Source organism: Erinaceus europaeus, chromosome 4, assembly GCF_950295315.1.
Source record: "Erinaceus europaeus chromosome 4, mEriEur2.1, whole genome shotgun sequence".
Classification (NCBI taxonomy): Eukaryota; Metazoa; Chordata; class Mammalia; order Eulipotyphla; family Erinaceidae; genus Erinaceus; species Erinaceus europaeus.
Window position 1 is genome coordinate 95350819 of NC_080165.1, and position 122500 is coordinate 95473318.

Sequence of the window (122500 nt, forward strand, 5' to 3'; positions counted from 1 at the left end):
AAAATGGCAGCTGCAGGAGTTGGGCGGTAGAGCAGCGGGTTAAGCGCAGGTGGCACAAAGTGCAAGGACTGGCCTAAGTATCCTGGTTCCAGCCCCTGGCTCCCCACCTGCAGGGGAGTTGCTTCACAGGCAGAGAAGCAAGTCTGCAGGTGTCTATCTTTCTCTCCCCCTTTCTCTCTTCCCCTTCTCTCTCCATTTCTCTCTGTCCTATCCAACAATGATGACATCAAGAATGATAATAACTACAACAATGAAACAACAAGGGCAACAAAAGGGAATAAATAAAAAATAATGACAGCTGCAACAAATGTTGGAGAGGTTGTGGGGACAAAGGAGCCCTCCTACACTGCTAGTGGGAATGTAAATTGGTCCAACCCCTGTAGAGCAGTCTGGAGAACCCTCACAAGGATAGAAATGGACCTTCCATATCACCCACTAATACCTCTCCTAAGGATATATCCTAAGGACTCAATCACACCCACCCAAAAAGATATATGTTCATAGCAGCACAGTTCATAATAGCCAAAAATAGGAGGCAACCTAGGTGCCCAACAACAGATGAATGGCTGAGAAAGTTGTGGGATATATATACATATACCATGGAATACTAAACAGCTATTAAGAATAATGACCCCACCTTCTCTGATCCATCTTGGATGGAGCTAGAAGGAATTATGTTAAGTGAGATAAGTCAGAAAGAGAAAGATGAATATGAGATGATCCCACTCATAAAGTGAAGTTGAGAAAAAAGAACAGAAATGGCAATGCAAAATAGAATTTGACTGAGTTTGGAGTATTGTACCAAAGTAAAAAAAACTCAGGGTGGGGGATAGATTTTCAGGTTCATTAGAGGGGGGGTGGGAGTAGGGACACAGACCTTTGGTGGTGAGAACGGTGTTAATACATACTTCTATTATTTTATAGTTTTATGATTCACTATTTAATCAATATGAGAGAGGAAAAATAGATTGAATGTCTCAAATTTTGGATGAATAAACCCCAGTTCTGAGTATATATCTGTTTAATCTAAGCACTTAAGGCTTCAAATTGGTAACCTAATTGAATTTTAACTGTGGGCTTAAATTATTAATACATCCCTAATAATGACAGTTTTTGAAACATTAAATCAACAATAATCTTAGACCACAGAGACCAGAAACAACTAGCTGAGTCACTATATATTAGATAGAGCTATATGTAAATAGCATTAAACAAAATAAAATCATGGTGAGGTCTCGTCGGACAAAGCAAATCCTAACATGAGACTTTCAAAGGCAATTAAATTTCCAAATAACTTGGTTATAATAATATCTATTGCCTTCCTAAACCCTATGACAGCAGGAACTCTCCCCATTCTCTATAAAGCCCATATTTCTCCTGGTACTGGAACCTCTGGTGCGTGGCTCATTTTTTAGCAGGCTTCTCTCAGCCCATGCCAATTGATACTGCATCTGCTGATCTCAACCTAAACAATACAGCCAGTACCACCTCTACATGTTTCACTTTGGATGGTGTCCACAATGCACAAGGACCCGGGTTCAAGCCCCCATCTCCACGGATGGTGTCCACAGAAGACAGGCCTGCTGTGGCAACCCTTCAGCTCCAGTACTCTGGTGATACCATTCCTAGTTCATAGGACTCCTTAATTCCATTTCAGGTACTGCACTTCCTAACAAAGCTCCAAAACCTAGATATGAAGCAGCACCCAAGAGACAGAGCACATGTATACATGTATCCATAAATTAGAGGAAAATATAAAGCAAAAGTACACAATAGTTTTCAGTGACCCAATAAGTGCAACAAGCAAGTAGAAATACCAAAAAAGACAGCATAAAGTACTTAATCAAATAGTTTCAACTTAGACCTACATATCCTCCTCACCTACTTCCTACTTCACTCCTCTCAATCACCCCAAGGCTAACCTTGTCAGACTAAGTAAAAACTACAAAAGCTGGATAAGGGCAAGAGACCAGCATACTTTAATGATGGCTCTTTTGGTCACTACCAGGACATCATCCATCCTCCAGAGCCCTAGTCAGGGAATCCTGGGATTCCCACATAGACTTGATGGGCCTAGACCTCTAATAGATCCCTCTCTCCACTGTCACTGGTCATCTCCATCAGGAACAACATAATGGACCCTTTTGTAGGCCCTGATAGTACCTTGCCCTCAATGTGGGTCAACAATGGTAGGGGAACTGCCCCATTCTCTGAACAAAGGCTGGGTCAACATAATCTGCCACTTGAGGAAGACAGGTCCTGCAATGAACGCAGCCTAGAACATTCCTAACTATGACCACAGAATGCAAGCTCAGACCTACAGGAATGTGGAGGTTACACAGGCTTCTGTGCTGAATATGGGCCCCAGATTAAATCAGTGGAGTTTACAGTTAACAATATTTATATACTTTTCCCATTTGGGAGCTACTCTCTTCCTTGATCCAGTTTCCTAGTCCTATTTCCAACTCTGACACCATCTCCCCAGATAATACCTTTGGCCCGACTGCATGTTATCTGTCAGGCTCAGGAAAAAACTAGTAAAGAAATGGGCCCCTTGGAATAAACCTAAAATAGACCTACTAGCATTTACAAAAATGGATACCCCAAATCTCATCTGTGATATTCTTGCCTTTAGGTTCCAGATTATTAAAGTATTTGTTCTTCTCTATATCTTAATGCTTTTTCAACCACGAAGTTACAGATGCTACCACGATGCCAACCTGAGTTCTTTGGACAGACAACTTCACCAATGTACCCTGGAGCCCTGCCCCCCACCCCAGAGCCTTGCCCCACTAGGGAAAGATAAAAATATGCTGGGAGTATCGATCAACCTGCCAACACCCATGTTCAGCAAAGAAGCAATTACAAAAGCCAGAACTTCCACCTTCTGTACCCCATAATGATCCTGGGTTCACGCTCCTAGAGAGATAAAGAATAGGAAAGCTTCCAGAGGGGAGTCGGGCAGTAGTAGCGCAGGGGGTTAAGCGCATGTGGCACGAAGCCCAAGGGCCAGTGTAAGGATCCGGGTTCAAGCCCATAGCTCCCCACCTACAGGGGAGTCGCTTCACAGGTGGTGAAGCAGGTCTAGGTATCTATCTTTCTCTCCCCCTCTCTGTGTTTCCCTCCTCTCTCCATTTCTCTCTATCCTATCCAACAATGACAGCATCACTAACAACAACAATAATAACTACAACAACAAAAAAAAACAAGGGCAACAACACCTATGGGCATCTAATCTTTGATAAGGGGGCCCAAAGGATTAAATGGAAAAAGGAGGCTCTCTTCAATAAATGGTGCTGGGAAAACTGGGTTGAAACATGCAGAAGAATGAAATTGAACCACTTTATCTCACCAGAAACAAAAATCAACTCCAAATGGATCAAAGACCTAGATGTCAGACCAGAAACAATCAAATACTTAGAGGAAAACATTGGTAAAACACTTTCCCACATACACCTCAAGGACATCTTTGATGAATCAAACCCAATTGCAAGGAAGACCAAAGCAGAAACAAACCAATGGGACTACATCAAATTGAAAAGCTTCTGCACATCCAAAGAAACTATTAAACAAACAGAGAGACCCCTCACAGAATGGGAGAAGATCTTCACATGCCATACATCAGACAAGAAACTAATCACCAAAATATATAAAGAGCTCAGCAAACTTAGCCGCAAAAAAGCAAATGACCCCATCCAAAAATGGGCAGAGGAAATAAACAAAACATTCACCACAGAGGAGATCCAAAAGGCTAACAAACATATGAAAAACTGCTCTAGGTCACTGATTATCAGAGAAATGCAAATCAAGACAACACTAAGATACCACCTCACTCCTGTAAGAATGGCATACATCAAAAAGGACAGCAGCAACAAATGCTGGAGAGGATGTGGGGACAGAGGAACCCTTTTACATTGCTGGTGGGAATGTAAATTGGTACAGCCTCTGTGGAGAGTAGTCTGGAAAACTCTCACAAGGCTAGACATGGACCTTCCATATGACCCAATAATTCCTCTCCTGGGGTTATACCCCAAGGACTCTGTAACACCCAACCAAAAAGAGGTGTGTACTCCTATGTTCATAGCAGCACAATTCATAATAGCTAAAACCTGGAAGCAACCCAGGTGCCCAACACCAGATGATTGGCTGAGAAAGCTGTGGTATATATACACAATGGAATACTATGCAGCTATCAAGAACAATGAACCCACCTTCTCTGACCCATCTTGGACAGAGCTAGAAGGAATTATGTTAAGTGAACTAAGTCAGAAAGATAAAGATGAGTATGGGATGATCCCACTCATCAACAGAAGCTGACTAAGAAGATCTGAAAGGGAAACTAAAAGCAGGACCTGATCAAATTGTAAGTAGGGCACCAAAGTAAAAACCCAGTGGTGAGGGGTAGGCATGTAGCTTCCTGGGCCAGTGGGGGGTGGGAGTGGGCGGGAGGGATGGGTCACAGTCCTTTGGTGGTGGGAATGGTGTTTATGTACACTCCTAGCAAAATGTAGACATATAAATCAGTAGCTAATTAATATGAGAGGGGGAAATCAATTGTATGTCTCAAAGTTTCTCAAAAGACAAACTGAATCTTTTTAATATATAGGCTATGTATTTGATATGCGGACTCTCTCAAAAGCCTAGACCAAGTAGATTAGAAGCTTCCAATAGCACAGCTATATACAAGATACTGGGTACTGTCCAGCAAACCATAACAAAGGGACTTTTCAAAGTTAACCCAATTAACAAATAATGTGATGATAATATTAACTATTGATTGTCTTTTTGAACCCTAAGACAGCAGGAACCTCACATCTTCACTATAGAGCCCCTACTTCCCCCAGTCCTGGAACCCTTGGATAGGGCCCACTTTCCCGTATGCATCTCCCAATCCAAACCAAATAACATTGCATCTGCCAATCACAACCTAACCAAAGCAACGATTGCTACCTCAACATGCTTCACCTCAGAATGTATCCAGAGACTTCACGTGTGGAATGACAACCCTTCAGCTTCATTACTCGGGTGAGACCTTTCCTTTAATAGTACACTCTAATTTCATCTCAGGTAGTTCACTTTCTAACAAAGTCCCATAACCTAGATATACACCAGTTTCTGTGAGAGAGAGCTTATGTGCACACGTATCCATAAACTACTGCAAAATATATACCTGAAAGCAGGACTACACTAGAGTTTACAGTGAGTACCTCCCTAACACTTCCTCTCCACTATTCCAAGCTTTGGATCCATGATTGCTCAACAAATTGTTTGGCTTCATATGTTAACTCTCTTTTCAATCACCAGGTTCCAGATGCCACCAAGATGCTGGCTAGGCTCCCTGGATTGAAGACCCCACCAATGTGTCCTGGAGCTCAGCTTCCCCAGAGTCACACCCTACTAGGGAAAGAGAGAGGCAGACTGGGGGTATGGACCGACCAGTCAACGCCCATGTTCAGCGGGGAAGCAATTACAGAAGCCAGACCTTCTACCTTCTGCAACCCTCAACGACCCTGGGTCCATGCTCCCAGAGGGATAGAGAATGGGAAAGCTACCATGGGAGGGGGTGGGTTATGGGGATTGGGTGTTGGGAATTGTGTGGAGTTGTACCCCTCCTACCTTATGCTTTTGTTCACTAATCCTTTCTTAAATAAAAAATTAAAAAAAAAAACAAGGGCAACAAAAGGGAAAATAAATAAATAAAAATTTTAAAAAAATAAAAAAGGAAAGCTTCAAGTGGAGAGGATGGGATGTGGAATTCTGGTGGTAGAAAATGTATGGAGTTTTGCCCCCCTTATCCTATAGTTTTGTCGATATTTTCCATTTATATTTTATAAATAAATTTAAAAAAAATAAAAATATTTCTAAAAATATGTTATTTATTGCTTAGAGACAGAGAGAAGTTGAATGAGAAAGAGGAGATAGAGCAGAAGAGATAAAAATAGATACCTACAGCCCTGCTTCACCAGTTGTGAAGCTTCCCCCCACCAGGAGCTTGAACCCAGTTCTTTGAGTATCATCACATGTATGCTCAATGGGGTGTGCCACCACCCAGCCTTCTCACTGTTCACTGTTTGTCTTTCTCAGTAGAGTTTGACCTAGTGTAGACAAGGACTTTGGCTCCTGTCCCATGCTCCCATTAGAACAGTATCTGCAAATAGTAAGCCCTCTATGAATGCAGGAAGGAAGGAACAATGAGATAGCCCCTTCCCAACTATTTGAGTGATGAGCATCAAAGAGACAAGTGATGATGGATGTTGTCAAAGGTGTAGAGTAAAGGGAACCCCTGTGTGCTGCTACTGGGAATTTAAATGAGTGCAACCACTAAGGAACATAGCACCTCTGATCCCATCTCAGTAATGCCTGGATTATCTTGGACCTTAAGATTATATTTTTTAAATTATATTTTTAAATGTATTTATTATTGGATAGAGACAGAGAAATTGAGAGGGGAGGGGAAGATAGAAAGAGAAACACCTGCAACATTGCCTGTGAAGCCTTCCCCCTATAGGTGGGAGCCCAGAGCTTGAACCTGGGTCTTTATGCATAGTAACGTGTGTACTCAGCTGGGTGCTCCATCTCCTGGCCAACCCCCCTCTTATGAGAAACCCCCTTCCTATGTTCCGTATGTCCTAAGCCTGCCATCTCAAAACACATTTAGTTCCCCCAAGTAGACCATTCTCCTCCTTGCCTTACTAACTCCACACCAAGTTTTCAACTTTTTTGCCTTTTCTGTTCCTTGACTTGGAAATATTTTTTAAATAATTATTTATGTATTCTCTTTTGTTGCCCTTGTTGTTTTGTTGTAGTTATTATTGTTGTTGTTATTGATGGCATTGTTGTTGGATAGGACAGAGAGAAATGGAGAGAGGAGGGGAAGGCAGAGGAGGAAGAAAGACAGACACCTACAGACCTGCTTCACCGCCTGTGAAGTGACACCCCTGCAGATGGGGAGCCAGCAGCTCGAACCAGAACCCTTATGCCTGTCCTTGCACTTTGCGCCACCTGTGCTTAACCCAATATACTACTGCCCAACTCCCAACTTGGAGATATTGACATCTTTCAACACCTTCCTCAGTGTCACGTAACTTATCTCCCCCCCAGAATTCAGCTCAATGTCACCATATATATAATTTGATAGAACAGAGAGAGGAGAAGGAGATAGAGAGGGAAAGAGAGACACCTGTATCCCTGCTTCACTGCTCATGAAGCTTCCCCCCCTGTAAGTGGGAACCAAGGCCTTGAACCCAGGTCCTTGTGCATGCTAATATGTGTGCTCAACCAGGTGTACAACCACCTAGCCCCCTGAAAGTGTTTTCTATAAATTGGACTTTCCTGACTCTACCTACTAAGTACAATGGACCCTGCCTGTCTAAAATTTCCAATGGGCACATGAGATGCCAATACCTGAAACCAGGACCTCATATTTGAGGTCCCACTGCACCCACTGCACCACAGCTGGAGTTTCTGGCACTGTGAGTGTTGTCTACTATCTAAACTGCTAACGGGTGGCACTTTGTTCTGGTACACTATGAGGACTTAATCCCCAGCACCTCTGATCCCATCTCAGTAATGCCTGGATTATCTTGGACCTCACAAAAGTGCAAGAAAGAAATAGATGCATGTATGAATTAATCAATTAATTACTGGCAGCTGCCTGTCAGAGCACTCAGTAGATCTGCAAAGCCTGGTTATCAACAAAGAAGCGAGGTGCAGGGTAATGAAGCCCCAGCACATGTCTGCACACAGCATCCGCTTCCCAACCATGTAGGCATGTCTGAGCACATAGATAACTCACACTGAGATTTACTTAAAAGGAACTTAACTCAGCTCACACATCTGCCTGCCGACCAGAGCTATTACTTGCAGCATCTATTCTATGTATTACCATTTTGATTTCCAGCATGGAGAGGCAGTGTGGGCTGGGAGGGCTCTCTCTCTCTCTCTCTCGCTCTCTCCCCCCTCTCACCGAGTTGACTTACTGTCTGCTTGTGTGAAATAAATTGCTATAAATTGAGTTACTAGCACTCTAAAATGAGGAAATATATTCTTGGTGCTATACAGGCAGCTGACAACATTATGGAAATACACAAAGTGGAAGCCGACATTTATGTGGTTGGTGATGAGCTATGATGGATGTTGGCAGAACTGGGTGGGGGTGTAGTGGCAATGGCTTCAGGCAGAAATACACCTTGCCCTCCCCCCAATGCCCTTACTTCTGCTGTGACAAGGTTTAATCTGCCAGAGGAGAATCTTAGAGGCAATGTGCCAGGAAGATTAAAGTTAGGAAGAGGGTAAAACCAGAAAGAGTTCATTTCTAGGAGGCAAAAACCAGGCTGGGAAAGAAAATAAAATCAGTAAGCAGTTCTCTCAAAGAAATGTGTGTCCGGCTCAAAAAAAGGAGGAGGAAGAGAAGAGGAAGAAGAAAAAAGAAGGAGGAGGAAAAGGAGAGGAAGAAGGGGGAGGAGGAGGAGGAAGGAGAAGGAAAGGAAGAAGGAGAAGAAAAATCTGGGGTGTTGGTTGGTAACACACCTGGTTAAGTGCATGTGCTACCACATGAAAGGACTTGGGTTCAAGTCCCCAGTCTCCACCTGCAGCAAGGAAACTTCATGAGTAGTGAAGCAGTGCTACAGGGGTGCCTCTCTATTTTTCTCTCTCCCTCACCATCTTCCATCTCTCTCTCAATTTCTCTCTGTCCTATCAAATAAAGTTTTAAAATGTTTTTTTAATTCTGTGCAAAACTGCTCACTAATACTTGTAATATTCAAATATTGGAGGAAGCCAGGCTTCTTAGAATAGGAGAATGGTTAAACAAACCAAGAAGGGTCTATAGCAAAGAAGTCTTCTCCAAAGTACATAAGAATGAATGAGTTTGAGGAGTTATAACATGAAAAAAAGAAAAAAATCTCAAAAGGTACTCTTAGAGGTCATCAATCTAACATTCTCAAAGTGACAGAAACCACAGAAGTGGTGACCAGATGAGTGGTGAGAGGCTAGCCACAGTGGGGACAGAGCCATGGGTGGGACTAGGAGTAAGGGTTTTGTCGCAGTTTCCTGAGAGCAGTGGTGTTTGCATGAATTTGCAAAGGTAATAAAATCACGTGAAATTATGTGCAGGGGAAAAAATCAATCAGCCTGGTAAGGAGAGCATTAGGGATTCTACCACTGCACCCCTATATGTGCTTAGAGACGTTGGTACTCCTGCAGGCCTGTGTACCTGAGCTCTCAGATTTACTCCTGGGGGGGGGGGGTTACTCCCCAAGGCTGCACCTGCTAGCTCTTTCGAAGCTTGTGTCACACACAGCTTGGCTTCTTCTCACATGAGGCAACTCTGAGGTCTGATAGACACACACACACACACACACACACACACACACACACACACACTGTCCCATGAAGTCTGCTAGGCCTGAGCCTATACCCTAAAACACACAGTTTGGTGGTTGGGAAGGCACCTAGCAAGTAGAGTGCAGGACTTGTCTGAGGGAGACCTCAGGTTGGGAAGTTCAGGAGTTTGTAGGGCTGGAGCACGGGAGGATGGGAGTTGAAAGCAGCAGGTAATGCAAAGAAACCCACCCAGGTTCCCCAGCTCCAGTTCACAGAGCCTAAAAGCAGGAAAAAAGAAGCCCTTTCATGGCTCATTTTCCTGTACATTTCTCTAGATCCATACCATTTGATACCGCATCTGCTGACCTCAACCAAATCAACAGAACCAGTACCACCTCGGCATGTTTCACTTGGGATTGTATTCAGAGATACCAGGTGTGGAATATCAACCTTCAGCTCTATTACTCTGGTGACACCTTTCCTAGTTCATAGGACTGCACTTCCTAACAAAGCCACAGAACCTAGATATAGACCAGGGCCCATGAGATAGAGCACATGAACACATGTATCCATACGTTAGGAGGAAAACACACAGTAGTTAGCAGTGACTCAATAAGAGTAGCAAGAAAGTAGAAATACAAAAAAAAAAAAAGACACATTTGTTATTAAGTACCTAATCAAATAATTTCTCCTTAGACCTAGAAACCCTCCTCATCTACTTCCTACTTCACTCCTCTCAATCACTCCAAGGCTAACCTTGTCAGACTAAGTAAAAACTACAAAAGCTGGATAAGGGCAAGAGACCAGCATACTTTAATGATGGCTCTTTTGGTCACTACCAGGACATCATCCATCCTCCAGAGCCCTAGTCAGGGAATCCTGGGATTCCCACATAGACTTGATGGGCCTAGACCTCTAATAGGTCCCTTTCTCCACTGTCACTAGTCATCTCCATCAGGAACAACATAATGGACCCTTTTGTGGGCCCTGATAGTACCTTGCCCTCAATGTAGGTCAACAATGGTAGGGGAACTGTCCCATTCTCTGAACAAAGGCTGGGTCAACATACTCTGCCACTTGAGGAAGACAGGTCCTGCAATGAATGCAGCCTAGAACATTCCTAACTATGACCACAGAATGCAAGCTCAGACCTACAGGAATGTGGAGGTTACACAGGCTTCTGTGCTGAATATGGGCCCCAGATCAAATGGATGGGGTTTACAGTTAATAGTATCTATATACTTTTCTCAGATTTAGGAGCTACTCTCTTCCCTGATCCTGCTTTCTAGTCCTATTTCCAACTCTGACACCATCTCTCCAGACAATACTTTTAGCATACCTACATATTAGCTGTCAGGCTCAGGCAAAGGTTAGTAAAGTCATGGTCCCCTTGGAATATACCTAAAATAGACTTCTTAGCTTCTTCTAACATGAAGACCCCAAATCTCATCTGCTATATTCTTACTCTTAGGTTCCTGATAATTAAATAATTTGTTCTCTATATCTTAATGCTTTTCAGGCACGAAGTTGCAGATGCTACCATGATGCCAACCTAACTTCCCTGAACAGACAACCTCACCGATGTACCCTGGGACCCCACCTCTCCAGAGCCCTGCCCCACTAGGGAAAGACAGAAACAGGTTGGGAGTATGGATCGACCTGACAACACCCATGTTCAGCAAAGAAGCAATTACAGAAGCCAGACCTTCCACCATCAGCTCCCAATAATGATCCTGGGTCCATTTTCCCAGAGGGATAAAGAAGAGGGAATCTTCCAATAGAGAGGATGGGATATGGAACTCAGATGGTGGAAACTGTGTGGAATTGTACCTCTCTTATCCTACAGTCTTGTTGATGATTATTAGATCAAAAAAAGAAGAAGAAGAAGAAGAAGCCCTTTGCTGAGTCCTTTCCCTCCTTCCCACCTCATAGCCCCAGCCTAGTACCTTAGCTCTTCTACTCCTGGGACTGGAAATGGCAGCTCTGGGTGCACTCTGCCTGCAGTGAACCTCAGACAAACAGGGAGAGGTGTCTCACCTCGGGAAAGCAATGACCAACTAGCTAACAGGAAGATAGGACTGATTAGGATCGATTACAGGTCACATTTCTTATAGCTCATCGACTGTTAGCCAACAGTCTCTTGGCTAGTAGAGAAAGAGGATAAAGAAAGATAAATTTAAAGCGTGTGTGTGTGTGTGTATCTTTGTGCAGTTCTCAGAGAAGAACACAGCTGGAAGCTGATCCTTGCCATTCAGTAAATAACTTTCTTTTAATTAAAAAGTCAGTAAAGGGAGTCGGGCGATAGCGCAGCAGGTTAAGTGCACGTGGCGCAAAGCGCAAGGACCTGCGTAAGGATCCGGGTTTGAGCCCCCGGCTCCCCACCTGCAGGGGAGTCGCTTCACAGGCGGTGAAGCAGGTCTGCAGGTGTCTATCTTTCTCTCCCCCTCTCTATCTTCCCCTCCTCTCTCCATTTCTCTCTGTCCTATCCAACAACGAAGACATCAATAACCACAACAAGAAAACAACAAGGGCAACAAAAGGTAATAAATAAATAAATTTTTTTTTTAAAGTCAGTAAAATAGTAATGGGTATAGCTGTGACTTAGGAAGGAAGAGAAAGGGGGCCGGGCAGCAATGGGTTAAGCCCACATGGCACTAAGCAAAAGGACCAGCTCAAGGATCCTGGTTCAAGCCCCCAGCTCCCCACATGCAGGGGGGGATCACTTCACAAGCAGTGAAGCAGGTCTGCAGGTGTCTATCTCTATCTTCCCCTCCTCTCTCTATTTCTCTCTGTCCTGTCCAACAACAGCAATAACAACAACAACAATGAACAAGGGCAACAAAAGGGGGAAAATGGCCTCCAGGAGCAGGCACCAAGCCCCAGAAATACCCCTGGAGGCAAAAAAAAAAAAAAAAAAAAGAAGAAGAAGAAGAAGGAGGAGGAGGAGGAGGAGGAGGAGGAGGAGGAGGAGGAGAAGGAGAAGAAAGTAGGGCCATAGAAAAATAGGCAGATAGACAGAGAAATAATAGTCTACAGTCAACAATATTTATATACCTTTCCCATATTTGGGAGCTACTCTCTTCCCAGATCCAGCTTTCTGGTCCTTTTTCCAGCCATGACATTATCTCCCCAGACAATAACTTGGATCCACCTGCATATCAAATTTCAGGCTCAGGGAAAAAAAAAAAACTAGTATAGCCACAGGCCCTTTGAAATATAACTAAAATATGCCTACTAGCTATCTACAGAACAAAGACGCTTCCCCCCCCCCACCCAAACTCTTCATCTGCACTACTCCAGCCTTTAGGTTCATGATTAGTCAACAACTTGTTTAGCATTGTATGTTAACTCTCTTCTCAGCCACCAGGTTCCAGATGCTAGTATGATGCCAACCAGACTTTCCTGGACAGATGACCCCACCAATGTGTCCTGGAGCTCCAATTCCCTAGAACCCTGCCACACTAGGGAAAGAGAGAGGCAAGCTGGAAGTATGGATCGACCTGTCAACGCCCATGTTCAGTGGGGAAGCAATTACGGAAGCCAGACCTTCCACCTTCTGCATCCCACAATGACCTTGGGTCCATATTCCCAGAGGGTTAAAGAATAGGAAAACTATCAAGAAAGGTGTTGGATAGTATGACAGCTCCCTCTGGCTTCTGCTTAACCAAATGCCAATATATAGAGATAGATTTAATCCCATTCAAAGCTTTGGTCTATTTACATAAATCACTTTTACATTGACATAAAGCATCACACTCCCTCCAGGGCATTGGTGGTTCAGTGATAGGATTCTCGCCTGCTCCGCCCCCTCGTCACACTCTGATTTTCACCAGTCACTTTTCTCTCCACCCTCTCTATATCACATCCTGTTTCCACCCTACTTGGAGAGTATAAAAACAGCTGCTCTTCTGATTAAAGACACTTGGAAATTGCTTTCCGGCTCTGAGAGTTCCAGAGTGTATCTCCTGCGAAGTTAGTGCGGCATGAGTTCCTGATCCCCCTCCCACGCAGCAGCCTAGATTGGCTCCAGTTGAGTTCTCTCCAACTCAGAGAGCACTAGCTCGGGAAGAAGTACCCTCAGGCTATCCCAGCATCTGGTGCCCGAACAGGGACATGTAAGCAGCAGATTTACAAGAAGACATCCTAGATAAGTACACACCTTTTGGGTATCTGCAATATTGTGTTAAGGTACTGTGATTTTTTTTTCTTTCTTATTGTTTTCCTGATATCTCTCCACCATGGAAAATCTTTTCCAAATTCTGCATTCTTTTTCCAGTATACAATTTTTATATATCTGGGACATTTTTCTCGGGGATGCACCTTATATCCTGTTGATCATCATAGCAGCTTTTAAGGGATAAATAGGGCAACCTCTCAAAAGGCTTAAGGACCTAGAGGCTGAGGTCCAAGAGATAAAGGAAGTGATCATAGAACTTAACCAGCACCTTAAAAACAAGAAGCAAAGGCCTGTTGTGATCTTGACCCACCCTAATTCCTCTGCATCTTGCCCTGAGGCCCCTATTTTGGCATCTTGCCCTGAGGCGCCTATTTTGGCAGACACGTGTCCGAATTCTCCTTTGGACTCCACAGCCACTTCTTTTGTCACCCCCATTTTGGCAAACACATGTCTGGAACCTCCTGCTGCCTCCACAGCTGCTTCTTCGCCCATCCCCGTTTTGACAGACACATGTCCGAATTCTCCTGTAGCCTCCAAAACCACTTCTTCGGCCACTTGTCCAGAAGCTTCCACTTCGGTGACTCCTCCTACTGCTACACACTTATCAGAGCAAGTCCACACATTTCCGGTCAATGTTGCCCCCAATAGACAAAAACCTCAGGCCTGGTATCCATATTCCGCCACAGACCTGAAGGAACTATGCCAGGCTATAAAGGATGACGGTATTCATGCCCCATGGACCAGGTCCATTTTACAAGGCCTGCTTCAGAACCTTAATACCCCCCAAGATTGGAGGTATGTAACTCACGCTACGCTCCCAGGCCCCCTCTTCCTGCAATGGGAGGCATTCTTTCACGACGAATGTTTACAACAATCGCGGAAAAATATTCAAAATCAGCCAGAGGGGAATTTTGATGCATTGTTTGGAACAGGCCAATTAGAAACAGGGATTCAACAGGTAGAAGTCAAGTTTCCACAGGGGTATTTTGATCAGGTACGCCTGTGTGCATTAAAAGCATGGGAGCAATTAACACCATCCATGGGAGCCTCAGCCCCCATTCTCTCCCTTCAACAAGAACCTGATGAATCCCTCGCTAAATTCATTTCCAGAGTCCAGTCAAGTTTGGAAAGGAAGATTTATAATCCTGACACTCGTTTTCTCCTCCTGCGATCCATAGTCTGGGATGGAATGCTTCCGCATTTTTGACAGGCCTGTATCACTCTTAAAAACGAACACCCAGATACTTGGATTATAGCTACACAGGATCTCAGATCAAGCTCTTTTCAAGGACCTATGTTACAGGCCTATGCAGCTACCTTACATAAGCAAAAAGGGGCTTGCTTTCAGTGCGGTCGCCAAGGGCATTGGCGTAACCAATGTCCAGAAAATAGACCGCGACCCGCCTCCAGACAGGGAATCAGAGACCATGAATGCCTTGTCCCAGATGCCAGAAAGGATTTCACTGGAGGGGAGATTGTTGGTCAAGGTTCCATAGGAACGGCACGCCTCTGCCAAATGTAAACAGGGATTTAAACTAGGTGTGGGGCTTCCCTTAGCCCCGCCCCCAAGAGGGAAGGAAGCAGGTCACCCGCTTGGTGCTGTGCCCTTCTTCCACAAACAGAAGCCCAGCTTGGGACCCAATCCATCGCTACACCCATCACGCCAAGTAACATTAACAGAGGGTGAACAGAAGGAGGAACCCGCGGTATGTGGGAACTTCCAGCATAAAAATAACCGGCTGGAGCAAGAGAACAGCTTTAATTCGGAGCCTGAGATTTTATGGACCACCCCTGTTTTAGAAAGGGGTCACCCAACTATGACAGTAAAGATTGGTAATATTCCTTTTAAGTGTTTGATTGACATGGGAGCAGATAAGACAATATTAAGACAAGCAGAGGTTCCCCAGAGTTGGGAACTCCTCCCAGGACCACGCTTACATGGTGTTGGAGGATTGACTCAGGCATTCCGCACACGAGATTCCCTTGTGTGGGAAGATCCAGAAGGGACTACCAGATGCTTTCAGTCTTTAATAGCTGATATAAGCACCAATTTATTGGGAAGAGACTTGCTGGAATCTTTAGATGTAGTGATATCCTCAGACACCTCTGCAGGACACCACACTCACTCCTGTGAGACTGCTAGACCCAACCAGCACCCCTAATACTAACTGCCACTGTTTGTAACAGAACTCCCCACTTAGATTGGCTTTCTAATGAGCCTGTCTGGGTGGAACAGTGGCCTTTGCCTAGGGAGAAGCTAGAAATTTTAAAAGAACTCGTCCAAGAGCAGTTATCTTTGGGACACATTCGTCATTCTCGGAGCCCATGGAATACTCCAGCCTTTGTGATTAAAAAGCGCTCAGGAAAATGACGCCTCCTCCAAGATCTTTGTGCAGTTAATAAAACCATGCAGGTTTGGGGCTCCCCCTAAAGGGGTTTGCCTCTTGCTTCCGAAATTTCCACAGGAATTCCAATCATAGCTATTGATATACAGGATTGTTTTTCCTCTATTCCCTTACACCCACAAGATTGTAAACGTTTTGCTTTCTCTGTCCCTTCTATTAATAATGCCAGCCCTGCCGATAGATTTGAATGGTGGTACTGCCCCAGGGCATGGCTAATAGTCCTACTATTTGTCAAGAGGCTGTTAAATCTGCCCTTTTTCCATATATTCATAAGGGCCTTAAGGTTTTTCATTATATGGATGACGTGTTAATATGGGGAAAATTAGATACGGATCTCTCCGCCCTACGTGATTTTCTAATCCCGGCCTTAAAGAAAAGTGGACTTAATGTAGCTCCTGAGAAAATACAGCTAATTCCTCCAATATCTTTCTTAGGCTCAGAGATTTCCCTAACGCAGATTCGTCCTTTAAAACCTTGTGTTACTTTTCCTTCTAATCTCACTCTTGCTTCTTTACAAAGTTTTCTTGGAAATTTGAATTGGCTTAGGCAGTATCTTTATCTGCCTACGAGCTGCCTGCAACCACTGTTTGATCTGTTAAAAGGAAACAAACAGCCCTCCTCAAAGCGTATGTTAACCCCCGAAGCCTCCTTGGCACTGGAAAAAGTTAACCAGGCTCTCCAGGACATGCACCTCGTTAGGTTCTCCCCCTCCTCTCCAGTAAATCTTCTAATCTTTAACTCCACCCCCACGGTAGTGGGGGCATTGTGGCAGAAACATGGTGTTCTCGAATGGCTTCATACGCTAGTAGGTGGGGCTCCAAGACTTCTTACCGAGATTGATGCCTTAGCATTTATGGTTCGCCAAGGAAGAAACAGATCGGTTCAGGTCTTAGGAAGGGAACCAGATTCAATCATTCTTCCCTTTTCTCTCACAGATACAGAATGGCTCATATGCCACCATTCTCATTTTGCCATAAGTTTAATGGGTTTTCCAGGACAATTAGATAATCATTTTCCCTCTAATAATTTGATAGCTTCTTTACCTCTGTTGCCTCTACTAGTCCCTAAACTTTTCTCTTGAGATCCCATCCCCTCTGCTCCTACAGTGTTCACTGATGGTGGAAAAAAGGGAGCTGCTGCCCTTATATATTATCCAGACCAGCAATACCCCAAACCTCTCTTTACGGAACTTCCTGATAATTCACCTCAGTACAAAGAACTTTATGCTGTTTTCCTTGCATTAAAAGTTGTACCAGAATCCTTCAACCTTTTTTCTGACAGTGTGTATACTGTTAATTTACTTCCATGGCTTGCTCGATCTTATGTAAGAATTGATGACAACCCACTTTCTCCTCTTTTAATTCAAATTGCCTCTATGCTCTGTTCTCGAACCCAACCACTGTATGTTCAGCACCTACGTTCCCACAGCCCTCTTCCTGGTCCCCTGTCCGAAGGGAATGCTGCAGCCAACCAGCTTGCCTCCACAGGAATTCTCATAGCCTCTGTCTCTAATCCTGCTGACTTTCATTCCCTAACCCATGTTAATCTTAAAGGTCTTCGAGCTCGATTTCCTGATATTCCTCTGCCACAGTTAAAACGTATTCTTGCTACATGTTCCTCCTGTGCAGGTCTAATCAAAACACCTGTTATTCAAACTCTGGGGGTTAATCCTCGAGGTTTAAAAGCCAACGCTCTTTGGCAAATTGATGTTACCCACATACCCAACTTTGGCAAACAAAAATATGTGTTCGTCTCAATTGATACCTTCTCTAAGTTTATGTGGGCTACAGCTCAGACTGGAGAAAACTCAAAAAAGCTTATAAGCCATATGCTCTCCTGTTTTGTTGTAATGGGCTTACCTCTTCAACTTAAAACGGATAATGGACCTGCTTTTACCAGCAAACAATTTTTGCTTTTACCAGCAAACAATTTTTGTTCCCTCTGGAACATTACTCATACTACAGGCATTCCATATAATCCACAGGGACAAGGCATTGTTGAGAGGGCCCATCAAACTCTTAAGGCTCAATTAAATAAAGAAAAAGGGGAAATGTACCCCCCCAATATCCAGCTGGCAAAAGCCTTATCTACATTAAATCTCTTTAATATTTACAAAAACTCAGACCAACCTCGTATTATTTTTCATTGGCAAACACCACCCACCCTCCCAGATATTAAAGTCAAATGGAAAGATCCACTTGATAAAATTTGGAAAGGACCTGACCCCCTGTTGACTATGGGGAGGGGTTTCGCATGCATTTTTCCACAAAATTACTCCAAGCCTGTTTGGGTTCCTGCCCACCATGTCCGGCAATACCCACATGATGGCGCTAATATCCCTGAAGAACAAGAAACACTGCAAGAAGACTGGCTGCAAGAGGACTGGCTACAGGATGCACCCCAGGATCCATAATACAGCATGGCAGAATAAAAAAAAAAAAAAAAAAAAAAAATATATATATATATATATATATATATATATATATATATATATGTTTCACAGAACTCTTCCCCCCCCCCCCCCGAATGTCTTATGCTATGACTGGCCAGTTGTGTTTTGTGAGTGAGTGAGTGAGTAAAAAAAAAAAAAATTGAGTGAGTTGAGTGACAAAAATTTTTGTACGACCCATTGTGCTCAGAGTACTCTGAAAGTTAACTGACTTTATATAAAATGGCTGGACGCAGCCATGGTTTCTGGAGACGTCCAGAAACAGTCCAAAAATTGTTCATTCCCCTTTTTGATTTCTTTTTTAAGTCTTGATATAAATATGAAATGTTTAGTCTTAAACTGTGTGAGTAAAGATGGTTCAACTATGACAGTAGATCTAAATTCGCATTTGAAATGATATGTCTTATTTACAAGTTTTTCTCCTCCTGTGTGTTATAAACCATATGTTTAATATGCGTGTTTCAAGTTTGGTAAACATTAACTTAACGGTGAAATTGTAACTTTGAAGCTACATTCTTACGAGAAGAGGTAAAATCAATTCATTAAAGTAACTGAGTGTTTAAGGTAAAACTCTAAATATTCAATGTGACAATTCATCATCTCCTAAGTTAAAATACAAATCCTCTATACAGGACATTTTTGGAGGGCCCCCAAAAATGTCCTGTAAGCTATCTTGTGGAAATTAATCCACAACAAATTTGGCATCAATCTGATATTGTAAATGTAAAAAAAAAAAAATTGTCACTAAAATGTGTTAACTCTAGTAACCTGAGTTTGCTTAAAAACCCAATGTAAAAATAGTTAAGAATCAATATATGTGACTTAAATTCGGTATGAAAATTTTGCTATATAGAGACTGCTACATGAGGTCACATAAGATGGCCTTTACACGAAATTATAAAGATACCTAAACCAATTATAATCATTGAGTTATCAATTGTAGTAAACTTCTAATTTGTTACAAAGTTTTTTCATAAGTAATTGACTACAGCTATGACAAGCCTTCGCATAAAGAAGCATCTGCTCATATAGAATCCCCAGAAATTCATCTTGGACCCCGACCTCTGACATCATCCACAATTACAGCCATCCCCCAAAACCCATGATGTGACCTGACACGATCTGGAGAACCTGATTCACAGACTCCAAAGGACAAGACTTTCCTACTGCCTTTCTCTCAACCATCGGTGTCTGCTCTGCCTGCTTCTGTTTCGCCCATCATGTTTTGGCAGTTCCAGGTCACTCTCTACAGAGAAGAAAAGTTCCAGTGGCTGTCCTCCTCCATCAAGATAGACGTGTGGCATTTATTTCCTGGCCATTGACATTGGACTGATGCTTCTATAGAACTTACTGGACACTCCCTTTATACTACTGGACTTCTTGAAGAATGACTGTAGCAGTTCATAGAACTTTCCGCCAGCTGACTCGGGATTTTTCAATGCCAGATCACCCCTCTAGCCCCTCGGCTTATCAGACCCCCACCCCTCCACCCATCAGGTTCACTCTGTCTCTTGCTACTCTTACTTATCCCTCCCTGTCTTGTGCTAGTTCTTTTTGAAGACACTTACACACTATCATTCTGCTTTCTTCCCAACAGGTTTCTGTTCATCCCTACACTGCTATTCCCCTGACAGAGATGAAGCCTTTTATAGACATTGACCCAGTTATATATGGCCATTAAGTAAGAGGGAGATGTTGGGTAATTGTGAGGATATGGTTGAGCTTGGAAGGGCTTGAGCCTGAGGGGTGTGTCAATCCTGTTAGTCTCTCTCTCCATGGAGAGGTTGAGCAAGGAGGGACAGTAGAACCCCAAAAAGGTGTGCCTTTTATCAGTCTCCCTGCCTCACAAAGTGCCCCACACTCCTGATACTATGGCAAATAGTTAAAAAGAAAGGGGGAGATGTTGGATAGTATGCCAGCTCCCCCTGGCTTCTGCTTAACCAAATGCCAATATATAGAGATAGATTTAATCCCATTCAAAGCTTTGGTCTATTTACATAAATCACTTTTACATTGACATAAAGCATCACACTCCCTCCAGGGCATTGGTGGTTCAGTGATAGGATTCTCGCCTGCTCCGCCCCCTCCTTGTCACACTCTGATTTTCACCAGTCACTTTTCTCTCCACCCTCTCTATATCACATTCTGTTTCCACCCTACTTGGAGAGTATAAAAACAGCTGTTCTTCTGATCAAAGACACTTGGAAATTGCTTTCCGGCTCTGAGAGTTCCAGAGTGTATCTCCTGCGAAGTTAGTGCAGCACAAGTTCCTGATCCCTCTCCCACGCAGCAGCCTAGATTGGCTCCAGTTGAGTTCTCTCCAACCCAGAGAGCACTAGCTCGGAAAGAAGTACCCTCAGGTTATCCCGGCAGAAAGGGGATGGGATATGGAGTTCTGGTGGTGGGAACTGTGTGGAGTTGTACCCCTCTTATCCTATGGTTTTGTCAGTGTTTCCTTTTTATAAATAAATAATAAAAAATTTAAAAAAAAAGAAATAATAGTCAACCCATATCTTGGGAGAACCACTGCTGTTTCCATTGGATGGAATAGAGACACTGGTAGTGAGAACAGTGTGGAGTTGTACCCCTTTCATCTTGTAATTTTATAAACCAATATTAAATCACTAATAAAAATAAATAAATAAAAAGTTCATTAAGAGTGGCTGGGTGGTGGCACACTCTGTTGAGCACACATGCTACCATGTGCAAGGACCTGGGTTTGAACCCTGGTCCCCTCCAGTAGGGGGATGTTTCACAAGTGGTGAAGCAATGCTGCAGGTCTCTCTCCTCTCCTCTCCTCTCCTCCACCTCCATCTCTGCTTTTCCTTTCAATTTCTTTCTGTCCTATCAACATAAAAGAAAGAAAAAGAGAGCCTGGCAGTAGCACAGCAAGTTAAGCACAAGTGGCGCGAAGCACAAGGACTGGCGTAAAGATCCTGGTTCCAGCCCCTGGCTCCCCACCTGCAGGGGAGTCGCTTCACAGGTGGTGAAGCAGGTCTGCAGGTGTCTATCTTTCTCTCCCCTCTTTCTCTTCCCCTCCCCTCTCCATTTCTCTCTGTCCTATCCAACAACAATGACATTAATAACAACAAAAATAAAAAAACAAGGGCAACTAAAGGGAAAATAAATAAATATTAAAAAATTAAAAATAATAGAAGAAAGAAAAATAAAATACTTTTTAGAAGTTGAAGATGGAATTTTGGTCACAATATGGAGTAAGTTTAGTTTAGCTAGAGCATGCTCCTTTTTACCAACAGACACCCAGAAGCTACTCCCCACTGGGGACTAGAGACCCCAAGGGTGTGAGCAGCAACAGGACCCTCAAGTCCCCATCAGACAAAGGCTAGAGGAGGAATCAGAGACAGGGTGAGCAAAGAAATCAAGTAAAAGGTAGTAGGGCAGAAAAAGGTGAGAGTCCTAGATGACAGAGCTACAGCAAGGAAACAGAGAGAGAGTCTAGCTCCATCTCTGAAATCAGGAAACTGAGGCCCAAAGTCAAGAAAGAGGAAATGATGCCAAACTTGTGGGGTGAGCATGTGCCCCTCATGCTCACACAAACACAGACCAGCTATTGTGTTTTACACATGAAAGTATCAAGGTGACAGAGGTCTGCCACAGCCCAGTAGAGGGGACTCCCACATCCCATAGAAATTTCTCCTGAAATTGACCCAGTTCACTGGGCTTTCTGCCCTAAGCTGATGAAATAGCTACCAGATCTGGGGTGAATACAGCTTTGGGAGACTTGAAGCTTAGACCTGAAGCTTATTCAGGTAGCCCTCTAATGAATGAAAAAAATAAATAAATAAAATAAAAAATAAAACACATAGGCCAAGGGCTGAGGAGATAGCATAAAGTTGTGCAGAAAGACTTGGTGTCTGAGGCACCACTTGAACCCAGGTTCAATCCCCCAGCACCACCATAAGCTGAGAAGTGCTGTGGTATAAAACAAAACAAAATGAAACAAAACAAAACAAAATACAGAGGCCAGGAAGTTGAGCACCTGGTTACATGCTCACATCACCATGCACAAGGACCCTGGGTCCCCACCTGCAGGAAGAAAGGTTCATAAATGGTGAAATAGTGCTGCAGGTGTCTCTCTCCCTACCTCTCTCTCTCTCTCCCTTCTTCCCTCACTCTCTACCCTCTTTCTTTTCAATTTCTCTGTTCTATAAATAAATAAAATTTAAAATAAATAAAAGAAAAATGATGCAAAATTGGATACAAAATTAGGAGCCTGAGCAGGTGAGAAGACTTGAAATTTGAGTTTGGTGTTTTTGCTCTGCTCCGCTCCGCTCTGCTCTGCTCTCCTCTGCTCTGCTGTTTTGTAAAGCTCTTTTTTCTCTAACCTTACAGGTCCCCAAGGAAGTACTTCTAAACTGAGCCTGCAGCGCCCTCTAGTGGACCTAGGAAGAACTCTCGTGACACATGCACCCAACCGGGGAAGGGTCATTTAACTAGTAGGTAGTAGTTGATTAATCACTCTGGGAGGCTCAGAGATCAGCTGTACACTGCAGCAATTTGCGGTTTAGTTTTGGGGGATTAAGGCCACCCTTCTGAGCTTCTCTTTCCTTTCCTGTAAATAAATTGTTTCTTTTGCTGTTTTGTTTGCTTTTCTGTAGTACCAGGATCCAAACCGGGACCTTGTATATGCAAATCATATAATCTACTAGTGGATTACATCCCTGGATCAAGTTGCATCCTACTGGAGCTAAAAAAAAATCTACTTTATATTTATAAGGATTAAATAATATGCACATGGCCCAGGGAGTAGTGCAGTGGATAAAGCATTGGACTTTCAGGTATGAGATCCTGAGTTCAATTCTTGGCATTGCATATGCCAGAGTGATATTCTGGTGTGTTCTCTCTCTCATCAATCAAATAAAATTTTAAAAGTAAGTAAAACATATGGAAGTGCTTTATATAAAAAGCATTTTGACATTAGTCTGTTTGTTTTTAAGGATAACTGGTTAACACTGGCATAGTTTTCTGCCTCTGGGTTAACTCTTCTGAAGAATTCACAGCAGACTCAAGAAGGCCCCTGGTGGGCCTTCTAATGGTTATTCAAAGAGGCACTCACACCTGAGACTCTGAGGTCCCAGGTTCAATCTTCCAGCTCCACCATCAGCCAGAGCTGAGCAGGAAAAGGGGGAAAGAAAAAAAAAAGCCCAGCCAAGGGTCAGCAAGAAAGCACAACAGGTGGGGCACCTACCTGCACAGCCCAGGACTGAGCCCCCAGTATACCAGGTGGGGTGTCAAGGTGCTGGGAGACACTTGCATATTGTGGCTTTTATATGACAGTCTGCCCAGAGCAGTGAAATTGCAGATACCGGAACAATGCCAAATACATAAATAAATCGAAAGCTCAACCTGGATTCCAATTTCACCATGCAGGTAGAGGAAAAACTGTGGCAACCTGGGAGCTGGCATTAAACTCTCAAGCAGGAGGTCGCAAGTTTGATCCCCAGGCTCGCATGTGCTGGAGTGATGCTCTGGTGTTCTCTCCCCCCCCTTTCTTATCTCATTAATAAATAAATACATCTTTCAAAAATTAAAAATCACAAAGTCCTAAGTTTGACCCCCAGCATTGCATGTGCCGCTGGTACCTTGGTTCCTTCTATCTCCCTTCTCTGTCTCCTACATTCTTATATATTTTTTATTAATTTATTTATAAAATTAAAAATAGAAAATATCAGCAAAACCATAGGATAAGAGGGGTAAACTTTCACACATTTCCCACCACCAGAGTTCCATATCCAAAATAAATAATTAAATAAATAAATATTTTTCAGAAGAAGGGGGAAATGTAGCTACAGAAACAGCTTGATGGGCAGAACTTTAGACTCTTCGCATGTAAGGTTCCTGGTTCTATCCCCAGTACCCTGTGTTCTAGAGTGGTGCTCTGGCTTGTCTCTCTCTTTCTCTCCCTCTCTCCATGTCTCTGCCTCTCTCTCATACATAATAAATAAAAATGTAAAAGGGGGTGGGGGACATGTGTGTTCAACCATCTCCTGCATGGCTCCAGCAGATCCCAGAAGAATGAGGTAGATATTTCTCGTCACCAGAGGCCCCACCCAAGAACTGCCTGTCATGAGGGTTATCTCAGCCTTTAGAAAGGTCTCCCTCAGGCGGAGCTACGAGCAGCAGATCGCTTTCTCTCCTCTCCTCTCCTCTCCCGGATCAACTAGGAATACCAAAGGAGACCACCCGGACCGAAACAAGACAGGACTAGAATGACCACAGAAACCCAGTAAATCACCCGTGAGTACAAACACGCGTGGCTGGTGACAGAGAGGAGAGAGGGGCCTAAGGAGAGATTAAGTGACTGCTAACAGTTCGACAGTTTGTCAGTGGAGACACTACCTCCAGTCTGCTCCACCAACAAGGGGACAGCTGAAGGGAGGAAAGGACTCCCCAGAGACTCACCAAGTACAACTCTGAGTCTCCATTGCTACTACCCTCAGAATCTGGAGCAGCAACAGGGAGGGACACCAGGGCACAGAAATCTAACCGGGAAACTCAGGAGAAGACCTATACCTCTGTGGCATAGCTGAAGGGCTGTGAAAGTCTCTTTGCATAACCACTGGATTATCTCTGCCACACCATGCTTTATCTCTTGGTCAGGAGTCATTGATTAAGCCAAGAAGCCTATTGATAGTTTAAAAGCCCTCAGGCTACCATAGCCTACAGGGGAAAAAAAAAAGGCTTTTACACCACTGAACTCCAACTCAGGGATTGAAAAAACTGTTAACTTATATAAAATGGTTAAAACAACAAGAAAAAATAATGGAGACTCGAACCAGGACAAGAGTCCAGCTAAAAGTCCTCCAGAGGGCGAAGCACAAAACAACGAGTTCAACATCCAAACATTAGCTAAGGAAATAATAACAGGAGTGAGTAAAGAATTTGAAAAAATTGTAATCAGAACTGCAGGAACAACAAATAAGAATATGGAAGAAAATTCTAATAATCTCATGGTTATTAGAGAGCTGAAAGCTGAAATTGCTGAGCTAAGAAGGCAACTAGCTGAACAAGCTAAAACAGTATCAGAGCAGGGCAACAAAATAGATGAACTCCAGAAAGCAGTAGAGGGCAGAGAGAATAGAATCAATGAGGCTGAAGACAGAATTAGCAAGATTGAGGATGAATTAGAGACAACTAAAGAAGAAGTAAGAGACCTCAAAAAGAGATTAAGAGATGCTGAAAACAACAACAGAGTCCTATGGGATGACTTCAAAAGAAACAATATACGCATTATTGGCTTACCAGAGGAAGAAAGAGAAGGGGAGGAAGAAAGCGTTCTCCAGGCCATAATAGCTGAAAATTTCTCTAGTCTAGACAACACCAAAGACATAAAGATTCAAGAAGCCCAGAGGGTCCCAAACAGAATTAACCCAGACCTAAAGACACCAAGACATGTCATACTTAGATTGGAAAGGAATAAGGATAAAGAAAGGATCCTCAAGGCTGCAAGAGAAAAACAAAGAGTCACCTACAAAGGAAAACCCATAAGATTAGCAGCAGACTTCTCCATACAAACACTACAGGCCAGAAGAGAATGGCAAGATATCTATCGAGTGCTCAATGAGAAAGGTTTTCAGCCAAGAATACTATATCCTGCTAGATTGTCATTCAGATTAGATGGAAGCATCAAAACCTTCTCAGACAAGCAACAGTTCAAGGAAGCAACCATCACCAAGCCTGCCTTGAAAGAAGTTCTGAAAGGTTTCCTATAAACAACCAGACCACCACAAATAGAACATATATCAAAACACTCTAAAACTCTACAAGAATGGCGTTAAAATATCTTCAATCTTTGATATCAATAAATGTGAATGGCCTGAATTCACCTATTAAAAGACACAGAGTAGGAAGATGGATCAGAAAACACAACCCAACAATATGTTGTCTACAGGAAACTCACCTAACGCAACAAGACAAACACAGACTTAAAGTGAAAGGATGGAAAACTATCATACAAGCCAATGGCCCACAAAAAAGGGCAGGAACAGCTATTCTCATATCTGACATGATAGACTTTAAAATACATAAGATTAAAAAAGATAGGAATGGACACTACTTAATGCTCAGAGGATCAGTCAATCAAGAGGACTTAACAATTATTAATATCTATGCACCCAATGAGAAGCCATCTAAATACATCAAACTTCTACTGAAAGAGCTACAGCAATATATTAACAGTAACACAATCATAGTAGGGGACTTCAACACCCCACTATCTCAACTTGACAGATCATCCAGGAAGAAAATCAGTAAAGACATAAGGGAGCTAAATGAAGAGATAGATAAACTAGAACTATTGGACATTTTCAGAGTCATTCATCCCAAGAAACTGGAATACACATTTTACACAAATCCACATGGATCATTCTCAAGGATAGACCATATGTTAGGCCACAAAGACAGCATCAGCCTATTCAAGAGCACTGAAATCATCCCAAGCATCTTCTCAGACCACAGTGGAATTAAACTAACACTTAACAATCAACAAAAGATTAGTAACAGTGCCAAAATGTGGAAGCTAAACAGTACACTTCTTAACAACTTCTGGGTCAAAGAGGAAATCAAGGAAGAAATCAAAATGTTTCGAGAGTTCAATGAAAATGAAGACACAAGCTATCAAAATATTTGGGACACAGCTAAAGCAGTCCTAAGAGGGAAGTTCATAGCTATACAAGCACACATTAGGAAACAAGAAAAGGCACAAATAAACAGCCTGATTGCACATCTTAAAGACCTAGAAGAAGAACAACAAAGGAACCCTAAAGCAACCAGAAGGACAGAAATTACTAAAGTTAGGGCAGAAATAAATAACATTGAGAATAGGAAAACCATACAAAATATCAATGAAAGTAAATGTTGGTTCTTCGAAAGAGTAAACAAAATCGACAAACCTTTAGCCAGACTCACAAAACAAAAAAGGGAGAAGACCCAAATAAATCGGATAGTAAATGAAAGAGGAGATATCACAACAGACACTGCAGAAATTCAACATATCACGCGAGGCTTCTATGAACAACTATATGCCACCAAGTTAGAGAACCTGGAAGAAATGAATGATTTCCTAGATACCTACCAACTTCCAAAACTAAGTAAAGAGGAAGTGGATAACATGAACAGGCCCATCACAGCTAATGAAATTGAAACAGTTATCAAAAATCTTCCCAAAAATAAAAGTCCTGGACCAGATGGTTTTACAAATGAATTCTACAAAACTTTCAAAGAAGAACTAATACCTCTACTTTTAAAAGTCTTCCAGAAGATTGAAGACACTGGAATACTCCCTGCCAGCTTCTATGAAGCCAACATCACCCTGATACCAAAAGCAGACAGGGACACAACCAAAAAAGAAAACTACAGACCAATATCTCTGATGAACATAGATGCGAAAATATTGAACAAAATTCTAGCCAACCGGATACAGCAGTATATCAAAAAGATTGTTCATCATGACCAAGTGGGGTTTATCCCAGGCATGCAAGGTTGGTTTAATATACGTAAATCAATCAATGTGATCCACCACATCAACAAAAGCAAGACCAAAAACCACATGGTCATATCAATAGATGCAGAGAAAGCCTTTGACAAAATACAACATCCCTTTATGATCAAAACACTACAAAAAATAGGAATAGATGGAAAATTCCTGAAGATAGTGGAGTCTATATATAGCAAACCTACAGCCAACATCATACTCAATGGTGAAAAACTGGAAGCATTTCCCCTCAGATCAGGTACTAGACAGGGCTGCCCACTATCACCATTACTATTCAACATAGTGTTGGAAGTTCTTGCCATAGCAATCAGGCAGGAGCAAGGAATTAAAGGAATACAGATTGGAAGAGAAGAAGTCAAACTCTCCTTATTTGCAGATGACATGATAGTATACATGGAAAAACCTAAGGAATCTAGCAAGAAGCTTTTGGAAATCATCAGGCAATACAGTAATGTGTCAGGCTATAAAATTAACATTCAAAAGTCAGTGGCATTCCTCTATGCAAACACTAAGTTAGAAGAAATTGAAATCCAGAAATCAGTTCCTTTTTCTATAGCAACAAAAACAATAAAATATCTAGGAATAAACCTAACCAAAGAAGTGAAAGACTTGTATACTGAAAATTATGAGTCACTACTCAAAGAAATTGAAAAAGACACAAAGAAGTGGAAAGATATTCCATGCTCATGGGTTGGAAGAATTAACATCATCAAAATGAATATATTACCCAGAGCCATCTACAAATTTAATGCTATCCCCATCAAGATCCCAAGCACATTTTTTAGGAGAATAGAACAAATGCTACAAATGTTTATCTGGAACCAGAAAAGACCTAGAATTGCCAAAACAATCTTGAGAAAAAAGAACAGAACCGGAGGCATCACACTGCCAGATCTCAAACTATATTATAGGGCATTGTCATCAAAACTGCTTGGTACTGGAACATGAACAGACACACTGACCAGTGGAATAGAATTGAGAGCCCAGAAATGAGGCCCCACACCTATGGACATCTAATCTTTGACAAAGGGGCTCAGACTATTACATGGGGAAAGCAGAGTCTCTTCAACAAATGGTGTTGGAAACAATGGGTTGAAACATGCAGAAGAATGAAGCTGAATCACTGTATTTCACCAAATACAAAAGTAAATTCCAAGTGGATCAAGGACTTGGATGTTAGACCAGAAACTATCAGATACTTAGAGGAAAATATTGGAAGAACTTTTTTCCGCATAAATTTTAAAGACATTTTCAATGAAACGAATCCAATTACAAGGAAGACTAAGGCAAGTATAAACCTATGGGACTACATCAAATTAAAAAGCTTCTTCACAGCAAAAGAAACCACTACCCAAATCAAGAGACCCCTCACAGAATGGGAGAAGATCTTTACATGCCATACATCAGATAAGAGTTTAATAACCAACATATATAAAGAGCTTACCAGACTCAACAACAAGACAACAAATAACCCCATCCAAAAATGGGGGGAGGAATTGGACAGAATATTCACCACAGAAGAGATCCAAAAGGCCGAGAAACACATGAAAAAATGCTCCAAGTCTCTGATTGTCAGAGAAATGCAAATCAAGACAACAATGAGATATCACTTCACTCCTGTGAGAATGTCACACATCAGAAAAGGTAACAGCAGCAAATGCTGGAGAGGATGTGGGGTCAAAGGAACCCTCCTGCACTGCTGGTGGGAATGTCAATTGGTCCAACCTCTGTGGAGAACAGTCTGGAGAACTCTCAGAAGGCTAGAAATGGACCTACCCTATGACCCTGCAATTCCCCTCCTGGGGATATATCCTAAGGAACCCAACACATCCATCCAAAAAGATCTGTGTACACATATGTTCTTGGCAGCACAATTTGTAATAGCCAAAACCTGGAAGCAACCCAGGTGTCCAACAGCAGATGAGTGGCTGAGCAAGTTGTGGTATATATACACAATGGAATACTACTCAGCTGTAAAAAATGGTGACTTCACCGTTTTCAGCCGATCTTGGATGGACCTTGAAAAAAATCATGTTGAGTGAAATAAGTCAGAAACAGAAGGATGAATATGGGATGATCTCACTCTCAGGCCGAAGTTGAAAAACAAGATTAGAAAAGAAAACACAAGTCGAACCTGAAATGGAATTGGAGTATTACACCAAAGTAAAAGACTCTGGGGTGGGTGGGTGGGTGGGGAGAATACAGGTCCATGAAAAATGATGAATGAAATAGTGGGGGTTGTATTGCTAAATGGAAATCTGGGGAATGTTATGCATGTAAAAAAAAAAAAAAAAAGAAGAAGTAGAAACGCAAAGCAGAAATTGACTGAGTTTGGAGTATGGCACCAAAGTAAGAAAGCAGAAGTATACTAGAGTTAGCAGTGAGTACCTCCCTAATACTTCCTCTCCACTTTTCCAAGCTTTGGGTCCATAATTGCTCAACAATTTGTTTGGCTTTGTATGTTAACTCTCTTTTCAGTCACCAGGTTCCAGGTGTCATCAGGATGCCGGCCAGACTTCCCTGGATTGAAGACACCACCAATGTGTCCTGGAGCTCAGCTTCCCCAGAAAAAAAAAAGAAAGGTCTCCCTCCCCATGACTGAGTAAGAGACCCCAACACACATGCAAACATCTTTCTTCCACCCAACTATATTTTAATATGATTTCTGATTTAAAAAAAAAAGTTGGGAGCTGGGTGGTAGCACAGTGGGTTAAGCACACATGGCGCAAAGCACAAGGACCTGCGTAAGGATCCTGGTTCAAGCAGGTCTGCAGGTTTCTGTCTTTCTCTCCTCCTCTCTGTCTTCCTCTCCTCCCTCGATTTCTCTCGGTCCTATCCAACAACAGCAATAACAACAAGAACAACAAAAATGGGGGGGGGGGGAATGGCCTCTTGGTAATAATCCTGGAGGCATAAAAAGAAAAAGAAAGTTGCAAGGATAGTATAAATAATTCCCATGTACAAGATCTTCCCCAAAATTCCTGTGTGTTATACTTGGCAAGGAGAACCAAGATAACAAAAGGTATGTGGTCCCCAAGTGTCCCAGAAAACTCTTATAATGAGCTTCTAGAGGGGAGCTTGACTGTTACACCACAGTGCTATGGCAACCTACACACACACACACACCTCTGGGAACGGAAATCTCAGTACCACAGCCACATCTGGTCCAGCCCCTCAGGACCACACTCTCCAATTTGCAACCCCATCCCCATCCCCTTCAGGTCCCATTCTTTCCAGCAATCTGGCTCCAGCAAGATGACCCCCAACCTGTAAGATTTGCTGAGTGGCTGTGAACTTCATAGGAGAGACAGCTGAGCCCCTTTCCCTCTTCTCTCTGGAGGTTCTTCTATATGTTAAACTGTGGCTCCAAACCAATAAGTAGAAGGCAGACAGCTGCAAGACTGCAAAGAGAGCTGAGAGAGGGGACATCTCTGAGAACCCCATCACCCCAGATTCCCTGCACAGCCATCAGGAAAGGCTGTTGAGGGACTGAGGTTCCAGGTATATATACACTTGATTTCCTTATTTTACTTTTTAATAATTTTATACATTATTTATTCACTGGGTAGAACCAGAAGGAAATCTAGAGGGAAGGAGAAACAGAGAGGGAGAAAGATTGAGAAACACCTGCAACCCCGATTCACCACTCAGAAAGCTTCCCCTTTGCAGGTGGGAACCAGAGGCTGGTAACATGTACACTCAACTGGGTATGCCACCACATGACGCCTACAATTGACTTCTTTTTTTTAATATACAATTGACTTCTAACTTAAGTTTATCATAGATAGAGAGCATATTTTGGCAACCTGGGTGCAGTGGCATAAAGCATTAAACACTCAAGCACAAGGTACTGAGTTCTATCCCCAGTATCATTGGGCCAGAGTGATGCACTGGTTCTTTCTTTCTCTACTGTTCCATTTTACTCATAAGTAAATAAATAAATAGACTTTAAAAATAGAAAGAGAGGGAGTTGAGCGGTAGTGCAGTGGGTTAAGCGCACGTGGCGCAAAGCGCAAGGACCAGTGTGAGGATCCCAGTTTGAGCCCCCCAGCTCCCCACCTGCAGGGGAGTCGCTTCACAGGGGGTGAAGCAGGTCTTCAGGTGTCTATCTTCCTCTCCCCCCTCTGTCTTCCCCTCCTCTCTCCATTTCTCTCTGTCCTATCCAACAACAATAACATTAATAACAACAATAATAATAACTACAACAATTTTTAAAAGCAAAGGCAACAAAAGGGAAAATTTTTAAAAAAGAAAAAAAATAAGGGGGCTGGGTGGTGGTACACCTGGTAGAGCGCACGTGCTACAATGCTCAAGGACCCAGGTTCAAACCCCCAGTCCCCACCTGCAAGGGGAAAGCTTCACAAGTGGTGAGCTGGTTTGCAGGTGTCTTTTCTGTCTCTTCCTCTCTATCTCCCCCTTCCCTCTTGATATCTGACTGTCTCTATCAAATAAGTGGAGATAATAAAATTTAAATTAAAAAAAGAAATAAGGGGAGTGGGCAGGTGGTGGCACACCCGATTAAGTGCACACATTACCATGCACAACAACCCAGGTTCAAGCCCTGGTTCCCACCTGCATGGGGGAAGCTTCACTAGTCGTCAAGCAAGTATTGTAGGTGTCTTTCTTTCTTTCTCCCTTTCTACTTCCCTCTCCCCACCCTCAATTCCTCTCTGTCCTATCAAATAAAAAGAGGAAAAAAAAATTTAAGATGAAAAGGAAAAAAATGAAATGTCAGGTCATTATCATCTTTTTTTCTGTGATAAAGCAGTGCAGGGACAAGGGAGGGCAGGAGAAAGCTTGGTTGGGACACTGAGCATCTTAAGTTTGGTCCCATTAATTCAGATATCTATCTCTCTCCCTCTCCCTCTTTCACTCTCTCCCTCTCCCTCTCCCTTTCCTTCTCCCTCTCCCTCTCTCCCTCTCTCCAAAAGATACGGCCTTCAGTAGCCCCAGTTCCTTACTCTCATAGCATGAATCAGAAACACTAAGACGCCTCTTGCCTTCATCTAGTTTGAAAGGCCCCCAAAAATTCCCTGCAAGGCACTGGGTACACACCCTGGGAGCTGAGCAAAAATTGAGAACAGATCAGGAACCCACAGGCCCTCTGCCTCCTAGACCCCTCCCCAGGCACTTCCTCTCCTTGAGTCCCCAACCAAAGCTTTTGGTGGAGAGATGGTAAAACAAGACAGGTAACCCATGCCTCGGCCTCGCGTGAGCTTAATGTGCAGCTTGGCGATACAAGAATCCGGCATGAAGCCCAGCCAGTCTATCTTGGCGTTACTCTCTATCGCACTCTGTCATTTCACAAACATCTCATAAAAACTGCAGCAAAGGTGGGCGCGAGGAATAACATCATTGCAAGACTGGCTAGCTCCTCATGGGGCGCGAGCGCTTCCACACTATGATCATCATCTCCTGGCATTATGCTATTCCACTGCAGAATACTGTGCCCCAGTATGGTTCCGTAGCCCCCATGTCCACTTGGTCGATTCCAAATTATATTCCTCCATGAGGATAATTTCTGGAACCATCCATTCCACCCCGGTTCCATGGCTGCCAGTTCTTAGCAACATGGCCCCGCCAGATATTCGTCGGGATGCGGCATCATCTAAGTTCATTTCCCACGTCTACGCTCGACCGGACCTGCCAATATACACGGATATCTTCGCCCACCCTGTTCAACGCTTGACGTCTCGTCACCCAATCTGGTCCCCTACGCCTACACTGAACTTCTCTGTTCCAGTCTCTTGGAAACAGAGTTGGCAGTCAGCTGAGGTAAAGAACAAACACCTCATCACAGACCCCTGCAAGCGTCAACCCGGCTTTGTCCTAGCACGTTATGATTGGGCCCTCCTCAATCGCTATCGAACAGGCCATGGCCAGGTGCACCGCTATGTTCCATCACTGGGGAGCCAGAGACGACCCGAACTGCCCCTGCGGCTACAGACAGACTATGACCCACATAGTCAATGACTGCCACCTCTCCAGATTCAAGGGAGGTCTCGAAACTTTACATCAGGCTCAACCTGACGCTGTTGACTGGCTACGGAAGAAGGGCAAACGCTAGAAGAAGAAGACAGGTACCCCAGGTGCTGGTATTTGCATACCTGGAGGCAGGATCGCAGTCCATCAGCCCCCCCACTGTACCAGGGTCAGGCCAGCCAATGACCAAATACAAATCAGGCAGCCTGATTACAAGAGGATGGTACTCAAGGAAAAAAAAAAAAAAAACAAACCCTTGGCTCTCCCAGTGTGTGTGTGTGTGTGTGTGTGTGTGTGTGTGTGTGTTATGCAAATGCTCTTCCCATTCCTTTCAAATCTTTGACATTTTCATGCATGACAATTCTCAGAAGTTAAAGTGGCATGGTGACAAACTAGGCAAAGTGGATCTACTGTATGGTGAATGCTAGAAGCAGGCTTGGGGAGGTGATTGTGGTATCTCACACACAGGCGTGGAGTCATAACACCACATTATTGAAGCCTGAATAGTGCTCTACACCAAGCCATTGCCCCCAGAAGGGAAAACAACAGAACAAATTCCAACTGGTAAGCGTACATGGCGCAAAGCACACAGACCGGCATAAGGATCTTGGTTCGAGCCCCCAGCTCCCCACCTGCCGGGGATTCTCTTCACAAGTGATGAAGCAGGTCTGCAAGTGTCTGTCTTTCTCTCCCCCTCTTTGTCTTCCCCTCCTCTCTCCATTTCTCTGTCCTATCCAACAACAATGACAGCAATAACAACAATAATAATAACAAACAAGGGCAACAAAAGGGAAAAAATAGCCTCCAGGAGCAGTGGGTTCGTAGTGCAGGCACCAAGCCCCAGCAATAACCCTGGAGATAAAATAAAATAAAATAAAACAAAATAAAATATAAAAATTCCAACTGGAAGGGTGGAATTGGCATGACTAAACTACTGATAAAGCGGACAACATCCCATCTAGCAATAGAAAAATGTGCAGAGGGTGTACAAAACGGGGAGGATAACTTGATATGCCCTTCTTCTAGTGGAGGGGGGAGAAAGAAAAGAAAGCAAGAAATGGGATTCCAGAGACACTGATCTGCACAGAGGGTAAAACTGAGTAGAAAGTTAGTTTTACCCACCTAGCACCAGTCATCTTCTGACCTGACAATAACCCCTGATTTGCCTTGAGGCTACCTACCCCTCCCCTACTCTTCAGGAGGAGCAGGTCTTCTTGAACCAAACTGCTCCCTGCTGGGACACTGCTATCAACAAAAATGGTGAAGCCTGGGGCTCTTGGGAGTCATCACTTGGCCCCTGAGAAAAGGTCACACTGAGAAGGCAGGAGACCAGCTTGAACTCTTCCCTTGGTTCAGGAGGACCAGTAGGTGCCTCAGCTTCAGTCTAGTCAGCCCATACATTCTTCTTTTCTGGTAAACTGGTTTGAATTGGATTTCTCTCTTTTGCAACTGAAAACATCCCCCAGGAATCCAGGACAAGAGGTAATTGCTTTTTTTTTTTTTTCAAGGTTCAAGGCTCTGATCTTGAACCTGAGACTTTGGAGCCTTAGGAACAAAAATCTTTTAGCATAGCCATTATGCAGTATCCCCCAGATAGAAAATACAGTTTTAAGGCTTTTGAATACCTCACTAGGATGCCTAATATCAAAATGCCCCAGATCTGCAATTCCATACATTTTGAGTGAAATGCTTTGCCTGTCTTTGGGATGAGCAGGATGGGGCTGGATGTTAGATTTATTCATCATTTGCATTTACTCTGAGAGGAGTGGAGGGCAAGATTCTCAGAAACTGTCTCTGGGGTTTGGCCAGCTCAGTATCGCACTTAATAGAGTGGTAATGAAACAGAATCTGATCTTCTCGGTGCTAAAGAGAAGGTGAAGGGAACATGGAACCCCCAGCCAATAACTTAGCATTTAGTGCTTATCTGATCACTAATTGACAATGTGATCTGAGACAAATCTGCATGCTGCTCTCGGTCTCAGGTAGCACCTGTCTAATTCTGGAATTGAAAGGCCATGAGGACAAGGATTGCTAATCGTGGATGGGATCTAAATCCCAGGAAAAAATACATATACACAGGCACAATATTTTGCAGTTTCAAAGAGTCCATACATGTTAAGATCATTTTCTGCCTCTGGCTACAGTAACTAAGTGGATTGTTTCTATTTAGATCCCTACAGCGATGGGAACCTCAGTATTGTACAAAATAGACAAGCATGATCAAACAACTCTGGGGAAATAGGTTAGCTTCCAGATTGAATTCAGATCTGCACACTGTAATTCTACCCATCCGACCAAACTCTCCAGAGCAAATCAGAAAAATCCTTCTTTCTCTTGCCTGTGACACCTCTTTTTTAAAGATTCTAATTTTAAATGCAAATAATTTATAGGGAGAAATGCAAAGGGGCAGGTGTTCGCCATGCAAATTATTTTACCAAGTGCATTGTTAAAAAGATGATCTTCCACTTCACCCACAATATGTCAGGCACCTGGATGTAGATGCTAAATTTCAAGTAAGCACCGCTGCTATTAATCTTCGTGGGCCAAGGCTTTGCAGTCAGAGGGAATTTTTTCATACATTTTTTTCTTTAAGGAAGTTGCACTCTTTAGGGAAGATGCTTACTTAGGAACCAGAAGACTTGGAGAAGTAGCCTGCGGCCCACTCAGCCACCTGTGTGCTGGGGGTGCAGTTTAACCAAGCCTGATTCTCAGCTGTAAACTGTGACAAGGGATGCAGTGAGTCTTAAGCGAGAAGATTTTCTTAAAGTTGTGTCAGTTCAAGCCAGGCATTTAGCTAACTCTCAAATAGCTCCGGATGTCTGCAAACTCTGGGTTTCATTCGATGCGCTCGGCGCTCTTCCAACATCGGGATTCCTCTTCCTAGAGCCGGAGCCTGCGCTCTGCGATCGACTGAGGCTCCCTGGCCGCTCGCGCTTTTCTCTCCTTCTCCAAGATGGCGGCGGTCGGCGGCGCTGAGGCGGGATCCAGACGAGCCAAGTGAAGGTAGCGGCGAGCGGAGCCCTCACGAGGCCGGCCGGGGCCCCCATTCCGAGGCAGCAGCGGCCCCGCCCCGCCGTCACCCGCCGCCTGCGGCTCGCGACACCGCTCGGGGGGCGCCCCAGACCCGCCGCGGCCTAGCCGGGGCGCCGAGCCGGGGACTGGAGTAGCGGCCGCAGGCCGCCCCCGGGAAGGGGCTGGAGCGGGCCGGAGGAGGAAGGCGGGCGGGCGCCGTTCAAATGGGGAAGGCGGGAAAGCCGCGGGGCCGGGAGGGGGCGTGCGGCCGCGCCGGGGGCTGCGGGCCGGGGCCGCCCCTCCCTCCCGGCCGTCTCCGCCCTCGGGGGCGCCAGGACGCGGGGAGCCGGGCCCGGGCGTGGCGGGTTTGGGAGCCGGGGCGCGGGGGTCCCCGGGCTGTCAAGGGGAGAGGGCCCCTTGTGCGGCCGCCGCGGGAGGGAGGGCCGGGCGCGGGGCGGCCGGCGGGCGAGGCTCCGTGCAGCTCGCTGTTTTGTGGGACTAGCTGCTGCTGCTGCTGCTGCTGCTGCTGCTGCTGTTGCTGTTACTGCTACTGCAAAACCGCCCGGAGAACGAATCCCTTTTGCTTTGCGAGGGGACCGGGGGCACCTGGACGGACACGCTCCCCACTTGGCATGGTAGCTGCGAGGTGAAACCTTATTCGCCATTAAGGCCCATTTCCTGCCCATGGCTATTGCTCCTCAAGTGACTTTTTTTTTTTAATCTTAGATCGTGCAGAAGAGAAGCATCTTCTCTCCTCCCTTTCTTTCCGTTGGGTAAACCCTGGTGGTTGATTTTTATTCCCTGGTAGCAGAAGAAATTTTTAAAAAAAAATTTTTTTTTAAGAATCCAGAGCAAAGTCTGTGTTATTGGGCAAGAGTTAGCAAAAATGTGGGTAGGTGTCCCCGGCTTGAGGGAAAGTGTGCCAATCTGCACGGGGGTCGTGGTCCTGCGAGGAGACAGGTGTCAGACCCCACCCCGCTGGCAGGAGCTGTGAGTGCTGCAGAGGTGGTAGGTCCTTGGAGAAAGAAGGGGCGACAATTCCTGCTGAGGTTGGAGGGGCGTGGGGGAGAAAATGAGAAGAGATCGCCTGCTCATCTCCTGGAAGTCACAACAGAGATGCAGAAAAGTAGCAACAGATGGATGCATCTTCCCCTGCGCAGGATAACTTCCTGAAAGAAGAGACCTCGGATTCTAGAGCAAAGCTACTATCCAGGACCAGGCACTTAAGCTGACCTTACTTCCCACTCTGTCAGTCTTCTATTTTGGGAGGAAGAAGCTTGTTGGTGATGGCTGGGGCTGAAATTGTCTCCAGAAATTAGTTACCTTCTGAAACTTTTTTCCCCGTGTGTTTGTCATTGAGACTTTGAAAATAACAAAGTACAAAATCTGATAGTTTTTTTTTTGGGGGGGGGGCTCCTTCCCCCACCCATTATGCCTGAACAGGACTTGTATACTTATCTACAAGAGCAGCGCTGCAAACCTTTTTTTATATCCTGAAGAAAAGTTCAAGACTTCCATTTAACAGTTTGCACCTTTCCTAAGTGCACAGTTTTTTTTTTTTTTTTTTTTACTTATGGCACATTTCTTCCAAGAATGTTGTTAAAGAATGCACTTTTACTTGCGCTTGTCATTTCTTAGCACTCTAGTTACAAACTTGTCCCTGCTTTTTGAAGTTGACAACATTGTATTCTGTAGCCTCCCAAAAGTTTGGAAATCCGAGGATGGGTTTTAAAAAACCTTTACATTTTTCCAGTGTTTTTGTATAATTATGGCCTCTGTTTTCTGCTGTGGAAAACAATTCTTTTCACTAACCTTTAAAATCTACTGTTGAACCTCGATTGCATTTACCATAGATAGTATTTGAGACTTGGAATATATTAATGCTGCCCTAACTTTCTTTTCCTTTCTAACTTCTGCCCTATTGCTTGAGTTTTCTTTATCTGGATTCATCTCTCTTTTGAGTCAGCAACCAAAACTAACCCCTGAGCCACATAATATCCTGATTCTAAAGAGCTTAAGAACTTACTCTACCCAAGCTGTGGGTGACAGTTCATTTTGTTTAATTTTAGTTTTTTAAAGCTCTTGATTGAGTTCTCTAGTGAATTGGACTTAACTTCAAGTACCTTCAGGTTCTATCCCCCCCCATAGATTATTTAACTCTGTGATTTATAAAATATTCTTGAGAATGTCTATAGAAATTTAAACAAATGCTGGCCTTACTCCAACACATAATGCTAATGTCTACTTTTGTGTGTGAGTGGTCTGTGCTTCTGAAGGGCAGTTCCTAATTTTCTGTTCCCTTTCACCATTTTAATCTTCTGGTTGTTCTTCAGGATAGTAATCAGACCATGGTACAATTTCATAGTCCAGTAAGTCACATCATCATACTGTCTTTAGAGATATTTAATACCTATTTTGACTGTTATTTTTTTAATAATTTTTTATATTTATTTATTTTTCCCTTTTTGTTGCCCTTGTTGTTTTAACATTGTTGTGGTTATTGATGTCGTTGTTGTTGGATAGGTCAGAGAGAAATGGAGAGAGAAGGGGAAGACAGAGAGGAGGAGAGAAAGAAAGACACCTGCAGATCTGCTTCACTGCTTGTGAAGCGACTCCCATGCAGGTGGGGAGCCAGGGCTCAAACCGGGATCCTTATGCTGGTCCTTGCGCTTTGCGCCATGTGCACTTAACCTGCTGAGCCACCACTCGACTCCCCTTGACTGTTCTTTATGTTACTTTTATAGCATTGTTTTTGGTTTTTTAGTATTTTAAAAATTTATTTTAATGAGAGAAAGGCAGTGAAAGAACAGAGCACTGCTCAGCTTTGGCTTATGGTGGTGCTGGGGACTGAACCTGGAACCTCAGACCAAAAGTCTTACAGAACCATTATGCTGTCTCCCCAGCCCTATGGTACAGTTTTTATGTTACTGAAAAAAAGACCTGCTTATGAGCCTTAGGACCTGTCTTTGCTTCATTTAGGTGTATTTTGTTGTTGACAACAGACTGGTGACCTTACTTTTCATACTGAGTATTTTTTACTTCATCCCCCCCCCCCCACACACACACACACCTTTATTCTCAAACATTTTGCCATGTAGAACATTTTGCTTGTGGTCTCAAGATGTAGTATTTCTTGGCCTTATCAACCTATGAAAACTAGTAGCATCTAATAATATTTTTTTGCCAATGAAAGGATATACTGTTTTCAAATGAATGGTTCTGATTTCCTCTGACATTCCTCCTCTGGTTCCTTTTGGAGTCCATGCTACATGAGTGGAAAGAGGACATTAATTTCCATTTGAGAAAGATTAATACAGTCCTTAATGTTAGCACATGAAAAGCTGGCTACATTATGTAACTTGCCTGGTATTTCTATATGAGACCTATCCTTATATACCCTTTGTTCCCTGTGAAAAACCCTTTGAGTAAAGAGCTATCTACATTATCTTTAAAATAGTTCAGTTCATTTTTTTATTTCACTCAAGCTTTTCTTTTACTTTGACCAGATCATTCCTCATCTCACTTCTCAGGAAATTAGAGATGCTTGCTTGCTTGCTTTTTTGTTTTATTTTTATTTTTGTTTTCTCCATATTCTTATAAATCATTCTTGGTAAAGCCTCTTTTTCTGTTTTCAACTAAGATGTATCTGTACATTGTATTTTATCTAACTTGTGCAATTCTTCTTCTGTAGTTTATTTTAAATGTAACTTTCAGCATTTTCCTTTTTTAATCAACCCATCTTTAAAAAGTTTCATATCTACCTAAAGGGATTGGCTATGTCTCATTGAAGTGTCCTTTAGCATTTCTAGATCCCATTTTAGTAATGAAAGTAGAATTTGAGTGACCTATGATACCCAATTTTTAAGCATTTCATTAACTAGATGAGAACATTTCAGTATAGTTAGTATATAACATTTAAGTTTGCTGCAGAGCCTTTTCCCATAGGACGTGTGACACTGTCCTTTTATTTAAAGAATTTATATTTTGACATGAATGTCAAAAAAAATAAATTTAAAAATTAAAAAATTAAATTAAAAGTAAAATAAATCAAGTAAATAGAGTCCTTATAATCATAAAAATATCTCTTCACCAGTGGACATGATAATTATTTTTACTTAGACTTTAAGGCTTGATGATGTTGAAAACTGTTATATGACCAACTAACATATAAAGTTAGTTTGTGATTAGTTACTTTGATACTTGTGATTTTTTTAGCAAATTTACATAGCCATATATAAAATATGCTAATGCTATTTAATGGCACTGTATTCCCTTTAAATAGCAGTATGAATTTTAGGCTATAATTTCAAATAATAGGATCTGTGGTCTCAAATGTATCATATAATCTGTCTTCTTCTACATCCTACTTTATCTTTTCATTTTTGTGACCATAATTGAACCTATCCCTCTGACTTTATGTCAGTTTTTACCATGTGTCAGTGTTGTCAGTCCTGTTGGCATTTCAGATTCTCATTAATTTTGAAGTTTTTTTTTTTTAACATGGAAGGTGTTTTCTGTACTTCCTGAAGCAATAACTTTAGTTCATGAATCAAGTAAAATTAAGCCTAGTGCACTTGCTGCAGTTCCAAAGCCCCAGTATATTTACAAACAGAATGAGAAGGTCACAGGACACTCCATTATTTCTTGCTACCCATCCAGTCTGCCCTTGGATCACTACATATTTCCATCTGGAAGACTGATTTCACATTACAGGAGGGTTTTCCTTCTTTGTTTCTCAGACCTGGTCCTGTAGACGGGAAGGAGCCTGGACACAGTGGCATTCTCAAAAGGCCCTGCAGGACCGCCATGGCTTATGATGACTCCATGAAGAAAGAAGGTATGACCCCTTAATCTGAGAAGCATTTCAAAGGGGGTATCCTCTTCAACCCTTGCAGCCCAAGGATATAGAGACCATCACAGCTTGAAGTCCCAAGTGATGGTCCATCCAGAACACTATTGTGATACTCAGCCTCCATGTCATCCCTAGTCTGGGCCCATGGAAATGAAAACCTGAACAGGGTTCCAACACGAGAGTCTGAAATATAAGTCTCTGTAGTCTTAATGGGGTGATCCCCTGCAGCACTCATGGTCCTTGCCAGCTCCATTGTACAGAAGTCTGGGGATAGGAATCACTTACTGGACTCCCACAGAGCAGCACAGCACGTGAATCCTTATTCTTTTCAGCCTTACCTCTGCAAGTCTGTGTCCACCTGCCAAATCACAACTAAGAAACCATGTCTGAGGATGCACATTGGGCCATTGCATAGCGTGGAAGCATTGTTTCTTCAGGTTTGATTCTTTTATTTGCAGCCAAGTCAAGAAAACTTTTTCTTGTCCTCTTGGACCTAGCCCTGTATTCCAGTGGACTTATTGAAACATTTTAATTTGGAACTGGAGGGACTGTTGCATTAAATGTGTAGTGATTTTGGTTATTTATTACTTACTGCATTTTCTCATTTCCTTTCCCGCCTGAACCTGTGCTTCTCAGATTGCTTTGATGGTGATCACAGCTTTGAGGACATAGGACTAGCAGCTGGCCGAAGCCAACGAGAAAAGAAACGTTCTTACAAAGATTTTTTAAGGGAAGAGGAAGAAATCGCTGCTCAGGTCAGGAATTCTTCCAAGAAGAAATTAAAGGTAAATTCTAAACATTTGAATAGGGAATTTTTAAAATAACTTTATTATTCCTACTATCTCAAGAAAAACACTTAAAAAAACTTAAAGGCATCATCTGTGTCTGTTGTTGTTATTTCATGTGTTTTTCTTTGTTTCCCAAAATCAGATCATCAGAAAACAAGACTGGTTCCAAACAGCTTTTGCCTCTCATCATCATGTTCATTGGTCCATTCTTATTCCTCTTTAATTTCAGGACAGTGAACTTTACTTCTTGGGGACGGACACACACAAGAAGAAAAGGAAGCATTCCTCTGAAGATTACTACTATGGAGGTAAGATTCGGAAAGGGCAGCAAGTGGGATAAACACATCACTGGTTCTTGGAGTCGGGGTAGGGGAAAGGGATCCAGATGTTGCTGACTCAGTGGCCTATTTAACAGGACAGTGGTTCTTGTTCTGAGTGCCGATAAACCAGTGTGAAGGAGGAGAGAGGTGGAGGGCTGGTATTTTGGAGGATTCAGCATAGAAGAACAGTCTTCATTTGTGATATACCAGGTACCAGGTTCCTTCTCCCCCCCAACCATCCACTTATCTCGTGCTCATTGTTATCTAGCATTCCTTTTGCTGTACGTAGTCTTGGGCCCTCTGGCCTGTACCTGTGGGTTACTTCTCAATCCAATGTGTATCTACTCACAACAGCTTTTCTTAGCTACATTATGCACAGGAATGATGAGACTAACCTAATAGAATGGGTTTGTCCTGAGCACAGAAACAAATGACACGCTGTCTGCAGTATAATCTTAAACTGTAACTACTTGTGATCCCACAGCTATATCCATTCTTCTGGGTTTGCTCTTTGGTTGCTTGTGAAGACTCAGTGAAGAAAAACAACTTTAGTGACAACAACTATCTCCAGAGTCAGAGTGAGAATCTACCAAGTCAAGAAGCACAAGGGCCTCCTCTTGAATATCAGGAATCAATTGAAGGGCCTCCCCTCCAATCACTGCTCTTAGCCTCTTCTTCATGTTAGTTGGGTATTTTGTTTGCAAGAGAAAACTTGCTGGAAGTTACTTTCTGTCATATGGACATTATGTCTCTTGGTTATTTCTAGATATTTCATCTTTGGAATCGTCACAGAAGAAAAAGAAAAAGTCCAGTCCTCAGTCTGCTGATACAGCTATGGACCTGTTGAAAGCTATTACTTCTCCACTGGCAGCAAGCTCCAAGTCCTCCAGGAAAATGGGGGAAAAATCCTCGAGTTCTTCAAGCCATTCAGAGAGTAAAAAGGAACACCACAGGAAGAAAATAAGTGGAAGCAGTGGGGAACTATCCCTGGAGGATGGTAGTTCCCACAAATCCAAAAAAATGAAACCACTTTATGTGAACACAGAGACACTGACCCTTCGTGAACCCGATGGTTTAAAAATGAAGCTGATTCTCTCACCAAAGGAAAAGGGAAGCAGCTCAGTTGATGAGGAATCTTTTCAGTACCCCTCTCAACAAGCAACTGTGAAAAAATCTTCTAAAAAATCCTCTCGGGATGAGCAAGGTGCTTTACTCCTAGGGCATGAGTTACAGAGCTTTCTGAAAGCAAACCGGAAAAAGCACAAATCATCCTCCGACCCGCATTCGTCTCCTGGCCCTGAAGGTTGTGGATCTGACACGTCCCAGTTTCCTGAATCCCACAGTGCAAACCTTGACCATTCAGGACTTGACCCTCCCCTTGCTGAATCAGACTCATCCTCTGGAGGGGAACTAGAGGCTGGGGAGTTGGTAATCGATGATTCTTACCGGGAAATCAAGAAGAAAAAGAAGTCAAAGAAAAGCAAAAAGAAAAAGGACAAGGAGAAGCATAGAGAAAGGCGGCATTCCAAGTCCAAGAGAAGTTCAGGACTTTCTTCTGTATCAACAGCAGAAGTCCCAGTCATGACACATCCACCTCCTCCTCCTTCTCTTCCTCCTCCTCCTCCACCACCTCTTCCTCCTCCACCACCTCCTCCTCCTAGTGTCTCATACATTGGAGCAGCAACGCCCCCACCACCACTTCCTGGCCTCCACACAGATGGGCACAGTGAGAAAAAAAAGAAAAGAGAGGAGAAAGACCGAGACAGAGAGAGGGGAGAAAAGGTAAAACTTTTATTTTTTATTATTATTATTTTTTACTTTGGGAGAGGGTGGTGGAAGTAAGAGAAGAAGCAGGTTTTTATTTTTGGTTTTTCTTTGACAGTAATGGGCTTGGCATAAAGCAGCTTGAAGTGAACCATTGGGGATGTAACCAGATAAAGGAGACATGTTGGAATGACATAAAGTATAAAATAGTACCAGCAGCCACATCTGTCTGGTACATTAATAGAAGCAATCTTTATTATTCATGGATTAAGAGAATAGAAGCCTCCTGCCAAGCATAGTGTAGAAATACTGTGCCTTATTCTGACTGGTACTGAGAATTCATACAAGTCACCCAATTCCTTTCACCATCTGCTGAGGACAGTTGGTGAGATAGTAAAAAAGTATTCTATAATTTCATCTGGAAAAATAGATTTTTAGGGGCCAAGCAGGGGCACACCGGGTTAAGTGCACATAGTACAGTGCGCAAGGACCAGTGAAAGGATCCCAGTTCGACCCCCTGGCTCCCCAGCGATTAGGGGGTCGCTTTATAAGTGATGAAGTAGGTCTGCTGGTTTCTATCTTTTTCCCACTCTATCTTCCCCTTCTCTCAGTTTCTCTCTGTCCTATCCCAAAAAAAAAATATATATATATATATATATATATATATATATATATATATATATATCAAAAAATGGCCACAGGAGCAGTGCAGACACCAAGCCCCAGCAGTAACCCTGGTGGCAAAAAAGAAAAATAAGTTTTCAAAAAAAAGTCAATGATGACCAAATAAATGGAATTAACTAATGATTACCTGCCAACTGGTACAGGCTACTTTCTGGTATTCTCTTTTAGTGTCAGCTGTGCATTCTTTCACCATGTGAGTACCCACTATTGGCCAAGCTCAATGCATTATGGGTACTAAGATGAACAGGACATAGTTCTTGACTTTAAGGAACTCACCATTTATTGGGAAGATAGGAATAACAAACCAGCCATCTTGGTTTTGTGTGTGTATGTGTGTGTGCGTGTTTTACTTATTTACTTTTTGATAGAGTGAGAGACAAATGTAGAGTGAGAAATAGAAGAGACATGGGGCAGGGTGGTGGCACACCTGGTTGAGTGCACATGCTACAATGTGCAAGAACCCAGATTTAAGCCCCTGGCTCCCACTTGCAGGGGAATGCTTTGCAAGTAGTGAAGCAGTGCTGCAGATGTCTCTCTCCCTTTCTATCATCCCCTTCCCTCTCAATTTCTGGCTGTCTAAAAATTAAGTAAAAATGATTAAAGAGAGAGAAGAGACCCACAGCACTGTTTCACCACTCATGAAGCTTCCCCACTCCCTGCAGGAGCAAGACTTCACAAGTGGTGAAGTAGGGCTGCCTGTGTCTCTCTGTCTCTTTCCTTCTCTATCTCCCCCTCCCTTCTCAATTTCTCTCTGTCTCATTATAATAAACACAATTTTTTTGCCCCCAGGGTTATCATGGGCTCAGTGCCCACATTATGAATCCACTGTTCCTGGAGGCTATGTTTTCCCTTTTGTTGCCCTTGTTGTTTATCACTGTCGTTTGGATAGCACAGAGAGAGAAATTGAGAGAGGAGGGGAAAACAGAGGGGGGAGAGAAAGGTAGACACCTGCAGACCTGCTTCACCTCTTGTGAAGTGACCTCCGCAGGTGGGGAGCTGGGGGGCTCGAATGGGGATCCTTACGCCAGTTCTTGCGCTTCACACCATGGGCACTTAACCCACTGCGCTACCTCCCGACTCCCTTTTTTCTTTTTTCTTTTTTTTAAACCAGAGAACCACTGCTCAACTCTGGCTTACGGTGGTGGTTGGGGGATTGAACCTGGGACTTTGGAGCCTCAGGGATGAGAGTCTCCTTGCATAACCATTATGCTATCTATCCCACCTGGTAAAAGTAAGTTGTAAGAGATTCTGGACAGAAGGCCAGTGAGATCAGGCTACTAAGCTTGAACCTAGACAGCCAAAAGCCTGGATAAGTATAAAGGTTTCCCTTAAAGTTTTTTTTTTAATATTTATTTTTTTATTCCCTTTTGTATCCCTTGTTTTTTATTGTTGTAGTTACTATTGTTAATGATGTCATCATTGTTGGATAGGACAGAGAGAAATGGAGAGAGGAAGGGAAGTCAGGGGGGAGAGAAAGATAGAGATACCTGCAGACCTGCTTCACCACCTGTGAAGCGATTCCCCTACAGGGGGAGCCGGGGGCTTGAACCGGAATCCTTACGCTGGTACTTGCGCTTTGCACCACACACACTTAGCCTGCTGTGCTACCACCCAATTCCCTCAAAGTTTTGAGCCTTGGAAAATAAAGTAACCTCTAGGGTAGGGATATATTAATAATTCCTCCATGTGATCAGCAGTTGCTGGTGAAAATGAATTTCAGATTTTAGCAAAAAGTGTTTTATGAATTCATATTTGATTGTTAACTTTCAAAAAACCTGAATTCATACTCTGGACTTATCTGTCCAGTGGATATTTATGGGATGTACAGTTACTGTTTTTTAAGGAAAGGAGTTTATCTTGTACTGGAGGCTGCTTGTACTAGAATAGTGCTCTGACCTCTCATAAAATGTAATAAACTTTTTTTTTTAAGTCTTACAAGGTGTAATAGGCAGTGTTGGACTGGCATTCGTTAACGGGGCATTCGTAAGAGGTCCAAGGTGGAAATCAGGTGTGAAAAACAAAGATGGGGGGGAGGCGGTGGCACAGCATGTTAAGTGCATGTGCACATGCCCAAAGTGCATAGACTGGCCTGGCGTAAGGATCCTGGTTCAAGCCCCCGGCTCCCCATCTGCTGGTGGGGGGTGGGGGGGTTCACTTCACAAGTGATGAAGCAGTTCTACAGGTGTCTTTCTCTCCCGGTCTTTGTCTTCCCATCCTCTCAATTTCTTTCTGTCCTGTCCAACAACAGCAGCAATAACAATAACAACAACAACAAGGGCAACAAAAATGGGGGGAAAATGGCCTCCAGAAGCAGTGGATTCATAGTACAGGCACCAAGCCCTAATGATAACCCTGGAGGCAAAATAATAATAATAAAATTTTAAAAAGAAAAACAAAGATAGCAAGGCTGTAACTCTCTCACTGGATATTTTTGAGTGGTTGAAAGGTAATCAGACTATCTCCCTGGTAAAAGCTAACATATTTAGTTTTGACTTTTGCTTGAGCAGTGTTTTTATTGTGGTATGTTTGTTTGCTACTGGATCTATGAAGAGTAGAGAAAGCATGTAGCATTATTTTGGCATAAAAGTTTTTCATTTTAAAATAGCAAGATAAACATTTCAAACTAACCTAATCTTCCCAAATCAATAAAAGCCCATTGGCTGCCATTTAAAACAGTGTCATATTGTTGCTCCAGACGTGTGCCTTAAGTTATCTGTATGTTTTATAATGTTTATATTTCTAAGGTCATCTCTAAGATGACCAGATAACCTAGTACCTGGCACACTGAGGTATGATTCATCACCTACCAATAAATTAAGTTCTGAGATAGAACTGGGCTTGTGATGATATTCTATAAATTCTCTGTGCTACAACTAAAGTTGAATAGTAATAGCAACAAATAGTGAAAGATATCACCTACCAGGTAGCGAGTGCCTGCTACATAGACATGTTCATATGTGGGAGTCTTGACTGATAAGAACCATGAACCCCCATTTGACAGAAGACATGGGGCCAGCAAGACAGCTCACTTAAATAGGGCGCTTATTTTGTCATGGGCACGATCAGGTTTGAGCACGGCCCCCACACCACTGAGGGAAGCTTCAGTACTGTGGTCTTTCTCTGTCTCTGTTTTTCTGTCTGAAAAAGTCAGCCTGGAGTGGTACAGCCCCAGTGGGGAGTGGGGGGCAGGAGTGCATGGATCCATGGTGGTAATATGAAATAAAATAATAAATGTAATACAATAGGACAGTTAAGAACTAGAAAGAAGATGGTCTCTGAAGAACAAAAGTAGGTACAAAAACAGCTGTTCAGGGCCCCTGGAGAAAGGAACATTAACTAGACACAAGGCACATGACCTCTCTGGTCCTGTTCTTTTATTCCCAGGGTGGGGAGCTACTTTTAACTACAAGGGTCTTATGAAAAATTAAATGAGGTAATAAAAATGAATGCATGTTCAATCTCTACACATATTTCTGAGATTTATTTATATGTATATTTATGTATATTCTGCACTGTCTCCATGCCAGTTTGAGAGGGAGAAGAGAAAGATACAGTGTAGAGTATTGAAGAATTTTAGTTCTAGTAAGAGAGATTGAAAATATTCAATGTATTGAACCTCGGCAAAGTATGCTATGGACATGCAGGGGAAAACAAAAGAGTGTTGGGTTTCCTGAAAGAAGTATCATCTGAACTGATTCCTAAAGCTAAGTAGGAATTCTAAGGGGGAAATGAGTAGGCATTTCAGTCAGGAAATGAAAAATACCTCTGAATGAGGACTGGGAGAAAGCCCACCTTTGATGTGTGCAAGGTGCTGGGTTCAACCCTGGCAACATGAATGGCACTGAGGGAGTGCTATAGATGGTGGAGCCATTGTGTGTGTGTGTCCCTCATTACTTTCTTAAAAGGTATACCAAAAATGCCAGGGAGACTGCTCATAGTATACATACATGAGGCCCCAGTGCCACATTAGACTTTTTTTTCTGTTATCCCACCCCCCACACACCTTCTCTAGGGCTTCACTGCTCTGGGCTGACTCTGACAGAGAGAGAGAGAGAGACAGAGACATCTCAAGAGGTGGCACAGTGGGTAAAGCATTGGACTCTCAGGCATAAAGTCCTGAATTCAGTCCCTGGCATTACATGTGCCAGAGTGATGCTCTGGTTCGTTCTCTTCCACACACACATCCCACCCCGTCCATTTCTCCCCTTCTCATTAGTAAATAGATCTTAATAGTAAAAAAAATACGATAGAATGGCTGCAGGTCCATCTGGCTGAGTAAGAGTTATTAGTAAGCTACAGTAATAACAGCTGCATTTGTAATGTCTTTAATATTTACAAGTGAATTTTCACAAGAACTCAGTAATGGCATTATCCCCATTTTACAGAAATAAGCTCAGAGAGGTAAAATAACCTCGGGAAACAGTCTTGTTTAGAGGCAGAGCAGAAATTTGACCTCAGCTGTTTCTGATTATAGAATCCCTGTTCTTTAAGCTGTACAGAAAATGTTTAAGCTGCATTCACTGTTAAATTATGTTAGATAGAAATCTAGAGTACATTTTAAAAAGACATCTCAGAATTTTCTTATTGAGAAATTTATTTTAGGGCTAGGAGATAACTCATCCATGCCAGGGTTTGAGCCCTGACACCCCAGGAAAATGCCATAGGTGCCACAGAGGTAGCTCCATGGATAGGGGAGCAGTGATGTAGTGTCTCCCAATGAAAATAATTCAGCCTTGGAAGGCAGCTCTTCCTGCTCAAGGCCCTGCCTTGATGAATTTTTCAGTCATACATTTAAAAAAGGAAAGAAGAAGGGGACCAGGTAGTGTGATACACCCAGTTAAGCACACATAGTACTAAGCGCAAGGACCAGCACAAGGATCCAGGTTTGAGCACCTGCTACCCTGGCATTGCACTGCTTCCCAAATGCAGGGGGGTCACTTCACAAGCAGCAAAGCAGGTCTACAGGTGTCTATCTTTCTCTCTCCCTCTCTTTTTCCCCACTTGTCTCTCAATTTCTCTCTGTCATATACAATAAAATGAAAAAAGGCCGCTAGGCGTAGTGGATTTGTAGTGCTGGCACTGAGCACCAGCAACAAACCTGAAGGCAACAGGAAGGGAGGAAGGAAGGAAGGAATAATTTATGTTAATTATTTAATTAGCTAGAAACATCAAAATCACACTAGGATGGTAAGTTGCATACACTGAAGGAGACTTTCTAGAGCTAACTGGAAAGCAGGTTTATTAATATGTTCTCTGCTATACTCCAAGAAATAGTTTTTTGGGTTTTTTTTTCTGCCTCCAAGGTTATCTCAGGCTCGGTGCCAGCACTACGAATGTACCACTCCTCGTGCCATTTTTTCCCATTTTTTTTTGGACAGAACAGAGAGAAATTGAAATTGAGAGGAAGGGACCAGGTGGTGGCACATCTGGTTAAGCTCACATGTTATAGTGCACAAGGACCTGGGTTCGAGCCCCTGATCCCCACCTGCAAAAGGAAATCTTTGCAAGTGGTGAAGCAGGGCTGCATGTGTCTCTCTTTCTCTCTCCCTATTGCCCCTACCCTCTTGATTTTTGCTTGTTTCTACCCAATAAATAAAGATAATTTTAAAAAAGAAAGAAAGAAATTGAGAGAGGAGAGAAAGAAAGATAGACCCCTGCAGACCTGCGTCGCTGCTTTTGAAATGTCCCTGCTGGGAGTCATACGGGTTGAGCGCACATGGCGCGATGTGCAAGGACTGACATAAGGATCCCAGTTTAAGCCCCCCCCCCCACTCCCCACCTGCAGGGGAGTCACTTCACAGGTGGTGAAGCAGATCTGCAGGTGTCTATCCTTCCCCCTCTCTCCCCTCCTCTCTCAATTTCTCTCTGTCCTATCCAATGACAGCAGCAAGAATAATAATAACCACAACAATGATAAAACAACAAGGACAACAAAAGGGAAAAAATGGTCTCCAGGAGCAGTGGATTCTTGGTGCAGGCACCAAGCCCCGGCAATAACCCTGGAGGCAAAAAAAAAAAAAGAATGAAAGAAATGTCCCTGGTGGGGAGCCAGGGGCTCAAACCCAGGTCCTTCTTAATATGTGCACTTAACTGGATATGACACCACCCAGCCCCTGCCCACTGCCCAAGAAATGGGTTCTTAAAGTAGAATCACCAAGCTTATCAGTGCATCTCTACTTTTTTTTTTAATATTTAATTATGGTGACTACAAGGGATAAAACCTGGGACCTAGAGCCTCAGGCATGAGAGTGTTTTGCAGAACCATTATGCTGTCTGCTGCCGCCTCCCCCATCCCCTCTCAGTACATACCTCTCTTCCACACTCCCTCTCCCCTCTCTCTCAAGTGTAAACCAGTAATCGAGCTTTCATGAACTCATTCTTGTAATGCCATTAGGTCTGGCCCAATAAAGGAGTGTTTGAAAGGGAGTAGACCCAGAACACCTGGTGTGTTTGGGGATATGAAGTTCCTACTAAATTAATAAAGGGTATGTAGTACCCAAAATTTACTTATGTAAAATCTAAAAAGAACTGGCTTTACCATAAAAATGCTTTAAAAAACAAAGGGCATTACTATTTTAATGAAACATCAAGTAGGGGCCAAGTGGTGGTGCAGCTGGTTGAACACACATGTTACATACAGTGTCCAGGGACCTGGGTTCAAGGGCCCAGTCCCCATTTACAGGGGGAAGCTTTGCAAATGGTGAAGAAGTGCTGCAGGTATCTCCCTCTCTATCTTCCCTGTCCATCTTAGTTTTTCTCTGTCTCTATCAAATAAATACACATATTATAATTTTAAAACGAAATATTATGTAAAGACCTAGCTGCTATTTTTATTCCAGTTTAGGTCAAAGGATTTTCTCCTGTCCACCAAAATTTGTGTTTTTTTAAAAAAGATTTCTAAATTATTTTATTTCAAATAGAGTGAGAGAGGTAGAGACACCACAGCACTGCTCCACCATCTGTAGAACTTGCCTGGATGTTGTAGTACAGCCAGGACTTAAGTATGGTCTGTGCTCTACCTGTTGAGCTATATCCCGTCCCCTGTTTTATTTTTTTTTTATAATTTTTTAATTCTTTTTTTAAAACTGTATTTATTATTGGATACAGACAGAGAGAAATTGAGGGGAAAGGAAGATAGAGATGGATAGAGACAGAGACACCTGCAGCCCTGCTTCAACACTCGTGAAGCTTTCCCCCTGCAGGTAGGGACCAGGGCCTTGATCTCAGGTCCTTGCGCACTGTAGTGTGTGCACTTAACCAAGTGTGCCACCGCCTGGTCCCCCCTGTTCTATTTATTAATTAGAAAACCAGAGCATTGCTCTGCTACATGTGCTGCAGATCAAACTCGGGACCCAATGCCTGTAAGTTATATGCTGTTTTACTGCATCCATCACCTCCCCAGCCAAAATTTTAAAAATAAGGGGCCAGATGGTGGCGCACCAAGTTAAGTGCACACATTACAGTGCTCAAGGATCCAGGTTCAAGCCACTGGTCCCCACCTGCAGGGGGAAAGCTTCACAAGCAGTGAAACAGGGCTGCCATTGTCTCTCTGTCTCTCCCTCTCTATAACCCCCTTCCTTCTTGATTTCTGGTTGTCTATCAAATAAATAAATATAATTTAATAATAATAATAAGCTTTAATAAGAAGAAGAAGGCTGCCAACAACTTGAGAGCCTTAGCGTTGTTGAACTCATTAAAGCTTGTTTTCTTCACATTGTAGAATAGAAAGACAATATTGGTTGTTGTATTTTGTCTCTTAAAGATTCATCTGATAATGCCAGGCAGCTCAGAATAATCTTCCTTTTCACTTACTGAGATCAGCTTACTAGGAACCTTAATTACATCTCCAAAAGTATCTTTACTGTATAGTAGCACAGTCGTGAAAGTGATATCCTGCCATTTGCACAGTCCTGCCCTCAAGGGAGAGGACATTACATAGAGTGGGTGCACCAGGAATCAGAATTTTTGAAGCTGTCTTAGAATCCTGCCTACAACAGAAATAATATTACTGAAGTGCCAAACACTGATCACAGCTTCTACCTTAGAGTGAAATGGTATGATATACTAAGTCTATATATATATTTTTTCCCATTTGTTGCCGTTGTTGTTTATCGTTGTTATTGCTATTGTTGTGGTTGGATAGGAGAGAGAAATCGAGAGAGGTAGAGAGAAAGACAGATACCTGCAGACTTGCTTCACCACCTGTAAAGCGACTCCCCTGCAGGTAGGGAGCTGGGAGCTCGAACTGGGATCCTGATTCAGGTCCATGCACTTTCCACCATGTGCGCTTAACCCACTGCACCACCACCCAGCTCCCTAGATCTATATTTTTAAATGAGATTTGTTTATCTGCCATTGGGTTATAAAATTAAAAAATTAGGGGACCAAGGATCCAGGTATGGTGCACCTGGTTGAGCACACATGTTACAGTGCACAAGGACCCAGGTTAGAGCCCCTGGTTCCCTCCCCACCTGCAGGGGGAAAGCTTTGCAAGTGGTGAAGTAGTGCTGCATATGTCTCATTGTCTCTCCTCTCTATCTACCCCCTTCCCTCTTGATTTCTAACCAACTCTATCTAATAAAGATAATAAAACTTTAAAATATATTTTAAAAAATTAAGAGGCCAGGCAGTGGTATCCCTGGTTAAGTGCTTGTGTCACTGGGCTCAAGCCCCTGGTCTCCACATGAAGTAGAAGCTTCACAAGCAGTGAAGCAGGGCTTCAAGTATCTCTCTGTCTCTCCTGCTCTATCCCCTTCTCTATCAATTTCTCTCTCTGTCCTATCAAATAAAATAGTGTTTAAAACTTACTACAAGCTATTTTATTGTCATTAGTCTCTACAAATCTTTGGCCACTGAATATAGTCATTGTGTGAAAACAGCATTTTGTTTTCTATTGTTTTGTGAGAAAGAAACTAGAATATCACTCCATCTTGTGCAGTGCTACTGATCAAACCAGGGTCTTAGGCATATAAGTCATATACTCTGTGGTAGCTGAACCACCTCCCTAGTCCCCAAAGCAAAATCCAACTAAATTCTTGAGATAGACTGTGCTGTTTCTTTTTCATAAAATCTGCCCTTTCTTCCTTCATTGCTACATCTTTTTTTAATATATATTTATTCCCTTTTGTTGCCATTGTTGTTGGATAGGACAGAGAGAAAATGGAGAGAGGAGGGGAAGACAGAGGGGAAGAGAAAGATAGACACCTACAGACCTGCTTCACTGCCTGTGGAGTGACTCCCATGCAGTTGGGGAGCCAGGGGTTCGAACCAGGATCCTTACGGTCCTTGCGCTTCACGCCAACATTGCTAGATCTTAACAACTCCAGACCAGCTTTTTCAGATAGAGAGATGGAGGCAGAGAAACAGAGGGAAAGATGCCACAGCATCAAGATTTCCTTCAGTGCAGTAGAGACCAGACTTGAACCTGAGTCAAAGCAGGCACACTGTCCAAATGAGCTATCTTAGCCACCCCAAATCTGACATTTTTTTAAATAATTTTATTTATTTTAATAGAGAGATATCTGATAGCTAGACCAGAACATTACCCAGCTCTGGCTTATGGTGGGTGGTACTAGGGATTGAACCTGGGACTTCAGAACCTTGGGCATGAAAGTTTTTTTGCATACCACTATGCTGTTTCCCCAGCCCCCCCCCCCCGACATTTTTTTTAAAGATGTACTTACTCGTTAATTAAAGATGTGGAGAGAAAACCAGAGCATCACTCGTACATGCAATGCTGGGGCTCAAACTCAGGCTTGAGAATCCAGTGCTGTATCCACTGCACCACCTGCAAAATCTGACTTGTAGGCAAAATAGAAATTCCTAGTAGCATCTAAAGCACCAAATATATACATCATAACTTCAGAACCAAAAAAGACTATCTTGGGTGATTATGGAAATTTGATCATATTTTGACACTTATAAGTGGGATTTAAGGAAAGCTATACTGAAGATATCTCATTTTAGTAGGTAAAGAATTTAAAGGGACTATTATTTCTTTATAAACAGTAACTTGTTCTATGAGGAAGCAAAATGTTTTCTGTCTTGGCTCCATAGTTCATAGCCCACAAAACCTACCTGAGTTGTAGTTGTTCTGGTGTTGTAACTAGATTAGTTATAACTAATGGAGAAAGTCCTCTATTTTTCTCTTTACCTTTTTTTTATCTTCATACTGAGAGAGGCTTTCATAGATGCTATCTTATGGACCTTAAGGAAGTTTTCAGGTAAGAAAACTTAATTTTTTCCCTCTTCATCTATGGATGGTTGTGAAGTGGAATGCATAACTGTGTAGTCTTTGCATATTCCTCACTGAGCAGACTGTCATTGACCAAAGAATTGTTCTTCTGTTATTTCTTTACTTCTCACTATAGACCCAAAAAATGTAATTATAAAATAACAATAAGCTACAAGTGACAATAAAAGCAGGATTGGGAAAATTTTAAGATTAGGAATCAAGGATGGGAGTAGATAACATAGTAGCTTAATGGTTATGCAAAGAGAGTCTCATGCCTGAGGCTTCAGAATCCCAATTCAAGTTCAATCCCCTGCACTACCATAAACCAAAGCAGGGCAGTGCTCTGCTTAAAAAAAAAAAATGCTGGGGGGGGGGGGGTAGATAGCCTCATGGTTATGCAAAAGACTCTCATGCCTGAGGCTCCAAAGTCCCAGGTTCAATCTTCTCTCCTCTTCCCTCCCCCCCCCACTAACATAAGCCAGAGCAGTGCTGATGTCTCTGTCTCTGTCTCTCTCTATGCATTTCTTTCAAAAATAAACAAAAAATTTTTTTTGTTGTTTTAAAGGTGATCCAGGTGCTGGTGCTGTAGATAAAACATTGGACTTTCAGGCATAAGGTCCCAAGTTCAGTCCCCAGCAGCACATGTACCAGAGTGATGTCTGGTTCTTTCTCTCCTACCTTTCTCATGAATAAATATTAAGATTTTTTTTTTAAAAAATGATAAGTAATCAAAATCAGAGGAACAAAAAGAACATCAATTTGACTCTGGTTTCTGTCCCCGAAGTTTAGAGAATTATGTGGCTCTTACTTTCGAAAATGAGAAAAATAGACACTCCAAGGAGGATATAAAGATTTTCTTAAGGGCCCAGATGGTGGCACACGAGGTTAAGAACACATAGTACAAGGTGCAAGGATCCCTTCTTGAGCCCCTGGCTCCCGACCTGCAGGGGGATCACTTCACAAGCAGTGAAACAGGTCTATAGGTGTCTCTCTGTCCTACTCCAAGGAAGGAAGGAAGGAAGGAAGGAAGGAAGGAAGGTGACCACCAGGAGCAGTGGATTCGTAATGCCAGCAACAAGCTCCAGTGATAATTGTGAAGGCACCAAAAAAAAAAAATTTTTTTTTCTTAACACTCTAAAGGAAACATGTAAAAATGGGTTTACATGTGGGAAAAAGAAAAGTCTACAAATACTCCTTTTTTAAGTAGTTTATTTATTTATTTTGGATAGAGACAGAAAGAGGTAAGGAGGAGATAGAGGAAGAGAGACACCACTGTCTCACTGCTTGTCAAGTTTTCTTTTTTTTTTTCTTTTTTGCCTCCATGGTTATTGCTGGGGCTCGGGTGCCTGCACCATGAATCCACTGCTCCTGGAGGCCATTTTTCCCCCCTTTTGTTGCCCTTGTTGCAGCCTTGTTGGAGTTATTACTGTTGTTGTTAATGTCATTCGTTGTTGGATAGGGCAGAGAGAAATGGAGAGAGGAGGGAAGACGGGGAGAGAAAGACAGACACACCTACAGACCAGCTTCGCCCACTGTGAAGCAACTCCCCTGCAGGTGGGGAGCCGGGCCCGAACCGGGATCCTTCCACTGGGGTTGTTGCACTTTGCACCAAGTGTGCCTAACCCGCTGCGCTACCGCTCAATCCCCTGTCAACTTTTCTATATGCAGGTAGGGACAGGCTTGAACCTGGTTCCTCGAGCACTGTAATATGTGCGCTTAGCCAGGTGCACCATTGCCTGGCCCATATATATAATTCTTATGCAGCTGCATTAACCTGAAAAATCTAAAAATAAAAGGGCCAGGTGGTGGCGCACCTGGTTGAGCACACAAGTCACAATGCACAAGGACCCCAGTCCCTGTCCCCACCTGCAAGGGGAAAGATTTGCGAGTTGTGATGCAGTCCTGTAGGTGTCTTGTCTGTCTTCTCCTTCACTCTGTACCTTCCCCTACCCTGTCAATTTCTGGCTGTCTCTATCCAATAAGTAATAATAAAAATCTTTAAATTAAAAATAATTCAGCGTGTATTTTTTACCTTCTAAAAGTAAATCTAAAAATCTTCTGTAAGTGTAGAATTCTTCCCATTATGAAAAAGTCTATCTTCTCTATTTTGTTATCATAGATTCAGAGTTATTCAGCTTGTATTCTAATAGGTCTTACCCTGTTTTATTTTTATATGACACTAGCCAAAGAAAAAGAACATGTCGGCCTACCAAGTGTTCTGTAAAGAATACCGTGTTACCATTGTGGCTGACCATCCAGGTATAGGTAAGAGCATTTCTGGTTTTTAGATTTGGGGCTTTTGGTGGGGGGGGGGGGTTGTAAGGCCTTTATTTTGTTTTGTTTTCTAGGTGTATCTCTGAAGCAGTGCAGGTAGTTCGGTCAGCAGGCAGTTTCTTCCCGTAGTATTATAAAAACACAAAACTCATCTCTCGGTTCTGCAAGTCATTTTAGATTTTCACTTAGTTCACACTATCATGAGAAATAAACTTTCTGGGAGTCGGGCAATAGCGCAGTGGGTTAAGCGCATGTGGCGCGAAGCACAAGGACCAGCGTTAAGGATCCCAGTTCAAGCCCCCAGCTCCCCACCTGCAGGGGAGTCGCTTCACAAGCTGTGAAGCAGGTTTGCAGGCAACAAAAAGAAAATAAATATTTTTAAAAATAATAATATAAAAAAGAGATAAACTTTCTATATATCTCTTTAGCTGACATAATAAGAAACTAAGTAAAATTAAATGTTATGGAGTACTGTGCATAAATATCTAGTTGTTCATTTCAGAGATTCTGTTGCATGCTTTTTTTCTCAAATTGCCCTCAGGTGTGAGACACACTATATTGTTTGTATTTATCTCTAGTATAGTTGGTGAGTTAAGAAAAGCACTACAGGGTGGGGGTAGATATCATAATGGTTATGCAAGTGATTCTCATACTTGAGGCTGGCTCCAAAGTCTCAGGTTCAATCCCCCGTACCACCATAAGCCAGAACTGAATAGTGCTCTGGGCGAGAGAGAGAGAGAGAGAGAGAGAGAGAGAGAGAGAGGGGAGGGGGCAGAGAGGCACTACTAGGTGGGCCTTATACAAATTTCATTTGCCTGGTGTGTAATAGCTTCCTGACCATCAGGGTTGTTTATAAGACTCACATAAAGTTCCATGTGAGTGTGTGTTTAAAAGCCTGACTGGAAGGACAACATTACACATCTGGAATAATGCTTCTGAGATGCTCTGGGAAAATTCTTTGTTTCTCAGCTCAGAAATTCAGTGGGAATACCTTTCATCAAAATCTACATATGTTCTGTAACATAAGTTGATAAACTCTGTATTGTGGAATCAAAAGACACCAGAAAGATGCTTATGGGGTAAATTCCTAGAGAGTAGATGTATGTGAACTTGAGCCTATTTCACGACCATCAGAACAGCCCCCATGAAAAAACAACCAGAAAAGTAATAAGAGTTTAGCTTAGTTTTCTGAAAGGATTTTTTTTTTTTTAATGAGAAAGGAGGAGATAGAAAGAACCAGATATCACTCTGGTACATGTGCTTCTGGGAATTGAACTCAGGACCTCATGCTTAAGAGTCCAATGCTTTATCCACTGCACCTGCTGAACCACTCTGAAAGAATTTTGTTTTCTTCAAATCTGACCTTCAAATCCCTTTTTCCAGTTTTTGTTCTTACAAATCCTGTGTTTTGTTTATAGTGGGACCTTTATTGGGTGTGTGTAATTTTTTTTTTTTTTTTTTTTTTTTTTTTTTACTATTTTACGCCAGATTTTGGGGAACTTAGTAAAAAATTGGCTGAAGTATGGAAGCAGTTGCCAGAAAAGGACAAATTGGTAAGTACACTATTTCACAAATACTTTTTTCCTTGCTTTATACATGATTCTCCTGATTTTCCTTTAGATCCTGTAACCAAGAACACTAAAACTATGGGGTGGGGGGGGCTGCTAATTAGTGGAAACCAGCGTAGCAGAAGACCTTAACACTGGTTGGTGCCAGTTTTTTCTAGGTCAGAATTAAACTGCAAGAAATCTTTTTTTATTATTATTATTATTATTATTATTATTATTATTATTATTATTTATATCTATTCCCTTTTGTTGCCCTTGTTGTTTTATTGTTGTAGTTATTATTGTTGTTGTCGTTGTTGGATAGGACAGAGAGAAATGGAGAGAGGAGGGGAAGACAGAGAGGAGGAGAGAAAGATAGACACCTGCAGACCTGCTTCACCACCTGTGAAGCGACGCCCCTGCAGGTGGGGAGCCAGGGTTCGAACCGGGATCCTCATGCCGGTCCTTGTACTTTGCACCACCTGCGCTTAACCCGCTGCACTACAGCCCGACTCCCGCAAGGAATCTTTTTTATCTAACCTCATCTGATTTTTTTTTCAGCCCCAACAAACCTTATATTCAAGTCAAAAGGTAGCCTAAGTGAGCAGGGAGTTGACCCGGAAGTTAGAGAGTACAAGGCTTGTGTTAGTTCCAGATTTGATCTCTGACATATAGTAGTGCTCTGTGCATGCTCTCATGTGCATGTTTGCTTTCTCTCTCTCCCTCTCTCTCTCTCTCTCTCTCAGCCCCCTTACCCACACACATACATGTGTGTCTACTAAATAAATCTTTAAAGAAAAGGGAAGGGAGGAAAAAAGCATGACCTAACCTGTGCAATAATTGAAGTGTGAGAAGACAAATCTAAAGTTGAAACTCTCGACTCTGGTAATTAGCTATGATCAGAGAAAAGCCATCCACTGCAATACTATTTAGCAGGCATCCTGGTTCTATGCCATCATCCTCATCAGTGACTATCAAAGAATGTGAACTGTGCTCTACTATCATAAATCTAATGAGACAGTGACAGTGACAGAATCTTTCACTTTCCACTTGGATGATATGCATGTGAGAGATGCCTTAGAATTACGGTCTTATTCAGCTACAGTTCATCTGGGCAAAACTAAGGTGGTTTTGCCCAGGCAGATTATCTGTTTCTGTGTCATTGTAATCTTGGCCAGCCAGCAAGCCAAAAACCACATTTGCACTGTGTTGGTGATTAAACTGAGGTCCTTGCTTTTGTGTGATGCCACTTCTTTTTTAATGTTTTAGAAAGAGAGAGAACCAAAATACCACCCCAGAGTTCTTTTGTCTCAGTCATTAGCCGGGATCGAAACCAGGGCCTTACATATGAAGGCATATACTCTGCCACCCACTAAACCATCTCCCCCAGCCCTGGAAGAAATAATTGAACTAGATAAGCAAGATGAGCATAACAACCCTGATTATTTATACCATGGTATTACATGTCAACCTTAAAATTATCTGAGATCAGACCAGTAGTTCAGAGGAGTTTTTATAGTTCTCTGCTAGACTATTGACTGTAATCACTTCATGAAATCTGTCCAGTGACCCTCAACTTAAAAGTTAGTATCATCCTTCTTGCTTCCCTCTTCACTTTTTTTTTCTTCATTCTGCTTTTCCATGATGTTTTTCTCATTCATTCCTTTTTTTTTTTTTCCTATTTTGTTGTTTTAAATTTTACTTTACCCTCATTTGACTGCAGATTTGGAAGCAGAAAGCTCAGTATCTCCAGCACAAACAGAACAAAGCAGAGGCTACAACTGTGAAAAGAAAAGCATCCAGCTCAGAAGGTCCCATGAAAGTAAAAGGTAGTGACCACACCCCTGCCCCTGTTTTGCTTTTGGTTTTTTCCTTAGAACACTGGATTTGCTTCTCTAGTAGGAACGTGGGAGAACAACCTATATATTAAAATCAGATATTCGTGTTTGTTGATATTCATATTGTTGATGAATACTAAATGTTTGCCAAATAATTTAGAAAATGTAAATCAGAAGTCAGTACATTTCCTCTTATTTTGTTCTTTCCTCACAGTACTGAGGCATCCTGCAGTGCCTTGGTATATACTTCCAGTGTTCAAACCCAGGCTGCACACACAGCAAGGCATGCTCCCTGCTGGTTGAACTATCTTCTAGCCCCTCAGTAGACTTTCTGTAAAGGGCCGGAAAGTAAATAGTGTCACTTTTGTGTGTGTGTGTGTGTGTGTGTGTGTGTGTGTGTGTGTGTGTGTGTGGTTGGCTATATTTTATTATTCAACTGCCATTTTAGAATGGTTTAATGCCATTGTTGGTTCGAAGGCCAAAAAAAGCAACAGGTCATGGACCAGCTTTGGACTACAGACTTTACTTTTGCTAGTGCCTCACAGAGCTCATCAAAAGGGAAAGTAAGGAAGAACATGTTTGCAGTTCTCAAGGACATAGGCAAGCTTTCTCTCTCCCTGTCACTGTTCTCAGCTTCGTCTGCAGGAGTACTGTCACCCCAAAAGAAGTCTTCGCCTACCACCATGCTGTTACCAGCATCGCCAGCCAGAGCCCCTGAGACAGAGCCCATTGATGTCGCTGCTCACCTTCAGCTGCTGGGAGAGTCCCTAAGCCTCATTGGTCACCGCCTGCAGGAAACTGAGGTACATGTGACAACCAGCTGTGTGACCCTAGTTTCTGCTATGAACTGGATGCATGGATTCATTCCACATATGTTCTTTGTGTGGTGACTTCCTGCTTAGTTTTTCTAGGTGATCTGGATACACTGATAAGACATAAGATAATAGAAACATCTAGAGCTTTAGGATCTACCTGCTAACCCTCAAATTTTACACTAATACCAACCCATTGAGGCAGTGACACAATAAAGAAGTTAGAATACTGTTTTTTTCCCCCTACAACATACTTTTATTTTTAAAAAGTACAGTGAGGAACCCAGAGATAGCTCACTTGGTAGCATAAATACCTACCATGTGCAAAGCCCCTGCATCACATGGAGTAGCCTGGCATTGGGGGACGTTCCATAAATGGTGGAGTAGTGCTGTACTTTTCCTCTCCCTCTGTTTCTCCATCTTTTTTATCTCTATATCTGCAATTTAAAAGAATGAAAAAATAAATTTAAAAAAAGAAATAGCACATGCACTAGGCCCTGATAACACAAATATACACACACCACGCAATAGAAAAACTGAATAAAATTCCCATGGGAGTTTTGATCACTTTACTTCAAGAGTTTGGAATTTCTGTGAGCATTTCTAGCAAGGTTTTAAATGGAGTGATTATATAGGAGATTAATGTTCTCTGCATCTTTGGAAATAGGTAGCAAATAGGGGGTTGCTCTTCATTGCTCCACACTTACATTGTACAGTCCTGTATACCCTAGGAAGGTTTTTTTGTTTGTTTGTTTGTTTGTTTTGGTTAAGATTTTATTTATTTATTAGTGAAGGGGAAAGGAGGAGAGAAGAGAACTATGTGGCATATGTGCTACTGAGTATCAAACTCAGGACCTCATCTCATACTTGACAGCACAAGACTTTCTCCACTGTGCCACCTCCCAGACTACTGTAGGAAGGTCTTTATTCTTTAAGTTTCAATTTCAAAATATCTTAATCTAAAAGACTCTTGATATTCTATTTCTGGTACCTTATTTAATATGTAGTCAAAACTTTTTTTCAACTAGCTTAGTAGTAAGCTATTTCAGTTCTACAGTGGATGCTAAGAAGGACATTTTAGCACACACAAAAAAGAATTACTCTCTAAGTTACTAAACCCATTTTTAGATGTGTTGGGGTTTTTTGTTTGTTTTGACATTTTATTTATTTTAATGAGAATGATGCAGAGAGAAAGAGAAAAAGAGATCAGAACACTGCTCACCTCTGGCTTATGGTGATGCTGAGACTTGAACTTAGAAACTCAGAGGCACAAGATGGAAGTCTTTTGCATAACCACTGTGCTATCTTCCCAGCCCCCTTTAAATTTTTTTGTTTGTTGTGAGAGGGAGGGGGAGGAAGAGAGAGGGCAGAGTATTGCTTAGCTCTAGCATAGGTGGTGCCAGGAATTAAACCTGCTGCTTTCGTTTCCTTAGACAAGTTGATGCTCTAACATACTGAGTAAAGCCATTTCTAAGCCAAGAAATCAGTGGGGAAATATAAAACTATTCACTTGCTTATATGTGGAAGTTGAATTATTCAACATATAAAAAGTCAGACAATAAGAGATAATGTGAAATCTTAATTTGGGGGAGAAGAGAAGGAATAGTTTCTAGAAATTTAGCAAATGTCCATAAGCAAGTGGAGTTCTTTCATGCAGTCTCAGATATTTGATATTTCCAAATAGGTTTTACTAGGAGAGAGAGAGAAAGACTGTCTTATTTAGGTTTTTTGTTTGGTTTTATGTTTATTTTGACAGTGAGAGAGAGGAGGGGGAGAACCAGATCATCACTCTGGTACATGGAATGCCAGGGACTAAACTCAGGACCATATGCATGTGAGTTCTGTGCCTTATCCACTGTGCCACCTCCCGTACAACATAATTAGACATTTATACAGCTGCTTTACTGAGATGAAATTAGCATACTACAAACTTTGCCATTTTAAAATATAGAATTAGTGGCTTTTAACTTATTTACACAATTGTTGATCCATCACTATCCAGTGTCAGAATATTTTCATTGCTCCCAAAAATTAGCCACTGCCCATTGTCCTACTAGTCCACTTTTTCTATTATGCAAGAGGAATAGGGAGTTTCACATAAGGTAAAAGCCAGACCACCACTCTGGTACAAACAGTGCAGGGAATTAAACAGAGAACCTTAATACAAGTCGGCTGTTGAGCTTTTTGCTTAGTCTCACAAGTATTTTCTAAAACATTGTCAAAATTGGCATAGAAATATCAAAATAATTTATGTTTACATGTAGCCTGTGTGCCACCTGATATTACTACACTTTTTTCCCTTTTGTTTCTCTTGTTGTTTATCATTGTTATTATTATTGTTATTGCTGTCGTTATTGTTGGATAGGACAGAGAGAAATAGGGAAGACAGAGGGGGAGAGAAAGACAGACACCTGCAGACCTGCTTCACTGCTTGTGAAGCAACTCCCCTGCAGGTGGGGAGCCGGGGGCTCGGACCAGGATCCTTAGGCTTGCCCTTGCACTTTGTGCCATGTGCACTTAACCCGCTACACCACCGCCCAGCTCCCATTACTACACTATATTAAAGTGGTTTTAGGAAATAGGCAGTGCCATACCTGGTTGAATGTGCATGCTACTATGCACAACAACTCAGGTTCAAGCCCCTGGTCACTATTTGCAGCGGGGAGGCTTCATGATCAGTGAAACAGTGCTGCAGTTGTCTTTTTTTTCTCTCTCCCTGTTTATTTTCCCTACCCTCTCAATTTCTCTGTCACACATTCTCTCTTTTCTTAGTTATTTTTGGGTAGAGACAGAAATTGGGAGGGTAAGATAGGAAAAGAGACAGACAGACACCTACCTGTAGCCCTACCCTACCACTCTTGAAGCTATTCCCCTGCAGGTAGGGACCAGGTACTCTACCACCTGGCCACTCTCTGTAACTACATTTTTTCCATATATATTAAAAAATATATATATATATATATCCCAGCATGCCTTACTTCTAACCATGTTCTCATTCTGCTCTGTGCTAAGTGAAGCAGTCATAGTGGTTAAGTTAGAGAACAAAGAGTTGGAGGAAGTTAGAACAGGTTTTATGAAAAAGAGTAATGTTCCAGCTGAACCTGAAAAGAAGGTGAGTACTTTGTTCCATGGTGATATTGGAGAGAGATTTTCCAAATGAGGAAAAGAGTATACATGAGTGTAACTTAATCTTCTCCATGCAGTAGCTATACCTGTTTTCACACGCACAGCATAGTAATAGCTCACCCCAAGACAGAAGCTGTGATGAAGAAAGCCTGGGTGAGCCTGAGTCTGCAACAAGCAGTCTTGAGCCCAGCCCTCCTTCTCTGAAGCATATCCTTCTATGCTCCTTCTATGCTGCAGCATATCCTAGATGGCATATTCTCATGGTGCTTCTAGTTGAAACATGATATGAGAGGCTATATTTGCTGTGTGCTTTCTTCTCTCTTACCTCTTAGAACCACAGAGGTACAGAGACTGTAAATTGAACAAGATGGTAAAAAGATTAAAATGAGGGGGGAGGGTAGATAGCATGATGGTTATGCAAACAGACTCTTATGCCTGAGGCTCCAAAGTCCCAGGTTCAATCCCCTGCACCACCATAAGCCAGAGATGAACAGTGCTCTGGTAAAAAAAAAAAAAAAAAGGTTGAAATGAGCCAAAAATTTTTTTTTTCTTTTTTCCTATTTTATTGGATAGGACAGAGAAATTGAGAGAGAAGGGGGAGATAGAGAGGATAGAGCAAGAAAGACACCTGCAGACCTGCTTCACCACTCATGAAACATCCCCCCTCCAGGTGGAGATCAGGGGCTCAAACTCTGGTCCTTTATACATGATAATGTGCACACTTAACAGGGTATGCCACCAAATTTGTTTCTTTATGAGTGAACAACTCAGTCCAGAAAAAATAGCAACATCTACCTAAGTCCACATTTGTGGAAAAATATGAATGTTTATATCAAATATAAATTTATAGGACTATAATTCTCACATTTGAAGTCACATTTGAGCTATATTTCTGGAGTTTAGAAGAAAATTTCTTTTCCATACCTGATTTCCACAAATCATCCCAGCAGCTCTTTGGAATAAGGCAGTTTCTTCTCTTCCTGTTAGGTGACTTCCCCAGGATTTCATAGAGCAAGGTGGGCGTAGGAATAGAAAGGAAACCTAGAAATGTATATTACAGATGTTTCCTTTTAAACAGCTTTCAGAGTTATCAAAACAAATAACTTTTGTTTCTGCCATAAGTTTCCTAGAATTACCTGAAACTTAAAGAACTCTTTGAGGGTCTTATCAGCCAGAACATGGAGGAAAGGGAATGTTGGCAGTGTGATTTCAGTTACAACCTGCTCTCCTTTCATGCTGTGCTTTACAGGGCATGGTCGCTGTGTCTGGCAGTTTGTCAGTGCTTCTGGATTCCATAATCTGTGCTCTTGGCCCTTTGGCATGTCTGACCACACAACTACCTGAGTTGAATGGCTGTCCCAAACAGGTCTTGGTGAGTTTTCTTTGGATTGTTTGGTCTAGACCCTGGGGATCCAAAAAGGTGCCATCAAACTTGAGCTCATGAGCCTTCCTGCCACATGTCAGTTTCTGCTTTCATGGAAACTGTACAACATGCCATTTACCAAAATAGTCCTTGAAAGGTGCCTTTGGATGTACTGCAAATCCTTTGTTTTCCTGTTTCCTCTTCTATACAAAAAGAAAGCACTTGAGTCTTCTGCCTCTAGTTTACTATAATTAATGGGAGAGGTCAGCAGAAACGTTCTTGGCACAAGCAGCAAGGGGGTGTCATCTTCTCACAGTTTTCCTTTTATTTTTTTTTAATTATATCTATTTATTTATTGGATAGAGACAGCCAGAAATGAGGATGGGGAGATATAGAGGGAAAGATACCTGCAGACTTGCTTCACCATTTGCGAAGCTTTCCCCCATACAGGTAGGGGGTGGGGGCTCAAACCTGTGGATCCTTGTGCATTGTGACATGTACACTCAACCAGGTGTGCCACCACATTTTTTTCCTCTAGCTTTTCTTTCTCCTCTGAACAAAGAAACATGTCTCAGTGACTAAGATAAGGTATTCTTCAGTTAATCCTTTTTTCCTTGTTTTGCAGTCAAATACACTAGACAACATTGCTTACATCATGCCTGGACTGTGACATCAAAGAATCCGGGGGCAGAAACACTGCCCTGCCCCCCTGTCGCTGGTTTGTGTATATATGACTGTTCAAATTTCTTCACTGGCCCTGGGACAAAGGGTTTAAATTTTTATATATAAACACAAACACACATGCATATATATATATATATATATATATATATAATGTACCATATATACATATGACTAACTACTTTGATTCGAATAATTTTATGAAATGCAAAGATTTAGCCAAGAGGAACCCTTGGCATGAGTAGGGACGTAGGATTCTTTTTTTCTCCTCTGGTGGATAACTCTGCCTTAAAAATCAATGTAACTTGGGGCTGGGGGCTTGTTCTGGGTGCCATGTGCATCTCTTTTATGGACAGCTAAAAATGTGATATTTTTCCAAACTCAGTTGTACCTCCAGACCCATCACTGACCATTTGCCTTACCTGTCTTACATTTGAAATGTAATAGGAAAGATTATAGGAAGATGCCAGTTGACTGAAAGTATAAAACCTTTCAACTTGAAGTGATCTAAATGGGATTTGTCAGAATTATTCCCAACTCATGGTTTCTGCAATGGCTTAGGTGAACTTAGGAGGCGGTTCATTCCAATTTCTGCTAAACAGAAACAAATTTTATTACAATCATTGGCCACCTAAATAGAAGCCCAAGGAGTTGTGTGAGCCCTGGAAGCATAAAACACATTGGAGAGGACTAAGCTGTCATTGTTACTAGCTGAACTGCATATTTCATGAACTGACCCAGGATATTTAGTGTGCAGAACTAAAAACTGGTTATCTTCCATTGGCAGTACTAGCTTAGCTACTGAATCCTCACGGGGTTTACTGTTTTAGCTGCTTAGTGGTTGTGGAAGGTGAACTTTGCCCAGTGTGATTCTCAAATCCTTACTGGCTCCCCTGGTGGGAAGATACACAGTGTTCTGTATTCCACATGAGGAAATTGGGGGGAAAAAAAAGAAAAATACCTGATTCTCATGTAGGGTTATTTATGTGCGCGTGTGAATATATGTTTTAATTATGTGTATTTAACGCTTTAAAATCTTAGATTTTAATTTATCCTGTAAATTTCTGTATATATAATTTAATAACAAAAGTCTCCACCAGCAGCTGTGTGTGGAAGATACAGATTTGTCATTTGCTTCTTTCATCTTTCCTCTGATCTCCTCTAAAGCTCCAAATCATCTACATTTTAAAGTTTTGTGCCTCAGAGAGGAATCATTATGTTTAGATTCTAATTCTTTACAGAGAACTTTCATAGTCTTCAATAATGTCAAAAAGTGAAATAAAATAAAAAGAAAGGTTACCATGCCCAGCTGACCTCATATCCAGAGAACCAGATTTTTGCTACCCTGTTGCATAGAAGACCATTGAGCAGTTGAGGGTTGTTTTTAAATTTGGTGTAATTCCCTGTCAAAGCCAAGGTTTCTTCCCCTGACGTAGATTACACGGTGCACAACACCGAAGTAAATCTCATGAGGACAGTGCAGCCAACCTGCATCCCATTTAATCCCTTCCATTGTCCCTACAAGTATAACACAGGGCTTTGTTCCTTAAAGGTATTCTGACTGCTAAATGCCTTTCTCAGCTCAGTCAGACAGTTTTGAAATTTAATTGGGGGAAATAGTGAAGGAAACGTGAATGGGAGCCAAGACCAAGAAGAGTCAAAATCTTGGTTTGATTTTATGTGTTAGAACCTATACCGTGCCACTCATCTGGACCCTTGGAAGTTTCCTGTTGAACACAGGGAAGGGCCTTTATCTGGATTAGTACAGAACATAGTCAGCCCTACCATTGTCATCTGTGTACATTATTAAAACCAGAAGTGGGCCTGCTTTTTGTTTATTTTCCTTTGAAATCCAACCCTATCATATTTGTATTTAAAATTTGTACACATTTGTATAATAATCTGTACCTTGTGGTATTTGGTACTATTAAGAGGGAAAACTTTGGATTCAGACCTTCTTGAACTTTTTATACCATTGTTTTATTTTTTTTTTTAAATAAAATCTAGCAGTTTGGTCCAAATTCCATTGCGATTGTATAAAGAAAATTTTGTACTTATATTATTAAAAATCACATTTTTAATATTTGTAGTCCAGTCTCAGGTATCTTTTTCCCTGCTACTAACCAAAGATGCTACAAAATTATTAAACCTGTATGCTGCTGTAATTTTAAGGGGAAAAAAGGTGTGAAGTAGAGATTAAGTTTCTAAGCTTAGTTATTTTTTCAAAGACACATCTTGCTTTGGTATGTTTTTACATTCCATTTTTTGGGTTTTTTTTTTTTTTTTTTTCTTTTTTTAGCACCTGCAGACCTACTTCACTACTCCCCTGCAGGTGGGGAGCCAGGGGCTCGAACTAGGATCCTTAAGCTGGTCCTTGCGCTTTGCGGCCACGTGCACTTAACCGCTGCGCTACCACCCGACTCCAATATTTTATATTCTGAAGGCACTCATGTTCCTTTTGAAAATTGCAAACCCAGTTAGTCTGAGAAGTATAGCTCATTGGCAAAAATGAAATTATACATTTGGATTTTGGTCTAACTCAGAATGTCTTAACAGTCTTATTTAAGGGTTATATCTGGATCACGTGCTTAAATATATCCCATGCTTTTTTTTTTTTTTTCCTTAATACTGCCCTGACTTAGTGAGCTGGGTAACTCAATCTTGATAAGCTTCCAAAGTTCTCTAAAACTGTAGCTGTGTCCTTGTCTCCAAACCTGTAACCGACCAGTCTGGCATGAGCTTTCATAGTATTGTGGGGGGCTGGGTGGTGGCACACCTGGCCCGGGTTCAAGCCAACAGTCCCCACCTGCAGGGGGAAAGCTTTGTGAGTGGTGAAGCATTGTTGAAGGTGTCTCTCCCCCTACCCTCTCTGTTTCTGGCTGTCTCTATACAATAAATAAAAATAATTTTTTAAAAATTGAATATCTGGAGATTTGACCTCAAGATAAAAATTTTAGTGCAGTGGTCTGGGAGGTGGCAGTGGATAAAGCATTGGACTCTCAAGCATGAGGTCCTGAGTTCAATCCCCGGCATCACATGTACCAGAGTGATGTCTGGCTCTTTCTTCTCCTATGTTTCTCATTAATAAATAAATAAATAAAATCTTTAAAAAACTAGTGCAAACACAAGGAGTTGATATTCATAAACGGTGAAATAAGACTAACTGAAAAGCTAACATCTATGGCAAGGCAGCAAGAAAGAGACCACTATATAAAGTGATTGACATATCTTAGCTCACTTAATCCTCCTCAAAGTCTTCTGAACATCTCTTTATACATAAAGGTGCAGATGCAGAAGAGTGCACTGAGTAAACTGAAAGAGTAAACTGAAAAATCTCTATAAAGAATCTTGGTCTATACACCCAGAAAGATCAATATTAAGGGAAGATGACCAGAAAGAGCTCTGAACTCCAATTCCATTAGGACCTAGAGAGAGAAGAGGAAACAAAAAAAGAATCTTCCTGTGAAAAGTTACCTGATAAGTTTATTTTGTGGTATTTGGTACTATTATAACTTGTATATAAAATACCACATATAATAGTACCTGAGTCTACCTGATAAATTAGAAAACTACTACTGACATTAATCAAAGTAGATTTATCTACAAATTTAAAAAATAAAACAAAAATCCCAAATAAGCACATGGTCACAACTGCGCAGTCTTCTACTTCATTCCACTAAACAAAGTTTAACTTTAATTCATCACAATCCTGTTATCAAGTCCTGAGCACATGTGGTTTACGAAAACTATCTGAAATCTTTTCATTATTGAAATGTCCTTTTCCTTAGCTATTTTTGCTGTACATCAGACCTGACTTTTCTTATAAATTTGGTTGTGGGAAAAGTCATGATATAATTTTTTTTCCTATGGAAAAATGTGTCATGACTGCTGTCTTTAGACTTTGGAGGTGATATATAAATATATCACATATATCCTCCCTCCCCCCACCCAACCAAAGCACTGCTCAGCTCTGGCTTGTGGTGTGGGGGATTGAACCTGGGACTTTGGAGCATCAGGCATGAGAGTCTGCATAACCATTGTGTTATCTACCCCCCACCCTGGAGGTGATATTCTTCACTTTTGTCTTAAAGTATTTAAGGGATATAGTAGATTACATTTATGGAATTTGTTGGTCTCTAGTAACTTAAATGTTGTACCCACAGGAGAGCATTTGATATTTTTCCCCTTTGTGACAAGGCTATATTCATGGTCCTCTCTAGCACCTGAAGCACTTTGTCATCCTGGTTCTTGAAGTAGAAAATCCAAACAAGGGGAGTTGCAGTAGCGCAGTGGGTTAAGCACACATGGTGCGAAGCATAAGGACCGGCATAAGGATCCCAGTTCGAGCCCCCGGCTCCCCACCTGTAGGGGAGTCACTTCACAAGTGGTAAAGCAGGTCTGCAGGTGTCTATCTTTCTCTCCCCCTCTCTGTCTTCCCCTCCTCTCTCCATTTCTCTCTGTCCTATCCAACAACAACAATAGCTACAATAAAACAAGAGCAACAAAAGGGAATAAATAAAAGAAAAAAAAATTTAAAAAGAAAATCCAAACAAGGCATTTGATATTAATACTACTAATACATCTAAAAGAAAATATTTAAATGTTTTTTACTGAATGAAACTTGTCTATTAGCATATACTTTTAAATATCTATTTTTCATTTTTTCATATGGGAGTTTCATATCAGACAAATATTCCAGTATTTGGGGCTCTGGGGCCTCAGGCATGTGAATCCTGTATCCTACCAGTTGAACTCTTCACCAGCAAACACAAGTGTTTGGGTCAATTTTGCATGAAATATTTACTACCTACCTTCTCATCTATTGTGCTGGCAAAATCTACATCCATTTGTTAACAGTAACTATATACACAGTACTCTGTATCTGCATGCATGGAACTATTGATTCCATGGAGAATGGGTTTATTTTGAGAGTATGTTTCTGATTTTTCTACCATGAAGCATAGAATTTATTCCTTATAATAAAGCCAGCATTTTCTGCCTATAATCACTTTAAACCAGAGTGAGTGAGAAGACAAGAACTTCTAGCAAACCATAATGCACTCATCATGGGGGTGTTAAAAGTTGTGTTTAGTGGAAGAATCCAAAGTTCTGCAAAATATATTCCGTATGACCAAGCAATCTAAATGAAAGATCCAGAAAATACCTGACATGAAGGTCATCTTAAATGCATATCTCTATCCTTCCCAATAGTTGAAATACCATTGAAAGATAGGTTGGCTTAAATTTCCACATTACTGTGTTGATAGTGTTGAACAAAAATGACTAGTATCCCAATGAAAGGAAAAACACAATTATTAATCAGTCTCATGAATATTAAAACACTTCAAAGCACAGTAATACGTAACTTAAATGGTTTTGAATATTGTACAGTAAAGATGTTAGGCTCTATGACTGCTCAGATTAAAATGCAGAATTGAGTTCTAACTTATACTTGTATAGAGCCAACTAGCCTTTCAGATTAAATATCACAAGCAAAACATCATGAATAATACAAACAAAACAATTTAGGGTAGCCCAAGGCAATGGTAAGTATTGTCATTTGGAGTGAGTGCATGCTAAAAGAAAAAAAGATTTCTAATGTGTCACCGATATCTGAAACAAGCATGGGTTGTATGTAGCAGACACTGAAACTAAAAAAGTAGCAAGAACCTTTGCAATTTTTTAAGCACTGCATTACAACAGTTTTTTTTTTTAATTGTTGGATAGGAACAGAAACAGGTGGAAGGGGGAGATAGTGAAGGGAAGAGAAGAAGACATCTGTAATACTGCTTCGCTTGTGAAACAACTGCAGTTGAGAACTAGGAGCATGAACCTGGGTCCTTGCGCACGGTAACATACTCTCAACTGAGAGCAACACCACTTGGCCCCCAGATCTTTGCGATTCTCATGCTATGCTTTGAAGAACTCGGACTTCTTGAAAAAGTTTCACAAGCAGTGGAGTAATGCTGCAGGTGTCTCGTCTGTCTCACCGTCTATCAGATCATCAAAAAGAAACAGGTTAAATTGGTTTTTCTTTAGAAAAATATGTAACTTTCTTCAAATTCTCGAACCTGTGACCTAAGAGTAGAACCACAGAGAGATAAGAAATTAAACCCATGTCAACAACTGTCCTGTTAGCCATTATTTTCCCCATGGAATGATTTGGGGGGAAGAAGTTACGAGATTTTTATTTAAACTCAACACCAGAAGATGGAAGCTAGCTGTTTGAAATCACATGGTAACATGGCAGGATGGTTCCCAGGTGCCACCCGTGACGACATGTGTCCCACTCTGCGCTTTAACTCACCCTAACTGCAATCCATTGAGTTCTCAGTGTCCAAGGACCCCAAGCCCCTGCCCGGTCCTTGTCTCACGAAGATTTATACTAGAACACTTAATGTAGCATGGAGTCATAGAACAGGGCAGGGAGACAACCGGCCAGAGAAGCTGTCGACACCTGCGCGGGTGTACCGTCACAGTGGGAAGTGCAGTCTGAGCTGCCTGTAACCCAAATCATTCCCCAGGTCTGAGACAGGCTTTGCCAGCACAGGTAGGTTAGGCCACGCCCCCCAACAATCTTTTAATAGGAGGCGTGGTTTGTATGGACACGCCCCTTACATCATGCGTGACGTAAAGGCACCGAGCCAGCCACCCCGGAGCACCGGACTCCTCACGTCAGGGGCGGGACCTGGGCCCCGCCCCCACCGGCCCCTCCTCGCGGGCCGTCGGTCACATCACGTGACGGCCCGGCGGTGCTGGCGGTTGCTGTCAGCTGATTCCCCGGGGCCGGTGGCAGCGGCAGCCGTGGCGATGGACTTTCTCCTGGGGAACCCATTCAGCTCTCCGGTGGGACAGCGCATCGGTGAGTCCCAGGAGCCCCGCTTCACTCCAGCGGCCGGCTCAGTCCCCTCGAGACGCCCCGATCCCCAGTCAGGCAGCTAAGGGCGGCTGGGAGGGGAATGAGGCTGGCGTGTCTCTCAGCCCACCTGGCCCCGCCCTCGCGAGGCCCGCCCCTGTGATTGACAGCGCTCGAGGCCTATTAGGGAGGCGGGGGTTGTAATGGACTCTCCCTTCGGCCAATCGCGGCAGCATGAGGCGGGCTCGAGCGCTCCGGGGACGCCTACGTGAGGGCTGTGGCCACGGCTGCTGGTAGAAAGTTTCGGGGGTGCTCCGGGGACTGCGGGCCACTGAGGCCTTACACCCCTCGGCCGGGGTCCTCGTCGCGGGGGTCGCTCCTGCCGTGACTTTCCTGGCCGTGCGGGGGGCGGCCCCGAGCCCCACCCCCACCCCGGGCCTCGGGGCCGCCCCGGCCCGGCCTCTCCTGCTGGGGGGCGAGGACCCCCTGCCCCAAAGACGGAAACCCGGGGCTCCCCACGCGCCTCCTTCACCTGTGACTAGGGGCTAAAGCCAGTCCCCAGCTCCTGGGCGGCGGCGGGAAGATCGAGCTCCTGCAGAAAGGGGGTCCCCAGGGCGGGCAGCTGGCGTGCGCGCCCGGTGTGCTGATGATTACTGACAGATGGACGCGAGCCCAGGGGAGGCAGCGCCATGCTTCTGCAAAAGACTTCCAAGTCTGAGGCGCTGAAGTCTCAGGTTCAAGCCCCAGCATCACCATAAGCCAGAGCTGAGCTCTGGGGGGGCAAAATAAATATAAATACACACGCACATTGGATAATGCTTGACCAGAGTCATAGGTTAAATAAAACAGGCAGCGTATCTGTCTTGGGTACCAGAGGTTCCCAGTCTCATCCCCCAGCGTCTCAAGTACCAGAGCAGTACTTCTCCCTCTCCTCCCTGCCTCATGTAAAACATATATATTAATATTAAAAAGTTGACCAGGAGGTGGTGCAGTGGATAAAGTGCTGAACCCTCCAGCATAAAGTTCCAGGTTCAACTATCATTGATAAGTAACTAAATCTCTTTTTTGTTTGTTTTTGTAAGTACACATACCACAGTAGTGCAGTGTATTATAATTATAACTTAGATGTCACAAAGGGTGGGAAGTGACTGGAAAGGACTAGGCAGGAAGGAGGGACCTTCTTCCCTTGTTGGAGGAAAAAAAAAAAACATATATATCTGGCTTGTGGTTTCTTTTACCCTTAAGTTCAGAGTAGGAGAACTGGATCTTTCCAGTTCCAGCTCCCCATTCTTACAGTCTGGAAGCCCAACCTACCTTGCTCTGCTTTGTAGTCAGCGGCATGGTTTGCTCTTCAGAGGTTGTGTAATCAGATCTGGAGAGGGGATGGAGGATTTGTACATCAGGAAGCTGTGGTACACACACATACACACAGACACACACACACACCACTGAGTCATTGTTTTGGAGCTGGAAGGAGAAGGCAGCTCTCCGCTTTATTTCTCCATCCAACTACAAATACCTCTGCTTTTATCTCATGCCAAGTTTTGAGACTTCCTACTATAAATTTAAAAAAAAAAATCTGTCCTTCAAAGTTAGTGTTTCTTGAAAAGCTCACCTGCACACTGGGCTTTTGCTGGTCAAAGAAACCATAGTTCCTTTTCTGCCTTGAGCAACAAATAAATATTCTGTCCAAAGAGAAAGCTGTGGCTGAGGATGGCAGATTAGCCAGATGTGACAAGAAAATAACTCAGAGACTAAGACTGACCCCAGGGTGTGGGAGAAGGGCCCTGGGGTTCACAAAGGCTGAGCCAGTTCTGGGGAGGGGGGAGAACATAAGAAAGAATCAGATGCCGATCACAACCTAACTAGACTCTCCAGAGTGCCATCGTGGGCGTGACCAGCTAATAGCCATACTGGCCACTCTGGCACTGTTGTTGAGGGGACTGTGCTCAGAGATACGAGACTGGGTCAAATCCGGTTCTCCTCCACTGCCCATCTGTAACCTAGAGGGCTGCTATTGTCTGTCTCACGCCCAGAGGATCGCAGGGCTGGGGATGGCTGATAGTAGAGGAAAGGAAGAAACCAAGCCCATTGTGGGGACTGACAGAACTCACAGAGTGCAGAGTGTGATGTTACACATGAGGCCCAGCACCAGCGTGGAAGTCTGGCCCCCACACCTTCCAAAGATGGCACCCTGCCACAGCATGGGTAAAGGGACAGGTGGCCCGAGGAGAGGGAGGTGATGGCAAGGATACCAGCATTGGCTGACCAGATGAACTAGAGCCAGATCTGCTTGCTCTTTCTGTCACAGGCCAATAGTAAATATTCCTGCTTTTGCCGGATGACCCCTTTTGCAACTACTCAGCTCGTTATTGCGTGAGAGCACCCTGCAACGGTGTGAGTGAATGGGCATGACCAGCTTCTCAGGCCGTATTTACAGTTACCACGATTGGAATTTTGCAAAGCTTCACATGGCATGAAACAGTTTGGATCCTTTTTTTTCCCCTTACCAGAGCACTGCTCTTCCCTGGCTTCTGATGAACTGGGGGACCTCAGAGCCTCAAGTGTGATAGTCTTTTGCTTAACCATTGTTATGTCTCCCCAGGCCCAGGATTTCTTTTCAACCATTTCAAATATCAAGATTGCTCTTAGCTCACCTAGCCATTCAAAATCAGACGTAATTTGCCTGTGGGGTCATAGTTTTCTGACCTTTGTATCAGACTATCTGGGCCAGAGACAGAGTGAGAGAGGGTAGTGATCTTTAAAGGGTGGCCTCATGAAGTCCAGGAAACGGTGCAATGAATAAAGTGTTGGGCTCTCAAGCGGGAGGTCTCAAGTTCCATCCCCAGGAGCACATATGCCAGAGTGAAACCCTGTTCTCTTTCTCTTTCTTCTTCTATTATGGCCATTAATAAACAAGTAAATCTTTATTTATTGAATGATTGATATACTTATTACATAGAGACAGACATTGAGAGTGAAGGGAAAGATAGGGAGAGAGAGAGAGACCTAAAGACCTGCTTCACCGCTCATGAAGCTTCCTATAGATGGGGAGGTTCAAGCCCCTGCTTGAATGTGTACACCCACCCCAGTGTGCCACTTCCCAGCTCCCAGTAAAAAAATCCTTTAAAAAAATAAAATAAAAGGTGGCCCCAGACATCCAGACCAGCAATTTTTGAGCATGCTTCAGCCATTCCTCCACTGCACAAATCTGTGTATCTGCCCAAGGTGTGCCTTGGGGGCCCCTTGGCTCTTGTAACTGGGGCTTCCCCAACCCCAGTACTAGACCCAGGCTAAAGCCTAGGCCTCTGTCTTGAGGAGAGCAGGGAGTAACAACATCTAGAAAGCATGTCAGCTGACCACATAGTGCATGCAGCAAGGCAGCTGGGCTGCTTTCCTATGTCACATATTCCCAGCTCTCATCAGCCTTGTTACCTAGAGCAAGTTACTTAGCTTCTCTGCTCTGCAGTTTCCTGTCTGTAAGATATAGTCAAGTCCCCGCAGACAGAGCCATTGCATTATGTTGGGAGTTTACTGAGTTGCTGTGGCATAAAGTGTTTGCCCTGTTGCCTGACAGTACAGAGAGTCTCTTAGTTCTGGCAGTTTCTTGGTGGTGGTGTCATCACTGCCAGGGCACAGCCCAAGTTCCTGCCAGCTCAAGTGCCAGCCTGGCACTTTGAAGCAGCCTCTGTCGGGCTGGGTGTTGTTGCAGGGAAGGGGCACGCAGTCTGGGTGGCAGCTGTGCTCACAAATAGGTCAGTTTTCAGGCGCTGTGTGAGCGCATTCTCACTTGGCAGTTAAAGCCTCTGCTGCACCAGGAAGTTCACTTTATCACGTGCACAACAGGTTCCAGCCTAGCCCCCACCACACTGGGGGAAGCTCTAGCTCTGTTACTATGGTGTCTTTCCTTCTCTCCCTCTGTCTCTCTGTCTCTGCCTTTCTATCTCAGAAAGTCAGCCTGGATGGTGAAGCACCAGCCGCAACAACAACAACAAAGAAAAAATAAAGGAAGAAAGATGAAAAAAATAAAGGAAGATGAAACTGGTAGACAAGCTTTGCTGCCTTGATGAGCTCAAAGAAATCAGAATAAAGTCCTGGTTTCCTTGCTTGTCTGTTCTTAAGAAAAGAAAATGAGAACCCTCACTGTCTTCTGATGAGCTCTAGGCCATCACCCAGTGAGTGGGGAGGAATCAGGACAAGTTAGCCAACTAACCCTCCACTTCTTCACGGGCTGCTCGGAGGCAGTCAGTCTCCACACACACTGTCCTTCATGTGCCACCTTTGCAATTTGCCTCCATCCTCTGCCACCTGGAGTTTTATTTCCAGAGTGCTTGTCTTTTATTGGCTCGCCTTTTAAAATCTGATCTCACCCTGTGGAATTGTGCCCAATAAACCCTGATTTTAATGACCTAGTTCATCTTTTTTCTGTTCTCCATTAAATATGTGACTCTAGAAAGGTCTGTGTTGGCCAATGAGCCCACCTAAGGTGACCCTAAAGACACATTTACTGGTTCATATGTGTAACCTGAACAGGATCGTGGCTTGGGCCCCTGCATCAGGTCTGGGGGCATGTGCCAGCTCTGTCTCATCCCTTATGTTCCCTCCAGGCAGGTGACAAAGCCTTCATGGGCCTTGAAGCCACAAGAAACATATCATTTGAGAGAGTGCAGACTATCTCAGAGCCATATTGCTCTGTGGCACCAAGAAGAACTGTGCTCCTGGCCAGTAAAGTAGAGTAAGAAGAAAAGGAAGAAGTTGGGATTCGGGTGGTAGCGCAGCAGGTTAAGCACACGTGGTTGCTAAGTGCAAGAATCAGCGTAGGGATCCCGGTTTGAGCCCCCAGCTTCCCACCTACAGGAGAGTTGCTTCACAGGCGGTGAAGCAGGTCTGCAGGTGTCTGTCTTTCTTTCCCTCTCTCTGTCTTCCCCTCCTCTCTCCATTTCTCTCTGTCCTATCCAACAATGACAACAGCAATAACTACAATAAAACAACAAGGGCAACAAAAGGGAATAAGTAAATAAATATTTTTAAAAAGTAAGGAGTCAAGGAAGAAGGGGTGACAGAGAAACCAACCAGACCCAATAAGGCTGAGACCCTGAGAGTTTACTAACAGATGGAGGTGTCCCCTGTTTCCTTGGAACTTGTCTCCATTGGCCTATATAAATGCTGGAGTAGTAAACTCTGTGTCATCTTAGCTATGCCATAGTACCCAAAGATTTATTCAACCATTATTCTAGTTGTTTCTGTGGAGTTAGTTCTATATGATATAACACTTAAGTGGAAGACAGATTCTCCATTCGTAGAGTGGGTGGGCCTCACCTAATCAGCTGAAGACCTTAATATAAGAAAAATGACAGAGGAAGGGAGGAAGAAAGACTGTTGGAGAAGAGGGAACTCTGCCAGCAGAAAGCCTTTCTGCTTCTTGTGCCTTCAGCCTGCTGGCCTACCTTGCAGAGTTTGGACTTCCTAAGGTGCCACAGTCATATGACCCAACCCCTTCAAGTAAAAATTTTTCAGTAGATAGAGAAAATTGAGGTTGTGGTGAGGTTGGGAAAAGAGAAGTGAGAAAAAGAAAAATAGAGCTAGAATTGTTGGCAGCACATTTTATATCCATAAGTTGGGGAGGTAAAAAAAAACAAAAAAAAGAACACCATATATACTTATATACACTTGGAGAACCACTTCAAGTATTTGCATAATCTTACTTCCTCATTCCTGGATTCTTTCTTTCTTTTCATCTAACTGAAGTTCCTTCAGTTTTAAGGTTGTGGGTTGCAGAAATAATCACTTCTGGAAGGTATTTAGAGTTCCTCCGAGGGCCTGTGGTTGTAAAGTGGCAAGGGAGAAGCAGCCAGGGTTTTGAAAAAGGGCTGCCTAGCAACTTAGGAAACTGATGGAACTTTCCATGCTAGGTCTGGAAAGAGCTGTTAGTTTGAAAAGTAACCCTCCAGACAACTTCCTGGCTGGAAAAAAAAAAATGAAAGAAAAACAAAAAAGCTTCTCTATGTATGTGATTTAAAAGTTTTCTTATGGGAAGTCGGGCGGTAGTGCAGCCGGTTAAGCACAAGTGGTGCAAAGCTCAAGGACCGGCATAAGGATCTGGTTCAAGCTCCCAGCTCCCCACCTGCAGGGGAGTCGCTTCACAGGCAGTGAAGCAAGTCTGCAGGTGTCTATCTTTCTCTCCCCCTCTCTGTCTTCCCTTCCTCTCTCCATTTCTCTCTGTCCTATCCAACAACAGTGACATCAATAACAATAATAATAACTACAACAATGATAAAAAAAAAAAAGCAACAAGGGCAACTAAAGGGAATAAATAAATTTTTAAAAATGCTTTTAAAAAAGTCTTCCTATGGCAGTGCTTTAAAAATCCCAGTCAATGGGGTGGGTAGTGTCACTCAACTGGTTGAATGCACACATTATCATGTACAAAGACTGGGCTTCAAGCCCCTGGTCCCCATCTGCAGGGGGGAAGCTTTATGAGTGGTCAAGCAGAGGTATAGGTCCGTTCAACTCCCCACCCCATATATATATATTCCTTTCTCCTGTCAGTTTCACTGCTCATGAAGTAACCCCCATCCTACAGGTGGGGAGCCTGGGGCTCAAACCGGCATCCTTATGTTGGTCCTTGCACTTTGCACCACATGCACTTAACCCACTGTGCTACCACCAGACTCCCCAATTAAATAATTTTTTAAAATTTATTTCTTTATTGGGGAATTAATGTTTTACATTCAACAGTAAATACAATAGTTTGTACATGCATAACATTCCCCAGTTTCCCATTTAACAATACAACCCCCACTATGTCATTTATCATCCTTCATGGGTAGTGTCACTCAACTGGTTGAATGCACACATTATCATGTACAAAGACTGGGCTTCAAGCCCCTGGTCCCCATCTGCAGGGGGGAAGCTTTATGAGTGGTCAAGCAGAGGTATAGGTCCGTTCAACTCCCCACCCCATATATATATATTCCTTTCTCCTCTCAGTTTCACCACTCATGAAGTAACCCCCATCCTACAAGTGGGGAGCCTGGGGCTCAAACCAGCATCCTTATGTTGGTCCTTGCACTTTGCGCCACATGCGCTTAACCCACTGTGCTACCACCAGACTCCCCAATTAAATAATTTTAACCTGTGCTTAACCAGGTGCACCACCACCCAGCCCCAATTAAATAAGTTTTTTAAAAATCTTAGGGAAAAAAAAGTCCCAACTTTTTGGTTGATTTTTTTAGATACTTTTAGGCAGCCAGGGGATGAATGACCCTAGAGCCTCATATATATGCTGTACTTTGGAGCAGCCCCCTCCTCCATGACCCATTTGCCTATTATTATTTTTTAATAATCAAATAATCATTGCTTTACTGTTATTTGTGTTTGGTGCCAGGAAATGAACCAAGTGCCTCATACATACAGAATTCCACTGTGGAGCCTCACTGGTCCAGTTTTCTCATTCTTTTATTTTAGGGGGAAGAGGACTCAGGAGAGACACTACAGCACTGCTCCACCATCCATGGAGCTCCCCCAGTGCCACCCATAGTGCTCCCATGTGGTGCTGGGCTTGAATCCAAGTCCTCTTGGGCCCATGTCCTCTACTGGGTAAAGCTAGTCCCCCTTCTCTACCCTTTTGGGAGGCATATGGGGAGGAGAGACAGACACCAAAGCATCCTCCACCTTCATGGAGTTGCCCGGCACTGTCCATGGTGCTCTCGTGTGGCACCAAGGCTCAAACCCAGTACCTCACACACAGCAAGGCATGTGCTCTACCAAGTAGGATATCTCACAACTGCCATATATATTTTGTTTTGCTTCTTTATTTTTTAATTGGGGATTAATGACTTGTAAATACGGTAATTGGTACATGTGTAACATTTCCCAGTTTCCTGCAAAACACTCTAATCCCTCCCATTTAGGTCCTCTTCCACCATCTTGCTCCAGGACCTGAAAACACACACACACACACAAACACACACACCAGAGTTCTTTACTTTGGTGCAATACACTGAACCCAGTCCAAGTTCTGCTTTATGTTATCCCTTCTATTCTTATTTCTCTACTGTCCATGAGTGAGATCATCCCATATTCATCCTTCTCTTTCTGGCTTATCTCACTTAACGTGATTCCTTCAAGCTCCATCCAAGATGAGGTGAAGAAAGTGAATTCACTATTTTTAATGGGTGAGTAGTATTCCATTGTGAATATATAAAACACATCTTTCTCAGCCACTCTTCTGTTGTTGAATACCTGTAACCCCATATATACTATTTTTCCAAGATTTCTTCATTTATTTTATGAGAAAGAGACCAGAACATCTCTCTGTCATATGTGGTGTGTGGTATCAAACTCAATACTTCACAAATGCACATCTTGCATCCTGCCCACTGTGCCACCTCCCTGGCTACATAGCAGTAGGAGTGCTTTATCATTTATTTATTTACTTACTTAACAAGAGTGAATAAATGAGAAATTGAGGACTAGAGCATCGCCACAGCTGGGAATTGAACTTGGAACCTCACACATGCCCATCCTCCATTCTACACTGAGTCAGCTTCCTAGCCCAGCGGATAGTTCTGGAATCTGTGGCATCTGTTTCAGTGCTTGCTATGAGTGCTCAGCAGAATGCACAGTGCCTGTCGCATTCTCTCATTTCCTCTTCCCACAGCCCTGAGGGTGAGAGCTCTAGCATCCTTCTGCCAAGAAGGGGATGATGCAGAGAGAGGTTGTGGGGTTCACTGTAGGTTACACAGCTAATGAGTAAGGGCATAAATCAGAACTGGAACCCACCTAAACCCTCCACTTCATTGCTTCCCCTGGAAATGAAAGAATCCTGCCAGGTTTCCTTTTGAATGGAAATGAGATTAACACTATGAGTCAAGACAACCCTTGCAGTGTGATTTTGTTCATGGTGAGTCTTCCTGTATTTTCCCCGTTAGCATACTGCTTCTTCTACCTTCATCTTGCCCCACACAGAGGCAGTGGTCCCAGCTGCCACTGTCTCTGTCAGCAGGAGAGCAAAACATCCCTGTAGCCTCCCAAGAGACTGCTACTTGGGTTTTAGTGGCCAGAACTAGTCCTCTTCTGGCTCCAAGAGAGACTAGAAAAACTACACACAGTATCTTCTTTTCACCAAAGACTCTCTGTTGGCATTGGTTCTGGGCAGTCAGGTTAATAAATGGCTACTATGCCCTAATGTGGGCAACAGAGCAAGTTCCCACAGTGCATTTCCAGGTGGATGGCACCACTGCCCGTTTCCCAGGCACCAGTCAGAGTGTTGACCTGCCAGAGATCATGTTCAGGTTGAAAAGTCACAGGACTGAGGAGGACAGACTAAGGAATGATGTGTGACATTGTCAAAAAGATGCTTTTTGTTTGTTTGTTTGTTTTTTGCCTCCAGGGTTATCACTGGGGCTCGGTGCTAACACTATGAGTCCACTGCTCCTGGAGGCTATTTTTCCCATTTTGTTGCCTTTGTTGTTGCCATTGTTGTGGTTGTTATTATTGTTGTTTTAGCTGTTGTTGTTAGATAGGACAGTGAGAAATCAAGAGAGGAGGGGAAGACAGAGAGGAGAGAGAGATAGACACCTGCAGACCTGCTTCACCACTTGCAAAGCGACCCCCCTGCAGGTGGGGAGCTGGGGGTTCAAACCCGGATCCTTATGCCAGTCATTGCGCTTTGTGCCATGTGTGCTTAAACTTCTGCATTACCGCCCAGCCCCCATATTTTTAGTATTTTTAAAAACATTAAAGGACAGGCAACCCAGGAGGTGGCACAGTGGCTGGAACACCTGACTCACAAGCATGTGGTCCCCAGTTCAGTCTCCAACATAAAAATACCAGAGTGATGCTCTGTTTTCATACATACATACATACATACATACATACATACATACATACATACAGCAACCCAGGAGGTAGCTCAGTGGACAAAGAACTAGACTCTCAGAATGAGTTCCTGAGTTCAGTACCTGATGCTGTGGTTATCTGTTTTCCTCCATTCTCTCACAAATAAGTAAGTCTTTAAAAAAAAAAAAAAAGAAAGAAAGAAAGAAAAGAAAAGAAAAGAAAAGAAACTTTAAAATATATTCAAAGGACTGCAAAGTAGAAGAAACATTAGAATTTTTTTTTTCTTTTTTGCCTCCAGAGTTATTGCTGGGGCTTGGTGCCTGCACCACAAATCCACTGCTCCTGGAGGCTACTTTTTTTTCCCTTTTGTTGCCCTACTTGTTTATTGTCCTCATTGTTGTTATTGTTATTGTTATTGTTCTTATTACTGTCGTCATTGTTGGACAGGACAGAGAGAAACGGAGAGAGATGGGGAAGACAGAGAGGGGGAGAGAAAGACAGACACCTGCAGACCTGCTTCACCGCTTGTGAAGCGACCGCCCCCCTGCAGGTGGGAAGCCAGGGGCTTGAACTGGGATCCTTACACTGGTCTTTGCGCTTCACACTATGTGTGCTTAACCAGCTGTGCTTACTACCCAACACCCAGAATTTTTTTTTTTAAAGATTTATGATACAGGAGGAGGGGAGAAAGAGAGAGTGAGTTCATCACTCTGGCACATGTGATGATGCCAGGAATTGAACTCAGGACCCCACACTTGAAAGCCCAATTCTTTATCCACTGCACCTCCTCTTGGGTCACAGAAAGATTAGGATCTTTACACAGCAGCTCATCAGGAGTAGATGAGGGTCAAAGGGTAGCAGTATTTCATTTAAAGTACTGGGACAATAAAATTTATTATCCTGGTGAATTATCCTCCTTCATTGAGTTATTCAGCAAAATAAGATTGTCACAGGCCTAGTCCTGTCAGCTGCAAAGAATATAGCAGTTGATGAGCTAGTATCTCCACCCTTGAGCTCACAGCCTAATAGAGAGGCAGAAACAAAGACATCAGTGTGGTGCAGTGATTTTTAACAAGTCCACTCAGCAAAGCTTAGAGGAATGACCTGTGCTTAATATGTTGGCCCAGGGAGTGAGGAACAGGGCTCTGTGGAGTCCTGACCCCCAGCCACACTTAGTAGTTTGAGTCCTTGAGCTGTTCTTAGAGAGCTGAGTTAAGAAGGGAAGTCCCAGAGGAAAATGTTCCTGAAGGGAGACAAGGCAGGCATGGGTGGAAGGCCTGAAGATGGGGAGCTGTGAGCCCACTGTAGCACAGCCCATCCCATGTGGGGGCCATGGGTACTGGTACTCAGGGCACAGAGGAGCAGCAGCTGGGGCACAGGGGTACCTGGCAGCCAGAGACACAAGAGTCAGTCTGTCAGCCAAACCTCCTGCCACCTGCTTCACTCCCCCTGACCGAACTCTCAAGATTGGAAGCTTAGGGGATGATCGAACTGCCCAACCATTCTGTTCCTTTCTCTGATCCTAGTGTGTTAGTTATTTATTTGTGTTATCCTGAGTATGAGAAAGAGAGAAAGAGAGACACCTGCATTGCTCTGCCGTTTATGATGTTCAGTTTGTTTTTGTCTTGTCTATCTGTTTGTTTCTTTTAATTGCCACTAAGATTATTGCTGGGTCTCAATGCTGGCACTACAAATCCCAATGGCCTTTGTTTTTCTGTTTTTGTTTTGGGGTTTTTTCCTTTATTTATTTTGTATTAGATAAGACAGAAAGAAATTGAGAGGTGAGTAGGGAAATAGGGAGAGACAGACACATGCAGACCTGTTTTACCGCTCGTGAACTGCCCTCCCCGCCCCCCCGTCCTTGCTTGCCTTTCTTGTTTTTATCCAGTGCCAGGAACTGAGCCTAGGCCCTTATTCTATTCAAGGGATGGCCCCAGCATGCTGACCTTTTTACCCTGAGCTTCCTACATCCCAGCTCAGGCCACCGCCTTCCCATACTGAATCCTCGGACAGAAATAGGCAGAAGGGGAGAAAAGACGTCTTCTCCAAGTGCTGCATCTCTGAAACCCAGAGGGGATGCCTTCCTCTCTGCCGCTGAGAAATCATCCCCTTCCTCCCCAGAAGTCAGGATGACGGAGTTGCTGTTTTGAGGCCAGGAAGACAAGAGGCACAGCTGGTGCAGGACTGGACTGTGTCTGCCTCTGCAGGCCTTGCGCTGGTGTCAGGCCTGATTTATTCTGTTCAGCAGTGAGGGTTGTTGAGTGGAGCAAGTAGCTTTTTCTCTATCTCTATCTCCCCTCCACCCCCCACACACATACACACACACTTCTTCAGCCTCCCTAGGTTTCAGGGTCTGTCCAGACCTCAGCACTGCCTTCTCTCTCTCCCTCAGGTCACTGTTAGAGCCAGAGCAGTTCAGAGACCTGAGTGAGCATCCTCATATCGCTCATCTCTCCTTTACCCACTGGTGATTCACCATTGATTCATTCATTCTGCAGGCGTCACTCCTCTGCTGGGAACATCTCTCCTCCGCCTTCCCTGACCTGAAACTCCTGCTCCATGCTCAGCTCAGCTGGTGCTTCCTCCCTGAAGCCTTCCAGAGCTCTCTTTATGGGAAAGCCTCACAGCTCCTTTACTTCACAGTGCTCCCAGCCGACCTCAGTCACAGACTCTATCACATTATACTTTATCCTGCCATTAAACTGACCCTCTAGGACTTCCTTGAGGCAGGAGTCCTGCTCTCGTTCATCTCTGACTGTCTGGCAGGGCACAGGGTACAAACAGCGCCACCCCAGAAGTGTCATGGGAGGGAATGTGGCGGTCTGGTGATGGTGCGCAGAAGTAGGGAAAGGGGAGTAGGGACAGGAGGTCACTGGGCAGGGGGTGGAGACATAATGGGGGTGTAAGGGAGAAGGGATGTGAGCAGAAGGGGGAGTACAGCAAATTCCAAACTCCATACCACTTTATTCGTCAGTATTTCAGCATGTCTCTAAAAGGTAGACTGGGGTGGCAGAAAAGTTATGACACATTTTTACATAGAAAAACAGGAAAATGCATCATGAATTTGCCAGCAACCTAATAGAATAGGATAATTATTTAAAGATAAACAGGCATGATATCTCAATAACATTACATACCTTAAAAGTAATATTGAAGCAGACAAATGTTTCTAAGACTTTGAGAACTATAGTGGTTATCTTTGGGGAGTGGGTAGGTGGGAACACAGAACTTTGGTGGTAGGTGTGGTGTGGACTATACCCTGTAATCTTACGATCTTGTAACACACTGTTAATCACAAATAAGAAAATTAAAAAATAATATTGGGACCAGAGAGATAGCTCAGTGTGTAGGGCCCTGCCTCACCACGAACACTGTGGCTGGAGAGCCTAGAATCAGTGAAACACAGTGAAGATTGTTGAGGGAGGGAAGTGGGGGCCCAGCAGGTCTACAGCACTAAGTGGGGTTCTCTAGGTGTTCCTTTCAGTCTGTCTGTTCTCCATCCCCCCTGAGGGGAGGTGTGCCTGAGAGCTCAGTGTGCCTTGAGCAGGCAAAGCAGGCATGAATTAGAGCTACACAGTTGGCTTTGCACGCGCATGTGTTTGTGTGTACTTATGCATACACACACACACTGACAGCTGTGAGCACTAGCTGCCCCATGCACACCAGGAACTCTAGGAGCTGACCCCAGAGGAGCAGCCCCAAGCATTCTGCACAGGTCACTGTGTGGTGAGTGTTAGTCATTATCCTGTTCTATTAGGTTGCTGGCAAAGTCATGATGCATTTTCCTGTTTTAGTCATGAATGTTATTGTCCCCATGAAGAACAAGTGACAGTTTGCCCATTTGTTAGCAGAGCTAAGAAACATTTTTACCTTTTTTAGAATTATGTACTTGTTTGTAAGAGAGGGAGAGAGAAACAGAGCATCACTCTGGCTCTTGTGGTGTTGGCAATCAAATTCAGGGCCTCATGCTTGAGTGTCCAGTACTTTTTTTTCCCCCTCCAGGGTTGTCGCTGGGGTTTGGTGCCTGCACTATGGATCCACTACTCCTGTGGCTATTTGGCCATTTTTTGTTGTTGTTGTTGTTATTTTTGGATAGGACAAAGAGAAGTTGAGAGGGGAGGGAGAAATAGGGAGAGAGAAAGAGACACACCTGCAGACCTGCTTCACCAGTTGTAAAGCAACTCCCCCTGCTGGTGGGGAGCCGGGGGCTTGAACCGGGATCTTTGCACAGGTCCTTGTACTTTGTACTATGTGCACTTAACCTGGTGTGCCACAGCCCAGCCACGTGAGTGTCCAATACTTCATCTAATGCACCATCTCCTGGACCATGGCATTTTTATTCTTTGTAATGTTCCTTGATGACCTCCCACTGGACTCTGAACTTCCTAAGGACATGATCTGGTCACTTATGCTCGCCAGCACATCCCCAGGGCCTGGTTACCACTTGTTGAATATGAAGTGGCACTGAAAATGGTGGCTAAGACTATGAACTTGAGGGACTAGGTGGTGGCACACCTGGTTGAGCGCCTACATTATAGTGCACACAGACCCAGGTTCAAACCCTGGTCCCCACCTGCAGAGGGAAAGCTTTATCAGCAGTGAAGCTGTATTTCAGGTATGTGTGTGTGTGTGTATCTAGATAGATAGATATGTTCCTCTTTCCCTCTCAGTTTCTGTCTCTATCCAAAATAAATAATGTTAAAAAGAGAGCGAGAGAGAGACTATTGATTCCAGAACCAGATGCCTTGAGTTCACATCTCTACAGCCCACTGGCTGTGTGCTTGTGGACAAGTCATTGACTGCTCTGTTCCCCTTTGGTCAGCAGGGCCATGGTGGGTGGCTGAGGTGTGTGGATGTCCAGTGCCATGCCTAGTGCACAGCAGGTGCCTGGTGAGTGTGGTGGTGGCAGAGGCTGTTGCCAGTGTTGTCTGTGACCTGGTGCCTGACAGCAGGAAGGTTCCAGGTGGGGCTGGGGGACATGGAAGGATCAGGCCCGCATGGGGCAGAAGCACCAGCTCTGAGTGCTGAGCTCAACCCAGAGGTCCCCTCAGCCTCCAAGGGGCTCAGGCAAAGAATCCTGGTTATCTTGAGGTTCTAGAGAAGAGTGTGGAGCTGATGGTCTAGGCTGGGGGCAATGACAGGGCCTCCATCAGAGCTGTGACAGTGACCTTGAGGGGCTGGTGTGAACAGTACAGGGTTTGGTGTATGTGTGTTGGGAGCTGGAGGGGGTTGAGTAGCAGATGGTTAGCGTAGATTGCATCTGAGACACTGAGCAGCTGAGAAGCAGTGTCCCTCAGAACCTCAACAAGAGCAGGGTGTCCCCACAACCACACCGGCTGTCTCTGGCCATTCCAGGCACTGAGGGAGTAAGCTGAAGGCAGGAGATGGAGCTAGTCTTCCTCACTCTGGTCCCAGTCATGCTGCCACTTCTCAGCAGTGATCCCATAGGCCCACAGCAGAGAGTGGGGGTGGGCCCAGCTTTCCTTCCAGTGTTCCCCATAACAGTGCAGGCAGCCAGAAGTCAGATTATCTCCTGGAACTGGTCACCACTGTCATTATTTTTATTACCCCTTCTATAAATAGCGAGCTGAGTTCCTTTTGTGGTTAGAAGCAAAACAAAATAAATGTCCTCTCTATTTATGGGTTTAAATGTCTGCTCTGGATGGAGCGCACCTCCATGGGATGTGTTTAAGGAAACCATGTGACTGGGATTGCTGAGCTGTGGCTTTGGAGGGAGGGGCGGACTATGCTGGGTGATTGGCCACCACCCCCCAAGCCCTGCAATGTAGTGTCCCGTCCCTCTACTCAAGGGGTACTCGTCTGATTCTAGTTGGTACTTCCATATGGCTTAGCAAATGTTTATGTCCAAAGTAGGGAGAACAACATAAAGAAGCCGATCTTTGGAGTCTTTCGCCTCATTAAGACTCATTTTGAGTCTTTCGCCTCATTTTTCATTAAGAAAGAGCCCTCCCGGGGGCTGGGTGGTGAAGCACCTGGTTGAGTGTACATGTTACAATGTGCAAGGACCTGGGTTCGAGCCCCTGGTCGCCTACCTGCAGGGGGAAAGCTTCACAAGTGGTAAAGCAATGCTACAGATGTCTCTCTGTCTCTCTCCCTCTCTATCTCCCCCTTCCCTCTCAAATTCTGGCTGTCTCTACTATCCAATAAGCAAATAAAGATAATTTTTTTTTAAAAAAATAGAGCCCTCCCTTGCCCCCACCCTGGCATTAGCCAGGAAGTAAAGCCACCTATCCCATTGCCTGCTGGCCTCCACTTCTGCTGTGTATCCCAGCCACCCCAAAATCCTGGTCACAAGACCTGAGGCAGGGCCCAGGGTGGAACTGATGCCACACCCACTTCAAAACCAAGGTTATGCAGAAGCCACAGTGTTAGGAAGCTGACTCTGCCAGCCCAGCTCAGACATTGCCCTTTGGGATGGGCCTGGCTGCCCAGTCAGCAGAGGGTCATGCTCATCACATGGAGACTAATCCCTGCTGATAGTCCAGGTGCAGAGCACACTGTGGCTTCTTGGGGTGTTGGGCAGGGAGTTTCTGAGCTACTGTTGCATCTGCAGTACCTGCAGCAGGCCTGGCCTCCATGGCAGTGTAGCAGGTGAGGGCTCACACAGCCCCAGCCTCAGCTGTCCCTGCATACAAGATGAGGGAGCCTCCATTGTCAGATGGCTGGATGATCATGTGGGATGGGTCCCCTGGACCTGCTCCTTCAGGCACTCCAGGTGGTGACTCTCTGCAGGTGTGTAAGCATTTCATACCCCAGATCAGGGTCTGGAAGCCAGAAGATATGGCTACAGTGGAGGGCAGGGGCAGAAAGTCCCCTACTTTGGGACAGTGGGGTCTCACAGAGAGTTAGTTGCTCAGTTTTGTCTCATCACACATTCCTGCATGGTAAGACGCATGTACACCTGATAGACATCCAGGCTAGCATACACAAGAGAGAGAAGGCTTAGAGGTGCAAGCTGCAGAATCATCTGCTGATGCTGTGATGGAGCCTGTTTTTAAAATAGCTCTCGCAATTACAGAAGCCAGACCTTCCACCTTCTGCATCCCACAATGACCTTGGGTCCATACTCCCAGAGGGATAAAGAATAGGAAAGCTATTAGGGGAGGGGATGGGATATGAAGAGCTGGTGGTGGGAATTGTGTGGAGTTGTACCCCTCTTATCCTATGGTTTTGTTAATGTCTACTTTTTTAAATAAATAAAAAAATTAAAATAAAAATAGCTCTCTCCTGACAGCACCACATGGAAGCATCCTGTGGTAGTGCCAAAGTTTTGGGGGAGACTCCAGTGCTGTGGTCTCTCTCTAGCTGTCTGAATGAATGAATGAATGAACGAATGAGTCATCCCAGGAGTGGTAAAATCATGCATTCACAATGCTCCCACTCTACTAAAAGATAAAATAAAAAATAAAAGCTGGACTTTGTCGCCAGGAAGATAGCTCAAGAGTAGAGTGCTGGACTTGCCTGCATGAGACCCCAGTTTCACCACCCAGCACTGCAGTGATTGTGTGGTGTCTGTCTCTCCCTCTGTTTCATATAGTAAGTAATCTTTTAAAATAAAAAACCTGGTCTACATGAGGCTAAGACTTGAAGGCACCGACATCACTGAAAACAATGATTCATTTGCGTGGAGGAACAGCACTTTGCTGTTTCCTGAACATTTATGACTGTCCCAAGATCTTCTGTCCCCACGTTCATTATTCAGTAAAGCGTGTGACAGCTGGCCAGCCTGGTCCATGCACCCACCTGGTCTTCAGCATATGGTCAGTGACCCAGCATTAAAAGTCCTCAAGAATCTTCTAGCAACTCCTGGGGTGAGAAATCTCCCCCTGATGTCTGCACAACCTGAAAATGTCTGCAAAACCTGAAAACTAGATAGAGATGCTGATTGTAGAGTATTGTCCATGTGCTAACGGCAGCTGAGTTCTATACTTTATTTATATACATCTGTTTACTGATGCGAGAGAGCTGGAGAGGCAGACATCATATGCAATGTTGGAGATTGAGCTCAGGACCATATTCTTGCAAGTCCTGTGTCCTGCCACTTCACCATTTCCCTGCCTACAAATGAATCGTATTTTAAAATGATCGATTTTATATTATGTTATCTTCAGCTCAATTTATAGAAAAAATAGAAAAGTCACCATGTACTGAGGGCCTGTTTTGTTCCAAGGACCAGCTTTCATCCTTGCCACACATGGGTGAAAGTTGGCACAGGGCAACTTGGTGTCGTCCCCCACACCAGACAGAACCTGACTCTTAAGGCCACAGGTCAGACTGCCTGCTTTGTTCCATGGGTGAAAGATGTCCATGGGGATGTGAGAGGAAACTGATTTCTGTGGGTGCCTCTAGGAATTGGGGGGCCTGGGAACAGATTGGCTTACTCTCCCTGGTGTACTTGAAGACTTTTCACATTTTGAACCATGTGAATGGGTCGACAGATCAAAAGACCATCATAGAAGGTCCAGAAGGGGAGCCTGGTGGTGGCACACCCAGTACAGTGCACATTACTGGCATAAGGACCCAGGTTCAAACCCCCAGTCCCCTCCTGCAGAGGGGAGCCTCTCGAGCAGTGAAGCAGTGCTGCAGGTGCCTCTCTGTCTCTCCATCTCTATCTCTCACTTCCCTCTCAATTTTTGGCTGTCTCTATCCAGTAATAAATAAAATATGATTTTAAAAATTAAAAAAAATTAGAGTCAAGATGGAATGTTTTTATTTAGAAAAATAAAGCAAAACACTATATTATCACATCAAAAGCAAACACTGAGGCCAGCCCGCACAATCAGCCTTTTGACATTCCAAGCCTCAGCTCCCTCAGATAGTGGTCTCCCGTTGCCTCATGTGGATAATACAAGAATTAAGTGGGGGGCAGGCAGTAGCGTAGTGGGTTAAGTGCACATGGCGCAAAGCGCTAGGACGACATAAAGATCCAGTTCAAGTCTTGGCTCCCCACCTGCAGGGGGGTTGCTTCACAAACAGTGAAGCAGGTCTGTAAGTATCTTATCTTTCTCACCCTCTCTCTGTCTTCCCCTGCTCTCTCGATTTCTCTCTCTCCTATCCAACAGCAATGACAGCAGTAACAAATATAATAATAATAACAACAACAATAAACAACAAGGGCAACAAAAGGGAAAAAGTAGCCTCCAGGAGCAGTGGATTCATGGTGCAGGCACCGAGCCCCAGCGATAACCCTGGAGGCAAAAATAATAATAAAATAATAAAATTTTTATAAATAAATAATTAATGGATCAGGACAATGTAGACAAAGCCATCTGCACAGTACCTGGCCCAGAAAGCATGTAACAATCCTCTCCCACACTCCTCCTACTGCTGTGTACTCTGTCCATAGAGGCCCCCCAACCCCTCAGTGACTTCTGGTTTCTTCTCTTCAGAAAAAGCTACAGATGGCTCCCTGCAGAGTGAGGACTGGGCCCTCAACATGGAGATCTGTGACATCATCAATGAGACCGAGGAAGGGTAAGGACACTTGAAGGGCAGGTCAGAAAGCAGTCAGGAACCACCAACTATAGGCATCCGTGACCCACCCCCCCACTTTGCCTTCTGTCCCAGGGCTTCCCCAAGTTTGATCACTCTGTGACAACTGAGGTAGACCCCTGGGTGCCAGCAGGGGTGGCAGGGATGATCTGAGGCCCACCCAGACAAGAATATAGCATTATACGTGCCAGAGCCAAGGCCCGGATGCCCACCAGAGGGCTGGGAGGCCCAGGGTTAGACAGTGCATTCACAGTGGTGATGCAGCTGGGCTGGCTTCCCCAGCCACACAGCTCCTGAAAGCAGCCCAACCCCCTGAGGTCCTCTAGGATGTCACTAGGCCACCTTATCAGAGACCAGGCCAGCCAGCAACTCTTGACTTGAGAAACACCCCCCCCCCCAGGTCCCTCAGGAGGCTACAGTGGGAATGCCCACCTGGCTTTCTCAGTGAGCAAAGCTAGGCCTCCGAGTGCCTAAGATCCAAACTAGCAGGAAGGGTCAGGGGTCACAGGAGAGTAGTGAAAGTGAAGTGAACACGGAAGCTCCTCAGAGCTGACCTCTGGGGACCTGTTCTGTACCTGATGCCATGGGACAGCCAGTATAGGGAGGCACCAGGCTGAGCAACAAACTCCACCTCTCTGAATCTTTGTCCTCAAGGGCAGAGTTTAGATATTTCTAGCTTTAAGCCCCAGGCTCTGAATGGACCAGAGAAGGTATGCAGGTCACCACAAAGCCAGAGAAGAGTCGCAGGTGTGTGAGCCCATAGCCAGTGGGAAGTGCGAGCTCTCTGTCAGGCCTCACAGCGAGACGGGCCTGCTCCCTTCTCTTATCTCCACTGAGATGAACCTGCTGGCCTGCCAAGGTTCTCTCATACACCAATACAGGTTGGTGATGCCTACCTGGACCCCAGGGGAGGCTGTGGGTGCTGTGTCTCATAGTCAAGGCCACTTGACAGAGCAATGCAGAGCACAGCTTTCATGTCCCCAGCTGTGCTCTCTGGACTTGCCAGCAGATCAGGAAGGGACATTTACCCTGCATCTGGGTTCATAAGAGATGGTAGGTGACTTAAACCTCAGAACTTCTGGAAAGGCTTAGGGCTTCACAAAAGCTGCTGCTGTGTTCTTGGAGAACCAAGTCCCCTTCCTTAGGCTCAGACTGTCCCAGCTGTGTGCTATGGATATGAGCACCTCTTGTGTCTGGACACTGTCTTGGGCACAGGGACCCAGCAGTGAGTACAGGAGATACACAGCCCTCTCTTGCACTGTCTGGTAGCCTCCTTGTCACTCACTGTGCCCCAAGCTGAGCACTAGACACACACACAGCAGTGACACACAGGCCAGAGCTATCCTTCCTCTTGACCTCTCTGGGAAGAGGCAACAGGTCACTGTAGAGAGGTGAAGCATTCTCAGCTCAGCCACCAAGCCAGGCACAGATCCTAACACACCCCCCCCCTTCTCCCTAGTACATTCCAGGGGACTGATTCGGGAGGGGCCAGGGAGCTGCCTTAACACTTCTGGGACGAAGTCCCACCCCAGCAGGGTCCTGCCAGGCCTCCATGCAGTATCCATCCCCAGGAAGTTCCTCTGCCACCATGTTCACACTGGGGGACCTGTGTCAGGGTTTCCATCAGAGCTGACCTGCCCTGGACAGGATCAGCACTGGACAGGCAAACAGACTGTCAGACAGCAAGACAGACCCCAACAACCAGCCTTAGGCCTAGGAAGTATTCCATATCCCTGTAGCATGAAAGGCTCTGGGGACGCTGAGTTGCAGAGTGAGTCCTGGCCATGGCTGCCAGGAAGACAGGGGTAGATGGTTAGGGGGTGGTGGTCATATAGCTAGAACTGGTTTCAGATGGGCCTTATTAGCCCCTCCCTCCACTCCCCATTCCCCCTTTGCTCTAAGGCCACCTCCCCACACTCATGCCACCCACCAAAGGGCTCACCAACTTCCCCGACTCATGTGACTTACTAGGATGTGTGGTCCTAGAGAGCAGGGCCTCAGACTTCTGTATCCACAACACCCAGCATGGTGCCCAGAGCACTAAATACTCTGTGTGGGACACTTGTAAGGCTTTATTGCAAGGACAGATGAGCAGAGACTGGTGCTGAAGGTGCCAAATTACTTGTTCTGAACCTTCAGATAAGAAGTTCCCTGTGTGGGAGGGGTAGCACTATTGTCCCTGAGAGTTGGGTTCAGGCAGTCTAGACTGGGGGCCCCTGGATCTGTATTTTTAATGCATATTTTTATTTACTTATCATTGGATAGAGACAGAAAAACTGAGAGGAGAGGGAAGATAGGGAGAGAAAGAAACAAAGAGACACCTGCAGCCCTGCTTCACCACTTGTGAAGCTTTCCCCTGCAGGTAGGGACCAGAGGCTTCAACTTGAGTCCTTGTACCAGATGTGCCACTGCCTGGCCCCCAGATCTATGTTTCTAAGCAGCTAACCTTCCCCCAGTGAGTTTTGGGTATGGAAGTCCAGGGATCACACATAGTGAACGAGGCGGTAAGAAACTATTAGAAAAACTGGTGAGGCAGAAAGATCCTGGTGTGATTAGAACCTGGAAACCCAGAACAGAGTTAGCCCTTGGGAGGACTCTGCCACCCTCAGTACCTCCAAGCCTTGGGTAGGCAGCCTCCCACAGGGGAGAAAGACCATCTGCTCCTCACCCAACCCTTCCTTCTATTCCTTCTGCCCAGTCCCAAAGATGCCTTCCGAGCAGTGAAGAAGAGAATTGTGGGGAATAAGAACTTCCATGAGGTGATGCTAGCTCTTACGGTGAGTACTCCATCAGTCCATCTATCTTGCAGGGGCAGGACTATAGTCCAGCAGGGCTGGGCTCCCCTTAGGCCAGCAGGATTCACAGCCACCCTGGGACTGTTCTCTCAAAGACTCAGGAAGAAAGGTGTGGGGGCACAGCACTGTCCTATCTGCACTGCTGGGAGACACAGAGTGTAGAGAGCTCTCTCTGTATGCCCACATTGACAGCAGACATGGGGGCCATGTCCTGCTGAGAGTGGCCATTGGAGCACCTGGGTGAGAAGCCATAGAAGGCTAGTGGACCAGGAGAGGAGGGGGACAGCCAGGGGAAGGTGGCAAAAAGTCTGGCAGGTTGATTTGGATGTTGTTGAACATTCTCTTTGGTTTCCCATGCAGTGGAAGCTCTAAATCAACTCAGAAACAACATCCAGACAAGAGTCTGTGGGCTCTGAGACCACCCAGTGAGAAGACTTAGGCCAACACACCACCCCTATGCCCTGTAGATCCCCCCAAATCCAGACACTGCTTCTCCATCTTCTGGGGTCTCACTTGAGGAAGCCCCATCCTCTGCACAGTCTCCCTTCTGGGACATAAACAGCATGTGGAGGGTCCTGGATTTTCCCCCTCTGAGACAGGTGCTCACAGGCTCCACCTGCCCACCAGGTCTTGGAAACATGTGTCAAGAACTGTGGGCACCGCTTCCACGTGCTGGTGGCTAGCCAGGACTTTGTGGAGGGCGTACTGGTGAGGACCATCCTGCCTAAGAATAACCCCCCCACCATCGTGCATGACAAGGTGCTCAGCCTCATCCAGGTAAGCACAGCGGGCTGGGCAGAGGGACGCCCCACCACCAACTTCCACCTCAGTCTACTTGTTAGATGTCCTATACATGGTGCTTGTCTGTCTTGGGCTCTGCTGTGCCACAGGCCATCTGGGTAAGGTGGACGAGGGCCCATTGGACTGGGGAGGGAACTTCTGTTCCAGGGGTGGAGGGCAGGCAGCAGCAGGGAGATGTGAGCAGTGGTTACTGGCCGTGTCCCCTTGTCCTCTCTCAGTCCTGGGCTGACGCGTTCCGCAGCTCGCCCGATCTGACAGGTGTGGTCGCCGTGTACGAGGACCTGCGGAGGAAGGGTCTGGAGTTCCCCATGACGGACCTGGACATGCTGTCACCTATCCACACACCCCAGAGGGTGAGGAGAGGCTCTAGCGGGAGCTGTGGAAGTGGGAAGGCAGGTGCAAAGGTGTTAGGCCACTTCCTGTTGACCCTCACCAGCCTGTTCTTCTGTCCTCTAGACTGTCTTCAACTCCGAGACACCCTCAGGACAAAATGCTGTGGGTAGTGACACCAGTCACAGCCAACGCACCTCCTCTCTGCCTGCCCCAGCCGTCCTTCCCAGTGACACAACCATAGCTCCAACACCTGAGCAGGTAAACAGGGAAGTCACATCAGAGCCTAGGGCCAAGGAGGGCACAGTCAGTGCAGGCATGTGTCAGGTCATGTTGGAGGTGAGCTCAGAGCACTGTAATGTTAGGTTGTTTGTCATTGAGCAGATGTCAAGCATGATGCCACCAGGCCACATGGGGTGGTCTGCTGCACACTTATGTTGCATACAGGGACCGCCATTTTGTGTGTCATCCTGTGTGTGCTCCTTCACTGAGAAAAGCATCTTTGGGTGTGAATGACTGTGTGAAATTACTGTTGTGGACCCGTCCACTCGGTCCTTGAGACAACAGCTCCATGGGGTATCATATGTCATCCTTCTAATCTTAGAGAAGAGACTCAGAGAGAGAAATTCACCCAGGGGTCCAGGAGATGACTCTGGAGAGAGAAATTCACCTGCCCAGAGTCACACAGCCCATCCAAGACAGAGTTAGACCTCAAGCTCATGTGTCCCTGGCAGCAAGTTCCATCTTGAAACCCAGCCTTTCTCCAAAATGGGGTCTCTGTGGAGCCCTTTGGCTAGCACCCAAGAGAACTGTCTAGCAGACAAGTTTGGGGTTTGGTTTTTGTTTTTCCACTTTTTATTTGTGATTAATAGTGTGTTATGAAATTGTAAGATTACAGGGTATCATTCCACACCACGTCTACCACCAAAGTTCTTCCCCCAACCATCCTCCCAAAGATAACCACCATAATTCTCACAGTCTTATTTGCATCTTGCTTGTATTTTGATTTTTGCAAATTCATGTGTATCAGTTCTCTAGACTCCACATATGAGTAAAATCACTCAGTAATTGTTTTTATTATTTTTATTTATTTTTGCTTCCAGGGTTATTACTGGGGCTTGGTGCTGGCACTACAAGTCCACTGTTCCTGGGGCCATATTTTCTTTTTCTTTCTTTCTTTTTTTTTTTTTTTTTTTGGATAAGAGAGAGGAATTGAGAGAGATGAGGAAGATAGGGAGAAAGACAGAGAGACACCTGCAGACCTGCTTTACCACCTGTGAAGCAAACCCACCCACACACAGGTGAGGAGCTGGGGGCCCGAACCAGGTTCCTTGTACGGGTCCTTGTGCTTTGTACTATGTATGCTTAATTTGGTGCGTCACTACCCGACCCCTCAGTAACTGTTTTTCATCTCTTATTTTACTAATCATAATTACCTCCAGTCCCATCCATTTTGTCCCAGAGGACACAATATCATCTTATTTGTTTAAAGATTCCCCAAAGGAGAAAATCCTTTGGATTTTCCAAAGGAGGCCACAGACAAGATTTTGTTTGAACAGAACTTCTGCTGAAAAGAAGATTGAAACACCTATACACACCACACACACTCACTCTCTTTATTTCTCTCTCCCTCTCCCCCCCCCCAGTTCCCTCCCACTTAATCCTTACATTGCATCATGATGCTCCCCAAGAAACCTTGAGGACTTGGGGTAGTACAAGATTGTGTAGGCTAGAGCTGTCAGTTTCCCCAGGATCCTCCTCTCAGTACTGCAGACAAGGTCTTCTGCCCCTTTGCCACCTGCAGCTGGTGGTGACCTCCCTGCAGAGGACATGTCCACATCCATGACCAGTTATAGGTTGGTTACTCGGTCATCTCAGACTGGGCTATTGGGGTGTGGGCCAAGATCTATGCACTGTGAGGTGCCCACTGTTGAAGGATTTCATGGCCCATCACATCTGTTCAGTGTAGAAGCTTAGCTGCTGTAAGTGCTAGTGGGAAACAGAAAGATCTGATGGAAAGAAAGTGAAACCCAACTTTCCAGAGTACTCTTGTTTCTTACATAGTATCATTTGAACAATTGACAAATGACCTTTTACCCCCTATCCTATTTTAAAGGCAAACTTCTCTACTTAGATATCTTTTTTATTTTTAATGTGGTTTTGGAAAAATGAAGCAGGAGCCTCATGCATACATGGTACTGCTGAGCTGCTTCCCGGGCAGTTTTTTCATTCTGTATCTTTAGAAAGAAAGTGAGACTGACCTGGAAGTGGCACAGTGAATTAGGCATTGGGCTCTCAAGCATGAGGTCCCAAGTTCAATCCCTAGCATCACATTGACCAAAGTGATGATCTAGTACTCTCTCCTCTTCTCTCTCTCAAATGCATACTTGAATTGATAAATATTTTCTTAAGTAAAAAGACATCAGGGCACCACTTCACCATCCATGGAGTTCTGCTTGTGCTGTCCATGGTACTCCCATGTGATGCCAGTGATCGAAGCCACAGCCTTGTCTCAAAGGCATGTGGTCTATGCATTGATCTCTCTCCCAGAGATGTTTTCTGGCAAGTTCTAAGATCATCCTCCAGAGTTACAAACATTACTAGTAAAACCTTGCTAACTGGATAAAATAATCAAACATGCATAAAAAATCATAAGAGCATCCTGTGATCCAAAATTGATCTCAACATGGCTGTGATTTTAGTCAGTTTGCCCGCAGCCTAGCATCTGCCTGGATTAAGACTGATTATATCTCATGGAGGAAGGTTCTTACTAAACAGAACCAAATATTCTTTGTTCAGCTTCAGGATGTCGTTCTGTCTCCTGTGACATGTTAAGACTCAGACACCCAGTGGTGTAGCTCATAGACTCCCTTATAATTAAGTCCCATCTGGCCTAGGTTTGTGATGAGAGAACAGAACCACCCCTCATCCTGGAAGGGATTTGGCTCTGGCACCTCCCTCTATCTCCCCCTGAGACACTCCCTCTAGGGCCTCGTTAGCAGGGTCCCTTGGACTTGGGGTGCTGGAGTCCTTCTCACTGGAGTCCTTTTCACCGAGCTTGTGCTGCACTTACCCTCAGCTTCCTTGCTCTGAGCCTTTCTCCGCAGCAGGCTCCCTCATTTGGAGATGGTGACGGTTGGTATCAAATTCTGTGTGGGAGGTTGGGGGGGGTGGTTTAGGGGGTGAAGGTAGATGCACCATTGACCTCTTAGCACAGGGCTGTAAGCCTAGAACACTTACTGGTGGGCCAGCTTTCCTGAGTGCCACCTCCAGGCCTGGTGGCACCGGACTCTATCCCTGTGGGTGGCAGTGGCTCTAGACCCCTGGCCTCTCTCACAAGATGCCTGGTTGTTGCAGATCGGGAAGCTGCGCAGTGAGCTGGAGATGGTGAGCGGGAACGTGAGGGTGATGTCGGAGATGCTGACAGAGCTGGTGCCCACACAGGCAGAGCCCGCAGACCTGGAGCTGCTGCAGGTGAGCCAGCACCCCACCCAAGTCCCTGCTTGGTCATCCACCCTGCACCTTCGATCGATCCTTACCCACCCACCCTCACCGCCACTGCCATGGCTTTCTCTCAGCTCCCTGGACACAGTGGGGAGGAAATGTGAAGACCAGGGGCTTCCGGCTCCCTTGGGTTTGGAATCAGGGCTCTGTTACTTTCTTGTCTTAACAAAATGGCCCCTCATCCATGTTTCCTCATTTATAAGACCACTCTAACAATAGCTTTATGGTTTAAGTTTTTGACAGTTAAAACTTGGGCTGTGCAGGCAAAGCATTCAGGCCTTTTGGCTCTGATCCAGTTCTGACTACAGTTATCAAAGGCAAATAAAAGGACAAATCAAATAAAAGTACTACAAGTACAAATACAGAGTAGTTTCCAGTAACTGGTACAGAGAAAAACCTGGAAGGCGAGGTTTCCACTGTCCCTAACATGGAGCTTAATGGGCAAGTGTGACCAAACAGTGGTTCAGCTTTGAGATGAGACAGCACCTTTCAAAGGACCTGAGGCAGATAGGAGCTTTACGCTTTTGTTCAGTGTGTTATGCTCATAGTATTCTCATAGTCCCATCTCCCACTGGAAGACACTATCCCTGAAACCAAAGCACCCCCAGACAGAGGAGTCAGCCAGCACCATGTGGCTCAGTTATCTCCTTCCCTGTCTGTCCCGCTAGGCCTCACACTCCTTGAGGGCTGGTTGTACTCCTGAGCCTGGCTGAGCCAATTCAGTGCTTAACCAGAGGTCCTCACCTTGAGGCGGCATAAAGTTGTCATCTTGGAGTTCAATGAATTCACCAAAAACCTCTAAAAGCAGCTTGGGTAAATTGAGCCTCAGAGTTGTTGTCATGGTTACTTTCAAGTGTCCCAAGCCAAGGCCATCTTGGTATGAACAGTTTCCAGAACTGAGAACTGAGGCTAGAGCTGCCTGACAGAGTAGACCAGTCAGTATAGCTCACTCACATGAATCTTGCCATACTCTTGCTTTATCCTCGCCCCAGTACCCTGGGAGGTAGGTGCTCTCAGTGCCCCCATTTCCCAGCCCGGCACACCAAGGCAAAGAAACATCATGTCTTATGCAAACAGACTCTCATGCCTGAGGCCCCAAAGTCCCAGGTTCAATCCCCCGTACCACTATAAGCCAAGCTGAACAGTACTTTGGTTTAGAAAGAAAGAAAGAAAGAAAGAAAGAAAGAAAGAAAGAAAGAAAGAAAGAGAGAGAGAGAGAAGAAAAGAAAAGAAAAGAAGAGAGAAGAGAAGAGAAGAGAAGAGAAGAGAAAAGAAACATCATGTCATGTGCCCAGGGCTTGGCTCCAACTCCTATTCTGCTCCACAGTGGGACTTTGACAACAGTGAGAACAAAACCACAGGTGTGCTCAGGCCTGGGAAAAGAGAGTGGATTGTGCACAGAATATGAGAGTCACTGAAGGTACAGGGAGAAATCCCAGGAGGAGAAGGCCTGTCAGGCTAGAGGCCGATAACAGGCTAGACAAAGACCCAGACTCAGCACCTAGTCTCAGCGACGCCTCAGGGAAAACAGCTTGGCCTGCAGCCCAGTACAGGGATCTGGGTGCCCAGACCACAGTCACAGCACTGTTCCACCTGGTGCCAGGGCCTGGAGAAGGAAGTGCCGGTCTCAAACTTAGGAAACCTGTAAAGCGGGAGCTCTTAATGCTTTCCTTTGGCCCAAATAAGTTTGGAAGTCACACTGATTGAAAGCCAGTCTGTTGAGGCCAGGTGGTGGTGCACCTGGTTTAATGCACATGTTACATGGAACAGAGAAGGGGTGTTAGTGACGAGACTGTGGAGACCTAGACAGGGTCTGGAATTTACTGATTTGCATTTATGAGTGTTGGGGAACAGCCTTATAAAGCTAAGTGAAAGGTTTGTGGGAACTCACTGTACTGTCTTGGCAGGTTTTTTTTTCTTCCCCTATAAGCAAAGTTATTCCAAAATGAAAAGGTGTTAAGAAAGAAATCAGAAATTTTTCAAAATTGGAGTTCATGGGTAAGAGTTGGAGTCATCTAGCACTTTTTATGCTATAGCTGCAAAAGAACCCTCCCCCACTGGCGGGGGGTAGATAGCATAATGGTTATGCAAAGAGACTCTCATGCCTGAGACTCCAAGGTCCCAGGTTCAATCCCCCACACCACCATAAGCCAGAACAGTGCTCTGGCAAAAAAAAAGAAAAAAAGAAACCTCACCCATCCACTCCCCAGGCTCAAAGCAGCTGCATTTGGTCACTGGGCAATCTGCTCAGCTGTTCAAGCAGCATTGGGGGTTCTGTACTAAGATTTATGCTAAGCCAAATTAGCATAATGTTTATTCAAAGAGACTCTCATACCTGAGGCTTTCAAATCCCAGGTTCAGTCCCCTGCACCACCATAAGCCAGTGCTGAGCAGTGCTTTGGTCATTAATGCATCTGAAGTTAATGGCTATCTCCTGTGTATTACGTGTTAGTGTAGAACACATAGACATGAAATGCAAAGGCTTCTTTGGGGAGCCCCAATTCTCACCTGTTGGAGCTGGGCAGTGATGTGCTTGGTAAAGAGTTGCCATGTGTGAGGACTCAGGTTCAAGCCCCTTGTCCCCACATGCAGGGAGGAAGCTCCACAAGCTGTGAAGCAGTGCTGCAAGTGTCTCTCTTGTCTCTCTTCCTCTTTTGTCTCCTCCCTCCTCTTGATTTCTGTCTGTCTCTATACAGTAAGTAAATAAAATATCAAATTCTCTCCTGTGGAACTTGAAGTCCATTCTGGAAACCCTGCCTTCCTCCAAGCCAGAGCCCACCCACTCAAGATGGCCTCTCTGTGGCTCCGGTAATTGGTTGTCTCCCTTCCTTGGCAGGAGCTCAACCGGACATGCCGAGCCATGCAGCAGCGGGTCCTGGAGCTTATCCCCCAAATCTCCAACGAGCAGCTGACCGAGGAACTGCTCATGGTCAATGACAATCTCAACAATGTGTTCCTACGCCATGAACGGTAGTCTCTGGCCACTTGCCCCCTCCTTCCTCTGTCCCTGTTCACACTAGCGTGTGCCTGCAGCTACCTCCCCCACTCACCGGAACCTACCCTGCTTGTGTAGTCTGCCCTCAGCCACAGGGTGTTGGGGGTGGCTCAGCATGAGGTCTGTCTCTGTATTTCTGGGTTTTATTTGTTTATTATGAGTAGAGACAGAAATTGAGAGAGGAAGTGGGAGATAGGGAGAGAGAGAGAGACACACACACACCTTCAGACCTGCTGTACCGCTCTTGAAGCTTCCCCCCCAGCAGGTGAGGGGTGAGGGCTTGAACCCAGCCCAATCTCTGCATGTAGTAATGCATGTGTTCAACCCAGTGTACCACGATCTAGCCCTCCACAGACCATTTCTGACTGACTTACACAGAAAAGGAATTTGTAGGAAAATAGTGCCCATAGAGGTGCTATTTCTTTTTTTTTAATTTTTTTTTCCTTCTTTTTTTTTTTTTTTAATTTAAATTTTTAATTTAAGAAAGGATTAGTGAACAAAAGCATAAGGTAGGAGGGGTACAACTCCACACAATTCCCACCACCCAATCCCCATAACCCACCCTCTCCCATGATAGCCTTCCCATTCTCTAGCCCTCTGGGAGCATGGACCCAGGGTCGTTGAGGGTTGCAGAAGGTAGAGGGTCTGGCTTCTGTAATTGCTTCCCCACTGAACATGGGCGTTGACTGGTCGGTCCATACTCCCAGTCTGCCTCTCTCTTTCCCTAGTAAGGTGTGTCTCTGGGGAAGCTGAGCTCCAGGACACATTGGTGGGGTCTTCAATCCAGGGAAGCCTAGCCAGCATCCTGGTGGCATCTGGAACCTGGTGATTGAAAAGAGAGTTAACATACAAAGCCAAACAATTTGTTGAGCAATCATGGATCCCAAGATTGGAATAGTGGAGAGGAAGTGTTAGGGAGGTACTCACTGCAAACTCTAGTGTAATCCTGCTTTCAGGTATATATTTTGCAGTAGTTTATGGATACGTGTGCACATACGCTCTCTCTCACAGAAACTGGTGTATGTCTAGGTTATGGGACTTTGTTAGAAAGTGAACTACCTGAGATGAAATTAGAGTGTACTATAAAAGGAAAGGTCTCACCCGAGTAATGAAGCTGAAGGGTTGTCATTCCACACGTGAAGTCTCTGGATACACACTGAGGTGAAGCATGTTGAGATGGCAATCGTTGCTTTGGTTAGGTTGTGATCGGCGGATGCAATATTATTTGGTATGGATTGGGAGAAGCATACGGGAAAGTGAGCCCTATCCAAGGGTGCCAGGACTGGGGGAAGTAGGGGCTCTATAGTGAAGATGTGAGGTTCATGCTGTCTTAGGGTTCAAAAAGATAATCAATAGTTAATATTATCATCACACTATTTGTTAATTGGGTTAACTTTGAAAAGTCCCTTTGTTATGGTTTGCTGTACAGTACCCAGTATCTTGTATATAGCTGTGCTATTGGAAGCTTCTAATCTACTTGGTCTAGGCTTTTGAGAGAGTCCGCATATCAAACACGTAGCCTATCTATTAAAAAGATTCAGTTTGTCTTTTGAGAACCTTTGAGACATACAATTGATTTCCCCCTCTCATATTAATTAACTACTGATTTATATGTCTACATTTTGCTAGGAGTGTACATAAACACCATTCCCATCACCAAAGGACCGTGACCCATCCCTCCCGCCCATTCCCACCCCCCACTGGCCCAGGAAGCTACATGTCTACCCCTCACCACTGGGTTTTTACTTTGGTGCCCTACTTACAATTTGATCAGGTCCTGCTTTTAGTTTCCCTTTCAGATCTTCTAAGTCAGCTTCTGTTGATGAGTGGGATCATCCCATACTCATCTTTAACTTTCTGACTTAGTCCACTTAACATAATTCCTTCTAGCTCTGTCCAAGCTGGGTCAGAGAAGGTGAGTTCATTGTTCTTGATAGCTGCATAGTATTCCATTGTGTATATATACCACAGCTTTCTCAGCCATTCATCTGTTGTTGGGCACCTGGGTTGCTTCCAGGTTTTAGCTATTATGAATTGTGCTGCTATGAACATAGGAGTACACACCTCTTTTTGGTTGCGTGTTATGAAGTTCAGAAATGGCAGAGCTGGGGAGCAAACAGAGCCCTATCTAGAGTCTTCCCCGTTCTTTTCCCCGGCTCCTTGGCTTATCTGAAGGCGGTTCAGTGGCACAGACATGTCTGCCTCACACACTATATTTTTTTAACATTTATTTATTTATTGCTTAGAGACAGAGAAATCAAGGGGGGATAAAGACGCTTGTAGCACTGGTTTACCATGAAGCTTCCCCCCTGCATGTTGGGGGTGGGCAGGGGGCTTGAACTTGGGCCCTTGTACATGGTAACATGTGTACTTAATCATGTATGCCATCATTCAGCCCCCCTCAGACTCTTTTAAACACACACACACACACACAGGAGTATGTAACCAAAAAACTGGTTTCATAAAAAACAGTTCACCGTTTTCCTATGAGTGTGACCTTCCATTCCCTTCCTTCCTGTCTAATGCTGGGGATGGCTGGTATGGCCATATAGTTGATCATATAAATTTGGGTCCGGGTCGAATGTGAAGGAGGGACACATGAGTGGCTCCCAGGGACAACAGACAAAAGCCAGACCTTTCCAGAGCAAGCCAGCTAGAGTTGTCTTATCACCCTGTCAGCACCGTGATCAGAGATCGGCCAGTGCAGAGCTCTGCCGATTATGCTGAGAAGCCTCTGTCTCCTTGACTTGTCTTTCCTGTCTTACAGGTTTGAACGGTTCCGAACCGGCCAGAATGCCAAGGTAAAGGCTTCTTCTCCCTGTCACATGGCCATGGTCACATAAATGGAGGGTTGTGCCCTCAGATCCCCAGACACCCAGCACTGCCTGTGCCTTCTCACCCAGGCTCAGAGCCTCTAGCTTTGCATGTCACTGTCCCTTTACAGTACCTTAGGCTCCCCACCAGCTGATGCCCACGGGTCTTCCTGACCCTTTCCAGGGGTGCCAGCTAAGCTAATGACCAAGGAGAGGGAAAGAAACTCTCTGACTTCCAGCCCAAAAACAGGGGATCCTTAGCATATGGCCCTTCAGGGCACACAAGTGACCACAGCTCCCTCTCTCCCTCCCCCAGGCCCCCAGTGAAGCCGAGGTGACTGACCTGATTGACATGGGCCCGGACCCAGCCACCACGGGTAACCTCTCCTCCCAGCTAGCAGGCATGAGTAAGTGCAACAGGCAGCCAGAGCAAGGGCATGTGATACCACCACCACCCCTGCACTTCTGGGGGTCCCTCTGCTTGGTTCTGCAGTTGGAACACCAGTAGCCAAATGTCAGCCATCCGCCCCACCACCACCACCACCACCAGGGTTTCCAGCTCAATTTTGCTGCAGAATTGGGTAGCCAAATGGGACTTTTGTCCATACCCCCTACCCCAACTCCTGAACTCCTCCATGATTTCCCCTCAGGAATAAATGCTCAAGGTTTCTCCGTGAATCTAGTGGGTGGATGTGGGCAGGTCAATGAGCCCTCTGCCTTGCTCTCCTCCTCTGGAAGAAGAGGATACCTCTAACCCCTTCACACGGCCTTTCTGTCCCTGCAGACTTGGGCTCCAACAGCGTGAGGGCAGGCTTGCAATCCCTGGAGGCCACAGGGCACCTGGAAGATGAGTTTGACATGTTTGCACTGACACGGGGCAGCTCACTGGCTGAGCAGCGGAAAGAGTGAGTGGCCAGGCTGAGCTGTGGACAGCTAGGGCTCCCAGCCCCAAAAGCACTGGGTCAGGGAGCCCTCCTCATACATCCCCCACTCCCTGCTGGCCATTCTGGGTCTGTGGAACCATCCATGAGCAGGAGGGCTCAGGTGTCCCTTGCCATGCCAGCAGGTCTAGGTAGAGGCTGACAGCTGCAGCCTCCTGGTGCTGGGCTACACAGGGCCCTGCCTCTGGCATCACCAGTCCTGGGCCAAGGGCTGCTCTTTATCTGGGCTCCATCTGCACCCCAAACCCAGGTGCCCTCAGATCACAGCTGCCATAGAGTTGGGTGCTCTAGAAACCACTGTGATTGGGAGCTAAGGAGCCCACTGGGACATGTAGTGTGTGGCCACATCTGGTGGCACCCATCAGGTGAACCTGTCCCTGGCCAGATGCTAGCAGCACCCTCCCTCCCACTGTGCTTCTGTGGTGCTTGTCATGCAGCTCACATGCCTGATCCCAGACAAGGCCCTTCTTGTGCTCTCAGGCCATGGCCCAAGCTGCCCCTCCTGCCCAGCAAGACCCAAGTCCACACAGGGGATGTGTCCAGCTGACCCCCCCAGCCCATCTCACACTGGCCAGTGTGCCCGGGGCAGCAGAGGTAGCAGCTTTCGACCACAGCACCTTTTGTGTCTCAGGGTGAAATATGAAGCCCCGCAAGCAACAGACGGCCTGGCCGGAGCCTTGGATGCGAGGCAACAGAGCGCTGGAGCAGTAAGTGCGGGCTGTGGTTGTCTGCCCGGCCTGCTGGGAAGGACAGCTGGGGGAGTCACCCCCAGGCCCCTGGGCACCAGTGTTGCATCCACTGCCCTTTCCTTGCTCAGTTCTCCTACTGCACCTTGAGGTAGCCAGTGTGGTGTTCCCCAGTTTGACTGAGGAAACTGAGAGGCTGACTCACCTGGCCAAAGCTGGAGGAAGGACTCAGCTCAAGCACAGCTCCTCTACCTTCTGCTTCACTTCTGGCTGCTGTGGGGCAGTTTCTGTCCTAGTCAGAGATAGCAAGTAGCCCTTGGGGCAGGTGGTGGTCAGCAATGGCGGGAGCTGGGAGTTGGGAGAAGCACGACAGCGAAGGGCTGATGGAAGAAGTTGGTGGCTGTGTGGGGGCTCAAGGTGTAGGTGGAACTACATGGTGGGAGTCAGAACCTGGGAGGCAGCAGAGATCAGGGGTCTGCTGACAGCTGGAACACTGTGGCTTTGATCCTGTGGGAGGTGGCTGTGTGGACAGTCCTGCCCTCACAGAGGGGTTATCCCTCTGACTCCTGTGCTGCAAGGGCAGTTGGGAGGCCCAAGACACCATCCACTTTGCCAAAGGGGAAAGTCCAAGGGGAACCCTAGAAGTGCTCCACTCCTGCCTGATGGGAGCCAGCCCCAACTTAGAACAAGGCACAGCCTAGAACACTGAGGAGCCAGACCAGCGAGGAACTCAACTCCTCCCACACGTGTGGCCTGCCCCCAACAGAGCTTTCAGCCCTGCATGTCCGTCCACACCAGTGGAGGCTCAGCTCGGCCTCTCCTACCCCCTCAGAGTCATCAGGCAGGCCTATGGGATGTCACCACCCCCTCCCCAGGTGAAAAGGCAGCCTCCTACAGAGGCCGGGGGCAAGTTGGCAAGTGTCTGGCACATGATGAAGTGTGTCAGCCCAGGCTCAAAATTGCAGCCCAGGGTCTGAGAGCTGTGGGTCTAGCCTGCTGGTAGGATACCTGATGGCCTAGGAGCCCAGGGGGCAGAGGTGCATGCTCCCTGCTTAGCCTTTTGTTTCCAGGTCCCCCCCTTCCCCTCTCAGTATCCAGATGAATCAGGGTGCCTACAGAGAGTTCCCCTCTTGAGGCCCCAGGTCCTCCACCACACAGAGGTACACACAGGGGACAGAAGCCAGGCCACTGACAAGAGTGTCCCCTCCTGGCCATGCTGCCAGCTCAGAGTGGCCCTTTCTCACCCAAATGGGAGACACTGGGAGAAGCAGCTCAGTGACAGGACTCTGAGGCAGCCCATGGTGAGGGGGGCTGGCCCTTCAGCCCTGAGAGGGAGGGTACTCCACACGAGCTTCCAAGGCCTCAGGGAATCCCTGACTGGGTTTTGCTGGCAGCTGAGAGGTAGCAGACTCACCAGATTCTGGGCTCTGGTGGCGAAGAGCTGAATGGAGAGTACCCAAGTGCCCTTGCTGCCTCTGATACCTCTGTTTTCCCCTGTGGTGTCTTCAGGGGCGGAGGATGGGGCTTAGGGGCAGGCCAGGCTTGGTCGGTGAAACTCTCACTCCCATTTGCCCAAAGTAGCCAGATGGTGCCTGGTATTGCTTGGGCATTGCCCTGGGCCACACTTGAAGCCAGCCTCTCCCTGGCTGCGTCCCTCAGAGTCCTGTGTGGAGGTGCCATTGTTGGTGAGGCTGTGGGGTGTGGAAAAGTCAGGTCACACTGAGGGAGCAGGCCAGATCCCACCTTGTTCCAGAGTCTGTGCTGGGACCCCTGGACCCCACTGCTAGCCCAGCCACATAGCAAGAACTTTTGTGACAAGTCCATATCTTTCTTTCCCAAAGTGAAATGCCTCCATCTGTCAACACAGCCCCTCTTGAGTCCCCTGGCCCAGCCTGGCACTCTGCCATGAGCTCTGTCTCAGGCCCTGTAGCCCCAGGCCTTGCCCTGTACCTGTGTTTGGGCCCTCCCTCCTGGATCCCCACCCACCCTACTGTGTCCCTACTCTCCCTATGGGCCCAGCCCCTCCTCACCCACCCTCTGCTTAGCCTACAGGCCCCACACGCCCTGCCTTCAGCCTAGACCCTGAGCAGAGCTGTGGGGCCTATCTTGGAGAGGATACTGGGGTCCCATTCCCCAGCACTGCCCCTCCCACCTCACCCTCCACCCTTCCTTCCAGACCCCTATCACACAGGCTTGCCTCATGGAGGACATCGAGCAGTGGCTGTCCACAGATGTGGTGAGTGGCCTCGAGGCCCAAGCCCTCTCCCCCCACCCACCCACAGGGCCACCTCACTCTCCTGCAAGAGGAGACTGCCTATACAGAGGGATGGGGCTCCTCGATGCCCAAACACCTCCATCAGGGAGCTGAGGCAGCGCTCACTTGGTGATCCCCCAAACCCCTGAAGCCCCCCACACATACCCACTCCGTGGTGCCAAGACCGAGTCTCTATATTTGCATACTTGAAGATTCAGGCTGGCGCTGGCGGGTGGCCCTCAGGGGCCTCAGGGGCCTCCTGCCAGTGGCCCCAGATGCAGAGCCTCAGTCTCAGGGCCACCTTCCCTCTCAGGGCACTCTGCCAGCCCTCTAGATACCAGACGTGGCCTGGGAACTCCCAGGGATCCCTGTGTGGTCTCTCCACGGGGTCTGTCCCCCTCTAGCTTCCCACCCAAATGAGCTGAGTGACAGGAGGCCTGTGCTGGCATTGAGCAGCCTTTCTACTTCCAGGGGAACAAAGTGGAAGAGGCCAAGGGTGTCACCAGTGAAGGTAAGACCCCCCCCCCATATCCCCAGATCCTCTCCCCCTTCCTTTTCTGGCTCAGAGCCCAGCCCCAGCCTCTCTCCTTCCTACAGAGTTTGACAAGTTCCTAGAAGAACGGGCCAAGGCTGCCGATCACCTGCCCAACCTCTCCAGCCCATCTACCGAGGGCCCCTCCCGACCAGCTCCTGGAGCTACCCCCCGAAAGAAGACCCAGGAGAAAGACGACGACATGCTGTTTGCCTTATGAGTGTGGGGCCGGCACTCTGCAGCCTGATCCCCTGCCGTTCCATCCCTCCATGTCTAGGCTGCTTTGGAGGTGCCCTGTGACCCTCCCTCTCCCAGGGCCTGGGCTGACCTGGGGTGATACGGATAGGCCCTCACCAATCACTCTGATGGAAAGCAGGAAAGCCCAGGGCTCATCCATGTGACTCTTGCCCAGCTGCCCCCCCCCCATCCCAGGAAGCCCCTCCAGAGCCCACACTGCCATTAAGGCCTGGTCAGAGGCTGGTGACAGCAGAAATTTCAGTCACCACGTCCAGTCCTCAAGCCAGGCTGCAGAGAGGGAACCTGGGCCATGGCCCTGCCCCCTCCTCTGCAGCCTGCCCCCTCTCGTGTTGCTGCCCAGCTGGGCACCCCCACACTAGGCCCCAGCTGACTGTCTTGTATGGGGAGAGGTGCCTTTCAAGTCTCATATTAAAGGTGGAAAGTGAGTTCTCTTGCCTCATCAGGGTTGGGGGCTACTGTGACACACCCATCACAGGGAGGACATGGGGACAGTGTGGGTGGGGCTCGTGGGGAGGACCCCAGCCACCCAAGTCCTAGTGAAGGGGCCATCATAATTGCAGATACCAGGCCCTGAGTGCCCTGTGGTGGGGGTTTCCTCAGACACTATCCCATGTGCAGGTGGCCATCCAGAGGACCATCTGGGGTGGCTCAGCATAGCTACAGGAGCTTAGGTCAGGTATGGCACAGGCACAAGGACCCACTCCAGGAGTCTGTTGTCTCTGGGCTGTGCTCTTTGGGGCTCCCACAAGTCCCTGCAGGAGATGGCCCCAACCCAGCCCAGTCCTCAGCAGTGGGGGAAAGTGGTCTGGAAGAGAAGTTAGAACTTCTGGGTCCAGGGTGGTGAGGGCAGACAGTCCCACTTCCTGAGGGTGGCCTGAGTGGGAGACAGAGGCCCACTCTCCAGGGCATTAAGAGCCTTAAGAGCCAGGCTTGGAGGGAAGTGACAACTGCAACAACCTAAACCTTTTATTTCTTTTCCTTTTGGGGGAAAAGGGGCTGCTGAGACAGAGTCCTGGCTTGGTTACCATCTCTGTCTTCTGGTTCTGGCCTGGCTGAGGCTGGTGGCATCTGGGGACTGGCGAGAGGACTGTGGGATCAGGGACTCCAGACACCAACTATCTCCCTACCACCTACTGCTGAGTTCTTCCTGCACCGCACCAGCTCCCCCCTCCATCCTCCCCCCCCCCCAGTCCTACGTGGACCAGTGGGCACATCACAACAGTCCTGAGTGATGAGGAGGGGCCAGTGGTTTGGGTCACTGTTGACTGGTGGAGAATCTGAGGCTTGGGGAAGCAAGCACCTGCCCAGTCAGAGTAAATGAGGGGAACTGAACCCCTTCTCACAGCTCCCCACACCCAGACCAGCCTGCCTCCCACCCAGGGGGTGAGGAACAGCTTTCCCCCACTTGGACAAGCCAGCACTCAGTTGCTGGACAGGGCCACTTGCTTTCCTGCACAGTGCCCCTGAGAACCAGTCACTGTGGCCCACTCACCTCAGGTCCTGAGACCAAGTGATGCTGCTGAGGGCCACACAGGCCACAGAAAGAAGCAGATCAGAAGGTGACACTGAGATCCCCTTGCAAGGGGCATACTGTGGGGCTGGTGGGGCAGCTGGGCTGGCTTCCCAGAGACTCACCTGCCTGGTGGGGGCACCCAGGCAGGGATGGAGCCCTGGACCTGTGAGAAGACGAGGGCCATGCTACCTGGAAGCTTCTCCGCACAGGCTCTGCCCCTTGTCCCTTCCTGCTTCCCTGGGATTCAGGGAGCCCCCCAGGCCTGGACACTGCACATACCCCCACAGCTTCTGTCCTACAAGCTGCTGCTGAGCAGTGTGACCGCCCACAAGTTACCACCCTCTCTGTACCCCCATTACTCAGCCATTGTCTGCAGGCGGCTGGGAGAGCACCCCTCTTTCTAAGCCTATGCCCAGGCACCCAGCTGAGGGCGCTGCCCACCCCAGTCCAAGGAGATGGCACAGCTCAGCTGCCTTCTAGAACCCATTGGGAGTGTGCTGCCCCCAGGGCGAGCCTGGCGATAGAGGAAATGCCTTTGTGCCCCCTCCAGGGTTAGTGCACTGACCCCTGACCCCAGCCCTGAACACGGGCCAGGCCCACTGTCCAGAGCCTGCGAGAGCCCCCCGCGGCCACCAGAGGGCAGCAGCGCGCCAGGACAGGAGACGCAGGGGCAAGCGGAGGGTTGGGCGACCAACTCTGCAAACCATCACCACCCCCCCAACACAACGCATGCGCGGGGGCTGGGCGGTAGCACAGTGGGTTAAGCGCACATGGCACAAAACTCAGGGATCAGCGTAAGGACCCCAGTTCCCCAACTGCAGCGAGTCGCTTTGCAAGCAGTGAAGTAGGTCTCTTGACTTCTGTCTGTTTTATCCAACAACAACAACAGCTATGACAATAACAACTACAACAAGGGCAACAAAATGGGAAAAATGGCCTCCAGGAGCAGGTGTAGGCACCAATCCCAGGCGATAACCCTTGAGGCAAAAAAATAAGTAAATAAATAAATCTTTTTAAATGGTAAAACATTTACAAAAGTGAATGCTAGTAACAGATGGAAGGGTGGGCCGGGTTCCTCCAAGACCCCTCCTGGGTGGAGCGGTCATCCCCCCAGGCAAAGTTTGGGAGACCCACACAGCAGGCTGCAAGCCCCAGGGGCCAGGGATGATCTCCTGTAGGTCATGGCTGGGAGTGTGGGTAGAGGAAGTGAAACCCCAGCAGGGACACAGTGTCCCCCAGCCCCACCCTGCAGTCATGGGAAGGGGAAGCAGGTGGCTGTGCTGGGGGGGTGAGCCAGGGCCCCGCCCTGCTGCTCCTAAGCCCAAAAGCAGAAGAGCCCAAGCTGGTGAGATGGTTTGGTGGGTAGATCACATGCCCAATGCCTAGGGTTTGGACCCCAGCACCAAAGGGAAGCATTATGGGCAGCACCAAGGGAACTCTGAGGAGGGTGGGCTTAGGTTTTCTCCCTCTCCACCTCTCCCATCTTTTTATTTATTTTTTGTTTTGTTTTGTTTCTTGCCTCCAGGGTTATTGCTGGGGCTTGGTGCCTGCACTACCAAATCCACTGCTCTTGGAGGCTACTTTTTCTCTTTTGTTGCTCTTGTTATCGTTATTGTTTGTTGTTGTGCGCGGGCCACGGAGATGAGAGAGAGGGGGTCCAGAGTGAAGAGGAAACACAAATCTTTATTTGCGCTGGCACTTCAGAGTTGGGTGCTAGAGAAGCAGATTGGGCCACGTGGAGGTAGCGAAAATGGCCGCCTCACGCAGTAACCTTTCCTGCGTCTGAACACCAGAGTGGAGCACTGGCAAGAGAGCGAGGTGTAGAAGAAGAAAGGCTTTTATAGGAGCAGCTTTCGCGAGAATGGGAAGGGGGAGGAGTAACCATAGCACTCCAGGATAGGATAATAACTCTCGTGAGAATGGGAGGGGGAGGAGTAACCAAAGCACTCCAAATATCACGGGGATATAGACAATGCCCTGAGGGCACAACATGGCTGAACAGGCACTCCGGGAATGTCCCAACTCTCGCGGGAACTAGCAGTAGCCTGAGGGGACAATATGGCAGATGCGACTGCATCAGCACAATTTCCCAGCATCTCCCCCTTTCCTTTTATCTAATGCCCAGGGCAACAGTGTGTAAAGTCTATGAACTACTCAGGGTCAGTCTATGAAAAACCAGCAACGTGAAGGGAAGGAAGCTGCTGTAAAATTGTCTAAAGTGTCCAAAGGGTATACCAGCAAGTCCGATAGAAGTCTCAGTCCAAAGTAGGCGACTAGGGGGAGAAATGGCAGGGGATGAAATGCTGCATGAGGAAGGTCAGCCTCTGGAATTCCACTTTTCTGTAGATTGTGAGCTGGAACTGCCAAAACGTGACAGGCAAAGCAGAAGCAGGAAAGACAGACAGACAGTAAAAAAGTTCTGTCCTTGGAGTCTGTGAATTAGGTTGTTCAGATGGCGTCAGGTGACATCTAGGGTTTCGGGGGGGTGTGCCATTGTAGTCGTGCCATCTAGTGGGTGATGTCAGGGTGTGCAGGGGTCCAGATGTTTTTTTCCGGGATTCCTGTGGAAGAAACACAATCTGCTTCTCATGGTTAGCAGGGCATCTGATTTGAATGCTTTATAGAAAAAGAGGTTTGGTGCCTTAGCCAACTGAGTATTGGGGGATGTATCTTTCCTATTCATTTATTATTATATATTCATGGGGAAAAATAACTTATCTGTTAACAAAGACTCTAAGGTGTAGGGAAGCGGGAACTGTCTTATCCCCTTTTTTTTTTTTGGTATCTTGCCTTTTGTTGCCTTAGTTGTTTTATTGTTGTAATTATATTGTTGTTATTGCTGATATTGTGGTTGTTGGATAGAACAGAGAGAAATGGAGAGAGGAGGGGAAGACAGGGGGAGAGAAAGACACCTGTAGACCTGCTTCACCGCCCATGAAGCGATTCCCCTGCAGGTGAGGAGCCGGGGGCTCAAACTGGGATCCTCAAGCCAGTTCTTGCACATAGCGCCACCTGCGCTAAACCCGCTGCGCCACCGCCTGATTCCCAGGAACTATCTTTTAACATAAACTTTATGGCCATGCCAATAGCAACCTTGAGGGCACATGTGGCTCCCCACATGTCCCCCTATCTTATATCATGTTTTGATGTTTGGCGGACTTTTTTTTTGTGGCAGGGTGGACTGTGCCTGTCTTAGGTTGGGGATCAGCCTTCTGTCTTACCCGTCATTGGAACACCTGGTCATTTTTGCCAGGTAGTACCAGGTGCTCTGTCTTAGGTTGACTGGATAGCGCTAGTTTCCTCTTACCCGTCATTGGCTAGCCAGCCCTCTACATGGTGGATGTTCTGATGGAGGGAGGCAAATCCTCCACAGCAACTCAATATTCTGCCATGTCCAGCCTATGATAGTGAGTTTGTATAGGTTGCATCTTTATTGCATCAATCTGTTGCCGCAAAAAGGCCATGAGCTTGCTAAGAATTATAGGACCATTGTCTGGGAGGTGTCGCAGTGGATAAGGCATTAGACTCAAGTGTGAGGTCCCAAGTTCGATCCCTGGCAGCACATGTATCAGAAAGATAATCTGGTTCTTTCTCTTTCCTCCTCTCTTTCTCATTAATAAATAAATTAAAATGTTGAAAAAAAATAATTATAGGACCTATTGTGAGCAGAAGTAAAACAAGCTAGGGTCCCACAACTAAGGGTAGACAGGTAAGGAAGGGGGAATGTATCCATTGGTATGAAGAGGTAGGATCATATCTTAAGTCTAAGGGAAGCAGTCAGTGGATGTGATGTCTAGGGGAACAGCCATTTGTCTTTGGGGGTAGTAAAGGATGTCCGTGGCATGGGCGATGTTATAAAGGGAAACATCTTTAAATTGTTGGCTGACAAAGGCAGGCCTATGGTGGCAAGACAAGATACACCAGTTAAGTGTACAAGAATATGTGAATGTTTTTAATTCACATAGTTGTTGTTGTTGCTTCTGTTGTTGTTGGATAGGACAGAGAGAAATGGAGAGATGAGGGAAAGACAGAGGGAGAAAGAAAGATAGACACCGGCAGACCTGCTTCACTGCTTGTGAGGTGACCTCCTACAGGTGGGGAGCCCAGGGATCCTTCAGCATTTAACCCACTGTGCTACTGCCCATTTTTAAAAATACAAAATAGAGTCCCCGGTGCACTCACATTATGATGCTTGAGTCTGCTCTCCCCACCTGCAGAGGGGGCAGCTTCCCGAGTGGTATAGCAATTCTGTAGGTATCTCCTCTTTTTTTTTTTTTAAAAAAAAAACTGTTTTATTATCTTTATTTATTGGATAGAAACAGCCAGAAATGTAGAGGGAAAAGGGAGAGAGAGACTCCTATAGCCCTGCTTCACCACTCCCAAAGTTTTCCTGTGAAGGTGTGCAACATGTGTGCTCAGTCAGGTGTGCCACCACCCTTTCTTTACCTCTCGAACTCCACTTTCTCTCTGTTTCTCTCTGTCCTGTAAAAAAAAGAGAGAGAAAATGGGTTTCTAGTGCCAGCACCAAGTCCCAATAGATAACCCTGGTAGTAATATATGTGGTATACATATTGTAAAAATTGCACTTGGCAGAACCAGTGAGATAGGTCAGCTGGCCTTCTCTCTCCCAGTCCTCAGCTCAGCCCCACAATCCTGACCCCAGGTAGGGACCTGTCTCCTGCATCTGTGCTGCCTTACCTACTCAGACCCCAGCTTAGACCCAACAAGAGGCCCTGTCCCTGTTCACTGTCCCTTGGCCCTGGGGAATAGGGGGAGGGGCATGAGAGGACACTGCTTCCTCTGACATTATTGCAATAAATCATTTTTGAGGAGTCGTTGACTACCCCCCTCCATGCCTTTCTCCACTCACCCGCATCTGTCTGCATGTGCTCAGGCCAGCTTTCCCCACTGCACTGTACCCCAGGTAAACATGGACCTGCCACACCCAGGACAGCCAGGTCTTCACTGAGGACCCCAGCAAGGCAATGGCTCCCCATTGCCATGTCACCTGCCCTGGCCCCAGACCATGCATTTTCAAAGCTTGAGCATGCCAAGAAAGGCAGCCCAGGAGGTGGCACAGTAAATAAAGCATTGAACTCTCCAGACTGAGGCCCCAAGTTCAATCCTTGGCATGGCATGTGCTGGAATGATCTTCTGGTTCTCTCAAATCTTGGCTGGGGTTGGAGTGGGGAGTGACAAGGAAGCTAGCAGAATCACCTGCAGAGCAGTAAGGCCTGGCTGGCAGGAAGGTGTGTGGAGGCTCAGGTGCAGAGCTGTGACTTGGGGTCTGTGAGCCCAGGAAGGCATGGGATAGAGCTCACAGGAGGAGCTGAGTCAAGCCCACGGTTCCCAGGGCCAAGGAGGAGAGACTGGCACAGAGAGAGGCTGGGAGGGCCTACTAGAGACTACTGGGCTGGGCAACAAGAGCTCCAGAAAGGTTTGGAATATTGTGTTGTGTCTTCTGTGTGGGCCCTGGTGTCTACCTACCCCATCCCCACCACCCATGACCCAAGAACCTTCAGTCAGTGCTCTGCTGGGAGGCCTCTGTCAAGGGGGAGGTTCTAAGGGCATGGGGTGGGGGGTGAAGTTCACAGCTGAGTCAGCAGCATCCCAGCAGCAGGGAAGGACAGGGAGCCACAAGGGTGAGGGAAGTGGCCCCAAGCCAGGCCTCCAGGGAGCAAGCACTGAGGTCTCTGAGAGGAGCTTGGACTGTCACTGGACATGGAGCAAGGGAGTAATTTCTTTTTCTCTCTAATGAAGTGAAGGCATTGTACATGCGTGAATTCACCAATCCTGGGTCAGTTTTCACTCAGAAAAAGAGACAGGCAGGGGGCTGGAGAAGTAGCTCAACTGGATGATGTGCTGCTTTGCTGTGTGTGAGATCCAGGAGAAGAAGAAGAAGGAGAAAAGAAACCACACCTCCTAGCCTAACTTTCAGGACCCCCAGTGTCTAGCGTCTTAGCCCTTCTTTGACGTTCAATTGTCCTCCATGTAGGCTTCACAGGCTGCCTTTCACACCCCGAAGCTCTTTTGCCCTGACCACAAGGCCTTTGGACGTGCTGTGCCCTGTGAAGCAGGCCCAGCTATGCCCCTGGTGAGCTCACTCACCCACAAACTCCTGACCAACTAAGTCAGCCCTCTGAGACTTCACCACCACCACTCATGACACTGGCAAGGAAGATTGGAATGGCCACGAGACAGCCAGCCAAGAAACCTCACCTCAGCTTAATCACCACATGGGCCCAGGCTCGAGGCCCACCTTTCTTGAGTATGAATCCATCTGAGCCTGGGGCACTTTCATGGGGTGGAGGAGGTACAAGTGGCAACTCAGATAACAGCCAGCACCTACCTGCTGGGGCGGGTCAGGGGGCTGTCAGATATTTCTGGAAGGTAACAGAGTGGGCAGGGGCAAAAATGAGCATGCCACATTTGGGGGCTGGCCCAGACTGGCCTGACGAGATTGGAGACCACCTGTGAGGCAGCCCAGACTCATTACTGGGCCACCTATAGCTGCAGGTCAGGCCATGCTCCCCAAGGCACAGGAAATACCCCAGAGAGCCACAACTGGGTGCTCACCATCTATACTCCACATCACCCCCAATGATGGGCCCCATCCCCAGCCCGGACCACCCAGCCAGCCCCCCAGTGCTGAGCTGTCAGCTAAACCAGAACATCTAAATGATGTATTGTTGGGCTGGAGAAATAGGTCACTTGGATAGTGTACTGCTTTGACATGTCTGTGTGACCCAGGTTCAAGCCTGGTCCCCATCACACTGAAGTTCTGATGTTGTTCCCTCCCCGCTCCCTCCCATCCCCCTCTCTCTCTGCCTCTTGTCTGAAAAGTAATTAAACAGTGCATCTTTGACAGGGGTATTTAGTCTCTGTCTGGGATGATGAGGAAGTTCTACAACAGTGTGTGTGTGTGTGTGTGTGTGTGTGTGTGTGTGTGTGTGTGTGTGTGTGTGTGTGAGAGAGAGAGAGAGAGAGAGAGACTATAATATAAATGCACTTATTATCCCAAAAGTGGTTCAGTAGTCAGTTTTAGAAGCCAAACAGATTGCTTTCCATCATGTATCCCAGTTTTGAATCCTGACACCACATGGAAGGACCATGGTCCCAGGGGAAGTTCAGATGTGGTGGTGTCTCTTCATTTTTCTGTCTTCCTTTCTATATATACACCTAAAAAAGACAGCCCTGAGCAGTGAATTTCCACATGCCCAAGGCCCTAGCAATGCAAAGGGAAAAAAAACATTTATATAATGTTTTTTTATATTACTATTTAAAAAAAAGTGCTGGGAGTCGGGCAGTAGCGCTGCAGGTTAAGCACACATGGTGCAAAGCAAGGACCGGTAGAAGGATCACAGTTTGAGCCCCCAGATCCCCACCTGCAAGGTAGTCGCTTCACAAGCAGTGAAGCAGGTCTGCAGGTGTCTATTTTTCTCTCCCCATCTCTGTCTTCCCCTCTTCTCTCCATTTCTCTCTGTCCTATCCAACAACAACGGCATCAATAATAACTACAACAATAAAACAAGGGCAACAAAAGGGAATAAATAAATAAATAAATAAATTTTTTAAAAAGTGCCAACTCTGGGCTCCAACAACTTTCAAGTGGTGTAGTTTTTGAGTGCTTTTTAAAATATTTTATTTATCGCAAAGTGCAAGAACCAGCATAAGGATCCTGGTTCGAGATACTCCCCCACCCCACCCACCCATGCTGCTCCCCACCTGCAGAGGAGTCGCTTCAAAAATGGTGAAGCAGCTCTGTAGGTATCTATCATTCTCTCCCCTCTCTGTCTTCCCCTCCTCTCTCCACTTCTCTCTGTCCTATTCAACAACGATGACATCAATAACAACAATAATAACTGCAACAATAAAACAGCAAGGGAAACAAAAGGGAATAAATAAATAAATATAAAAAGATAAAAAACTTTTAAATTTTTATTTATTTATTTATTTATTTATCTATGAGCAAGACAGGAGGAGAGACAGAAAGCAAACCAGAGCATCACTCTGGCATGTGCTGCCAGGGATTGAACCTGGGACCTCAAACTTGAGAGACCAATGTCTGGGGCCAGGCAGTGGCTCACCTGGATAAGTGCAAGCATTGCAGTGTGCAAGGACCCTGGCTCAAGCCCCTGGTCCTCATCTGCAGGGGGGAAGCTTCAAGTGGTGAAGTAGGGCTGCAGGTGTCTCTCTCCCTCTCTACCTCCTCCTACCTCTTAATTTCTCTGTCTCTATCCAATAATAAATAAAAATATAATTTAAAAAAGTGAGTCATATGCTTTATTCATTGTACTACCTCCCAGACCACACTTTTGAGTACTTTTTAAATTTTTTTATTTGTTATTAATAGTTTGTTACAAGATTGTAAGATTACAATGTGTGCTGTATCCACACCACACCATCAACAAAGTTCTGTACCCTCACCCTCCCACCTCCCAAAGTAACCACCACAATTCTCAGAAGTCTTACTAACAATTTGCTTGCTTATGTTTTTTTTGGATCTTTCTTTCTTTCTACTTATTTTTTTGCAAGTTCATGTAAATTAGATCTCTAGATTACATATATAACTGAAACTATTTGGTAGTTGTCTTTCATCTCTTATTTCACTAAGCAAAATCACCCCCAGTCCCATCCAGTTTGACTCAAAGGACACAATATCATCTCTTTTGATTGCAGAATAGTATTCCATGAAATACTTATCCAAAAATATTTTTATTTTATTTTATTTTAATGAGAGACCGAGACTCAGAGCAAAAGACACAAAGAGAAAAGACCAGAGTACTGCTCAGCTCTAACTTATGGTGGTGCTAGGGACTGAACTTGTGACCTTGGAGCCTCAGGCAGGAAAGTCTTCTTGCACAACCACTATGCTATCTCTCCAGTCCTTTTGAGTGCTTTTTAAAAATTTTTTAAACATTTTATTTATTTATTTATTTATTTTCCCTTTTGTTGCCCTTGTTTTTTTATTGCCGTTGTAGTTATTATTGTTGTTGTTATTGATGTCATCATTGATAGGACAGAGAGAAATGGAGAGAGGAAGGGAAGACAGAGAAGGGGAGAGAAAGTTAGACACCTGCAGACCTGCTTCACCACCTGTGAAGCAACTCCCCTGCAGGTGGGGAGCCAGGGGTTCAAACCATATGCTTAACCTGCTGCACTATTGCCCAACTCCCTTTTGAGTGATTTTTAAGTAACCTTTCTAAAGGTTACTAAAAGAGAGAGAGAGAGAGAGTTGGCAGGTGAGGTAAACTCTGTCCCTTGGCCCTGCGCCCTTGGCCCTTGTCTCCCATCCCCCAGGCAAAAAATCTGGTATCAGTGTCTCCAGATCTTGCTCCTGGGGGACAGGAGGCCTGGGAGACAGTGCACCCAGCAGAGTGCACACCTCACATGCTGGAAACCTGGGTGCATCAGGAAAGGGGGTACTTCAGCAGTAGTGGAGCAGTGCTGTGGCAGCTCTCCCCCCTCCCACTTTGTCTCTCTCCTCCATCTCACCCCCTTACTCTTTCTCCTGTCTCTCTCCTCCTCTCTGTATCTCTCCCTCTCTGCTCTGTCTCCCTTCTGTCTTTCTCCTCCTCTCTGTCTCTCCTTTTATGTTTCTGCCCTCTGTCTCCTCCTTTCTGTCTCTCCTCCTCTGTCTCTTCCCCCATCTAGCTCTCTGTTTCTTCTCCTCTATCTGGAAAAAAGAGAGTGAGAGACTGATGGGAGCAGTAAAATCAT

General features: G+C 45.2%; 2 protein-coding genes and 1 long non-coding RNA gene across 10 annotated transcripts; 2 read left to right on the top strand and 1 right to left on the bottom strand.

The window, feature by feature from the left end:
- Positions 1 to 36738: 36738 nt before the first annotated feature.
- HMGXB4 (HMG-box containing 4) lies at positions 36739 to 69763 on the top strand. 5 transcript variants are annotated; one of them, XM_060190096.1, is made up of 13 exons: positions 36801 to 36854; positions 41603 to 41700; positions 42048 to 42152; positions 42352 to 42500; positions 42733 to 42811; positions 42919 to 43033; positions 43590 to 44605; positions 57689 to 57770; positions 59268 to 59332; positions 61050 to 61155; positions 61798 to 61967; positions 66352 to 66474; positions 67091 to 69235. In XM_060190096.1, the coding sequence occupies exons 7-13, from the start codon at positions 43658 to 43660 to the stop codon at positions 67133 to 67135; spliced, it is 1539 nt and encodes a 512-aa protein (XP_060046079.1). In that variant the 5' UTR covers positions 36801 to 36854; positions 41603 to 41700; positions 42048 to 42152; positions 42352 to 42500; positions 42733 to 42811; positions 42919 to 43033; positions 43590 to 43657; the 3' UTR covers positions 67136 to 69235. The 5 variants fall into 5 exon arrangements, with proteins under 5 accessions (XP_060046077.1, XP_060046080.1, XP_060046082.1 ...); XM_060190094.1 differs by lacking the exons at positions 42048 to 42152; positions 42919 to 43033 and having other exon boundaries at positions 36739 to 36854; positions 67091 to 69763; XM_060190097.1 differs by lacking the exons at positions 41603 to 41700; positions 42048 to 42152 and having other exon boundaries at positions 36782 to 36854.
- A 2351-nt stretch (positions 69764 to 72114) lies between these two features.
- LOC132538120 (uncharacterized) lies at positions 72115 to 75380 on the bottom strand. The gene is made up of 3 exons (XR_009549526.1): positions 75317 to 75380; positions 74535 to 74697; positions 72115 to 73224 (listed from the first exon to the last, which is right to left on the bottom strand). It is a non-coding gene; the product is annotated as an uncharacterized LOC132538120 (long non-coding RNA).
- Positions 73851 to 111692, top strand: TOM1 (target of myb1 membrane trafficking protein). Of its 4 annotated transcripts, none has more exons than XM_060190101.1 (17): positions 73877 to 74008; positions 81470 to 81601; positions 82133 to 82179; positions 93256 to 93340; positions 96057 to 96135; positions 96781 to 96930; positions 97173 to 97307; positions 97411 to 97545; positions 100642 to 100758; positions 103625 to 103758; positions 106551 to 106584; positions 106913 to 106973; positions 107381 to 107501; positions 108169 to 108244; positions 110400 to 110459; positions 110949 to 110988; positions 111075 to 111692. In XM_060190101.1, the coding sequence occupies exons 2-17, from the start codon at positions 81588 to 81590 to the stop codon at positions 111227 to 111229; spliced, it is 1443 nt and encodes a 480-aa protein (XP_060046084.1). In that variant the 5' UTR covers positions 73877 to 74008; positions 81470 to 81587; the 3' UTR covers positions 111230 to 111692. The 4 variants fall into 4 exon arrangements, with proteins under 4 accessions (XP_016050513.1, XP_060046084.1, XP_060046083.1 ...); XM_060190100.1 differs by having other exon boundaries at positions 73878 to 74008; positions 106913 to 107003; XM_016195027.2 differs by lacking the exons at positions 81470 to 81601; positions 82133 to 82179 and having other exon boundaries at positions 73851 to 74008; positions 106913 to 107003.
- Positions 111693 to 122500: the final 10808 nt, after the last annotated feature.

Coding starts and splice junctions, on each gene's coding strand:
- TOM1 (XM_060190100.1), top strand. Junction 103,759..106,550: donor GTGTTCCTACGCCATGAACG/GTAGTCTCTGGC, acceptor CCTGTCTTACAG/GTTTGAACGGTTCCGAACCG. Junction 108,245..110,399: donor GGCAACAGAGCGCTGGAGCA/GTAAGTGCGGGC, acceptor CCTTCCTTCCAG/ACCCCTATCACACAGGCTTG.
- HMGXB4 (XM_060190094.1), top strand. CDS start 41,670: ATGGCTTATGATGACTCCATGAAGAAAGAAG. Junction 41,701..42,351: donor TGACTCCATGAAGAAAGAAG/GTATGACCCCTT, acceptor TGTGCTTCTCAG/ATTGCTTTGATGGTGATCAC. Junction 42,812..43,589: donor TGAAGATTACTACTATGGAG/GTAAGATTCGGA, acceptor GGTTATTTCTAG/ATATTTCATCTTTGGAATCG.